Source organism: Ictidomys tridecemlineatus, unplaced genomic scaffold (genome assembly GCF_052094955.1).
Source record: "Ictidomys tridecemlineatus isolate mIctTri1 unplaced genomic scaffold, mIctTri1.hap1 Scaffold_55, whole genome shotgun sequence".
Taxonomy (NCBI): domain Eukaryota; kingdom Metazoa; phylum Chordata; class Mammalia; order Rodentia; family Sciuridae; genus Ictidomys; species Ictidomys tridecemlineatus.
Window position 1 is genome coordinate 3,224 of NW_027523660.1, and position 144,179 is coordinate 147,402.

At 38.2% G+C, this 144,179-nt stretch overlaps 1 protein-coding gene across 9 annotated transcripts; it reads right to left on the bottom strand.

Annotated features, from left to right (window-relative positions):
* Window positions 1-15,519: 15,519 nt before the first annotated feature.
* On the bottom strand, window positions 15,520-70,471 carry LOC144374025 (uncharacterized). Of its 9 annotated transcripts, XM_078036989.1 has the most exons (7): window positions 70,037-70,471; window positions 67,412-67,534; window positions 54,830-54,921; window positions 29,243-29,312; window positions 21,841-22,012; window positions 20,025-20,139; window positions 19,195-19,237 (listed from the first exon to the last, which is right to left on the bottom strand). In XM_078036989.1, the coding sequence occupies exons 1-2, from the start codon at window positions 70,437-70,439 to the stop codon at window positions 67,500-67,502; spliced, it is 438 nt and encodes a 145-aa protein (XP_077893115.1). In that variant the 5' UTR covers window positions 70,440-70,471; the 3' UTR covers window positions 19,195-19,237; window positions 20,025-20,139; window positions 21,841-22,012; window positions 29,243-29,312; window positions 54,830-54,921; window positions 67,412-67,499. The 9 variants fall into 9 exon arrangements, 8 of the variants coding, with proteins under 8 accessions (XP_077893115.1, XP_077893116.1, XP_077893117.1 ...); XR_013433567.1 differs by lacking the exons at window positions 21,841-22,012; window positions 29,243-29,312; window positions 70,037-70,471 and adding exons at window positions 15,520-15,712; window positions 68,846-68,967 and having other exon boundaries at window positions 19,084-19,237; XM_078036990.1 differs by lacking the exon at window positions 29,243-29,312.
* Window positions 70,472-144,179: the final 73,708 nt, after the last annotated feature.

Consider the following 144,179-nt stretch of genomic DNA (forward strand, 5'->3'; position numbering starts at 1 on the left):
AGCAATCCTCCTGGCTTGGCCTTCTGAGTAGTTAGGACTACAAGTCACCATACCAGCCCAGTAATTATTGTTTAGTAGATCTCTTTTTGGACACTAAAATCACTACTAATATGATTGTATATGTTTGAAATTGGTTTTATGAGCAACATACAGATTTGATGCAACTCCCATCAAAATACCCACGAATTGGTGTGAATATACTTTGTATACAAAGAGAAATATGAAAAATTGTGCTCTATATATGTAATATATATTGTAATGCATTCTGTTGTCATATATAAATTTAAAATAATAATAATAATAATAAATGTCATTTTTCCAGACCTAGAAAAAACAGTCCTGAAATCCATTTGGAAGAATAAAATATTCAGAATAGCCAAAACAATTCTAATTCAATAAGCAAGCTGGAGGCATCATCACAATACCTGACTTCAAATTATACTACAAAGCTATTGAAATAACCACTGCATGGCTCTGTCATAAAACCAGATACATAGACCAATGGGAAAGAAGAGAAGACACAGAAAAAGATCCAACACAGTTAACAGTCATCTGATTCTTGACAAAGATGCCAAAAATATATTGGGAGAAAAGACAGGCTTTAAACAAATGGTGCCAGGAAAATTGGTTATCTATATGTAGACAAATAAGACTAGACCCTGTATAAACTTGAAAGAGATCAAAAGCCCAGGAATTAGACCAGAAACTATGCAAATCCTTGGAAGAATATATAGGTTTGAGACTCCAGCATATAAGTACAGGCAATGACTTTCTTATTAGAACTCCTAAAGCTCAGAAAATAATGACAAAAGTTAATAAACAGAATGGCATCAAATTAAAAAGCTTCTGCACAGCAAAGGAAACAATTAGTAACATGAAGAAAGAACCTACGGAATGGGAGAAAATATATTTGCTAACTACTCTTTTTTTTAAAAAAAGAGAGAGAGACAATTTTTTAATATTTATTTTTTAGTTTTCGGCGGACACAACATCTTTGTTTGTATGTGGTGCTGAGGGTTGAACCTGCACTGCATTCATGCCAGGCGAGCGTGCTACCACTTGAGCCACATGCCCAGCCCTGCTAACTACTCTTTGACACAGGATTAATATCCAGACTATATAAGAAACTTTAAAAACTTAATACCAAAACCTCAAATAACCTAGCTTAATTGGGCAAATGAATTAAACAGATTCTTCTCAAAAGAAGAAATAAGAGTGGACAACAAATCTATGAAAATGTTCAACATCATTAGCAATTAGGGAAATGCAAATCAAAACTACAGTGAGCTTTCATCTCACTCTACTCAGAATAGCAGCCACCAAGAATATGAATAATATGGGGCTGGGGTTGTGGCTCAACAGCAGATTGCTGGGGCTGGGGATGTGGCTCAGGTGGTAGTGCGCCCGTCTGGCATGCGCGCGGCGCAGGTTCGATCCTCAGCACCACATACAAACAAAGATGTTGTGTCTGCCAAAAACTAAGAAATAAAAAAAAAATGTTAAAATTCTCTCTCTCTCTCTCTCTCTCTCTCTCTCTCTCTCTCTCTCTCTCTCCCCCCCCGCCCTTTAAAAAAAAAAAAAACCAGCAGATTGCTTGTCTAGCACGTTCGAGGCCCTGGGTTTGATCCTCAGCACCACATTAAAAATAAATACATAAAAATAAAGGTATTGTGTACAACTACTTAAAAAAAAAAGAATATGAACAATAATAAATGCTAGAGAAAATGTGGAGAAGAAGGGACACTTTTTTCTCTGTTGATAGGATTGTAAATGAATATAACCACTATTGAAATCAGTATGGAGGTTCCTCAAAAGACTAGGCAGGAAACCACCATATAACCCAGCTATACAACTAATCAATGTTTATTCTAAAGAATTAAAGTCATAATACTAGAGTAGTACATGCATACCCATGTTTATAGCAGCACAATTCACAGTTGCCAAACTATGGAACCAAACTAGGTGCTTATCAAGGATGAATAAATAAAGAAAATGTGGCATATACACACAATGGAGCTTTATTCAGCCATAAAGATGAATTATGTCATTTGCTGGAAAACGGATGAAACTTGAGAACATTCTGTTACACAAAATAAGCTAAGCTCATAAGATCAAGGGAGCATATGTTTTCTCTCGGATGTGGAAGCAAGAGAGGAAAAAGGAAAAGAAAGTGAAAATCAAAAGGAGATCAGTAGAGCGTAGGAAAGGGACCAGGAGATGGAGGAGTGAAGGGAAAATACTAGGGAATGATATAGGCCAAACTGGAGTGTTATATTGTGCATGTGGAAATATGTAACAACAAATACTGCCATGATTTACAACTATAATGTATCAACAAAAAATGGAGAAAATAAAAGAAAGCAAACAAAAGAACAGAATTGCTTTCATGTATGCATGTATGTATGTATGTATACAGCCTAGCCAAACATCTATTGTGAGCATAAACATTAATACTCTGGAACAGTGATGATCCTGACACTGTTTTTTTTTTAATTGTTCTCTTTATTCATTTTTTTCCTCCCTCCCTCCCTTCCTTCCTTCCTTCTTTCATTCTTTCCCCTCTCTCTCTCTCTCCCTCCCTCTCTCTCCTCTCTCTTCTCTCCCCTCCCTCCCCCCCCTCTCTCTCTTATTTCCCAGGCTGGCCTAAACTCCTAGGCTCAAGTAATCTTCCTGCCTCAGCTTTCTGAGTAGTTGTGACTGTTGGAGCACACCACGATGTGCAACAATAACACTTGCTTTTGTAAACAAAGTTTTATTAGAACACAGAAACTTATTTACCCACAGTCTAGACTGTTTTGTGCTACACTGGCACTTGAGTGGCAATGAAGACTTGCCTACAAAGTCTAATATATTTATTATCAGTCTCTTTTCAGGAAAAGTTTGTTGATCCCTGATTAGATTATAGATTAAAGTCAGCAGAATAAATACATAAACATTTCTTTTCTTATGACTAAAATTGGCTGTATGAAATGAGATAAATGATCTATTAAATGCCAAGATAAAAGTCTCTTCCCTATAGAAAGTGTGTATTCAGGACTAGAAATCTTGGCACTGTGTCATGTCAAATGTAGGAAAAAACCTGGCAGTTCATTTTGATGAGACTTAAGAAATTTCTATTCCAGGGCATTTTGAGGTTTATCTAAACTTTGTAGATAATACAGGGAAGAACATTTTAATCTGCAAATAGATTATGTTCATTATTAGTTTGTAATCATTTCACAACTATCATATAATATTAAAGCATCATAAGAGACTGCCTATCATAATAGAAACTTTTATGACTCTAGCCATTAACATGTATTTTTCTAGTTATTGTAGACTCATACTTTTAAGCTAGTGATATTGGTAAAATATATGATTATTTAAGTCTGATTGCCTTACTAATTTTGACCAGTTTATTTTTCAGATATCCATTTTGGGGTTTACTCTTTCAATTAATTTTTCGTTCCATGGACAATGAAATTGTTGTTGAGTATATAAGATGTTGCAGTTTCTATGTAAGTTGACCTAAGTGTCTACCACTATTGATTGGCAAAGATATAAGTAAGTTAGTATTTTTACTTGAAACTGTTATAGATCTAATGTACTTGATTTGTTTTCCTGACACAAAAGAGTATAAAACTAGAAAAACTAAACATTTTCAGGTATTAATTTCAGACATGACTGTAGGCCTTCTGCACAAAACACAATTAGGGAGATGAAGCTCAAGTAAGATGGTGGTCATACTGAGTTAAGGAGAAAATTATCAAAGTGCAAGATTATCATAGTGGTTGGAATTTTGTGGACAAGAATGTCTGAGCTATTTATGGTGGGTGCAATGTAATTATGTGTGTGTTAGAGAGAGAATACTAAAAGCCTGGAGGAAATTCATTTTTGATATGAATGTACCAGATGAGACTCTTTAAGGCTTAGCAGAGTTTGACTACTATAAAGGAGACTGAAGATGATGCTAAATGGCAATGTTGGAAGAAATGGTTTCCAGCAGAGTCAGGTTGCAGCAGCTTCATTAATATATCAGGTACTTAATTAAGAGTTCAGGAATAAACCTTACCAAAAAGAACAACACACAAAAGAGTAAAGGAAAAATGGTAGACCTAAATTTGAAATCAAAATTGATTCATGCTGAAAATGTATGTGGCAGCCAGAAAGAAAAAAGGAAAAGAAAGGTGTGTGTGTGTGTGAAAGGAATCTGACGACAATCAAAGAGAGATCAGTAGAATAGAGGAAAGGGATCAGGGGAGAGAGGAAAGCAGGCAAAAGAGAAATACTCGAGAATGATATTGGCTAAGTTTTATCACTATATTGTACATATGTATGAAAACATAACAACAAATCCCACCATTATGTACAAGTATAATGCACCATGAAATATGGAAATAAAGAAAAATACCAAACCTAGTGAGGTGAGGTGGAATATGCTTATAATCCCAGTGACTCAGGTAGATGAAGCAAGAGGATCACGAGCTCAAAGCCAGCCTTAGTAAATCGAGTTGCTAAAGCAGCTCAGCAAGACCCTGTCTCTCAATAAAATACAAAACAGGTCTGGGGATGTGGCTCAGTAATTGAGTACCCTGAGTTCAATCTCTGGTACCTAATAATAATAATAATAATAATAATAATAATAATAATAATAATACCGAATCTAATATGATCAAAACAATTCACCAGTAATTAGCCTGCATGACACATAAAACAGAATATCCTTTATAGGAAGACAATATAATCCAGACTTCCTATGATGTATCATCTATAAATGACCAGAATATAATTAAAAAAAATTTTTTTGGTACCAGGGATTGAACCCAGGGGTGCTTAACCATTGAGCCACAACCTCAGCCCTTTTTTTGCATTTTATTTAGATACAGGGTCTCATTGAGTTGCTAAGTGCATCCCTTAATTGCTGAGGCTAGCGTTGAACTTTTTTTTTTTAACAATTTCAATTTTTAATAATGGAAACATTTTGCTATTCCAGAAAAAATTTCAGGGGAGAAAAATCTTCCCTATAAAAATAAATTCATCAAAATTATAAATATTATAACTTTTTTACTTCTGCAATTTAAAATGCTCCCCTGCAATACCACCCCTGCATATAACACCTTTCCTGTACCATCACATTTTGAAGAGAAAACAGTATTACAGCAAAGCTCAGTTTTAATTTAACGTAACATTTGTAAAATGACTTTTTAAAATTTTTGGCCTTCAGAGCCTTTATTCTTATTTTACAACATTAAAAATGCTGCTATAGTAACCAGTGTTTGGGAGAGAACATCACTCTTCTAGAACCATGAACAGACAGAATTTTAATACAGTAACTTCCAAACTGTAACTTGTAGTACACATGACAGGGAGGTTTGGATAAACACAGAGGAGAATATGCCTATTTCAGACAATCTACTTCAAGTAAAAAAAAAAAAAAGAATTAACAGATATCCAACAGCTACTACTTCAGGTTCTAACAGTGTCATGAATCTGAGAAACAAATGCTTCACAAACTATAAGTTTACTGGGATGAGTAATTAAAAGACCAGGTGGTTGATAACAGTATATTCAAACCCAATCCACAGTCTGAATAGGAAAACCAGTATTAAAATCATGAAGGCATTCCCTGAACAACAAAGGCCAAGTGTTGGGTAACAATGTCACTAAAACCTCATTGACGCACTAAAAAGAAGTTACATGCAAAATTAAACAATGTGTGCCATGCATAATTTATTAGCTTTGAACTCTTGATCCTCCTGCCTTAGCCTCCTGAGTCGATGGGATTATAGGCATATAGAATATCATTAAATTTTGCCAGAATGCAAAGAAGATAGAAAAATGAGAACCACAAGAGAAAATGTCACATATAAAAAAAGTTCCGTGAGCTGACCCAGATGTTAGGATTAGCAGAAAAAAAATTTAAAAAGTTTTTATAACTAATTTCAAGGAATTAAAGAAAAGCTTAATCATAATGAATAAGTAGATATGGGTGTCAACATATAAGTGAAAATTTTCTTTTAAAAGAAATAAAAAGTATAGTATTTGAAATGAAAAATTCATGAAACAAATCTATCATCAGATTATATAGTGCAAAAACATCAAAAAGTTAACTTGGAGATAGACCAATAAAAATTATCTGGTCTAAAAATCAGAAAGAAAAAAATAGAGACTTGGTTACTATCATTACAAAGTGACCTAATATACATATAATTAGATTTCTAGAAGAATAGAGGCATAAATTGTACAGAAAAAATATTTAAGACAATGATGGCTAAAATTATCTCAAATTAACAAAAAAGATGTTAACAGATTTAGGAAACTCAGTGAATACTAAAGTTAGTTACAAAGCAAATCACATCTAGATGCATCAGAGTCAACTGTAAATAATCAATTAGGAGGAAAAAGGTCTTGAAGGCAATTAGAAAAAAGTGGTGTGTTACGCATAGGTAAAAATGACTAAAATGATAGCTGACTTCTTATCAGAAATGAGAGATTAAAGTTAATGGAAAGGTTTAAGGTGCTAGAAGACAAAAACTGCTAATCTAGGATAAGTACTCTTCAAAACTGAAAGCAGAATAGACATTTTCAAATAAATAAAAAGTAAGAAAATTTAATACCAATAGATCTCTACTATTAACAATGCTAAAAGAACCTCTTCAGGATAAAAGGAGATGATCCATCAGGTAGAAACAGATGCACTGTGTGTTTTAGTTCACTGTGTAATAAATTTAATGGTTTAAAATAAAAATTCTTTGTTATTTCTCCTTATTCTATGATTTGGCTTTACATAACCTGATGGGTCCTTTGCTCTAGGTATTTATTAGTGCTTATGTGGTTTCCTTTAGCAGGGATTGTTTAACCAAAGGTAGAACTGACAAAATAGCTTTGTTTACATGTCTGCTAGCTCAACTGGTTGGGTCAGGCTTATCTCCTCAAATGCTTTTAGTCATTCAGTCATTCTAAAATTTTTTATTTTTTGATTAGATTTCTAGAGGATAAAAGTAGAAGGTATACACCTTCCCAAGGTGTTAGGTCTAGGATTGGCATGGCATCACTTTCACCAAAAATATATTTTGTTCATTAAAACAAGACAAAAGACCAGCCCAGACTCAGCGGGTGGGAAAATAGATATTACTTCATAATGAGAGAAGCAACATGATACAGGAATGTGGAGAATTTGGGGTAGATATTTTTAAAGACAATGCACCATAAACAGAAATGAAAAGTACTAGAAATACTAAAATGTAGGTAAATATAAAAGGCAATATGTATACATGTTTATTCTTTTAATTTCTTGGAAACATGACTAAGGTAAAAAACATAGGGTATACAGCTGTAATATGTATGACGACAAAGCACAAAGGACTTGGGGAGATGTGAGAAAGTATCACAATTTAAATTATGAAAACTGTGATAAATTAAAGAATGCATTTCATAATTCCTGGAAACATTGCTAAAACAATAATGTAAAGCAATAAAGCTAAACGCTAATGGATAAATTAAATAAAATTTAATTTTTATTTAATGTAATTTTATTTAATTACATTAAATAAAAATATGAATAGAACGAAAACAAGAAATAGATAAAAATACATCATGAATAGTAAGCCAAGAAGAATGCAGAGGCTATACTAACATCAGATGAATTTAATTCAAGATAAAGAGTTTTATAAGAGATAAGAAAGACATTTCATAATACCATAATGTGTTTTTAAGAACACAGAAACATGACACCATACAACCAAACATTTATATGCCCCAAATATATGAAAGCTGACAAAACTGAAGAGACAAATCTATACTTTGAATTTTTAACACCCTTTTAACAACTGATAGTAACACTATAAAAAAAATCACTAATGATACACAAGAGTCTGAACAAAACTATCAACCACCTTAACCTTATTGACATTGACTGACAATGCCCAACAACTCCAGAATATATATTCTTTTCTAGTCCTCATGGAAACTTGCAAGATAGGTTATATTCTTGGCAAAAAATTTTAAATATTGAATTTCAGTTTGTTTGCTGATCACAGTAGAAATAAATGGGGTATTCTTTAATAAAACTGGTCATTAAATAAAAGCCCTACAAATCATCAATAAACAGTGTTTTAGTTATCTATTGTTATATTTTTAAAAATTCCAAAATTTAGTGGCTTTAAAAAATAACCATTTGCCGGGAGTGGTGGTGCACACCTGTAATTCCAGTGGCTCAGGAGGCTGAGGTAGGAGGATTGAGAGTTCAAAGCCAGCCTCAGTAATGGCGAGGCACTAAACAACTCAGTGATACCCTGTCTCTAAATAAAATACAAAATAGGGCTAGGGATGTGGCTCAGTGGTCGAGAGCCTCTGAGTTCAATCCCCACTACCAAACAAACAATCATTTTATTTCTCATAATTTTGTAAGTCAAGACTTTAACCAAGGTTCTGCTCCAGTGTCACCTAGGCTCACCCATACAGCACACGCCTGATTTAGACTACAAGGTCTGAGATGGCTTTGTATGTCCGGAACTAAGGTGCTGACTGTTGGCTTTATATAGTCTCCCTTTCCATGTGGTCTTTCATATGTCAGGGGCTTTCTTCAAATGGACTCTTCCTCCAGTAAGATAGCCTGAGCTTCTTTACAGTGTGGCACAGGGTACCACAGAGAAGAAAAAATGAGTTTGTGCCTTTAAAGGATACAGTCAGTCTTTCCTCAAGTCTCAATCTTGGGTAGGATCTTGGTCCATGCATTTTGGGGGAATTTATAGTTGGATGACATTTTAATCTACATTACTATGTGAAATGTCTTTGTTTTTATGATTTCATTTTTGCTACATTGTTCCTTTTCCATACAATTAACTACAATATAGGATAATCTATTAACGATAATGTCTCTTCAATTGGTTATGTGAAGCTTGCTCTATAATAATTTATATAGAAAGAACTTATGGGAATAATATTCTCTAAATGACAATTTCCTGATTTAAAAACATATAATTTGTAGCCAGTACAATAGTGCATGCCTATAATCCTAGCTACTCAGGAGGTTGACAAGTAGGAGAATGGTAAGTTTGAGGAGAGCCTGGGCAACTTGGTGAGACTCTGTCTCAAGAAAAATAAAAAAAAAACAAACATTAATGACTGCAGATGTAGCTCAGTGGTAGAGCACTCCTCAGTTCAATCCTCAGTGCTGGGGGTTAAAAAAGGTCATTCATCACCATACTAAGACACTCCTTAGAGAAAAGTAATTGCAAGAACATTGTTCTCCTTCCTTGGGATATGTTTTTTTTTTCCTAGATTGGAATCTAGAAAGCCTTTTGTGTGCTTTATGCTCTCATTATGGTTATGTGGCTTTTTAAATCTTGTTCATGCCATTGGATGTAATATCAGATTTTGGGGTTTTTTTGGTGGTGCTGGGGATTGAACCCAGAGCCTTGTGCATGTGAGGCAAGTACTCTTCCAACTAAGCTATATCCCCAGCCCCAGTGGATTTTTTTTTTTGGAGGGGAATCTCTTCTCAACACATTTTGTGCCAGATTGTACTTGAGAAAGGGAAGTGATATGTACAGCATGGAACGATATTAGTTTCTGATTTTCCCACTTTTTAAAATCTTTTTTAAAAAATTATTTATTTTTAATTCTAATTTGTTATATATGACAGCAGAATGCATTATAATTCATATTACACATATGGTACACAATTTTTCATATCTCTGGTTGTATACATAGTCACATCAGTTGTGTCTTTTTTAAGAGAGAGAGAGAGAGAGAGAGAGAGAGAGAGAGAGAGAGAGAGAGAGAGAGAGGGAGGGAGAGGAGAGAGAGATTTTTAAATATTTATTTTTTAGTTCTCGGTGGACACAACATCTTTTTTTGTATGTGGTGTTGAGCATCGAACCCAGGCTGCATGCATGCCAGGCAAGCGCGCTACTGCTTGAGCCACATCCCCAGCCCCTAGTTGTGTCTTTATATGTGTACTTAGGGTAATGTTGGTAATCTCATTCCACTGTCTTTTCTATCTACTATTTAGATGTATTTGAGAACTTTAAGAAAAATCAGAAATACTCTTTCCTATTTTCATGAAATCATGAATTTTTAGCCATATAAAATCTGTCCTGATGGGTTTTGGTTATATTTTTATACCTCATGAAAAGAGAAGAAATGTTTGCCAGGACAAGCCTCTAAACTGGAAGCTAATAGCCATGTTATCTTGTGTGCTTTCTTCCTCCACATCATCACTTAGGTTTGAGTGAGGCCAAGAACTAATGACACAAAGAACAGAAGGAACTTTTCTTGTGATTACTGTATATTGTTTAAAGACAGCAAAGAATCAACTATTTGTAGCATTTTGAAAAATCCACATATAAATTTTTACTAGACTTTAAAATTTCTTCTTTGATACTCTGGTTCTACTCAAATGGTCCACTCTCAGAGGGGAAATTCAGAGAATCCTGGGAGAGTCATTATTTGTGAAGTCATAGTTATGAACAAAATCCTTTCTTGCAAAGACTTTCAAGCTGCCTCCCTTTAGCTTTCACTCATTAGTGCTGGTTGATACCTGATGCTATTTAAAAAAAATCTTATCCTTATCTCACACATCCCTCTCACAAATATTGTAGAAGTACATTGTGATCCCATGAATCTTTGTCCATGGCCATCTTTCCCAGAATTCCCCAACTGTCTCTCATTTCACAGGGTTTAATCAACCTCCTTCCATCCTATTTCATATAAAGTAATCAACATTCCTTATAAAAGCTAACAGCACTTGGGTCCCCAGAACAATCCTTGTTGAGAAGGAAAAAAAGAAATTCATGACCAAATAGTAGAGAAGGCAGCCGAGTCACTTAAAAGCTAAAATTGTAATAAAAGAGAAAAGAATGATCAAGGAACCAATTAAAAGACTATTCATGTATTTTTCTCCTAATAACCATCAGCCATGCTTCTGTTTGCACAGGACATTGGAAAGCGAAGCAAAATCCAAAGGACCACCAGGAAAAGTAACATCTTACTCCCCTAGTCCAGCTGCTGACCCCTCTCCACAATCTCTATTTGCAATGGAAATCTTACACCTTCTGGATGAGACAGAATGATGTAAATCGCTGGCCAAACAAATGAAAAGGCAGCAGCCTATTGTTAGTTCCTGGTTCACTTCCATTAACCAGTACCGGCTCAAGGGGCGGGCAACTCCATTTCCACCTTCAAAGGAGGAGTTGGGCGGGGCTAGGTTTTGCGCATGCTCCCAAGGCAGGTTTCTGGGCATGCTCACCTTACCATATAACTGTGCTTTTTAAAAAACTTGGCATTAAAGATAAAGCAACCTTACTTTATACTTAATTGTGAATGGGCTGCTCTAACTACTCCTCTTTCATATTCATTTGTTATTTTTAACCATGCTTTATGTCTTCACTCTGTTTCGAAGAGGCAGCTGGAGCCCACAGGTCTAGACCCTCATCTGGGTCCTGCCAGAGGAACCATCTACCACAAAGAGAATCAAGACAGTCATCGAAGACAACATTCCAAATTTTTATCCAAGTAGAGAATCCAACAGTTAAACTGTCTGCAAAAATGTAATTTTTTTTGTAGGTAGACTGAGATATATAATTATCTTTCTGAAAACACTGCAATTTTATTTTGTTCTAGTAAATAAAGTCAATCTAGATGAGTACAGAAAAGGGTGGAAACTTGGTACTAAGGTAATCAAATACAACTTAAAAATATGACCACACACATCTATTTTTTCTCTCACCCAAAACAGCTAAAGGACAATACACAGATTTCTAAAAAGATATATGAGGCAATGGTAGATGAAACAGTGCACGAATTCTTTGGAAGATAAAAAGTGGATAAAAAGAGGACAACAGATTCAAAAGAGCTGTGGAACCAAAACACTGGTATCTAGCTGGGGCTGACTGCAGGAACTGAAACCCTTTCAGTTCTCCAAAAACTCAGATGCACAAGCACAGGCACCACAGTATGGAGGAACTGAGAGGATCCACACACCAAACACCAAGAGCATCATGTGCCCTCAGCTCCCTGTCTTTCCAATTTAAACCACCAATTTCACTGTAATGGTATAGGACTCGTCTTAGGATACAATGAGTTGTCCAGTGAAATCTTCAAATCTGACTCCCCCAGTGCAAAAGCTGGCTTGCCAACCAGTGCTGTTGGCATGAGGCCCAAAGGCCACCCACCTGTTCACAACAGAGCTGCCTGTCAGCTTTGGGGAATTTCACCAGCACGATGATCAGAGGACACCAGATGTTTCAGATAAACTGCTAACAAGAACGAGAGACTCCAAAAACAAAACTTTTAAAAAGAGGAGGAAGAAGGAAAAGCAAATAGAGGAAAAAGAGATAATACAGTGGGCAGGGTAACACTTTCTGAAAGATATAATAAATATCCTCCCTGAGATATATTTTAAAAAGCTATAATAAATGTCCTCGGGGAGGATATTATATCCTTGAAATGGGAATAGGATACGATTAAAACAACAAGCTGAGAACAAGAAAAAGTTCTTGAAGAATATAAATTCCTTTTAAGAAGGGAATGTGTAGATCTTTCCATCTTCTAAGATCTTCTTTGATTTCTCTCTTTAGGGTTCTGTAGTTTTCATTGTATAGATCTTTGACTTCTTTCATTGATTCTCAAGTATCATTTTTTTTTTTTGAGGTTATTGTGAATGGAGTAGTTTTCCTCATTTCCTTCTCAGAGGCTTTGTCACTGATATACAGAAATACCTTTGATTTATGGGTATTGATTTATATCCTGCTCCTTTGCTGAATTCATTTACTATTTCTGGAAAGATTGACCTTGTTCTTGGATAGGCAGAATTAATATTATCAAAATGACCATACTACCAAAAGCGCTTTATAGATTTAATGCAATTCCAATCAAAATCTCAATGGCATTCCTCATAGAAATAGAAAAAGCAATCATGAAATTCATCTGGAAAAATAAGAGACCCAGAATAGCTAAAGCAATCCTTAGCAAGAAAAGTGAAGCAGGGGGCATCACTATATCAGACCTTAAACTATACTACAGAGCAACAGTAACAAAAACAGCATGGAATTGACACCAAAACAGACTGGTAGACCAATGGTACACAACAGAGGATACAGAGACTAACCCACAAAACTACAATTATCTTATATTAGACAAAGGTACCAAAAACATGCACTAGAGAAAAGATAGCATCTTCAACAAATGGTGCTGGGAGAACTGGAAATCCATATGCAACAAAATGAAATTAAACCCCTATCTCTCACCATGCACAAAACTCAACTCAAAATGGATCAAGGACCTGGGAATAAAACCAGAGACTCTGCGTTTAATAGAAGAAAAAGTAGACCCTAATCTCCATCATGTGAGATTAGGCTCCAACTTCCTTAATAAGACTCTTTTGGTGCCAGAATTAAAATCAAGAATCAATAAATGGGATGGACTCAAACTAAAAAGTTTCTTTCTTCTCAGCAAAAGAAACAATCTGTGAGGTGAATAGAAAGCCTACATCTTGGGAGCAAATCTTTACCCCTCACACATCAGATATAGCACTAATCTCTAGGGTATATAAAAAACCTCAAAAGCTAAACACCAAAAAAAAAAATAACCCAATCAATAAATGGGCCAAGGACCTGAACAGACACTTCTCAGAAGATAATATACAATCAGTCAACAAATAGATGAAAAAATGTTCATCATTACTAGCTATTAGAGAAATGCAAATCAAAACCACTCTAAGATTTCATCTCACTCGTCAGAATGGCAGCTATTATGGATACAAACCACAATAAGTGTTGGCGAGGATGTGGGAGAAAAAGGCACTCATACACTGCTAATAGGACTGCAAATTGGTGCAGCCAATATGGAAAGCAGTATGGAGATAACTTGGAAAATTGAGAATGGAACCACCATCTGACCCAGCTGTCCATCTCCTCAATCTATATCCAAAGGACTTAAAAACAGTATACTACAGGACACAGATGCATCAATGTTTACAGCAGCACAATTCACAATAGCTAAACTGTGGGACCAACCTAGATGCCCTTCAATAGATGAATGGATTAAAAACTGTGGGGTGTGTGTGTGTATGTGTGTGTGTATGTATACACACATACACACACACACACACACATACAATGGAATATTACTCAGCAATAGAAGAAAATAAAATCATGGCATTTGCAGGTAAATGGATGGAGTTAGAAAAGATAATGCTAAGTTAGCCAATCCCAAAAAACCAAATGCTGAATGTTTTATTTGATATAAGGAGGCTGATTCATAGTGGGATAGAGAGTGGGAGATGGGAGGAACAACAAGCTCTAGATAGGGCAGAGGGGTTGGAGGGGAAGGGAGGAGGCATGAGGTTATTAATGATGGTGGAATGTGATAATTATTATCCAAAGTACAGGTTTGAATACAGGAACTGGGTGTGAATATACTGTGTATACAATCAGAGATATGAAAAATTGTGCTCTATATGTATAAGAATTATAATGCTTTCTGCTGTCATATATGAATAAAAATTTTTAAAAAAGGTCAGTAAAACCCTCTCACACCAGCCCAGATTGACTCCCTCTTGCTGATACAGGAGAACAGTCATTTTAAAAATAATCATGAGGAAAAACAAAAAACCCTTTCAAGTCTGAAATTCAAATATTTCAGAACAGAAAATGGACAAAAAGATAAATATTGGGGCTAGGGTTGTAGTTCAGTGGCAGAGTGCTTACTCAGCATGTGTGAGGCACTGGGCTCGATCCTTAGCCACCACATTAAAAAAATAAAATATGGGCATGCTGTCTATCTACAACTAAATATATATATATATATATATATATATATATATATATATATATATATATATATATATATATATAGAGAGAGAGAGAGAGAGAGAGAGAGAGAGAGAGAGAAGGGGGGGCCACCAAATTTGAGAAAAAAGAAAAAGGAAGAAAAAATGATCTCCTACACCTCATGGGTCTTTTTTTTTAATATGTATTTTTTTAGTTGAAGTTGGACACAATGCCTTTATTTTTACTTTTGTTTTTATGTGGTGCTGAGGATTGAACCCAGGCCCTTGCACGTGCGAGATGAGTGCTCTACCGCTGAGCCACCACCCCAGCCCCCCACCTCATGGGTCTTAAACGACCTAAAGCACATGACATAGTCAGTACTGTTGATGAACACAATAAATGTCCATAAATATCAGTTGCAATTTAAAAAACATTCTACTATTGAGAAGAGAAATCACTGTGCAAAGCACCACCATAAAGATAGGAGGTTTACCAAATAAACTCCAGAGAAGATGTCTGCGTCAAGGGAGAAAAGGTTCAAATTTAATCCTTGAGACTGACAGGACCATAAACATTAATATCATCACTTGGATTCAAAGTCCAGCTTCAAGGGAACAAGGATTACTCTGGTAGTTCTTGGACCAGGAAGCCTTAAGAATGTCATCAGATGACTACAGGGCTGGGTAGGAAAGAAAGGTCCCAGAGCAGGACACAGGACTTCCTGTGGGGACACATCTCACTCACACCCTACCTTGAGGTGATGAAGTCACTGGCTCACCTAACCCCAACTCACTTCCTTCCTCCTGTTCTCTGATCCCTCCTCCAGCTGCAGGCAGGGCATCAGAGGCCCACTGGCTATTCTCTGTCTCTCCCAGGATGGACTCCAGGTCTACCTCCTCCAGGGTGCTCCCCTCAGAGGACAGCAGTTTATCCAAGCCAAATTTCAGTATGTCACTCAACTTGAATGAAGAAAACGAGAGATCCAGTTAGTTCTCATGAAAACACAGATGAGGATGTGTGACTTGCTAAGTGTCTAAATGATACCAGGTAATTCTTTCCCTGATGGACTTTCTTCTCTTCCATCACAAATGACACCTGCCAGGCTGTTTTGAAGTTGGATGAGGAATAAGCAGAGAGGTGATAAATGATGATCAGAGATGTTGACTTTGACAATTATTTACAATACCAAAAAAAATTTGGGCCTCCAATTTTTTTGAGGAGTGGGGGCAGATAAAATGATTCCAGCATCTTCTATAGCACTTCTCACCAGCATTTTTTACAGGCACTTCCAGCAGTCCTGAGAGAACTCAGAGAACCTGTTGGCTACCTTCTTACCTCTCCCACTGCCAAACTCTTATAAAGAGAAGGTGCCACTGAATACCTCATCTCACCATGAGCTGCCACCTGTCCTTGCCAAGCCGCTTTGCTACTACAGTGGTTTATGGGATCCACTTTGGCAAAACCATAACCACCCTGATCACCAGACCCAAAAGCCCTTTCTCAATTTCAATCTCCCTGGATAGTCCTGCAGCACTCCCCATCCTGCCCTCTTGCAGGATATACTCCTAGGGGATATACTCAGCCTACTTTCTATGGCTACAGGAACCAGACTCTTAGATAGTGTTACCTGGCTTTCATTTGCTACTTGCAACTCTCCACCTCCCTAAGTACTATCTCTTAGGAATTCTGAACCAATTGGGATCCACATCATGGGACTTCATTTTCATTTTGCCCTTTTAGATTTGGTTAATTATCTCTAGATTGCCTATTCTGTAACTTGGAAACTTTAGCTTGAAAATACCCGAGATGAAAACTATGACAAAAACTAAGCAAAACCATACCTGTTATATTTATATTTAACTTTGGTGTACATTATATATATATATAACCAAGCCAAATGGCTTTGGCATTTAGTACCCAAAACAGAAGAAAGCCAAGTATTTATGATGAGGCTCAGTCCATACTGGGACCCTTCCCTCTTCCACTCCTTGGACTATGTCTCCTGGCTTCCCTCGCTACTGCTCACTCACAACATGTCTTTAAGGAACTACCCATTTTTTAAATGAAAACCACTTTATTATAGTAACTAAGAGCATGTAGTTGGAAGTTAAAGAGTGCTCGGATTAGAGTCATGAATCTGATGTTTGGAAAATTTCTTAAGATGGAGGTAAAGACAACATCTATCTCATTTTTTTGTTATTCTTCTTCTAAAACAACTGGAAAAAGTGCACGTCACACAATGCTTAGCACACAGTACGCATTCAATAAGTGTTCACCGCATCTTTATCTGTTCTCTGTTTCTGTTGTGTTCTCCTTCTAAAACAAGGAACCTGCTTTCCTTTTTCAGGACTTCACTGCTCTATACTGCTTAGATTTATCAAACCAGAACCACGTCTTTTACTATTAGATTCTTTTAATAACTTAAAAAAATGTCCTGCTGTATTTTGAGACAAGGCAGTGAGTTATCACCCTTGTTCCTGGCAACCATAAATAACTCACAGTCTGGTGGGGAGGAAAGAATCAAGACAGAACCAGAGTGTGATTTCTTGCCATGGCTTGGGCAGGAAGTCCCACCGAGGTCCTCTCCACCAGCCCATAGTTTGTACTGGCCCCAGGATCTGGTCCCATGGCAGAGCTTTTGCCTGTGCATTTCACAATGATGTGCTAGCAGCCAATGCCACAGGGAAACCCCTGACTGAATGCCTGGAGCTCCCTCCACTGGGGAAGCATCTCCTATAACTCCTGATGCCTGTGCCTTCACAACAGCCCATGATGAGCTCCTCTCCCAAGGTCCTGTGAAGAAGTATATTTAGAAACCTACAGTGTACACGCACCTCTCTCTCAAGCTTTCACCTTCCATTTGAAATTGCCTCTTCAATAGTGTGAAAATAAAATGCACAGCCTGCCCGGCCACCATGACAGATGAGCATGCAGAAGACTCAAAACACAAAAGGCCAAAGACTCCAGTTACTCTCTAAGATAAACTAAAGTCAAGCAAACAAACAAAACCTAGGGTTCTTCTTTCGGGTTCTAGTACCCCCAAATCTGTGACCCTTTCCTGCAGGTGAGTGACTCCCTAACAAAAACAGCACGTTCCCTGTCTGCAATGCTGATGTGTAAAGATACAGATGTGAGAAAACTGCCATTTTTAAACTCATGCTTGGGCTAGTTGTAAATTTGATGATTCTGCTTGTAATACTGTGTAATTTTTCCCTTTCATATACCTCTTGAATTTTTTGTTTGATAAGCTGATCCTTTTAAAGCCTGGTTTTTCTTGCAAATTTTTCTAATTCCTTTCTTTTCTGAGTCTCCCTCTAACAATAATGTATATTGATTTTTACTACAAATTCTGTTGACTAAAGCCTACATTATCTTCATCTTTCTAATTTCTATCCCTGTCTTCCTACTTTCTACTCTCATCTTTCAGGCTTAAAGGCTTAAAGCCATCTTGGAACTTGCTCTCTCTCACTGCCTGCCTCAAAACAATAGCCAACTCCTGTCATTTCTCTGCAGTTTCCTACAGCAGACTTTCCCACAGCTACTACCTTTTCTCAGACATTTATTACTCTCTTCATGCTTGAATCATACTAGATACTAGGGGTTGATCTCTCTGCATCTAATCCCTCAGAAGGACTTGGGGTATATTATAATATAGGTTCAATTTTATCTCAAAGGCTGCTGCTAAGGAATAACTCTAAACCTCCTACCAAAAGAGAGCTCTCTAGGATATTCTAAGCCAGCAATTGACTCCCATCTAATTTTTCCTTCTTCAACAAATTAACTCTAGTGCTTTCATCCCTATATCCTATGGCATAATTTTGAATTCCTAATCTTGTTCACTCATCTCTGAGTATGGAATGAGTACTGTAAGTCACTACTCAAAGCATCTGGGATTAAGGAGGAGCTATGGAACTAATCATCACTGATTTAAAAAAAAGGAAGAAAAAAAAAGAACTTAAACAAATTCTCTCTGAGGTAACTCGTGGCACACTCATCTTTAGAAGCCATAAAGAGATTAGATCCTTGATGTTCAGTTACATGCTCAAAGTCATACATCCAGTAAGGGATAAGATGTGAATTTCAATCCAAGTTAGATGGTTCAAAGCTCATTCTTTTTATTCTATTTTCTCTGCCTTTAAATGCCACCCTCATTTTTAGCTTGTATGGCACCTTGCATGTAGTTAGGTACTGAGAGGGTAAGAATTAGGCCAATGAAAATAATGTGTAATTTGCAACAATGGGTGGTTAATGCTGGTCCTTTTTATTTGCATTCTCATCCAAAGATAGTACTGGTTATAAATCATGAGACTCTAAAAGGAACACATTTTACCTGGAGGTCAGGATCAGCCAAAGGTTTCTGGGCTCCCAGAGTAAAATGGTCTCTTTCTATGATCGTGTTGGTGAGCTGCAGTTTGGAGGCTGCTTTCCTATAAACTATTTCTTCCACAGTGTCTCGGCCAATCAGCCGGATCACTTTCACAGCCCTGTACGGGAGTCAAATGAGAGCAGTGTTAGAAGTCTGCAAAGCTGGGGAAAAAAGCATGCCAGGAAAATACACCCAAAAGGAAGCAAAACCAAATGCCACATTCAGGGAACAATGAAAAGGACACTGCTCATTGGGACCTGAGCATTTGTTAGAGAAATCTGGCCTCAACTTCTTCCTGTACTTTTCTCCAAAATAGAAAGAGGAAGGAAGATGAAGTGACCACTATTGGGCCTTCATCTGTAGCCAGGATAACCCCTGGCAGGCATGTTACCTCAAGTCAAAGGGTAGCTGAACACAACTTTGTTTCCTCTTTGTGATACTGGGAACCCAACCCAGGAGAGCTTTACCATGAAGTTATAATCCTAGCCTTAAAAAAAAAGTTTTGAGACAGGGTTTAGGTAAGTTGCAAGGTTGGCTTTAAACTTGATCTTCCTGCTTGAGTCTCCCATGCTGATAATGATTACAGGCATGTGCACCCACTGGCTTTAACTTCATTTTTAAACTGAATTAGGATCTAACGTGAGAAACATGAACTAAATAAATTCTAAGTTTCTTCTAATCATTTTAGAATTTAACTGTTCTTTTCAACAAAGTGAGTCTGAACTGATCATGGGACCACTGATCCCCCAACATTGCTCTACAAGCCAGCAGCACAACGGGGTTCAAACCCAGTGGACTCTAACTCCAACGTGGCACTGTTGTCAGCAATACACGGTCCACCTTCCTCCCCAATCCACAGCTGCAAGCCAACAGAGCAGAAAGGTGCCAATGACTAACTCACTCACTTGTTCTGGCCAATTCAGTGAGCTCTGGCAGCTGCCCGCAAGTCATTTTGAGGATTAAAATCACTGTCAGAAAAAATAACAGTATCTGCTGCTTTTAAGTTCATGCCAACTCCACCTGAAAACCATACAAAAAAGGAGCATGATCAGCAACACACAAATAAGGAACTAGAAAACACACAAGGCAGGACTGGGTCCTACTGAAAATCTGAAATCAGTCCAACTGACTGGTTTCATGCTTCAAACTGAAATTTCTGCCCCAAACTTCAGGTTTTGACCACCCTACAGTGGTCAAAAGTGCTACCTCACCTTTCATTGCATGAACTGGGAAAATTTAATTATCAAATATAACAGAATGAGAGGTAAGCAGAAGAAAAGGATGCTTAAGTTAATTGCACGAAGACATTTAATATTTGTTTGAAAACCTTGATTGGATTTTGCTTCAAACAGTCTGTGAATAAGGACACAAGTTCTTTCAGAAAACAGCTCCAAAAATAAGAGGTCTGGGGGCTGCAGTTGTAGCTCATACAATATGATAGGTCCTAGCTTAAGTAAGTTCTCTCGACTTTGTGATCTTTCATCCAATTTTAAAAAAATTACAGAAATGTCTTAGATGCCAAGGGCAAGGGTGGGAAAAAACAGAAGGTGTTAGACTCTACGGGGGAAAGGGGTAGATTCTCGACTTTCTTCAAAGGAATTCTCAAGAAATTTTATTCTAAGAAGAAACTAGGAAGAAAGGAGAAAAAGGCACAGGTGGAAAACAGTTTGATTTTTTTTCCTGAAAGGGTAGGTGTATCAGGAAGCCTATGGGCACACAGTTTCAGGGAAGGGAAGAACCAGTCTCACATCATACCATGGGAAGACGCTGAGAGCTAAGGTTCTAGAAGGAAACTAGAGAGTTCCCACTGGTCTTTGACTAGGTTCTGAACACACACCCATTTTCTCCTTATTTTTCCATTAAAATGGTGAAATGTTTCATTTGTAAATGGCAAACACAGTAAAATGTTTGCTTTGGCATATGAGGGAAGAAAACTTCATTTGACAAAGAAAAGAAAATACTTTGAAAATGCTTTGAGATTTAATTAGCAAGTGACCTCACTCAGCACAGCACAGTCATTTGTCAGAAGCTTCCCTGGCTGTCCTTCCTCACCCCATCGCCACCCCTCCAATGCACACACTCTGTGTTATAGTGTGTTTTATGTTACCGAAAGGGCTCTTATATATAAATGTTTCCTTTCAAATACAAATAACTCTGACATGGTTACAGATGTTTAGTTTCCAATTAGCAGTAACCCTACACTCAAGAATGCCCCTCCTTTTGCTCCTGACCTTTTGCAAATGATTTCCCAAAGGAATCTGGCATCCATACAGGAGAAAGAATGGAAAGTGGGAAAAGTGCCAGAACTTTCTGCTTTCAGATACCCTATACTAGGGTACTCTCTAAACCCCATAACCAGGTTAAAAAGCAAAACAGAACTGCTCAAAAGGTAATGTAATTGCCAAAGAAGAAAGAAGCCATTTTTAAAGTAATATTTAATTAAATGACATTAATTATAAAGCAATGATTAAATGTAATTTAAAATTTCCTTCTAGTACAAATTGCTTAAATGGAAGGTTAGATGATAGTTGGATTTACATATATATATACACTAAGCAAAAACACATTTCCAGGTTACCATTTTGCAAGCTATTGAGAGGAGGGAGCTGGAGTAGTGAGAAAATTTAGAACCTAGTGACTACCAGGATAAAAAATTGGAACATCTGGGTTTTCACTCTTGCTTTGGACACTGAGTTTTTTGAGTTGGCAAGTCCCAGTAACCTCTGAGTCTCAGTCCAGTTGAGAGGCGTGCAGTAATCTACATCCAGCCCTTTGATGTGCTCTCCAGGAAGCGCTCCAAGAAGGTGCTTTGGAAACACAAAATTGTTTCGATGCACTGTGCCCATGGCTTGCCAAGTGCTCACACTGCTGAACTGCTGGCCTCTAGGTAGCCCTAAAGAGAGATTTAAAATCATGGCGTAATTCTACACTGTTTTAAAAAGATATGATAATAAACTGATGACATGAAGACAAACAGGTTCTTTCTTTGTCCTCTATTAACAATGATGAAGAAGAGTTTCCAGCCTCTGTTTGTGCACTGCTGGGGGTTGAACTCAGGACCTCACACCTGCCAGGCAAGTACCACTGAACTATATCCCCTGCCCATCTACAGCCTTTCTGAAAAAAATACCCTCCATCTCCCAGACTCCACTTCTTCTGTAAAGTAAAGCAAACAAATTGAGGTCTTGAAGGTCTTATAAACTTTTATCATTGTCTGAAAATCATTTCCTCAATAGCCCTGTGTGTACTCTAAGACCGTTCTGGGCATCTACAAAGCCTACAAGACATGCAGATACTAATGCCTTTCAACTTCTAGTCTCTCACTCCAATAAATTCATTCCATGTTCACTTTATGTATTTATTTAAGATGTGGTTTTGCTATGTTGCCCAGTTTGGCCTTGACCTTCTGGGCTCAAGTGATCCTCTTGCCTCTAGCCGGGAACACAGGCCTGTGCAACCACACCTGGCCCAATGTTCATTTTAATCACATATTTGTTATCCTGGCATTGTGTGACAAGAAAAATGATGTATTTTTAATTACAATACTTGTATTCTGCAATTGTATAGTTCTTGGCAGTTTATGAGATGCCTGTATACCTGTAATCTCTTTACTATGCAACATTCCTGTAGGACAAGAGGGAATTAACAGGTGAAAAATAAAATAAAACTCAGGAAGGTTAGGTAGACCCCCTGCCAGGATGTGTAAGCAGCAGTGCCCAGGACAGAATTGTGATCCATGGCTCCAAGGGAGAGTTCCTTGTCTACCCTAAGCTGTTGTTCACAACAGGAAGTTAAGGAAGCATAAAAGTATCTACCAGATATAAAAACACACGCTCATGCCAGGGGCAGTGGCACTCATCTATAATCCCAGCAGCTTGGGAGGCTGAGGCAGGAGGATCCAAGTTCAAAGCCAGCCTCATCAACAGCAAGGGACTAAGCAACTCAGTGAGACCCTGTCTCTAAATAAAATACAAAATAGGGCTGGGGATGTGACTCAGTGGTCGAGTGCCCCTGAGTTCAATCCACCTTCCCAAACACATACACACACATTCATTTACAAGAATATGGAAAATCTCCAAATAAGTTCATTTTTTTATAAACATTTTCAGGATTATGAAAACACACTGGAGCCTAATATAAACTATGGACTTCCTCAAAAGAGAGACTTATGAACATGTATATGTACACACACACACACACACACACACACACACACACACACACACACACACACTTTCCCATATAGTTTATCCAGGTCAAGAATCCCCAGATTCTTTGGCACACACTGGATGGCCACACAGTGTGGCAGTCAGGTGTGTGCTCTATTTCATGTGATATAAAAATGGAATTAGGACACTGCTCATGGGGAACCACTAGCTCAGGGAATACATGCTGGTCACAAATCTGTGGTACCCACAGAGACACACATGCTATGGAGAAGGATAACAAAGGGAAGTGGGAGAGAGAGTTGGAATGGCTTTCTGGAGGAGAGAGTACCAAGGTATATATCATCCTTCCAACCTTTGTACCTAACACTTCAGATACCAGGCAAGTTTAGAATGCAGTATTCTGAGCACAGGAGAACTATTCTGCCGATACCATTCTAATTTCCCCTTTCACAGGGCGCAGCGGAGTACTTATAAGGTGTTTCCCCTTGTACATTCACCCTTTGAATTGTTCCTTTCCTAAAGAATTCAAAGGTTAAGTGGCTGCAGAGCACCAAAAGTGTTTCTGCCCACCCAACCTATAGGGAGATCCGCTAAGTACCCACAGCAACCTCAGTCTTTGAAAGTCTTAGTTGGTTTCAGGCTCTAGCCAATATCCTCTTCGACTCTTCCTCACTAACATAATTATTAATGCTCCCCTGGTTTCTCCTTAATCCAAGACCCTACCTCCAGTGCTGAGCTTTGATTTTTAGGCTATACTCTCTATATAGTAGAGGTCCCCAAAGTTCAGATGATGATGGACAGGAGCCCCGACTTAATCAAAGTTAGCACTTTGGGAGCTGAGCTGAGTTCAAATAAGCTGTGTCTGACTATCCTCACGATACCTACTGAGGGAATTCAAATGCCTGACCATTAATATTTCTCATATGGTATGGCTGCCTGGTTTTGGAAAATGGTCACCCACTGGCAACCCACAATTGGGATTACCCTTTTGCTGAAGGTAGGGTAAGACTAAGCAGCCTCCTGGTCATACTGCTCATTTTGGTTTTTGTTTGTTTTTTAAAAAAAACTTTCTTCCTATATTTATTTTGTCAAGCCAACTACCATTTAATCTGTAATTCCCTGAACACTTGCAATGAATGTCCTTTCACCCTTGCATCCTTGGGAAACATCTCATCTGAACTCTGCTAAGGAATGACCTCAGAGTCAATCACTGTGCAGGTACTGCACTTGAACAGTTGGCTTTCAGAGCAGGGGAGGACTCATCTACCTTTCCCACAGTATCCCTCGGGCCATCATGTCTACTAGAATGAAATGATCTTGAGAGCAGAAACAGGATCTTCATAGAGCACACAGGACAGGAGTCAAGAACATGTTCTGGAATCCAGCATACCTAAGTTTAAATCCAAGTCCTACCACTTACTACTGTGTGACCCTGTACAAGCGAGTAAACTTTCTAAATTCTTCATATACCACATAGGGCCTTGTAAAAATTAAATGAGATAAAGCATGTAAAACACAATGCCTATCAGACAGTGATCAAAAAGTGGTAGCTATTATCAAATCTAGTAAGTGGAATAATGTGAAAACTTAAAACCTCCATTAACATATATACACTCTCTCTATTTTTCTCCAATGTTCTGTCTCAACAACTGTCCAGGAAACAGCCCTGCCTGTACCAAAGAGGCTCTTCATGCTTACTACACCTACCCTTCTCCCTCCTCACCAAATGAGCTGCAACAAGGGGCAGGAAGCTGGGGTTTCTTTGGCACCTACTGACTATTCTCTGGGTTCAGAGAACTCTGTGCTTTTAAAAGCATGTGTATATACATATACATGTATAAAAAAGAGAAATACTAAAAAAAATAAGTTTGTATCTAGTGAATGTGAAAAGGCAGTCATTCTCTGTGTTTTGGTACTATTAACCATGTTGCAATTCCAGGCATCCCTAAAACCATTCTCTGCATTCTTGGAGAATACAGCAATGGTCAAGGTTGCCAGATTCTCTACTTGTCCTTCCTAGACCCATTTTCAAGTCATCAAAAGATCTACCACCACCTGAACTAATTGCTCCTTTCCTGTAACTCAAAAAAGTTGCATTTACTGTAATTGTGCACTCTGCACAGCTCATGAATTTCTTTATTTAAATATATTTCTTAGAAAAGCAGTGGGTTCAGAACTTTTCAAGTTTGATTTTCTAAAGTCCTTCATTTGGGTATTAAGGGGAAAGTAAGAACAGTAGAGAGTACTGAGCTAAAAACTGTACATCTCCAGAAGCCTGGGTGGAAAGCCTTCTAGATCTAACAAACAAAATAAAGCAAAAATTATTATGCTTTTGGGGCTGGGATTGTGTCTCAGTGGTAGAGCGTTTGCCTAGCACAGGCGGGACCTGGGTTCGATCCCCAGCACCACATAAAAATAAAGGCATTGTGTTGTGTCCATCTACACCTAAAAAAATAAATATTAAAAAACAAAACAAAACAAAAAAAAACTATTATGCTTTTGAGGTAGAATGTTTAGTGTAAATCTCTGGACCTACCAAGTAGCTCAAAAGTAATACTGCTCTTTAAAAATTAAGACTCTTCATCATGTTAAAACCTTTCTAAAGTATACTTTTATGGCAGTGACATTTTATGCTGACAATAATAAGCCATGATAGAATATTTTAAAACTTCAGTGCATGACCAATCGGGACAAGCTAAACAGCAGCCTGGGCCTTAGCAGATGCATGATTTTGAGGCCACCTTGACTCTGGCTCTCAGTTACCAAGGCTTTTGTCCAGGCTGATCTGCCACAGAATATAAATTCTAGGCTATGAAAATGGGAGCTGCCAGGAGCTGGGGAGTGGTTTCCATCACCTTGATATATCTCTCTCTTTTTTAAAAATTAATTAATTTATTTTAATTGGATATATATGACAGAAGAATGCATTTGGATTCATTGTACACAATTGCAACACAACTTCACATTTCTATGGTTATACATAATGTAGCAAGAACTGGGCACAGCACTCAGCCACATAATGTGGCAAGGACACAAGGTCACAGAGATAATGGCTGCTAGCATTCATGCCATTCCTTTTAGTGCAAGAAAATAAAGTAAGGGAATTTTTCCACCAAAGAAAGGGAAAGGTTTACAGTGTGGTAGTTATTTTTAAAAGCTTTTGGAAGAATGTGTTTTAATTATTTAGAATTACAGCCAGGGACTGGGGGTGTAGCTCAGGAGGTAGAGCACTTGCCTAGTATGTGCAAGGCCATGGGTTTAATCCCCAGTATGGGGGCTGGATAAAAAGCCACAAAACAGAATTACAACCAGGTATAGTGAAACATACCTGTAATCCTATCTATTCAGGAGAATTATGCAGGAGGTTAGCAAATTCAAGAGCAGCTGAGGGAACATAGAGAAACCTGTCTCAAGCTCAGTGGAAGAGCACTTGCCTAGTATGCCAAGGCTCTGGTTTCAACCCCCAGTACCCACCCCACACACAGAAAATCGGAATTACTAACATTCCTTCTCCTCCTTCTTCTTCCTTTTTCTTTGTGCAGAATTGGGAATTGAACCCAGGGGCACTCTACCACTGAGCTGCATCCCCAACACTTTTTGTTGTGTTGTTATTGTTGTTTTGCAGTAAGGGAGATTGAACCCAGGTATGTCTTACCTCTGAGCTACTCCCCTGCTCCTTTTTACTTTATATTTTGAGACAAAATCTCACCAAATAGCCCAGGTTGGCCTTGTACTTGTGAACTTCCCACCTCAACCTCCAGAGATCCTGAGATTATAGGCATGTGCCTAGCATGATGCCCACTGTGTCAAATATTTCTTAAATAAATGAAAGGATGCATAATTTCTGTATATTAATCCCTTATTACTTATTCTTATCAAAACAGAGATGAAGTATGAAAATTATGTTTCATTTAAATTTTTCATCATTTTTTGCCTAGACAACAACAAATGCAATTTTGAAAATAAATCCATTGGTTATCATGGGGTGATACTTTTAAGTATTTTATCCCACTTTTATACTCAGATAAACCCAATACAACAAGTACACAACATTATATAAATATATGTTGGTTTTTCACTTTAGTGGGAACATGTACAAAATGATGAGTCCAAATAGAACATAACCACAACCAAATAAAAGGCCTTATACTGATTTCTTTCTGTCATGACTGTGGATGTGGAATCCTTTACAAGCAATTTAGCCCACTAATTCCAATGGTTAGAATTCGTATTTGCAGACCCCATTCACAATGAATTGACAGCCTAAATATGTTTTCTACCAATCCAATTAGTCTTTAACAAAACAAAGTCTTACAGCTTTATAAAGTACTACCTTTTAAAAGGCAAATCAGTCACAGGACTTTGAGCCAAAGGCATCCATCAAATTGTAATCTTTCTTCAAAATATAGAACCCATATCATACTGGGCTAGGTTCCACAAAGGATTTGGCAATGTCCCCTGCTGTCCTCTATCATCATTGATCACTTCAGGTCAAATTACCCTTCAATCACTTGAAGTATCATATTTATTTAGAGAGAAGTTCAAAATGCCTGAATAAAAATCTTTAATATTTTTAATGACAAGCAAAGATAAACATAGGTCAGAATCTTCATGGGCTTAGGAAAAAATAATAAGTCATCAGCTTTAAGGGACTATTTTGGTCATGTGAAACCTTCTCATGAAGCAGAAACACATGGTTTCCTTTGTGTCTCTTTTAAGTGAGATTACTTTTGCAACATCTTAAAATTAAAATATTAGTATCTAACAATGTAGCCAGAGGCAAGTTACATAATGTCCTCTCATATTCCCTTCTGTAAAAGGTTATTTTAGGAGAAGTGATCTCTACAGTTTCCTTCAATAACAAGATCCTATAAATCAATGGGCATTTAAACAGTCCAGGCAGATGGCTATCTTTTTTTTTATTATTATTCTCACATATCTTCATGGTCTCTCTTGACTTGTTCCATTGCTTAATCTCATAATAATATTGATGCTGATAATAAAAATTTTATGCCTAACACTAACCATACTCAATCTCCTTATAGTTGGAGCCAACATCCTCCAGTTTGGGCAATCTGTGGAGTTGGAGAACAAATGACCAGTGTTTTCTACATACAGGAAAATCTTTCATTAGCTCTACTGAAATCCTGTCATTAAAGCACCCCTGACTCTTCCCATCCAAGGGCCACAACAACCCAAGTCCTTTAATCACAGAAAACCTCCTCTCTAGAATTTAGTTAATTATTTTACCTCTACAGAGAGTTGAATTAATCTGTCCAATACCATCAGCAAAAACAATGATTGGTGCTACTGCTGGATGAGAGAAATTTGAGCATTTCTTTTAATATGATTGCTCTGTAGAGATTGCAATTGTTTTTGCTGAAGTTAATTAATGCCCCGAATGACCTTCCTCATATTTCGTAGCAACACTTCAAGCTAAAATCAGAAAGAATGACTTTTTAAAAATTATAAAGTACAGGAAAAGCCTTGAAAAATCCCAAGAAATTGCACTTTTTTTTTGCCTGGAAAAAATAGCACAAAAGAGCAAGGGATACTAAGATGTTAGCAAGAGACCCATCCCAGGGAAGATATCTTCTCTCAAATGAAAACTTCAGTTAGGTAAACTGAGTCATACTTCTGCATGCCTACAGTATCCCAAATAGACTACAGCCAGCCCTTTTTAAAATAAGTCCAGGGAAAGTTTTACATCCTCCTTTGGTTGACCCATGCCCATGTTTAGACTGCCACAGTCAAAAAGTACTTCCTTCTGTGTAAGTAGACTCCTTCTTGCTATAATTTAATTTTGTTTTTCTGGTTCTACATGCCAGAGAAATAAATGAATCTATGCCTAAAAGACTTGGTCCCAGAATACACTCGAAATAACAAAACAAACAACCCAGTTAAAAAAAATGGGTCAGGGGCTGGGGATGTGGTTCAAGCAGTAGCATGCTCACCTGGCATGCGTGCGGCCCGGGTTCAATCCTCAGCACCACATACCAACAAAGATGTTGTGTCCACCGAGAACTGAAAAATAAATAGTAAAAATTCTCTCTCTCTCTCTCTCCTCTCTCACTCTCTCTTTAAAAAAAATGGGTCAAAGCTCTGAACAGACACTTCAACAAAGAATATATATGGATGGCACATAAACACATGTAAAAGATGCTCAAGATCCCCAGTTGTTTGGGAAGTTCAAATTAATACCCCAAGTAGACATAACTACATACTCACTAGAAAGGCTAAAATGAAAAACATCGAGCACACGAAGTGTTGGCTAGGACATGGAACAACTGGAACTCTCATACTCTGTTGGTGGGAATGTAAAATAATACAATCACCTTGGAAAACACATTGTTCAATTTCTTAAAGTTAAACATACACCAACCATATAGTTCACCCATTCCACTTCTGTATGTTTACTCTAGAGAAATGAAAGCACGTCTAGAATATGACTTGTACATGAAATCTTCATAGCAACTCATTTATAATGGTCCCAAATTGGATACAAGATAAATGTCTAAAATGGTTGAGTACATAAATAAACAGTTGCGTACATAAATAAATATATGGTAGATCAATATGATGGAATTCTATTTGATGATAAAAAGGAAAAAAAATTCATGGGTACGTGTAACAAATGGCTGAATCTCAAAATAATTAGGCTGAGTGAAAAAGTCAGACAAAATAGAACACGTACTGTATGATTTAATTTACATGAAATACAAAGAAGTGCAAATTAACTTAGAGTGACAGAACCCGGAACAGCCAATGCCAGCAATGGAGTGGCTGTGTAAGGACTACAAAGGGTGAAGGATATGTTCACTATCTTGACGATGGTGATGGTTTTAGATTGTATATAAACTTATCAAACTATACATTTTAAACATGTGCAGTTTATGTCAGACCTCACTGAAACTGTTCTTAAAGAAAATCCTATCATATCCACTAGAAAAGTTGAGGTATAATCCTGTCTTCTTTTCTCTTCTCTTCCTCTAGCCCTATCTCTGGAACATCCTGTCTTCTCTCCCTCAGATTAAACAAGTCCAGTTATTTCTTTTAAACTTTTCCAACCAGAATTAACTTTTCCTTGTGCTCTCTTAAAAAATCAAATCAATAAATACTTAAGTCCTAATAATCACATAAGAACTAAAAACCAAAAATGTTTTTAGGACAATGTTCTGAAGCTTCCACATGCTCTCTTCTAGACAATCTCAGAGAGATTAAGTAACTTGCCCAAGCTCATAAAGGAAGTGAGTGAACAAGCTGGATTCAAAGTCAGGTGCCTCTAACTCAAAAGCCTACACTAGGAGCTGGGGTTGTGGCTTAGCGGTAGAGCGCCCGCCTAGTACATGTGAGGCCCTGGTTTCGATCCTTAGCACCACACAAAAATAAATAAATAAAATAAAGGTATTATGTACAACTAAAGAAAGAAAGAAAGAAAAAAAGCCTACACTAATATTGAAACTGATGCACTCCAATTCTAAGGCATTTTTACCATCAAAGAATTGAGCAATAATATATATTAAAAGAAATTCAGCTGTATTACTTTTAAGTGTACATACAACTCAAATTATTCAACCAAGAGATGCCAAATCTGATGGACCGTCTTCAATAAACTCATCTGCATTTGGTGGTATAATTTTCCATGTGAGCTATTAAGGTAAAACAGATTTTCTCTTCTTCTTGAGTAGATTAAACCAGTTTTATATATTAAATACCCCCCAAAGTTGCCTTTTCCATAGCAAAAAGGTAACTTTGATTCAAACCAGTTTGAATCATCCCAAATTCTGAAAAAACCAAGCCAAATCAGTGACTGTCCTCACTGGATATAGTCCAAATGAATGCACAATGGAAACAGCTGTGCAAAGTCCAAAGATGAAACAAAAATGAGCACACACACGTACCCTGCCACTAATTAAAAATGTACTAGTGTTACAAGTATACAGTTTCAGTGGTGGTGTTATCTTTGTTCAGAAGCATGGTACATTATTGTAAAGCTGAAGCTATCTAGCATTTAATTAGGTTACTAATTATGGGGAGACTCATATTACCTTCAAGTCTTTTCCTGGATTGTGACCATGCCTTAATGTATTAATTTCATGATGACTACATTTTAAGATGGGGCACATTTAAATGCAGAGTACTGGTCACATTCTCCAAAATGTCCACATGATAAGATTTTAGCTATGTATAGTTTGAGACATTTATTAGAAAAAAATCACTGTTAATTCTCACTCCTAATTTTAATAGTCAAGAGATATTTTATATTGCATTTTAAGTATAAGTTAGCATTTCACAGTCTTCACCCAAAGTATAAATACAAATATCAACAGAAACAAAAAAATCATTAAGTGACATTCTGTATTTCCATTTGTGTCCAATCAACTAATAAATTCAGCCTTAATGCACTATCATCTTACTCCCTAGCTCTCCTTTATGCCTATCAGAAATAAAATAAAGTCAGTGTAAAATGTATGAGTCATTATTCTTCAGTCATGCCAAAGCCATAACCTTTAACCTAAGATTACAAATAAAGTGCTATGTGTGAAATTCAATACTGTTTTAACTTTTGTGTGTTGAGGTCTAATAAATATAACATTTCGGAAGAAAATTAACACATTCTGGATCAATTCCATTCATTTTCATGATTTCCTCAGTAGATTTCTACGGCTTTGACTAAGCTTGCTAGTGTGCAGATCTGGGATGAACTGATGAAGTTTGGCATCATTTAGTTTATAATCTGTATCACCAGTTAGTACAAGGCACAGAAATGTTTGTTCCCCTATGCACTTCAAAGTACTTCATTTATTATCTAAACAGTTATTCTGACAAAACCATTAGTCAAGAAGAAAGTAAAGATATATTATTTTTTAAACGATGCAACTTTCACACCAGACTCCTTTAACCACCCATGCTATTTCTGGCAAAGTTTTTATTTCCTAAAGAATATATCCCCTGTCGCCATTCCAATTTTTTCTTGCCTATGAAAAGGCCAGGGCTTGTTTTTAATTAGTTTTCACTCAAAGTGAGCTTTTATATATTTCAAGATTTACCTTAACTTTTCCCTAAGTCCCTCATTTTTCTAGCCTCTTCTAAGGAAATACTAAATTTAAATATGAGCAAGCGCCTGCAAAAATCAAATTGACTTTATCAGCTAACTTCAAGTGATGACAGCGATGAACCAGGAGACATGCACACAAGGTAAAAACAAGACACTTTACATTGGAGCTCTGAGCGAGGGCTTTTGGAGTTAATAAGAACTAAGTTTCATGATTTAGAATGAGGTATATTCTCTTATTCGCTTTTTCTTTCTTTTATTCTTCAAATTCGTACTGCAGGTATATTACCAGATAACATGCTTGTAGGATTTTGTCTTATGAAAAACACAATGTTCTGGTCTTCAGAAGCCCATATCACCAGTGAGCTGAGAGGGTGGGTTGAATTATGTCCATAGTCTTGTTAGCAAAGATGGGTTGGGCTGCAGACCAAACCGAATAAAACAACATGAGGTCAGATATGGACTTGTTTAGTAAAGAAACATAACTTTGTCAACCATTTTAGCCATTTTTAGGAATACAGTTCAGTGGCATCAAGTATATTTACTAAAACTACCAAGTAGTATTACTTTAGATTCAACTGAACTCCAGCCTCAATGTCTGGATGTACAATCACTGCTTGATGCTCATGGCTTCACAGAGATAAATGCCATTCTATTTCCAGGTAACTTCCTCAATATTCAGAGCCAGAGCTCAATCAGCACAGTATAGTTGTCTACTGAGGTGAGGAATAGGCTGCCCAAACCAAGCATTTGTCTATTTCCTTCCAGATGAAGATAGAAACTTTGATCTTCTCTTCCTTGCCATTAAGCAAAGAAGGAACCCACTATTTCCTGACCTTTGGGAGTTTTGCAAACTTCAGACTGCAGTTCAGAACACAGATAAGAAACTGTCCAAGAAAAACATGCCCCAAATGAACAGGATATAAACAAAGCTGTAATGAGGTAATTAATGGTAGGGACTTGACTCCCCTCACTTTGCTTCTCTGATAACAATCTGGCATTTTATCAGCATCCTCTTTATCTGGAAGGATTCACTATGTTCTGCTGCCTGGAACTATTCTGGGAGGGGACAAAGACATGCTTTCATCTTGGAAAGGAAATGGAACTACATCTAGAAGGGGTAAGGAAGAGTCAAAGCCGTAAAAAGACCTCTAAGTCTTTGTTTGACAGAAGGGAGAAGTAAATGGAAAATAGGATGCCCTGTTTCCCTGAAAGTATAGAAGCAAGTTCTAATGGGAAAGAAGTCACAGAGTCCTCAGCCAGGCCACAAGAGTGATGACTGTGCTTCCCACCTTTGTTCCAATTCTGCACCTTCTCCCCATTGTCATCTAATTATCTTTCTTTCAAAACCAAAGAAACTTAAACTAATTTATATCATGGCATAAGTGACTATAATAACATAAAAGTCATTTACCTCCCACTGTGATGTCCATTTTCTTAGAAGGGATGAAATCCAAATACTAAAAGAATAAAAGTCTACCTGAGTCTTTAAGACCTGGCTTAAGATGAAGGCTGCATTTGAGATATCTGGGTGGGGAGAGGGCACTGCCTAAGATTTCTCAAGTCATTTCACACAGGTTGTTACTACATTGGGCAGGGTGTATGATAAAGCTGGCCCTGGTCAATGACTAGAGTGGGTTTGATCTGGCCCCTCTAATGGTTTCACTTCTAAGAGAAAAGGGAACTGCTATGGGAGAATTAATTTATAGTAAAGAATGACGCCTTGTTTCCCCTCCAAAACATGGTCTCTCCACTTAAATCTCACAACAAGCAGCCATGGATTGGTTATGGAAGAACTTGGGAAAAATAGGGCTTTGAATTCCCTATCCTATTTAGGCCTCAGGAATATTTATTCAAGGTTGAGCCAGGGTATCTGGCCAATTCCAAACCCACAGCCTGGGGTTTCTAAATCAGAGTGTGGATTGCCCAGTGACACTAGTTCCCTTCTGTCAGGCTGAGTAGCAATCCTGTGGAGTCACCTATGTTCATACTCAGGGCCCTGGTGACAATTCACAGTGCTTCAGGTAAGGAGTAGGGCATAAAGAAGTGGCTCTGCTGGCTGGCTTTCAATAGGGAGTTCTATCAGGACATGGTATTCTAAGGCAGCCACTTTAGAGATGTGTTCAACCAGGTAGCAGAATGCTGATCCTTCTCTAGTCTTTCTCCTATGTCCAGTTTCAATCTCTTATGAATTAAATTCTTAAATATCTTAAATCATGTAGTTTTTAAAAAAAGGTTAAAGAAAATAATTGTATTATATTAATTATATAATACTGAAGCTTAGCAAGAAAACCTGTTTCTCTTCACTAGATTTATACAAGTTATAGTAAGTATAAAAGAATTCTACTTTTTGTTTAATCTACACTGAAATGGAGCTGCACCTTCAACTCTCATTTCACAGGAAAGAAGGAATCTTTGTGGGAAAATAAATAAACAAGTAGCCCGGCAAGAACCAAACCAATACTACTCACCCATCACCCACACAGACAGCTCAAGGGACTCCCTAGATTCATGTTTGAAAATAGTTTCCAGCCACTGCTTTGAAAATTATTTCTTTTCTGTGTGACACATCCTTCAGTAACAATTCAGTTTTTCCTTGGCTACCTAGATATATTTCCATAGTTTATACCAAAACAGATGACTTCTTCCTGTACAGTTCTAATAATCAAAAAAGAGCAGATTTATTTGTAGAGCAGCACCTTTCATACAAATATATACTTTATTAATGCTCTCACTTTATATACTGAGCAGGAAAATCTCACTACTGGGGTCATGCCTAATTTTCATTCTAAGACTGAACTAAAGTTTCCCTATGGGGGCTGGGGTAGTGGCTCAGTAGTAGAGTGCTTGCCTAGTGTGAGGCCCTGGGTTTGATCCTCAGCACCACATAAAAACAAAAGCATTGTTTCCATCTACAACTATACACACACACACACACACACACACACACACACACACATGATATTTATATAGAAATATAAAGTTTTCCTATGTGTCTAAGAGTTTTCATCTACAGCTGAGAGAAATCTTTGATTTCTTGTAGCTGGTAGTCGGGGCACAAATGGCCTAGCCAAGTGTTCTCCCTGCTGCCAAAAGCCTCAGAGGAGCCTACCTCGCCCTCAGTGTGCCCTCACCTCAAGTTGGTGAAGGAGGGAAGTGGGACTAAGCACAAGGAAAACTCAAAACTAAGGAACCAAAGGAGGTTTTAACCACTTCATAGACCTTACGGTCAGCCAAATGCTCCTGTTATGTATCTGTCAGAGAAGTTCCCCAAAGTTACTACCTGCAATTTGGAGTAACATTAGTAATTTAAACACATCACTGATTCAGATTTGAGTTTTTCCAAATCAGTTCAGAATTACCATATAAGAAAACATAGGTAATTTTATAAATTTTCATTGAAAGCCTTGTGATTCTATTTTCTAAGAGAATAAAAACAGGGATGATCAGAAAGGTTACTGTATGTGAAAGTACTTTGTAAATTTCAAATTCTACATAAATTTTTGTTACTATTGCTTTTTTCTTTCCTTTTAGCAACTCTGGAGATTCTCAAAAATTATGTAAGATTTCAACAGTGGAAACTTAACATGACACACTGAAGACAGATAGGAAACATTTTTTAATGGTTTAAAAGGTATGCATAAATAGCAACCCACAAATAATCTCATTAAGATTTTATGCTTCTTAGCCTCAAGCCACATTTTCTATTTACTAAGACACTTATAACTGCAATGACCCATGATTTCCTATACTAAGGAAATTTTCTTTTGTAAGAAATTCTCAGAACTTCAGTTAAGCCAGTTTTATTTAGCAACCTGTCAAAACCACTTGGACCTAACTGCAACTTTTTCTTTTTTTTCTGTGGAATTCAGATTAGAAAAAGAGACCACTGCCAATGCAATGCCCAAGGGGGCAAGCGTTTCAAGAAAGAAAAGTCTAAATATTTGTTATTCAAAACCACAGGTTAACTCTGGCACGTGGAGAACTAGCTTGTCTTACATCACAGAGCATCATGGATAGCTAGTGGAAGGACTTGCTATGGGGTGAGGAGTTAGGATAGCCAAGACAATGGCAGATGGGTTCTGGAGTCAGATCACCTGGATTCAAATCCATGCCTTATCACTTACCAGCAGACTGAGGTAGGGCATATTTCTAAATTTTCTTCTGCCCAGCCTTTGCCCTCCCTCAGTAATAATAACAATGATAATAAGCTCACAGTGACTTTTGTGATGATTAAATGAGTTAGTATGTGTAAGGTTCTAAAACAGTGCCTGGCCCATGGTAAACATTTGCTAATTGTTATCATTAATCACTAATTAGGATGAAAAAAATCAGAGTACAAAAGATAGGGACAAGAAGTGTCACAGCACATCATGACAGAACCCTGGGTCTGACTCAACACTGCATTTTTCTAGTGCCTGACACTTTGATGTTCCCAATAAATATCTGCTGAGTGAGTGACTCATAGTCCCTGACTCCTTCCACAGTCATTTTTTCACTGTGGACACATTAGATTTATTCCTTCTGGACTCTGGAGTGTCATCTTTTTTTTTTTTATCTCCAAAGAAAGTTACCAATGCCTGCCACTTGCTACCTCAAACTGATGATAATCAATATAAGAAACAAAAAATCATTTCACACTCCCTAAAGGGCTTTGGGAAGAAAGTGATATATATATTTTTAAAGACAAATGTTCCTTTGTTATTGAGTAGGCAGGAGGGCTGGGCGTGTAGCTCAGTGGTGGAGTTCCCCTGAGAGGTACAGTGCCTAGCAGGCATCAGGTCTGGGTTCCATTCCCAGCACTAGAGGGACAAAAAATGAAGAAGAGAAAGAAGAAGGAGGAGAAAGAGAAGGAAGAGAATAAAAAAAAAAGAAAACCAAGCAAGCATGAGCAGTCAGTTACGGTGGAGAAGCCTCTGTGAGTCCAGATTCCATCATTTTCTTTGGAGAAGGGAACTTCTGCCAGGTGGATGGAGTGTGATGTCAGGCATTACATGTGACGAGGAGAGGACTGGATGTTCAGCCCTCAGTGTGCCAAGGTAACTGAAACTGCTAACTTATGGGTGCCTGTGGCACAGGCAGAAGAAGCTGTCCAATAGGTGGTACATCACTATAACCCCAGTGATTTGGGAGACTGAGGTAATAGGATTTCAAGTTTGAGGCCAGCCTCAGCAACTTTGTAAGATCCTAAGCAACTCAGTGAGATCCTGTCTCAAAAAAATAAATAAATAAAATAAAAGGGCTGGGGATGTGGTTCAGTGGTAGAGTACCCAGGGGGGGTGGGCAAGCTTCATTTGATTCTATGAGTTCCAGATCTAGAATTGACTTATCAGTGTAGGTGTGTGGCAACTCCAGAGTGCATAAGATCGAAAAAGAAGTGGGCTGAGGGCAGGACAAAGAGGTGCATCAATGTCTGAAAGGCAACAGGAGGAAGCAGAAAGAAGTGGCCAGAGAAGGTCACTGAGGAAAGAGTATCATATGAAAGGAAGTTTGCAATAGTGTCAACTCCAGATACAAACCAAAAAAGATGACTGCAAAGCATCCAATGGATTTTTTAACTAGGAGGTCACTACAATTTCACCTTTCTAGATACAGTTTCAGCGCAGTGGTAGAAGGAGTTGGCTGCAGTAGTCTGAGGAATGATTAGGAGGGGAGGAAGTAGGAGCCTATGAACACAGAACTTTTTCTAACATCTGACCACAGAAGATGGACTGCAGACCTCTCTTCTCTTTCAAACAAGAGATGAGACCCAGGATGTTAGACAAGGGCACAGAACAGGCCCTCAGTAAATATATTTAATGGTGATGAAGAATGGTCACAAATTCAAGTGATATGAGAACACATGGTAGAACAAATGCTTATTAATGCTGACCTATGACCATTTACTCTTTTCTCTCTTTCATGAGAGGGGCCCATCCAATTTCATATATATTTTACATATTTTCAATTCATGTAGTCATGCAATAGTGCAAACATTCTCCAATGCCAACAAATAAACTTCTTGATCATAAACATAAAAAAGAGAACATATATTATAAAAAAGAGGATGTCTGTAACTGGCTTGGAGGGAGACAAGCAGCGGAATGTCTCAATGTTCCAGGTGAGTGAGAAAAATAAGCTAAGGAGGAACAAGCAAAACATGCAGGTCACAATGCATCTAGTCCAGCCAATGTGACTAATGAAACTTGTTTTAACTAGATTATAAATGAAGGAGTCCCTGCTTAGCTGAGGTTTTGCTTTCTGCAATTTCAGTTACCCATGGCCCAAAAATACCACATGGAAAATTCCAGGAATAAACAATTGATACGTTTTAGTTTGTGTACCATTTTGAATAGCATGAACAAATCTCATGCGACCCTGCTCTGTTCCACCAGAGACGTGAGTCAGCCCTTTGTGCAGCATATCCACAATATAGATGCTACCCACCTGTGAACAGCCAGCCACCTCACTTATCAGACTGACCATGGCAGTAATGAGTGCTTGTGTTCAAGTCATAACAGTGATGCTTGAAATTCAGATATGCCCAATATAGGATGATTCCTAAAAAGTAGAAGTTCTCAACTTAATAAGGAAAGAGAATAATCAGGTTGGTGGTAAGATTTATGATAAGAACAAATGAAGTAGTCCCTGTGAAACTGTAAAGAGAGAAAAAAGAAATTCATGCTAGTTTTTCTGCCACAATTCAAGTTACAGCTATAGTGTGTGGTATTATAGTAACAAACATAGTACACGTAGGATCTGGTACTTTATAGTTTCAGGCACCAGTGGAGGTTTTGAACTTGTCCCCTGAGAATGAGGTTGGGCAGGAGGGTGTACTATAGTCTAGCAAGGGTCAAGACTCAGAAGCAGAGTAGAAAAAAGCTATGCCAGTCAGGGAAAGATAACCAAAACATACTATAATGTTATTTTTCCATGTCTTCATTTGAAGCCTACTATAATTAATCTTTGCCTGCCTACTTATTCCCTAATTCATATCTGTTTGAAAAGAAAAATATACATATATACTTCTGGACTTAAAATGATCCCTACTACATAGGATAAAAAAACTGCATATTGTCAGCATTTGGAACTTGGTACTGTGAAATCCTTAAGTTAGAATTTAAAATGCCTGCTGAGCACCTTGTCTACTATTTTTGAGAAAATATTTATGGCCAAGAAAATGACAGTTCCTTTTGGAAAAATATTGCTAAAGCATTTAAAAATTTTAATATTACTAAATTTAAACTTTCCCCCATTACTATTCAGTATTCCCACAAGAGTAAAATGCCGTCTTTGGGGCAAATACTGTTCTTATTCCATATCAATGGTTTCTCCTGTTAAACAATAAGTCATTTATTTTTGTGAATTTCTTGGGTCACCCATGGTTCAAGTGGAAGCAAAGCTCTTTATGATGACTTCCAAGTTATGAATCATAAAGCTCTATCACAATCTCCCCCTTGTTGGGCCCCACTGTCTGCAGAGTGCATGGCCTGACTTTGTTCTCACATGAAATCACCATGAGTGACTTCTAAAAGTCCTCGAGATGGCAAGCTGAATTTCCTTTTTTCCCCTGCTCTGCTACTTGAGGAAGCTTTCTGGAATTTCTGGAACCCACTAAGCCTTATCCTTAGGATAGATATCCTATAAGGAAGTGGTTAATATACATGGTCAGGCTTATAGGCTGTTGTTCTATCTCACCAGCTAGACTGGATATTCTTTTTGAGGATGAAGACCTTTTTCTTTACTTAGCATTTTGCCCAAGACCTAACACCACTAAGTACACAAGGAATGTTTAGCCAACAATCAACTGATTGGATTCTAAGTTTTAGAGTGAATGGCAGCAATAGGCCACAGATTATCATCATTGTCAGAAATTTCACCTAAGAATGAGATTGTTTGCAGATCAAATAAGTTGTTCTAACATGACCTGAATTGGCCTGTTAAAGTAACAGATAACATTTAAGAAAAGCTCTTCCCTACAAGTTTTGTTTTTCTAGCTTGCTTTGTCAATGCATTCCATAAGAGGTGAACTCCTCATTCCTCTTGCTCAAAGACATACTTAGAAAAAAGGTCTTAAAGAGATCTGTCATCAGAGATGAAATTGGCTGGGCCCTCTTTAGGAACCGAGAGGGGAAAAAAAATTGGTGTCAGACAACAGAGTATATTTTTATGCAAACAGCCATAGAATACAAAAAACATGATTTCATTTCACATGCTGAACCTCAGCTACTGCTACATAGAATTCGGAAGGCCACAAGCACAGCTCTCCAAATAAAAACTAGGCAGAGCCACAGTAAGGAGGCAGAGTAGGCAGTTGCCCAGTGTGATTCCACCAGCACTGGGAAAGAACCTTCCAAACGCTGCTTCTATGTCTTCTTTATTTAAATCCTAAAATGCCATCACCAAAGTCTCATGGCTTTATTTCAAATATATGTCCCTGTGATACAATCAGCCTCAAAGAAACTAACACTGGGGTCATTGACATGTCTGTGAAAAAAAAAAAAAAAGAGTGGGCACAATTTAGTCTATAGGCAAAGAGGAAAAGTGAGCAACTGAAAACCCCTTGAGCAGAAATGAACATCTCACCTTGACATCTGGCCCAAAGCCTGGCCTGGTGTCACACAGTCACACTACTTAAACCAAGAGGTCAGGGTTTCCAGACTGATGAGGTAGCAGGTTCCTTCTTTCACCAACAACTCTTAGCAAATGAGGATGGTGTAGGGAGACTCATTTCCTGTACCCTGTTTCCCTAAGCCTCCTGGAAATCAGTGGTAACCACAGGAAGGGTGGAGTCTGGGAATTCTATGCTGGGGGAAGAGGATATTCTACATTAACAGTACTGGGAAAGCCCTATTCTTGGGTGTTTCTACTTTTGTAATGGGCAAGGCTTGAGGACTCTGCTACTCTCTCTGCAGGGATCTCCGTTCAAAAAGTTCCTCTGGTAAGTTTGGACCACAAAGAGTTATCTATTTCAATCAATTCAGAAAAGCATCTCTAACTTCTCAAAGACTCAGATGTTTCTGATGCTTCTCAGAAAACAAATGTGGCTTAAGCCAACATCTGGAATAGAGAAAAATATAGCAACCACACACAAAAAAAGATAATTAAATTAATAAGGAATGCTTTTCAGACATAACATCACATAGGCCAAAAAATGTTTTCAGAACAAAGTTATAGAAGTTATTTAGAAGCTAAATTTAGGTGAATTAATTCCTGGAGGGCACCATTTAGGAGCAGATCACCATAACCTTGCAGGCCACGTTAAAAACTGCACCCCTTTCTTTGGGAAACTGAAGATCCATTTAAAAATCTGCAAATATGCATCAAATATACTTCCATTAAAGGAAGATTCTATCATGTAATTCACTGCCCATTTAGAATCTACTAAATTCCGAGTGGTTCCACTGTTTTGAAATAAGACATCCCAAATAGATGCCTTGGATAGTCATCTAACCCAAATACAGACACACTGCAGAAACCCTTCACAAAATATTCTCAACGTATGATCAGTTTTCCTCAAACACTATGGACAGCTCAGCATTAGAAAAATTTTTATGTTCTTGATGGAGAAGGCTGACTTTCACAGAACTCTTTTTTATATTAAAAGCTGAAATCTCCAACTATTTTATCGAGAAGGAAAAAGAGAAAGAAAGAAAGAAATTGTGTGCCTTCTGCCCTCAAGTATGTAAAGACAATCAAGTATGTAAAGACAATCACCACGTTGCCTCTAAGTCTTCTCCATTCTAATGATTTCCAGATGTTTAGCTTCCTCCTTATGTTGGTCACCTCCCCTGCATAAATATTAGTTTATCAATGACCCTTCTAAAATGGGGATCCCAGAGCAGAATAATAAACAGAATAATGTGGGGTTTAGTTTAAGCAACAGAGTTCAGGGGGATTATTGCCTCTGCTATCAAAAAGTGGCAATTGTCACACTACAATCGTCACAGGTCACAAGGAAATCCCATTCCACAAGACTTTTTTGTTGTTTACTTTTCATAAAAACTTCCATGAAGCCAGATATCCCTCATTTTGCATGTGTATGATTTTTAATTGAAAAAATCAGAATATGATACATATCTCTATTAAATGTTATCTTGATAGTCTCAGCCCATCAATCTAAAGCTATTTTGAATATTACTTTTCAATTATGGACTATATCAGACAAACAATCAAACAAAAACAACACATCACAAATTAAATGGAAACTAGAGTATATGGCTTTCAACTGAACCCTTCCCCTCCAGCCACACAGAAGTAATAGCCACACAGAGGTAACGGCCACAAGGCTGAAATTGTGTTTGTCATGCCTATGCTTGAAAACTATTTTGATTTTTCTATTCCCTTGCCTGTAATGTTTACTTCACACACAAATTTGATAAACATGCAATCTAGTCTGATTTCATTTAAGTAAATCAAATATTAAATAAAGCTGCACTGTCTATATCCACCATCCTAGTAATCCCATTAACAATGAGGTGACTCAGGCATGACTTACTCTTTGGGAATCCTTACTAGTTCTCAGCAAGTGATACATTTAATGATCCAGTCTGATATCAACACAACTGGTTTGGTCATTAATAAAATATTTTCCTTTCTAGCGAAAAATCCTTCTGTAGGCCCCAGGCATAACATTCCCATCCTACACTTTCCTCAAATTACTGACATGATTCTGGGCTCACTTGCACATCATTTATCTGGGTACAGGTATGTGGTCTCACTCATAGGCCACGATGTCTCTTTTCTAGCCTCAGGAGTTTCTAGTTTATTAGCAGAGACATGCCAAAGCAGGATGAAAAAGTCTGTTCTCAGATTTTGAATGTTACCAACACAAAGAAACATAAGGTAGTGGATACACCACTTACCCTGATCTGATTATTAACTCTGTATACATGTATACATGTATTGAAAGGATACATTGTTGCCCTACGTAAATTACATATACACATTTATCAACTGAATATTGAAGAAATATATTTAAGGAAGTGCCCTCTCTCTCCATTATACTACCAACTCCTTCCCCTCTCTAAAATTTTTCTTAATAAGCAAACTTAGGAGCACTATTTCATAAGCAGAATTATTTATTCCCATCACACTGAAGCACACAGGGCTCTCCCGCATGAGTCTTCCATTCAAGCTGCATTAATCTGAGAGGATTTTCCCACCTGTTTTGGCTTACTTATAATTCTATGATTTTAAACAGAAAAAATACCCCCTCTCCTACTCTTATCAATCCAGGCTTCTCTCATATGGCTCTAAAACATGCAGCAGGGGACAGAAAGATGGGCTTCCACAGGAGTCCCTAAAAAGCAATCAGGGGAGAGAAGTTTACAGTTCAGAAAGGTCTCAGGTCACAGGCTCATGAGGCCAGAGCAGACCTAGGTAACAACAAGGCCAATATCTTAATTTGACAGAAAAGGAAACAGGGTCAAAGAGGGGAAGTCACAATATAAACAAAATGTCAGAGCTTATATTAGAACATAATACTCCTCAAAAGCTAGGTAAAATATGAAACTTATCAGGGCCTCTTTTCTACATAACTAGTAACCAGTGGGATACAAAACGTGGCTCTAATATAGTAGGACTAGGAATCCCTTGTGTACTTCAGAGATACACAACTGCTCAGACAAAAAGTCACAATTTCAAAATTTGATTCATTTTTACGTGACTCTGTCTAGCTCTGCATCCAAACAAATTATAGAAAAGTACCACAACCCACAAAAAAACACAGAAACCCCACAACTATTTCTGTGTGCAAAGAGATTAAGATTTACTTGGGGAGAATGAGCATGATAGCACATTACAGTTGTGATGAATGGCAAGAAAAGAGGTTTAATGACAAAGGCTATAGAGGAGGGGAGGTGATCCGGAGCTGAGATGGACAGAAAATGAGGACTTTTCTGACTTCCAGCTCAGCAGTGCTGTAGCCACTCTGCTTCTTTATTTCTCTGTTAAAAAAAAAAAAAAAAAAAAAAACCCTTGTCCTTTATTTATCTACAAGGATGCTGGGAATATGGCCGATAGAAATGTGATGTGCAATCTTGAAGGAGAGTTTCCAGTGTTACAATCACAAATAGAAGACATTAGCAAGAGCTCTGCTACAGCCACGTCTGCACAGTGCAGCGGGAGTGAGGCTCTTCCCATGAGGGAGAGCAAAGTCCACAGTTACCTTCAGCTTCCCACCTTGCTTTATAGGTAACTTTACAGTTGAGTCCAAGTCTTGCCTCTCCTCTTCCATTGTTCTTCAGAGATTTGCATCCTATTTTATAAATGTGTGTCATCCCCTCATCCCCTCAGTGCTTGAACCTACCTCATATACTTGCTGAATGAATGATGAAGAAAAAAAATGTCAGAATGCCTAACCTGGACACCAGTTACACAGAAATGGAACCACAGGCATAGGAAAGCTTTGATTAAAGGGGTGACAGAGGGGATCAAGTGAACTACGGGACAGGGGTATGTAGTTGACCATTAGATGGATCTAAGACAATTATTCAGATATGAGAGGTTGTAGAAATAGATACAACTAAGATGAAGATGTCTTAAGAGCAAAAGAAAGGCAAGATGTCATGGAATTGTGCTTATAGAATGGAAAATTCTAGTCTTCCAAGATTTAGCAACTGGATCAGACGTACTGATCCTTGTCAAATGAAGCTAATCTAACCCTAACTTCTGTCAAGCCCAGCTGGTTTGCCCTGACCCAGACAGCCTCATGTTCCAATTCTATAGAGGCAGTTTGTAGAGAACAAAGCAGTTAGAGTTCAGAGGACAGAAAAGAAAGAAACTTGGCAGAAAAAGAAAGAGAGATTATTCAGAACAATTGGCCTAATTTGAGTTCAGAGGCCAAAAAAGTCACATCAAAATACCACATTCAATTGAAATAGAAAAGGGATTTTTGACACAGAAACAAAAATAATTAAATGCCAATTCCCATAAATTTAGAAAGATCATTTGACTTCACACTATTTGGCCTTATGATAAGAAAACCAATATATGGGTCAAATTCCAAAAGTAAACCAGAGTTTGTGATAACAAACATGTTAACACTGTTAGCTTATTAGAGATTAGCTGTGAACCAGGAAGATAATTCATAATGTCAAAGAGCATTTTCAAGCTTGGATTCAGAATCTCTATTTTAATGTTTTACAAAACTTGGTTCATGTGTGAAGACATACATATACTTTGTTCCTGGGTGCTATGGTTTTGGATATGGTTTATCCCTCAAAAGGACATATGCTGGAAGATTGGTATCCAATAAAATGATGTTGGAGTAGTCAAACTTTTAAGGGGTAGGGCCTCATGAAAGGTAACTAGGTTACAGTGTTACTTATACCCTCATGAATGGATTCATGATGTCTTGGAATAGGTCAAACCTCATGGGACTGAATTAGTTCTTGATAAACTGGGCTATTGGAAAGCAAAGCCACACCATGCAATTGGCCCTTCTACGCAGTCCATTGGTTTCCTTTCTACTTCCTGACCATGTTGTGATAGCCATGGGTGTGGGGGAGGGAACTTTTCCAGAATACTAGCACCATGCTGTTTGGACCACCTTCCACCACCAGAATCATGAGCCAAATAAATCTCTTTTCTTTATGCACTACCTAGCATCACGTGTTCTGTTATAGCAACATGAAATGGACTAAGGAATTACATGAAAATTTTTTAAATGCAAGCTATTTACAAGAATGAATTATAGCCACATCAGTGTTTATATCCGCTCAATTCAAAACAGCTAAGCTATGGAACCAACCTAGGTACCTTTCCACAGATGAATGGATACAGAAAATGTGGTATATATACAAAATGGAATGTTAGTAAGCCATAAAGAAGAGTGAAATTATGGCATTGGCTGGTAAATGGTTGGAACTGAAGAATGTCGTGCTAAGGGAAATAAGCCAGTCCCCCAAAAAACCAATGGTTGAATGTTATCTCTAATACGTGGATGCTAACACACAGTGAAGGAAAGTGGAGAGGAGAAGAATAGAAGTTCAATTGGATTAGATAAAGGACAATGAAGAGAAGGGAGTGGAGAGGAGAATAAGAAAGACAGTACAATGAACTGAACATAACTTTCCTATGTTCATATGCGAATACATGACCAGTATAATTCCACATCATGTACAACCACAAGAATGGGATCCTAATTAGAATAAGCTATACACCAAGTATGTATAGTGTTAAAATACACTCTACTGTCATATAAAAAGAATTAAAAAAATTAAAAAGAATGAATTATACAGAACCGTATATCTAGACCCTTGTACTATTTCATATTTCTTTACAACTACATGTAGGAAATATGTAAAGAAAATAAATTTTCATATTAGGCTAAAATATATTTATTATCTTCCTATATTTAAATCACTGTTCCTAATGAAAACATTTTCAATGCTTTTGAGATGACCTTGAACATCAGACATCAATGTAGTAACACACATTGCTTAATTCACACTCTTTCCCCAACCTTGTCCTTCCTTTTAATGGAACTTGACTTTTAGAATTTACCATTCTCAGACTAGTCATGTGCTTCAGGAAGAGCTAACATATATTCCAGGCCCAACTGAAGAACCCTGATTTGTCTAAGCTAATTATGGCAGATCTATTTCCCCCACCCGGGTTAAGTTGGGACATGTTAAAAATTAACATTGGTCAATAATATGTGAATAAAAACCTGTAGGATGTGGAGGTGGGGACATAAAAACACACACAGGAGGAAGTGTCATTGTTTTCAAAAAGAAATAAGAAACACAAGGCTTCTAAATATTGTGTTTCAACTCTAACATCTGGAGGATGGCTCCAACATCTACATAATAGCAGCCATCTTGTAACCATCCAGAAAGCCCCCTGGGTCCATGCCTCCACGTCTAGGATGGCACAGTAGAAACACAGAGAAAACACATGCTTCAACCTGAAAGAAATAAATCCCCCTTAAAACATCCTGGTTACATATGTAATAACTTTTCCCTGTTTAAATTCTGATTTGGGTTTTTTATTAGTTGTATCCAAAAGCATTCTAACTACTATTAAGTCTGAACTATTTCAAACTTACATTTATATATTAAAAAATGGAGCTATTATTTGAGGGATGAAAAATGACAATGACAAGAGTATGCTACTTAATTTTTTTAACCACACAAATATAAAATAAAGATATTGTGTCCACCTATAGCTACTTAATTTTTTACTAGGACATCTAGCCCAAGGTACAGAACTCAGTACTTCTAGTGAATCCTAAAGTCTATTATATTTCAAAGGTGTTTACTACTCTATTCCCCCTTCACTACTTGCCTCCCCTCTTTCCCCACTTACAAGCAAACACATAAGTACACATACCACAGTCTGACAGATTAGGTCCTCAGCCTGCTGACCAGTTCATCATCCAGACTGGCGGTGCTACTTTCCCCATGTCATGACTTTAGGAAAATGGAAAGTATCTTCTTCTAATAACGGTAAAGACAAACACCAAAAAAGTAATATACTGCTCATGACAGGCTCTGTGTACTGGTGAATAAATGCTTTGTACATGAAAATAATTTGTGTTCCAGTCCTGCCACTTTCCAGCTATATGACAGCAGGCAAATAACTAAAATTCACTCCCTGTCGTTTTACTCCATTGTGAGGTGATGATGATATTACTCACCTTGCAAGGATCTCGTGAAGGTTAAATTAGACACACATAAAAAATTTTATTGATCATATTTTTATCAAAAATAGTTTTTTGTGTAACAACAATAGTTGGAAATTTTTGGAATTTCAAAACTATATGTTACTAAAATCAATAGTTACTAGGACTGAATTCTGAACAAATTATAAATGTTATCTTAAGTTCTAAGGAAACCATTCCCTCTGGCCTTAAGTTCTTTGACTCCATTTTCTCATTTGGAAAACAGCTCTGTGGTGTTTCTCTACAGGTAGTGAATGAGCAACAAATACAGCTTGTAAACTTCCTGATAAATGAATACTTTATCGCATAGCCCTGGAAGCAACCCTGACGTCTTAAATTATGTAATCCTGGTATTACATTATATTAGTCTGGCTCATATAAAATGTAAGCTACAAAAATATCAAAGCTAAGAAAAAATATTTACTCATGCTTTTACATGCAGAAAGAGGATGCATGCATTGCCAAGATTCCATAGAACAAGCTCAAACGAGAGCAACAATGCCTCAGTTATTAGAGAGGGCAATGGCCTGAAGCAGTCCTAAGGAACAAAGATTACTTGGTCCATGCAAAAGTCAATATTTAAGTATACAATGAGTAATTCCCACTTTAAGTTCATGAACATATTTCTTTTCAAGAACTTCTTTTTGGTTACAAATTTCATTTGTGGTCTTCCTACCTATAATCCATGAACCTATGAATGAACAAAACGTTGAAACATGAAACTCTCCAGTAAACAAAAATGTCAGTACAGACTTAATTCTGACTAGACCATCTCAACAAGGTTACACAAGACTTGTACTGTACTTCTCAGTCTCCAAAATACTCATTTATCTACCCTGGCTAAAGCAACAGATTGAATGTTCTACAAAGATTTGTGGTAAATGCATGAATGACACCTCCAGACTATATCAAATCATGGGGCTCTTAACTTTAAATCATTATTATTTAAAATCCTCTGACAAGTAAAGTGCCTCTTTGGGAGAATGAACCTCATATTCCACATTAGAATCATTTAAATTCAAATGAATATTATTGTTGCTAATAGAAACTTCATTTCTAAATATTTTTTCAAATGTTCTAGTCATGCTATAAGCTAAAAATAACCATTAAATTATATTAATGCTAGCTTTGTGATCTTGAGCAAATCACTTAATTTTCTGCACCTTAATTTTCTTATCTGTTAAATGAAAATGGGATTGGGTGACTTTTTAGGTCCTTTAGAAAATAAAGACAAATAATAATTGTTATCATTTATGTCATTTTAATTAAAGATGTGAAAAATGTAACCAAAGATTCTGTAAAACATTAAGTCTAAAAGAAATTGAACCACAGCCAAGAATTTTTGTAAACCCCAAATCCCCTCTCGATAGCACCAAACAATTGAGTTTTACAGAGTTAACTATGAAAAAGGTAAATTTCTTATTAGTAAAACTGATAACCTCCTGGGCTAATTTAATTCATTCCCTACTTGCCAACCAGAAAAGTATGATTTTTACCTTTCTGGTTTAACAGCATAATGTTAGAAACTTTAAGGCCTACTCTTGCCTCATCTCTTATATACATGAAAACAGTGAGGCTCTCTCAAAAAAAGAATACTTATGGGCATTCTCATCCATAGCCTACCTGCCTGCCCCTCTATCGGGTATACTGTATTTTCTCTTGCCTTTGTCTTACTTGCAATAAACTGCTCTAATAACTTCCCCACCAAAAACATAAAATCCACGAATGAAAAAAACTACATAATTCATATTGTCTTCCAACACCCACAGAAAGGGTCTTAGAGTCAACTCAAGCAAACTTCTCCCCTGCGCCCCACCCCCACTGAAATCAACATACCATATTAAAAATGTGTGATTATTGGTCCACATTCAGACTTTGAATGAACGAATGAAGTGGCTTGTCTCCCACAGTTAGGGCAATGTAAAATCTAAAGACATACACCAAAAAAGTAATATACTACTCATGACAGGCTCTATGTACTGATAAATAAGTGCCCTGTACATGAAAATAATTTGTGTTCCAGTCCTGCCACTTTCTGGCTATACGACAGCAGGCAAATAACTAAAATTCACTCCCTGTGGTTTTACGCCACTGTAAGGTGATGATGATATTGTTCACCTTGCAGGGATCTCGTGAAAGTTAAATTAGACACATAAAAATGGCCTGGCACAAGCCAACCATGGAATAGGCAAAAGACACTAAAAGACATGCCATCTGCCTTACAAAACTTCTCCCTTCCCTCAAGGTAAGTTGAACAGAATCCAATGCAACAGATAGCTGCCATATTTTTCACTGGGCTGTCAGTTCCCCTTAGGCACAGAATATTTCTGATTCATCTCTGCATGCTAGTACCCAGCAGATTGAAAACATAATGAACGTTATTCAGTGGGGAAAATGAGAATTCTTTGGGTCTGAGGATGTTAATATTATCCCAGACCCAGTGAAAGAAAATTCCAATTTTCAGTTTGGCCAAATAGGTAAGTGTTTACTACAAGCTTCTATGTGGTTCAAAGCAAATAAGCTATTCTGAATTCTAATAATTACATTCTCTAAAATATAAAAAACTCAATTGCCCTAAAGCTCTCAATTTTAGTTTTGAAAAACCAATTCTTTCCTAAACAATGGAGTGGATAACCACAGAAACTTGTGGAATCTCTTTTCCTAGAAAACACGAAGAACAGGAAAGAAGCCAGTCAGTCTGGAAATGGCTTCAAAATCTGCCGATAAGCAAGAAGTTGGGCTGAGTTAGAGATGCTCCTTGAAGGGTTCCGCCACTAAGAAAAATAATTCTAATAATTCTGTCATTTATGTCCAAGAAAATAAAATAAATCTAACATCTCCCAATACAGTCATTGGAAATTATTTTATTTGGATCTAGTGATGCTTTTACAAACCCATTTTCTTCTTAAATTATAGTAAACTGTACTAAGCTCTTAATTTGAATATGAGCTCTTCTTAATAATACAGAATAGAAATTGCACTTAACACAGTAAACAAAATTATTTATTCATTTCTCTTTTTCAGTCTATTTCATGACCTTAAATCTACTCATCCCCAAAGCCTTATAAGAAATACTATTTCCCCAAAAATACAGCACTCTATTTTTTCCATTTACAGATGTCCAAGGCATTCATTACCCAAATCACATTGCACAGGTGATTAGTATATGATATCTTCTATTTTCATCTGATTCACAAGTAACAGTTTATTTCTCCCCAGCTGAACTGTAAGCTCAAAAGCCCAAGTTTTGGAGCCCTCATGTTTAAACTGAATTCAAGGTAAGTACTTATTCATCATTAAGTTCTTATTGGCTCACAGGTTGAGTTTAAGCAAAAGGAAAATGTAAAAGCAATACTATTTAACTCTGCACACTGAGCACCTGTATGAAGTTTTGGCAAAGCAGACACTCCACAAAGTCAAAAATAAAGCTTCTCAGACTACTATATATTGGCACTTGCCACTTAGCTGCAACTAACATAGTTGAAGGTTAAGACACACAAGGGCCCCAGAGTTAAAGATGCAATTGGTTTAGCTGCTACCCTATAAAGAATGAGCAGCTATCAAGGACGGTCCATTCACATACAGATGGCAGCTACTATAGAAAAGCAGAAAGCACAGCACCTTCCCCAGAAAACAGGGCTATGCATGTTCCGATTTTACATGGAATCCATTATTCATTCTGTCAGACTAAGTCAGTTAAATGACAACAAACAGAAAGGAAAGGAGTGTTAGAAAATTACAGTGTAATAACATGACTGTAAAACTTGTATTTTCTCACTGTTCATAATCCAAAGAACACATCTAGATCAGACCAATGGGCTCAAAAGCTCAATCTTAAGTGCATTCCACACACTCATACAGAGAGGCAGACCCCTGGTCCTTTCTCCACATATTAAATGAAAACTTCTGGTCCCTACTATGTGTCAGGTACTGTCTAAGGCATTGGCACTTTATCAAACATGCAATTCTAGTAACATTATATAAAGTCTCAGCTTCATATTTTAGAGGGAAGACACCTCAGGCTTGGCCCAACCTCTTATTTGAGCAAGAAGAAACTCAAGGCACAGAGAGGATAACCTCATTTGTTATTGTGGCTTTATTAGAACAAAGGCAGGAGTAGAAAACAAACTTTTTATCCCCCCCTCCCCAGTAATAAAATTTACTTTTTCTACTAAGCAAGTATTTCTATATGCTTCCTACACACCAGACAGTATACAAGGTACCAGATACACAGGATTCTGACCCTGGTGCTGTCCTCAAAAGGCACAGTCTAACAGCAAGGCAACAGACAGAAACAGCAAACCATATCTCTAATTGTTTAGGACTTCAATTTTAAAAAAAATAATAAAATTGTAATAGTTTGTTGTAGACTCTTAATAACCCCATGAAGATAAAATCTAGATCTTACTACTCCTGTCATATAGATTGAGAAACTGAAGTATGGAGTGAATAAGGGACTCTACTAAGGTCATCTCCAGTGGCAGCAAAATGCCTAGAAACCAAGTTTATTTACTCCAAGGTAGACATTCTTTTCACACTAGATGGAAAAAAAGCAGATGTTCTTTTTATGTTCAGTTCCTTTCTGACCAAGAGCACACATTTGCAAGACTGCATGCAGAACAACCTGTGGTTGTGAAAGCAAATTTAACTGGCTGTGAGGTGTCATCAGCTGAGGTTAGTTATTTGATGACTGAGTAATCACCCAACAAGACATTGTAAGTACCATTCTTAAAGTGCCCTTTATATATACAAAGAATAGATGGAAACGGTCCTATCCTTCGGGGAATTAATATGTAGAAAATGGGTATATAAATATTTCAACAAAAAGTGACAAAATTAAATAAACTACAAAAGTAGAATAATCACAAACAATTGCAAATTTAATAAACTAAATGTTTTGCAGAACTTCTAAGAAGACCTGCCAAGAAACTGATAATTCAAGAGTTAAATAGAAAAGAGAAGCCTGTATAGGAGATGACACATGCCAGTCTTCTGATTATTGAAATACAGGCTCTTACTAAAAAATGTTCACCACACTTAAGTAAAATATCAACTTCCTAATTCCTTCATTTCACTTTCCACCATTAGTCAAAATAATTATACAAATATTCCATTTCCCTTCTTCTAGGAAAGTTATTAATTTTGTAATCTTCTCTATTCAAAAGAAATGAATTTCCATCAGTGTGACTTTAGCTAAAAGGGTAAAACTGTGTGATCTCATCGCCCTTTTATTCTTCTATCCTCTTTCAGTTGCAACCTAAATGAAATTAATGATCATTTTTCTCTGGTGCACAGTAAAATTTATATACACATTCAAGAAGAGCAATTTTAACATTAACTTTAATTGTTACTTAATATCATATTTTATTCATACTACTAAACATCATCATGGTCTCATAAAAAGATACAACTATTTTAAACTTAAGCACACTGTAGAATTATTAACAAATTAGACAAAGTTAAAAAGAAACAAATACTAGTAATTTTCAGTTAATGACAGGAAAAATTACTTTAAGAATGAGCTAAAGGGGCTGGTGTCATGGCTTGGTGGTAGAGCAGTTGCCTACCATGCGTAAGACACTGAGTTCAATCCTCAGCACCACCTAAAAATAAATAAATAAAGGTATTGTGTCCATCTACAACTAAAAATATTTAAAAAAAATAACAGGCTATAAAGTAAAAATTATAATCATGCTACTAAAGTAGTAATATTTATTTTAAAAATACAACTCAGGGGAGAAAAAAAAAATCTCTTAGTATTCCTGCATTTACTCAGGGGATTCAAACTTAGAGCCAGTTACCTTTCTTTGAAATATTTGGTGAATTTTACAGGCTGATAAGCAGCAATTTTCAGAACCACCACAGCAGGTTTCACTAGAATTACCACAAGCATATCAAAAAATTATTTCATCATATCTTTTAGTTCTTAAAACTTAATTTCATCACAAGAAGACATATTTTAATAAATACCAGTTTAAAATCTAAATTTGAAGCAAAAGCATAGTAACTTGTTTAGGGAAGAGAGAAGCTGGGCTTGAATTCATGTTTAGGTCCTTAAGACAATGACTTGTATGTCAAATTGGATTCTAAAAGTTTAAGGGAGTAATTAAACATGCAGCGACAGTGACATCTAGTGTTAACAGCTGCAAGCCAACTACACTACTATTAAATCCTCAAATGCTGAAGAACTATCCAAAGCTTCTCTTTAAGAACAAACAGAACTTGTGCATTATATTAAATAATAATAATAATAATAACAATAACCAAAATGGTTCCATAGATTTCCTTCCAGACATTAAAAAGCCTTACTGAAAAAAACAGAGTAAATTAAAGACCAAAAAGTAAATGCATTATTTATTTCACACAGTCAACATCTCCAACTTTCTCCCTTCGTTTAGGAGAGTAATGAATGCACAGGTAGTCTGGAAGGTGTTCTGATAAGAGTTTCACAATCTTTTAAACTTTTGCCTATATGATCAAAGATACTGCACAGATAGTAAATACTCGATAACACATCAGGAAAAAAGAATGTAGGACATTTCAGGAATACTTGAAGAAGACACAAAGAAAAAAGAATAGTTACTGCAGTGAGAAACAAGTCTATATTTCAGCCCTGGCTTCCTTGCTTTATATTTGTTGATTTGAAAGGTCAACTTTGTAATCAGTTGATATTTTTGCCCAAGGATTTAGAATTTGGCAGCACAGGTTAATTCATTATACCATTTTTATAGTTTTATGCTACAGATGAATCTGTAAAAGTAAGCAAAATTTCGACAATTATTTTTGGCCAGGACAATTTTGTGTAAAAAGAAAAGTTAGCATTAGATGAAGCTTACTTACCTATTTGTTTTGGAAAGTTCATCCTTTCCCCTTTTAACTCCAAAAATTCTTGTGATCAAGGAACTAAAGAGAAGAGTGGATGAATTTCTCACCTATTATAAAAATAAACACACAATATGGGTCAAGGAATATTTATGGCATGAAATCAACATGTATAATGGTCAACTAGGTATTCCAATCATTATACCATTGGCTAGTGTAGGACTAAAGAAAACATGGTTTGTTTTCACAAAATGAGACAACTTTAAAAAAAAACTTAATAGTAATTGACTCAATGAACTCTTAAATTAAGCCCTAACTCCAAACACAATATAGTTTTTTCCTATTCTAATATTATCAATTGATTTCATTTTGTCCTTGAATTGAATCATCAGACAGTACTTTAAGAAAAAAAAACTATTTTTCATATCCTTCCTGACAATGATTATTCTAGACCTCAACTCTTTTCACTTATTTTTCTGTACTTACCTACCTGTGAGAAAATACTTGTAAGACTTAATTTCAAAGAATCCATGTAATAAATAGTCAAGAAAATACTTAATATTCCAAATGCCATTAACTTCACAATGCCAATAATATAGCCAAGGGATATTAACCCTAAAATTATATGATAGAACTGATTAATAAAAACAAGAGGCAAGAATAATGTTAATAAACTTGGATCATTTCTCCAAGACACTACAGAGTATGTTTTCCAAGCCAATGCATCAAGATACTTTGGAATTTCACGACAATGTCTTGAATATTCTAGCATTATTGGTCTTCCTCAATCACCTTGCCAAATCAGAGTAGAGAGGTTTAAGTATGTAGTGCCTTCCTTATGGTGTGCAAGGCAATATACCAGCACCAGAGAGAATATCTAGAAATAGAAGACACAAAATTGCTGCCATCATAGAGCTTATTTTCTAATTAGGTAAGTGATCATATGGTATGTTAAGTAGCAATATAATCAGAAAAGTCATTAAAAGTAATAATGCAGGCTGGAGCCATAGCTCAGTGGTAGAGCCCTTGCCTCGCACATGTGAGGCACTGGGTTTGATCCTCAGCACCACACAAAAATAAATTAATAAACAAAGATTTTTTTAAAAAAGTAATAACTTGAGATTTAGAAAACCACTTCCTGAAACCATTGCATAAGGGTCACAAACTCAAACGCCCAGTAGAAGCAGGGAGCAACAGAGGCAGCAGTGGACTGTGTCTAATGTAGTCCCTGCTCAGCTTCAGCTGACTAGCTGCCATGAAGGAATGCAAGCCTAATGTTGCCAGATCTTCTGCTTTTTTAACAGAAGCTAGAAACATGATTTTTATGTGAAATCTCACTATTTTGAAATGTTGGCAACAAATTAAAGAAAAGGGGTGGTGGAAAAATGACCATAGAGTCCAAATAAAATTCATATCAAAATTGCAATGAAACCCTAATCTTGGACAGATCTACTTAGGTCCATTCAATAGTCAGCAAACATTAATGGAGTCCCTACTACATGCCCTGCCTAATATGCCCAAACTGTAACAAATAGATCCATCCTGTCAATATCAGTATCACCTCTGCCTAGCACAGGTCTTGATTACCTTACCCAGTCTCAGAAGGCTTGGTAAGGACATTTAGGACACCATTACTTCCCTCAAATCATAACAATGATAAAACACAAAAAGAAAGGTTAAAAGTAGGGCTCAGTGATAGAGTGCTTGCCCAGCACCACAAGTAGTAACAAAAAAATAAACAAAACACAACAGAAACACAAATTCCATTTTGCCCTAAACCAAACTCTCTGACAAAGGCTGCCAGATGCACTAAAGTTAAACATCTGGAGATGTTGAGAATACACACTTTAAACAAAACCATAGGGTTTTTTTTCACTTTGTGAAACAGGCACAACCCAGAAATAAAATTCTTTTTTTTTTAATCAATAGACTGAGGGCAGGAGACAGATAATGCATTTTAGTAATATTAATATGGACAAATGGAGCCGGGTGCAGTGACACACGCCTGTAATCCCAGAAAGGCAGGGGGACCACAAGTTCAAAGGCTGAGGCAGGGGGACCACAAGTTCAAAGCCAGCCTCAGCAACTTACTGAGGCCTGAACAGCTTAGTAAGACCCTGTCTCTAAATTAAAAAAAAAAAGATGAACCAATGGGTATCAATACTATCAGCTTGATCCATCCTGCATAGGCTGATTGTTTGTGCCTCCTTCCCCAAATACATAAATACATATGTAGAAATCCTAACCTTCAAAGTGATGGCTTTGGGAGGTGGGGTACTTAGGATATGATTAGGTTATGAAATCTTTACCCTTATAAATGGGATATTAAATGCTCATATTAAAGAGACCAGAGAGAGAGAGAGAGAGAGAGAGAGAGAGAGAGAGAGAGAGAGAGATCCATTGCCCCTTTTAACCTTTTACAAGATAAGGCACCTTCTATGAACCAAAAAGCAGGCCCTCATGAGACACTGAATCTGCTGGCACATCGATCTTGGATTTCCCAGCCTCCAGAACTATGAGAAATAAATTTTTGCTGCTTATAAGTCACCCATTCTGTGGCATTTTGTTATAGCAGCTCAAACAGACCAAGAAATCCATTATAAAATTCCTCCATTTAGTAGCCAATTATGATCAATACCTATTCTGATACATATAGCAAAACGGTGATACTCTATCAGAACTTCTGCATTAATTACTTAACATTCCCAGAAAAAATTTTAAAAACTTTCCCTAATCATCTATTTGGTTACCCTGTTCACTCAGTACAGAATTATTTGCATGTATTAACCAATTTTCCATTCAGGGCAGAGCAAACCTCCAAAAGTAATCAATTGATGATACTTGTTTTTATTTATTTTTTTTAAGAGAGAATGAGAGGGGGGAGGAACAGAGAGAGAGAGAGAGAATTTTAACATTTATTTATTTTTTCTTAGTTCTCTGCGGACACAACATCTTTGTTGGTATGTGGTGCTGCTGAGGATCGAACCCGGGTCGCACGCACGCTAGGTGAGCGCACTACCGCTTGAGCCACATCCCCAGCCCCCAATACTTGGTTTTAATATTTTAAAAATGACTTTCCCTTCTTTGAGATACAATAAACATACTGTAAAATTCACCATTTTGAAGTATACAAGTCAGTGGTTTTTACTATATTTCTAAAGTGGGAGACTATCACCACTAAATCAACAATATTTTCACAGCCCCAAAATGAAACCCTGCACACATTAGTCATCATTTTCCCTCCACCCATAGTAGGAAAGCACTGATCTATTTCTGTCTCTAAATATTTGCCTATTCCAGACATTTCATATACATAGGATCATGAAACAGATGGCTTTTTATGTAAGCCTTCTTTCACTCAGCACAATATCCTCAAGATTCACCCATATTCTAACATTTTTTGATATGTTCTTCCTTTTTATGGTAATATCCCATAATAGAGATATATCACATTTTTTAAATCTGTTCAGCATTTGATGGGACATTTGGCTTGTTTCCCATTTTTTGGCTATTATGGATAATGCTACTGAAAACATCTGTGCACAAATTTTTGTATCAACATGTTTTCATTTCTCTTAGGTATACATCCAGAAGTAGTATGGTAAATTATTACAGTAACTCTGCTTGTAGGAACTGCCAAAATGGTGGTACCATTTTATATTCTGATTAGCAATATATTAGGGCTTCAATTTCACCAATTCTGTGATTCTCACATCTTCCTCAATACTTTTATTGTCCATCTTTTTAATCTTAGTGAGTACAAAATGGTATCTCATTGTGGCTATGATTTCCATTTCCCTAATGATGCTAAACATCTTTTTATGTACTTATTGACCATCTGAATATCTTTTTGGGGGAAATATATTCAAATGAATTGTCCATTTTTTTTAATTGGGTTGTCTTTTTATTATTATTGAGTTCTAAGAGTTTTCTGTATATTCTTAATTTTGATCAAGTCTAATTTACCTATGTTATTTTCTGTTGCTTGTACCTTAGGTGTTGTATCTAAGACACCGTTAACCCACTCCAAGGTACAAAAACTTACACAAGTTTTCTTCTAAAATTTAGCTCTTACATTTAGATTTTTGATCCATTTTTAGTTCCTCAAACATGAAATTCATTCCATTGCATTACAGCTATCTAATGGTACTAGTACTATTGGTTGAAAGAACTATTCTTTCTCCATTGATCTTTGAGCACTATTTTTTAAATTTTTTGTGGAGATTTATTTCTGGACAATCAATCCTATTCCATGATTTATATGTCTATCCTGATGTCAAATCCATAATCAAATTTACTACTGCTTAGTAGTAATTTTTGAAATTGGGGCCTATGAGCCCTTTGACTTTTTTTCAAGATTGTTTTGTCTAGTATGGGACCCTTGTATTTTTTTTAACATATATTAGGACCAAAATATTAATTTATGCCAAAAAAATATTCAGATGGAATTTTAACAGAAATTATGTTGAATCTGTAGATCAATTTGGGGAATATTATCATCTTAATGATAGAACATCTTCCAATAATGAACATGGGATATCTGGTCCTCTTGCATTTCTCTGAATAATGTTTTCAGATTTTCAGTGTGAAAGGTTGCACTTTTTCTGTTAAATTAATTTCCTTTTAAAAAATATTTTTATTAGTTATTGATGGGCCTTTATTTATTTGTTTATATGTGGTGCTGAGAATAGAACCAGTTTCTCACACATGCTGGGCAAGCACTCTACCACTGAGCCACAACCCCAGCCTCATCTTCTGTTAAATTTATTTCTAAAGTATTTTATTCTTCTTTATATTTTTATTAGTGCATTATAGTTATACATAATAGTGGTATTCTTTGTGACATGTACATACATGCATATATTGTAATTTACTCCATTTCATTCTCTAGACTTCCCCTTTCCCTCCCTTCCTCCTTTCCTGAATCCCCTTTCTCTACTGATCTTTCTTCTATTTATTTTATTACCTTTATTTATTTAATTTTTAATAGGTGCATTATAATTATACATAAAACTGTGACTCATTGTGATATATGCATACAGCACATAGCATAATTTAGTCCATTTAGTCTTCCTCCACTCCACCCTGCCCCTCAATGACTTTCTTCTATTATACTATTCTCCCTTCTGTTTTCATCAGATTCCCTTTTATTATTCCTTATTTCTCTTCACTTCCACACAGGAGAGAAAAGATTTGACCCTCGTCTCCCTGAGTCTGGCTTATTCACTTAGCATGTTGTTCTCTAGTTCTATCCATTTATCAGCAAATGATATAATTTCATTCTTCTTGATGGCTGAGTAGAACTCCATTGTGTACTGCCAGTGTCTCGGCTGGCACTGAATCATGAGCCACTACACAGCTTTGTAGATTCAAATAGCAATTCTTTATTCCAGAACTCACACCAGCCTCCAGCTAACACGTTCTGCTCCAATCTCCAATCTCCAATATCCGGCCGCCCCCAATCACCTACTCCACAGAGGCTTTTTCCAAATCCAATTTGAATCTCAATGGGAACACGCAGCAGGAACACCCTAATCCCAGCAGCAATAATCTTCAACCTCCAACTTCCCTAAAACCCCTATTGTCTTAAAGTGGGAATGCCTTAAACCCAAATTATCTTAAGCCCGGATACTTCCTCAAACCTGCAGGATACTTCCTCAAACCTGGATCCACCCTCATTCACCTTGAGCAGGGTCACCTTTCTCAAACACACATGCAAGGTCACAGCGGATTTCAAAGGAAGTCCATGTAACATGGGGTACGCTGGCAAGGATTTTGAATCATCATTCCTACTTGGCAATGGCCCTCAGCAGTGTACATATGCCATACATTTTCTTCTCTTCTTTTATTCTTTTTTAAAAATTCTTTTTGAATTAATGTTTGAACTATTCATTGCTCAAGTAAAAATGATTTTGATACTTTTATCTTGTATTCAGCCACCTCATTGAACTTGTTTATTAGCTCTAATTTATGTGAGTGTGTTCCTTAGGATTTTCTACATAAAAGATCATGGCATCAGAAAATAAAAACAGTTACACCTTCCTTTATTACATCTTATTTTGGCCTGATTGCCCTAGTTAGAGTTCTAATGTAATGCTGAACATAAGTGGCAAGAGTGTATACCCTTGACCTTTTACTGATCTTAAGGGAGAGCTTTCAGTTTTTCACCAGTAAGTATATACTATGTTTTCCACTGCTGTTCTTGATCAGGTTGAGAAAATTCCATTCCTAGTTCATTGAGTGTTTTTAATCATGAAATGGAATTAGATTATTGTCAAATGCTTTTTCTACATCTGCTTAAACATCATTTAATTTTTGCCCTTTATTCATTACATGTTACATTAGCTGATTTCCTATGCTGAGATGTATACTGTTTTAAAACTGTAGAAGTTAAAAAACAGACCACTAAATAGTTATTATAAAGGGTCAGTTGGTCCCATTATTTTTGAGACTGTGGCAAGGCAAAACATCATGGCAGGGAGCATGTAGTAGAGCACAACTGTTTACCTTATGGGAGTCAGAAAGCAAAAGAAAAGAGAGGAGGGGTGTAGGTCCCAAAAGGATTTTCGAGAGCACGCCTCCATGACCTAACTTCCTCCCACTAGGCCCCACCTCCCAAAGGTTCTATTACTTCCCAATAGTACCACAGGATGGTGATCAAGCCTTTCACACATGGGCCCCTGGGGAAATTCTTAGATCCAAACTATAGCAACAATAATACAATAAAAGCAAATTCCTTTGGGGAAAAATGAATGAAGGAGTATGCAAGTTAAAAAAAGATTAAAGACAGAATTAGTGGTAAAGTTGAAAATGCAGAGATTAGAACAACTGTCAAGTAATTCTACCTATAAACAATTCTTTTTATCAGGGAAAACCAGAATACTTCCTGCTCTCTACCTCTTTCTTCACTGAGTCTCCAACATATGGTTGGCAGGGACTTGGTAGTCAGCTGCAAAGTGACAACTGTTACCAAAGTATTTCTCTTCTATTCATTGAATAGATAATTTTTTTCTTTCTTTCTTGGCATAAGAAAGCTTCTATATATAGACTTGTATAAGAGATAGAAGAATTTATTAGCTCTAATTTATTAGAAAATTAGGTTACACCAGGTTGTATGCGTGTGTACAAGCACATATGTACACTCATTTTTTAATTACATAACATATAAACTCCCTTAACAAATATTCAAAAAATATGAAAGGGGAGCCCACCCTGTGCAATTGCTATGTAGCATGATCACTGACACACCATACACCCCTAGTAGGCAGTCAAGGATAGGGTCAAGATACATTTTAATATTCTGTCCAGGGTATGTGATACAGGTTTAGAGCAGAAAGAGACATTTTTTAAAAAAAATTAAATGAGATTTGAGTTCTAAGCCATGTGACTTTGAAGAAATCCTACACCTATAATCCAGAAAAACCATGCCATATTTTCTGGGCTTCTAAGGAGAAGACCAGCAATACTTGAGTTCTTGGTAACTGTCTTCCAAAGCTGTAAGATACTTCTCCCATGAGAGGTCAAAAGTAAAGAAAGGGTTTCCACTAATCCATACAGCATCTATAAGTGAATTAGAAAAAATGTACCTCTTCCTCTAAGTAAATGAAGCTCCATTCCAAGGCACATAGCATGATGAGTGGAGCACAGCTGGATTTCAAGACTACACAGCCCTAAGCCTGGAACCTTCATGGCAACTTCACAACTGCCAGAGGGCAGAGTCATTGGTGCCAACAAGACACAAAGTAACCGTGGCAGTGCTGCCAGGAAGATCTGAAAGTGTCTTTTTTGTATATTCCTCTGATATCCCCTGCATGCTGTGAATCAGAACTGACTTGAGAGAAGCAAGATAAAACTGTTCTAGATGAAAATATAACCTCAGGATGGGTCATAGGAGGACCCTAGTTGGGTTGCTTGGCAAGCTCTATTGGAAAGGCTGAGAGCTGCCTAGGGAAAGGCAATCAGGTGTCCAACAGTCACTAAACATAATAAAGAGAATCAGATGCTATTTTAAAAGAACAACTGCCCAGAAAACTCTAAGGATCTATGCATATGTATCTATAAGTCATTTTATGTAACTTAAATTTTGACTAAACTAACTTCATCTACAAAATGTACGTCAAACATAATCATTTCTTACCATCTTTACTAACATTTCTCTATTCTAGGCCATCATCACCTTTTGGCAGAACTATTATAATAGCTTCCTGATTGGTCTTCCTCCTTCCTTCTTGCCACCTTAGAATCAAGTCCCCATTTATCTAGATTAATAAAAAACCCATCATTCCCTGCTATAAAACCCCCTTGTGAAGGATTTTTCAATAGGCTTTTCAATAGCAGAAGGAATCACAGTTGCATTTCAAGTGTTTATGCCAACACTTGTTCAAGTTGGGTTAATGCCCCAAGGGGTAAACTCTGACCAACAAGAAACAAGCAATGGGACTCTTCTAAGAGGTGGTAGTTTCACGTAGTAGAAGATGTACCATGTGACAAGACAACCAGCTCAGTTTACTTGCAAGGTTAGGGCCTACTTGGTAGCATCTTTCCTCCTTTCTTGCCTTATTTATTGTTTTCTTTCATTCTTGCTGCTCTGGGTTTGTACCACTCAATAAAACCTTACCTCCAGTTGCTTTCTGAGGACACAGGGCCCAAGCCCTACAAATCAGCTAAAATGACCTTTTCTGCAATCCTATCACACACAAAACTGCTTTACCACACTTCAGATTCTGAAGTCAGACAGATAATAGTTGCACATTCTTAGACAAAGGTATTTCACGTCTCTTAGCCTTATTTTATTTATATATAAAATATGAAGTATAATAAAGTTTACTGAAATTAATCAATGTAATATAAATGATGCCAGGTACATTATTTATATTAGTATTTCCAGTGCTTAATATGTCATCTACTACACTGTAGGTATGCCTAATGCCTACAATGTTTACAATAGTACATTTTCTCTGTATTTAAAAAATTCCAACCAAGTAGCAAAGATTGAAAGACCTGTAAGGTCTCAATACAAATAGCCAGTAATCTGTAAAAACACAATAAATCTATACATGAATGCTCTCTGAAAAATGGCCCTTTACTGCAAATAATTCACTTTACCTGGGTTTTTGCCTCTCCAACTTATCACGAAAAACAATTAAGTCAAAAGTACAGATGTCGCCAGCTTTAGGCACAGTATATTCCTGAGAGGATGCACACAAATCAAATATCTGTAAATCAAACCATATTTCACAAGCACTAGGGGAAAAACACCCTTTAAAATGACTTCAACAAATAATGCTATAGTAAACTGTTACTGTAAAATGAAGGTTTCTTCATAGCCGGTGATTATGTTGACTTATAATTTCATTAGGTTTTCATAAGAAAGGAAATACAGCAATCAGCATATGGCAACATGAGCTCCCTCCCACCCCACATGAAGTCCCATGCTTGCTCAGGACTCTACAAGCAAGAAGATCATCACCAGAACTGAACACAGCCAATGCTATGCCTGGAGTCTGTGAAACTGTTGTTATAAAGTTAAAAAAATTTATGGCAACAGTATAGATTGTCACAGGTATGATGTTACTTTGTCTGACAAAGCAAGAACAGCAAATAGAAACAAAATATTCCTATAAAACCAGTGTTCAAAAGGAAGATTCCAGGGCTGGGGATGTGGCTCAAGCAGTAGCGCGCTCGCCTGGCATGCGTGCGGCCCGGGTTCGATCCTCAGCACCACATACCAACAAAGATGTTGTGTCCGCCGAGAACTAAAAAAAAAATAAATATTAAAAAATTCTCTCTCTCTATCTCTCCTCTCTCACTCTCTCTTTAAAAAAAAAAGGAAGATTCCAGTTAATAAAATTATCATAAGCATTTATATTATTACAAGCTTTTGTGGATATATATATGGATATTGATAGTATTCATGCATAAAACTCACAGGATAAAAAATATGCATCAGAATCATGATAACTCTGTGGTGGCTTAACAGGTAACTCATTTTAAAGGTTTCTCTTATGTTTTCCTTTATTTTAAAAAATTTTTCAGGGGGGGGGGCTGGGGATGTGGCTCAAGCGGTAGCGCGCTCCCTAGCATGCGTGCGGCCCGGGTTCGATCCTCAGCAGCACCACATACCAACAAAGATGTTGTGTCCGCCAAGAACTAAGAAAAAATAAATAAATGTTAAAATTCTCTCTCTCTCTCTCTGTCCCCCTCTCTCTCTCACTCTCTCTTAAAAAAAATAAAAAAAAATAAAAATAAATAAAAAATTTTTCAGGCATACGCATTACTGTTTTGGGTCTCACAAATGGACTTCCACAAAGGAATCATTTGTTTCTGACACTTTTGGCTTTGGCAAAAAGTTGGGAAAATCACCACATTTCACACGGCTAAAGCCCTTTCACAGAAAATATTTCTTGTATTATCTGGATTAGACTTGAAGAAAACAATATTAATATTGTTGGCAATCAGTTTTACCATCTCTAATTTTCCTGATGATCAAGCCACATTCCTTCATCTCTGATTACACTGATGGTATACGGGTATTGTTCTACTTCCTATAAATGTAAAAGGTAAACGCTGTGCCTTCAAGGACAGTTATGCAATGCTCCTAGACAGAATTCCAAAAGTCTGCATCTCTTACAAGAAGATGCCCAATTGTCTAGGCAAATGTTGGCAACCTTGAGGAGTGTTCCTCACACTGGGAGTCTGTGCCTTTGGCAGCCACTGCAACAGACTGAATCTCAATTAGAGGCTTATCATATTGGTACGGAATGGTTTGTGCAGCCTACTAATTGGAAAGCCTGCCTGTCTAGTAAATACTCCACTCTGTGGATTTTGTTTTGTTTGTGGGAGTTGTGGGTGGGGATTTACAAAGGATTGAACTCAGGGGGACTTAACCACTTGAGCCACATCCCCAGCCCTACTTTGCATTTTATTTAGAGACAGGGTCTCACTGAGATGCTTATGCCTCACTGTTGCTGAGGCTGGCTTTGAACTCATAATCCTCCTGCCTCAGATCTCTGAAGCTGCTGGGATCACAGGCATGCGCCACCACACCCCACCACTCTGTGGGTTTAAGACCTAGGTTCTTTGCTCCTCCCCTCCCCTTTGCCAAGCATTTTTGTAAAGCCACATGTCAAGCGCCTATGAATCATAGGTTATTGTCCTTTACTCTAGAAGACACAATGACATAGGAGGAAAAAAATAAGGGTTTCTCCAAGGAATCATGAAAAAAGACACATGAAAGTTTCCTTTCTTAATAAGAAGTACACTAGGTACTGCTCACAGTCTTTACAGAGTTCTAAGTCAAATGGTTTCTGGACAGTGTTATATTGAAAAAAAAGTGATTCAATATTTAGACTTCTATTTAATGTTTTGTGCTTGATTTTTCAACTTTTGATAGAATATATTGGTACCACTCACTCAACATATGATATACAGAATCTACAACATCCAAAAAGAGATACATTAAGATACTAAGAAAGAGTTGGTCTGCTTCTAGATCAATATTACTAATCAGTAGGGAAATGCAAAGCAAAATCATAAAGGGATACCACTTCACACCCATCAGGAAGAACTATCATTTTAAAAAATGAAAATCCTAAGTGAAGACTTAAACAAATTGGAACTCTTGTGCATTGCTGATATGAACGTAAAATGATACTGTCTCTATGGAAGAGTTTGATGGTTCCTCAAAAAGTTAAACATAGAATTACCCTATAATACACCCAAATTAACTGAAAGCAGGGACTCAGATAACTTGTATGCTAATGCTCACTGCTGAATTACCATAATAAGTAAAATGTGGAAACAATCTATCAACAGATGAGTAGATAAAGAAAATAAAGTACACACATACAATGAAATGTTATGCAGACTTAAAAAGGAATAAAATTCTGACACGTTACAACTTGGTTGAAACTTAAAGACATTATATTAAACGAAATAAGCCAAATATAAATTAATAAATATTGTTATGATTCCACTTATAAGAGATATTAGGTCAGGTAAATTCATAGAATCCAAAGGTATTACAGAGGTTACCGGGGATAAGAAAATACAGGAAGTCAAAACTTAATGAGTATAGATCTTTTGTTGGGGATGACAAAAAGGTTCTGAAAATGTGTAATGTGATGAATATTGTATACACTTATGCCAAGTTAAATGGTTAAAATGGCAAATTTAAAAAAAAAAAGATAACTGACTTTAAACAAAAGTAATAACAACCTAGGGTAGGCTTACAACACACAAAAAAGTAAAATGTATAACAATAGCAGCATCAAGATAGGAAGAAGAAAAGGGAAGCAAAATATTAAGTTCTTATACTTTAAGTGGCACAGCAAAATATCACTCAAGGGTAGACTGTGATAAGTTAAAGTTATAGCTTACTGCACTAAAATAAAAGACTTAAGTCTAATAAACCAACAAAAGAGATAAAATGAAGCCATAAAACATCAAGAATCAAAATATAGTCTGATCCAAGAATTTATTCCCTAGAGAAATTCCTTGATAAAATGCAATATATATTTTTTTATCATCCAGTGAAAGGTTTATTAAAACTTAATCAGAGGTATAATTAAATCAATGAAAGTAAATGGCAAAAGCACTCACTGCCCAGACTGGTGAGGTAAAACCCAGAATTGCAGCCTTAGCTCCATCGGCAACATACGGAATGATATTTTCTCCTAGAGGTGTATCTCTAAACAAGGCTCTGAGGATATTCAAAGCATGAACCTAGGACAAGAAGTTCAAAATTAGCTGTGGGTTAATAACTATGGTGATTCTAAATCTGTATATAAAATTACAAGAAGAAAGTAATAATATGCAAATGAAACAGTAGATTTAATAAAATAATAATTGATAAAAATAATTTTTAGACATTAGTAAGAACAATGTAATAAAAAAATTTGATCCAACGAACCTATAAGGAATCCTGAATCTAACAAACACATTCTTTTCAAGGAACATTTATTCTTTAAAATGGCCTCAAACAAGGAACATTTATTTTTTAAAATGGCCTCAAATATAGGATTTCATTTTTATAACATTAAAGTAAAAGGTAAAACTAAAGTGTTAGAAATTAGGATTTTGGTTACTGTCAGGGAAACAGTGCTGATTAGAAGAGAACATGAAGGGGCCTTGGTGTCCTAGAAAAGTTCTGCTTCTTTCTTGTTACACAAATGTGATCACTTTGTGAAGCTGTAATGACTTGCACACTGTATATTATAATTAAATCTAAAAATGCATTTAAAATATGACAGGGACAGCATGAGAAAGGAAGAACATAAGCCAATCTCAATTATGAACCCAGTGAGAAGCATAAATGTATATCCTTTCTAAAGAAAATTTAATAATGTATAAAAACATGTCAAAGTTGAGTTCATTCTCAGTATGCAAATATATTATATTTAAAAATCAGCATAAGTGCTGGGAATGTAGTTCACTGGTACAGCAATTGCCTAGCGTGTACAAGGCCCTTCAATCCCCAGCATTGAAAACTACAACAAAAAGAGTAACATGTAATTCATGATATTTGAAAATTCTAGGGAAAAACCAAACGTATTTATCTCAAATGATGCAGGAAAGCACTCAACAATTGTTTTTTTTTAATCAGATAAAGGACAGATTAAAAATTTCAACAAATAACAACAACATAAAGATGCCTGCTCTCTCTATTTCTAGCAAAATTGTGCTACAGGTTCCAGCAGCAAAATAAGATAAATAAAAATTTTTAAAAGACTAAGCATTAGAAAGCTAACAAACTTAGGATTACCTACTAGGGATACAATTATCTATAAAGAAAATCCTAAGAATTTATAGATAATTCATTAGTTGTATTATAGCAGTTCAGGTAAGTTGCTAAACATAAGTACAACAATCACCAAAAAATCAATTTCATTCTCACAGAGAACACATAATATAAGATTTTGAAATATCATTTATAAGAAAAATATATAGAAATAAATCTCATAAAAGATTCATAAGACTTTTATGAGGAAAATATATGCATTCCTACCCACAGGTATGAGAATTTCTGTTGCTTACCAGCACCTTGGTATTATGAGACCTTTACAGTTTTTACTTTTCTGTATGAAATGGTTCGGACTCGGGGGGCCAGAGGCTGCACGATGCTGCGGGGCAGTGGGCAGCGCGGGCGGGCCAGGGGTCAGCGGGACCCGGGGACCGGGGACTGGAGACCCGGCGCTCCCGCTGACCCCTGGGCGGGCAGGGGGCTCCGGCGCAGGGGGAGGATGCGCGGGCGGAGGGGCTCTGCCACCCTGGTGCGCGGAATGCTGGGAGCCGCGCCGGGGCGGGGGGAAGGGGTCCACGGGGCGGCGGCGGCGGGGGGGGGGGGGGGGGGGGGGGGGGGTCCACGGGGCGGCGGCGGCGGTCCGCGGGGCGGCGGGGGGGGGGAAGGGGTCCGCGGGGCGGGGGGGGGGGAAGGGGTCCGCGGGGCGGGGGGGGGGGGAAGGGGTCCGCGGGGCGGGGGGGGGGGGGGAAGGGGTCCGCGGGGCGGGGGGGGGGAAGGGGTCCGCGGGGCGGGGGGGGGGGGAAGGGGTCCGCGGGGCGGGGGGGGGAAGGGGTCCGCGGGGCGGGGGGGGGGAAGGGGTCCGCGGGGCGGGGGGGGGGGGGAAGGGGTCCGCGGGGCGGGGGGGGGAAGGGGTCCGCGGGGCGGGGGGGGGGAAGGGGTCCGCGGGGCGGGGGGGGGGGAAGGGGTCCGCGGGGCGGGGGGGGGGGAAGGGGTCCGCGGGGCGGGGCGGGGGGGGAAGGGGAAGGGGTCCGCGGGGCGGGGCGGGGGGGGAAGGGGTCCGCGGGGCGGGGCGGGGGGGGAAGGGGTCCGCGGGGCGGGGGGGGGGGGGGGGAAGGGGTCCGCGGGGCGGGGGGGGGGAAGGGGTCCGCGGGGCGGGGCGGGGGGGGGGAAGGGGTCCGCGGGGCGGGGCGGGGGGGGAAGGGGTCCGCGGGGCGGGGCGGGGGGGAAGGGGTCCGCGGGGCGGGGCGGGGGGGGAAGGGGTCCGCGGGGCGGGGCGGGGGGGGAGGGGTCCGCGGGGCGGGGCGGGGGGAGGGGTCCGCGGGGCGGCGGGCGGGGGGGAGGGGTCCGCGGGGCGGCGGGCGGGGGGGAGGGGTCCGCGGGGCGGCGGGCGGGGCCCCGGGGCCGGGCGCGCCGGGCGGGAAGGTGCAGCGGCCTCAGGCGCGCCGGCCCGGGTCAGGGTTGGGTCCCGGGAGGCCCCCTCCTACCTATGCCAGGCGCCACGTAGACGGAGTAGAGCAGCAAGGACGAGAGCAAGAAGAAGAAGAGCGCAGCGAACAGCGAGCGGCGCGGCAGCCACAGCAGCCCCCGGCGGGCGCACATGCTGCAGCCGGGCGGCCGCTCGAGGGCCGGGCCTGCTCCTGCCGCTCCCGTGCGCCGCTGCCCGGCCCTCAGCCGCCGTCTCCGGAGCCTCGCAGGCCGCCGCCGCCGCCGCCGCCGCCGCCTCGCGGATCCCAGCCAACGGCCGCCTCGCGGATCCCAGCCAACGGCCGCCTCGCGGATCCCAGCCAACGGCCGCCTCGCGGATCCCAGCCAACGGCCGCCTCGCGGATCCCAGCCAACGGCCGCCTCGCGGATCCCAGCCAACGGCCGCCGCGGGACGGGCCACATGAAGCGGGCGGGGCCGCGCGGCCTGGAGCAAGCGCAGCGACGGGGGCGGAACGGGAGGTCGCACAGGGGCGGAGGGGCGGGGCCAGCGCCGCCTGGCACCGTCGCAAAAGACCCGCGCGCTCGCCACCCGACCCCAGTTGCCCCCGAGGCCGGGCAGCGGCTTTAGGGAGCGTCACTAAATGACGACAGCCCCTCTCCCCGCAGGGTCACCGCCCAGGCTTGCAGGGAGTGTCTCTCAAGAGCCAGCCGGCTTTGCGCTTGGGCTCCTCAAGAAGGGGGCCAAGGGGCCATCTGCAAAGTCTGACCGTCTGATAGCCCACTGCAGCAGAAGAACTGGGATTGTAATGCTTGGGGGGACTCGGCTTTCATTCATTCGTTTATTTATTCATTCAATCAATTCATTATTTATTTATTGGATGCCAGATGCAGTTGTTGGTGCTGAGAACAAAACAGATTAAATCTCTTGTCTTATTTGAACTTATATTCATGTGGAGGAGAATAAACGCAAGTCAATCAATAATTATCTGGTACTAATAACAGATATGAGCAAAATAAAACAGGAGGATGTGTTGGCAGCAGGCTACAGTAGACAAGGAAGGTCTCCCTAAGCAGGTGACATCAGCTGAGACCAAGGGTGAGAAAGAGCCAGCCACAAGTGAGGACAGAACAGTGCCACCAGGGGGAACAGCAGGGCAAAGGCCCTGAGGTGGAGAAAGCCCACTCTGGCCCCAGGTTGAACCCAAAGCCAGCAAGTGAAGTAGGAGACCTGTAGACAGGTGCACATCCCATGGAACAGGGAACCAAAGAGGAAACTGACATTGCTATAAGGAGAAGCAAGTCACGCCCTTCCACGCAAAACTGGCCTGACTCTGATGGCAGGCCCTTGACTACTGAGCCGTAAACTGCCTCAGTGGTCTCTCTGGACCCTGCAGCTCATTCTGTAGGCAAATTGGTGCCCTATCCCATCACTTTAGCACGGGACCATAACTAAAGACCAGCCTTGATCCAGAGCACCTCAGAAGGCAGTGAGCAATAGCTAGAGACCCATGGGGAGTGACAGTAGCACCCCACCATCTTCAAGAAGCTCCCAGATGAATCCAAGAGGCAAGTGTCCCCCATGTGGGCACATCTGAAACTAGAGCCCTGTCTTGGAATATGTCAGAAGCCAGGAGTGGGGAACTTTTCAGGGATTCTGTAAGAACCAAAATTAATCCTACTCTATAATTCTAAAGCAATTTGAACTTTTTCCACTGTTAACTTGACCCTTTTAAGGGGAGGCTATAGAGCCAGACTGCCGGGGTTCTTTAACTCCCAGCTCTTCCATTCTTAGCTTGTGACCTTAAGCAAGTTAGTTAAACTCTCTGTACCTTAATACAATGGGAATGTCATTAGTAATGACCATATGAGATTGTTGTGAGGATTTGACTGATACATGCAATGCCTGACACATGGTAAATGCACATGGGTCTCGCCTTATCCAACAGCCCTGGGAAATGGGATGGGAGAGAAGAGGCTTTAAAAAGAGAAGCAGAGAATTTTGATTTGGATAGATGTGGGTTCAACTCTCAGCTTGGCCTAAACTTTACTGTGTGACCTTGAGCAAACCTCTTATCTCTCTGAGTTTCTGTTCATTTGTGAAATGCGCCCCACCCCGTGCCACCTACCCCACAGGGATGTGATGTAGATTAGGTGAGGTTAGGGTGGAAAGGCCCTGAACCAAACTTTCTAAACTAATCTGATTTTGAATACTTTTTCTTAAGCCAATATAATAACCCTTTTTAACACCCATGTCTAAGAAATATTTTTAGATGCACAGAAAAGTTTTAACTTTTAAGAACAATACAAGGGCTGGGGATGTGGCTCAAGCGGTAGCGCGCTCGCCTGGCATGCGTTCGACCCGGGTTCGATCCTCAGCACCACATACAAACAAAGATGTGTCCGCCGAAAACTAAAAAATAAATATTAAAATTCTCTGTGTGTGTGTGTGTGTGTCTCTCTTTAAAAAAAAGAAAAAAAAAGAACAATACAACACATTTGGACACTCTCCACCTGAATTCAACAATTGTTATCCTTGCTGGCTGCGATGGCACATGCCTATAATCCCAGCAAGTCTGGAGGCTGAGACAGGAGGATCACAAATTTGAGGCCAACCTAGGTAATTTAGCAAGACCCTGTCTCAAAACTTAAAAATAAATAAATAAAAAGGATAAAGCTTGGTGGTACAGTGCCTGCCTCTGGGTTCAATTTCCAGTGGGGGAAGGGGGGCAGGAAGAACAAGTAAATTAGCAATCGTATCATATCCTTATAATTTCTGGTCTATTCTGGAGGCCTTGACAAGGAGGCCTTGCTACATCCAGACTAAATACTGATGACCAACCTCTGTTACATCTCTCCCTCTTTTTCTTCCTGTTTGGCAGTACTGGGGACTGATCCAGGAGCTGAACTGTATCCCTAGCTCTTTTTATCTTATTTTATTTTATTTTGAGCCAGGGTCTGACTGGCCTCAAACTTGCAATCCTCCTGCCTCTATCTCCTGAGTAGCTAGAATTACAGGTTACTTTTTTTTTAATGGAAGAAGGGAGAAAAAAGATATCGGGGGTCCCTGTCTCAATTCCCCCCATCATGCTCCTTTTTCATCTCCAAGTTAAGTTTCCAGCTCACCTGGGTATTCGTTTTTCATTCATTCCTTCCCTGGACTGCTCAATCCCTCCGTCAAACAGACTTGAATTCTGCTTCCTGCTCGAGTGTTACCTCTCCCAAGACTTTCCTCCAAGGGAGCTTCCCTGTCCCCAGCCTCTCTGTCCATCCCTGGCCCGTCTGTGGCATTTTTCATCCCCTGGCATCGTATGGTCCATGCATGTATTCACTTGTTCGTTTTTCTGTCTCCCAGATCAGAAACTACATTCCCCAAGGACAGGGATTTTGTTTCATTTTCTGCCATATTCTTGCATGTTACACAGTGTCCAAAGCCAGTAGGTGCTCAATAATTGTTGAACAAATGCTGGAAAGACACCAGATGTGCTTTGAGCGCATGCTGGGCCTGACAGGGGCAGAGATGACTAAGTGAAGGTTCCTGTAGTCCTGCTGTGGGATGACAGGGAGGTGAGCAAGCTGGGACAAGGAGGTGAAGGCAGGACTCATTGTAGCTGGCCTTAGGGAAGGCAACCTGAGAAATTCTAGACTGACTTTGAAGGGACATGAGACAGATTTGCTCAAGGGGCAGTGACGGAGGCACCTGGCTGGCTGCAGCAGCTGGTTCCTGCAAGAAACAGGAAAAGGTGAGGACTGAGACTGGAAGACCTTGACCCTGGAGCTCAGCAGGCCCCTGGAGCCAGCCATATCTGGTGATCAACCGGTCCTACCTCCTCCTGGCCTTCCTCTTTCATTCACACCAGCTTCATCTCCTGGACCTTCATTTGCACAACTATAAAATGGAGATCCTATAGTTCCTTGCCTTAGAGTTGCCAAGAGGATTCGGGAAAGAGTCCCTCCAGTTCCTGGCATGTAACAGTGCTCAATCCACGGGAGCCTTGCTGTTCTTACACTGTTTCCTGTGAGCTGTACAGAGCCCTTGGAGGTTCTGGAGCAGGGGAATGGCCTAAAGAAAGGGAGGCCCCTGAGTAGATCTCAGGAGAGCATAGTTGAGCCTCCTGTGCTTCTAACCTCCCAGCTGCAGGTTAGCCCAAGCCAAACACAAAAAGAAGGATCCAGCCTAAAGGTAAAAATCATAAGTATCACCTTGCCCTGCTCACCCCTTCCGACTCTCCTACAGCAGGTCCCAGGCCCACGCCCTGAGGAAGCCATTGCATAATCCATAAACATGCAGGAGTAAGATAACATCACAGAGCAGAGACTATCAGTTCAAACTCCAGGAGCAGCAGCAGATAAAGAGCACAAGCATGCATATAACTGCAGCCATCAAAGGCTCCCAGTGCCAAGAACTCCTGAAGGCTGAGCAGTGGTTGACCCTGAGATTCACCCTGGTAGCCTAAAGCTGAGCTATGGCTAATCAGTCACTCTCAGGAGAAATGAGACTCAGAGCAGAAGGGACACTTATCACTTCCTGTCAGCAGCTATAAAAGTCAGTGTGTCCTATGCCATTCTTTTCTCTCTACCAAATAACCATCATGTTCTACAGAGCAGCTGAGTTCTAGAATGAAAAGGAATCCTCCAACTGCCTTGAACTAGTGATGAACTCATAGCGTGAACAAGAAAGAAAACATTGTTTTAAGCTTTAGATATCAGGGCTGTTTGTTACTGCAGCATAACCTGGCCTATCCTAACTGAATATAAATTTACTCTTCTGCAACTTGCTTTCTCTTGACATCATTTCTGTAACATGTATCCATAATGATACATGAAAATTGAGTTTATTTATTTCTACTGCTATATAATATTTTATCATATAACTAGGTCACACTTTTTTAAAAATCATTTTTCTGATGAGGTCTATTTAAGTCATTTACAATTTTTTGCTTAGTTTTCTTTTTTTTTTAAAAGAGAGAGAATTTTTTTAATATTGGCTGTTCTGATAAAATTTTATTTACAAAGACAAGTGGTGGGCCAGATTTGCCCAGAGGTGATTGTTTGCTGAGCCTCGCTTTAGAGGATGAGCCTTTATTTCATGAAAGTATTTACAATAGGTTATTGTACTTAGTAAATATCGATTTTCTGTTTTGTCTTTAAAATTATTTTTATAAACTACCACCCTTCAGTTTATTTGATCTATTTCTCTTACCAGATTAAGCTTCTTCAAATATAATTTGTTTGTTTTGTTTTTGGTGCTGGGGATCGAACCCAAGGCCTTGTGCATGCAAGGCTAGCACTCTACCAACGGAGCTAGCCAGCCCCAAGCTTCTTCAAATATAATTTGCATCACATCATTCTTCTACCTCAAAACATTGGTGGCTCTTTATAGTCTGTAGAACTATTCCTAACCTTCATTTGGTCTTTAAGACCCTCCATGATCTGGCCACGCACTTTGTATCCTCTGCTTCTCTCCAACATGTAATAGAGCACAGCCATGGCCCATGTCTGCTCTCTTCCTCCAGCCCTCCTGAGGACTTCAAGATTTTATACTGAAGAATGTCCTTAAGTAACAGCCTGTGATTCTACACCACCAGGAGACCAGTCAGCATTTCGGGAGTCTCTCCATGGTTGGGGGCTCAGTCAGCATTTCAGGAGTTCCTACAAGGTTGGGGGCTCAGTCAGGGTTCCCAGAGCACATATGTGGGAGAGAGCTCAATCAGCCTCCCAAAATTCCACACAGAAGGGGTTTCTGCTAACATTCCAAGTCCACACAGATGAGGAAGCTCTGAAGATGTTCCATCATGATAAGGAAAGCGGTTCTGTGGATGTTCCATGATTTCCTACCCAGGCAGGCGGTCTGCAAACAGAACAAAACTCAAGGCACAAGAAGGGGCTCTGCAAACATCCCATGATTAACTGTTCTTCAAAATTCTATATACAAGAAGAAGAAGTTGTTTTACGACCCCCAAATTCTATCCTCAGGAAGTACTCAGGAATGTTTCGTGATTTCATAATGAGGAGGCTTTATTGTATTTCATAGTTCTACAGACAGAGACCGGCTGTGGAGACCTTTTGTCAAAGCAGATTCCACACTGCGATCCTAAGACAGGAGAGAACTACTCACAATGAACAACTCTGCCAAGAGGAAGGTGTTCATTTGCTCAACTCTTTTAGATCTGGGATCCCATGGTATGAACCTGGTGGACTCTGTGTGCGTTCAGGATGCGAGAGATAGGAGGCCATTCTCTAAATATGCCCCTCACCAGAGGAGGAGGCTAACCAACAGGCCACGGCTGTACTCAAAATCTGAAAGTCTGCAAATATCCTGTGGTTTTATCTGTACATAGAAGGGGGTTCAGACCCCATTCCAAGATCTTACACAGATGAAGGGGTCCAGCAAGATTCCTTGATTCTGCCAAGGGGAGAAAGAATCTCTGCAATATCCACTTACTCTGTATAAAGGGTTTTGGAAGCAGCCCATGATTTTAAACCCAGGAAGGTGCTTGGGGAATCCTTGGCGTTTCTGTGGCTATCAGGATCTTGGTCAGTCTGGTCTGATGAAAGTTGGTGGCTGGACCGTTTCACCATCAGACTCCATAAGTCAGAGCCTGACTGTGTGAACATTTCAAGGACACATAAAGATATGGGAGACCTGGAGACCAAGACTGACTCAAAAAAAAAAAAAAAAAAAAACCAAAACACTGTAAAATTGAAACTAACCAATGTTTAATTAAAATGTCTACAAAATGTAGTATCAATCAACTGCCTCTGGATTCAGATGATTGTATCTAATTGCACCTATTGACAACGTGAAGAGGCAATTTTCTTAGGCTTAATAGGATGTGGTAGGGACTTCAAAGTAATGCGAGGGGCCCAGGAAGATCCTGAAATGGCCCTAGAGGAGGAAGCTGCAGGCAAGTTTCCATGGGAAGTTCCCATTTTGAAGCCACCCATGGCCCCTTCTCCAACCCAGTCCCTGAGAGCTGACAACCCAAAGCCAAGCCCAGTTCATTCACCACCGAGTGACTCTCGGGAGATGGACCGAGCTCCAGATAGCACCCAGCTTCGAGGAAAGGCCATCCCTGTGGCCACAGTGGAAGCCAATTGGCCAAGGACAGTATGCTGTGGCAGGTGTCTGAAGGAATCAGATATTGTCACGGTCTCAGGAAGGAGCAACAGCTGTTTCAGCTTCTCTTTCCCTTTCCCCACAAGTGTCCCACGAGTCCCGGGGGAGGGCTCTGAGCCAGCCAGAGCATTGAAATGGGGCCAGAGCGGGGAGTTATAGCCCAACTAAGCCCCAGGGTCACAAGCGGGAATGAAGGCTGTTGATCAAAGGCAGGGAAAGAGAATCGAGTCCAGGGTCTTAACATCCCAGAGCCCAGCCACCATCCATCAAACCCACATGACAGCGAATACAATTCTGGCCTTAGCTCGAGGTCTGTAGAGAAGAAAGCTTTTCCTCTACCCATCTGAGGCTCCTCACTGGACGCTTTAAACTAGACCAGTCAAGATGAACTAACAAGAAGCAGGAACACAAGCTCATTAACGTGTACGCAGGAGCTCCCAGTGCTGTTGACCTCAGGGGTGAGTGGAACTTGGGCTTCAGTGACAACATGTGCTAAACATAGAACAAAGGGCTTGGGGGCTACTGGGGGGGTGAGGGGAGGCAATTTACAGGAAAGTGACTAAATTTCCTCTATCCATGTAAATTTCCTCTACAAAAGGAAAATGTGGTTCCTATTTTTAAGCTTTTCTGATGGTTCTCAGTGACCTTTAACTCAGAATATCCATATGCCAAAGAAGCACATTTCAAGTGGCATATTCTGGTACCCCCCAGGCCCGAGGATGGGAAGAGGCGATTGCTGTTGCTTCTCAAGTTTTTAAACCATGCGCCCTTTTATGGAATATAAGAGCATCTTACAGATTCCTCTGGCATCATTAATGCAATTTTATTGTCTAGCTAGGGTTATGCTAAATTGCCCAGGAGGGTCTTGAACTTACCTCCTGCCTGGGCCTCCCAAGTAGCTGGGATTATAGGCACACACACCACCAAGCCCACCACATTATACTTTTAAAAATTTTGTCTTCAAAAGCTCTGAGATGATTTAAGGAAGGCAAATCCAGAATATCTTTAAATTAACTGAGACAGAAAGAAATTTGTTTGTTTTTGTTTGTTCGTGGTGCTGGAGCTAAGCAAGTGCTATACCCCTGAGCTGTACCCCACTCCAAGAAAGGAATTTCTTAAACCAGGCACAAAGAACATAAACTATGAGGGGAAGAATAGTACACTTGTCTACATCAGAGTTCAATATTCCAGCCAGGTGAGGTGGCACAAGTCTGCAACAGCTACTCAGGAGGCTGAGGCAGGAGAATCGCAAGTTCAAGGCCAGCCTGGGTAATTTAGGGAGACTCCGTCTCAAAATAAAAAATATAAAAAGAGCTGGGATGTAGTTCGGTGGTAAAGCACTCATAGATTCAATCTCCAGTACCTACCCCTTCCAAGAGAGAGAGAGAGAGAGAGAGAGAGAGAGAGAGAGAGAGAGAGAGAGAGAGAGAGATGAAGAGAAAGCATCAGTCCAATCATAAATAATAAAGGATTTCAAAAGGAATTTTGTTGAGACTAGGAAACCCAAAGGGCTCATCATCGTATAAAAAGTTGCTACCACTCAGAAGTATTCAGAGAAATGTGCTTAAAAACATAATAAGATACCAGCTCACATCTAGAGATTGACAGAAACTCTGCTTCTAGAAATGTGCTCCAAAGAAACTCTGGCCAAGTGAGCAGAGAAGAGCCATAGAGGGGGGCTGGGGGTGTGGCTCAAGCGGTAGCGCGCTCACCTGGCATGCGTGCGGCCTGGCCCGGGTTCAATCCTCAGCACTACATACCAACAAAGATGTTGTGTCCGCCGAGAACTAAAAAATAAATATTAAAAATTCTCTCTCACTCTCTTTTTTTTTTTAGAGAGAGAGAGAGAATTTTTTTTTAATATTTATTTTTTAGTTCTCGGCAGACACAACATCTTTGTTGGTATGTGGTGCTGAGGATCGAACCCGGGCCACACGCATGCCAGGTGAGTGTGCTACCGCTTGAGCCACATCCCCAGCCCTCTCTCTCACTCTCTCTTTAAAAAAAAAAAAAGAGCCATAGAGGGCTGCCCCCCCTCACCCCAGCCCCCTCCTCACCCCACCCCCCCCTTCCCCCGCACAGGGTTGAGCTCGGCAGTAAAAACTGCAGGCAGCTGAAATCCCATCCCTGGGGAATGGTGAATGAAATATGGGTTGGTCACTTGGTGGCACACCACGCAGCAGTTACAATGAATGAATTAGAACTTCCTGTGTGTCAGTAATTGATATTTATAATGTTATGAGAAAAGAGGGGGCTCAAAACGAGACATGAGATGCACAGCGGGGTGACATTGGCTGGCCTGGCACACACCAACAATGGAACCATCAATATTAGAGGAAAAAATGAAAGAAGGCCCAGCCCTAGCTTTGCCTGGCTCGCCTGCCTGCACCTCTTCCCCACCTTGTTCACACAGCGATGCTGTGCACAAAGGAAAGCAGGGCCCGGGTTGGGAGGCAGTTCAGGGGTAGAGCTCATGCTTACCATGCCAGGGCTGCCGCAACCCCAGCAGGACACCAGAAACTAAAGTAAAAAGTATCAAAAAATTAGAACCTTCCTGCCCTGCTGGGGGGAAATGTAACAACATCATGGAGCTACTTTGGAAAATAAACTAGTGCTTGTCAAACAGTTAAAATCAGGTATGTGGTGCTGAGGATCGAACCACATGACTGCCATTCTGCTCCTAGGTGTAGACCCAAGAGAAATGGAAACTCACGTCCACAGAAAAACCATACACGAGAGTTGAGAGTAGCATTGGATATCACAGCCAAAAAGTGGAAGGAAGTCAAATATCTATTGACTTCAGGCACCGTGGCCGAGGCCTGTGATCCCAGCGACTCAGGAGGCTGAGGCAGGAGGATTGAAAGTTCAAAGCTAGCCTCAGCAAAAAGCAAGGTGCTAAGCAACTCAGTGAGACCCTGTCTCTAAATAAAATACAAAATAGGGCTGGGGGTGTGGCTCAGTGGTCGGGGTGCCCCTGAGTTCAATCCCTAGTACCAAAAAACAAAACAAAAACATAAAACCAAATATCCATTGACTGATGAACAGATAAATGTGTTATTTCAGTGTAAAGGAATAATATTCAGCCAAAAAGAAAAAGAAAGAAAAAAAGAAGAAGAAAAAGAAAGAAAGAAAAGAAAGAAAGAAAGAAAGAAAGAAAGAAAGAAAGAAAGAAAGAAAGAAAGAAGAAAGAAAGAAAGAACTGACACATGCTACTATGGGAATGATCTTGGAAGCTTTATGCTGGGTGAAAGAAGACACAGATTGTGTGAGTCCATTTAAGGCAATGTACAGAATCTGCAAATCTATAGATAGTAGTCGTCTAGGGATGGGGGATGCAGGGAGGTGGGGGGGCTGCTAACAGGTGTGGGGTTTCTTGGGGGGGGTGATGCAAATGTTCTAAACTTGATTGTTCTAAACTTGATGGTGGTTGCGCAACTCTGTGAATTCACTAAAAAGCATTGAATCCTATGTTTATTTATTTTTTAATTGTATATTTTAAGTGGATTCATTGTATGCTATGGGTAATGTTTCTCAATAACATTTATATATATATATGTGTGTGTGTGTGTGTGTGTGTGTGTGTGTGTGTGTGTGTGTGTATAGATAGAGAGAGAAAGAGAGAGAGATTGTGTGTGTTAAATCCAGTTTAAATAAATCAATTTCCACACTTATTTTTTAGTTGTTGATGGATCTTTATTTTATTTGCTTATTTATGTGTGGTGCTATGAACCGAACCCAGTGCCTCACACGTATAAGGCAAGTGCTCTATTGCTGAGCTTCAACTCCTGCCCCATCCCACACTTATTTTTTATTGAACTGATTCCCATCTCTACAAGTCTCTCATGACACACACACACACACACACACACACACACACACACACACACAGCTAACCACTATTGTTCATTTCTCTTGTTTTAATTTCTTTTTAGTTGTTGGTGGACACAATATCTTTATTTCATTTTTTTAATGTGGTGCTAAGTTTCGAACCCAATGCCTCACATGTGCTAAGTGAGCACTCTACCACTGAGCCACAGCCCCACCCCACTATTGTTCATTTCTTGTCGATTTTTCCAGAGTTTTCATGCATATAAAAGTAAATATAAGAGCTGGGGCTGGGGCTCAGCAGTAGAGCTCTCACCTAGCACGTGTGAGGCCCTGGGCTCCATCCTCAGCACCACATAAAAATAAATAAATAAAATAAAGGTATTGTGTCCAACTACAACTAAAAAATGAATATTTTTTTAAAAAGTAAATATAAATATAGATTCTCCTCTCTCACCCTTGTACACAAGAAGCATCATCTTGCTTTGCCCTTCCTATAATGTGCCAGTGCATTAACACTTTCCTGATTCCTCTTATAGCCATGTAGCATTCAATTTTATGGATAAACCGTAATTCGTTTAACTAGTCTTGGGATAGACATTTGGGTTGTTCCTAACTCTGTTCTGGTGCTGGGGATAGAACTGGTGGCCTAGTGCTCTACAGCAGAGCTATACCCCCAGCCTCTACTCCACCCCCAGCCTCTAACCCACCCCCAGCCTCTAACCCACCCCCAGCCTCTACCCCACCTCTTTTTACCTTAACAATGTTACAAAGCATAGCTGTTCTATGCTTTGTAGCATATCCTGCAGGATAAATGACCAGAAATGGATTTTCTGAATCAACAGGTGCATCTCCGTAGTGGTGATTGACACTGCCAGATGGTGCCACACTGGCCCTACCATGCACGTCCCCAGCAGCAAAGTGCGTGGTGCCTGATTTCACCAGCCTCGCTGAGGGAGGCAGCGTCTCTGTAGTTTAGTTTGCATTTCGTTTTCTGTGAGCATTCTTTCGACATGTTCAGGAGCCATGTGTATTTTTCTGCTCATTCTCTCTGTCACTTCCCCACTGGATGCACACTTTTCTTTCTATTTCTGACAAGAAGATGCTCTCTACTAGGAGAACTCAGCCTTTTGTAGTGAGCGGATGGTGCTTCTCCATCCCTGTACTTGGGTTTCTTGGCCTGCTTAGCTCCTCTTTTCTGTTCCCTAGACCTCCACCCGCCCGCCCGCCCACCCGCTGTCTTCATCCAGGCGGTGCTATAACCAATTACCATAAACTGGATGGCTTATAAACCACAGAGGTGTATTTTTCACAGTTCTGGAGACTGAGAAGTTCAAGATCAAGACACTGGCAGATTCAGTGTGTAGCCAGGCCTTGCCTTCTGGTTAGCTGGGGTCTTCTCACAGTGCTCTCAAGGTTGGAAGAGCGGGGAGGCAGCTGCCTGTCCTTATAAGGACACTGATCACAAATTCCATCCAGGTGGGCTCCATCCTCATGACCTACCACTTTGCAAGGTCCGGTCTCCTAATACCTGATATGATTGCCCTGCTTATGAAGAATTCGGTCCTATATGATTACCTGAAGGGCTGCTGTATCGGCGTCTGATTCCTGGGAGTGATGTCATTCCTCCTCCTTCTAGGCCATGAAAAGTTGGACTAAGTGAAGCCAGATTTAAAGTTAGGTAGTCAGTGTAGTTAGGTAAATTGGGTCTAATACCGAGTGAAATCTAAAATGGAGGCCATGCTGGGAATGACTCAGGGAAAACACAGGACAACTCATGGAATGTTAATGAAGTTCCGAAAAGGGCCTAGGCCAAAGTCCACCTGGAAGTATTAATGAACAGCCCCCAACAGATTTGAAGACAGCCCATCCCAAAGAAATGTTAATGAGCCCATCACAAAGAAGTGATAATGAAGTCCTTCCTGCTCAGACTACTTCTTTGGCCCACCTGTGTCCCACCCCTGGGCCTTCCAACCTACATTCCATGACCGAAAGAACTATAAAAAGGGGAAACAACCACACTTCCACGGATTCCACCTTTTGGGTCCCCTTCTTCCTCTGGGAGAAGTCTTTTCTTCTGTCCTTTAATAAATTTCTAATCTCTACTCTGGCCTTGCCTCGGCATGCTTCTTTGGTGTTATGCTTCAACATCGGGGAGCAAGAACTCGTCACCGGTCTACAGCGGTAACATAAGTTGTTGGCTGTAACTTAAATCACTATAGTAATAAAAAACCTGAGGAAACACTTTTAAAAGTTCTGTGTGTAGATGCCGTACAGAGATCACGACACACCGGATCCAAAGTGCCCTGACTTGGAACCCAGGAGAGCAGGTCGCCCTGGGAAGTCCCTCACATGTCCCTGACCCGCCACTGTCTTGTCTCTGGGTTTTCTCTGTTTCCCAAAGTGCTGGGAGGGGCTTCCTCTGAGGTCCCTTTCCCAGAAGGACTGCAACAATTATGAAATTTCATTAATCAGGTAAGATTAACCAGAGAGAAAAGACTAAAGATCTCCACACCAGGACACCTGCCTATCTGGACAGACGTCTCATCTATTCTTCTGAGAGACTTTACCTATAATGAAACAAACTTTGTTACCAGGTATCTCTCCCCTCTCCTCTGCCATCCCTGGTCACCAGCACCTCCAGATCCCCCAAAAACCTCCCTATTCAAAACTATTCATTAAGGTAGCTCAGAAAGTTACTTAAGCTGGCTGCTGGAGAGTCTCATGTTTTGTGTGAGTCCTGTCTCTGATTTTTTCCACATTCATGTTAATAAATGTGTGTATCTTTTCTCCTATTTAATCTGCCTAATGTCAATTCACTCCAGTAAAATTTCAGAGGGTGGACGGGAAATCTCCCTCCAGCCTCCAGTGTCTACCTATGGACTCTGGAGAATTGGGCTTTCAGGCAAGATCACCCCCTCCCAGAGGCCGCTCCCAGCCCTCTGATTCCTATTTGTCTCTCATGCAAAATACATTTGTTCTGTCCCAACAGCCTCAACGTCTGAACTCACTCCTTGAACTTTAAAGTCTAAGTCCAAAGTCTCATCTAAAGATTATCTAAATTAGATTTGGGAAGGACTGGATGACTCACAGGAGGCAGATTGCTCAGCGGAGACATTCCTGAGGAACTAGGAGGAAGAAGGGGTAACAGGTCTGAGAGCAGCTCCAACCCCCGAGGCCTGAGAATGGTCTTGGACTCAAGTCTCTGCCCCCAGGCTCTCTGGGTTGGCTGTGGCCTTCCAGACCCCCTAGGGTGGAGGTCCTGCCCCCACGGTCCTGCCCCCACAGCCCGACTCCCAGGACAGACTCCCAGAACAGCCCGACTCCAAGGCTTTGCTGCTGCAGCTTCTGCACACTCTGGTGGTTAGAGTCGGAGCCTGGGGCTCTCCCGGGCTGGACTTGTGCTTTGGGGGCTCCAAAGCAGCCCTGCCCCAGAGCCCTGCTGGACGTTTCCCTCGGGGGATTCTCTGCTGTCCCTGCAGCTACTCTCTGCCTGAGCCCCAGAGATTGTGGCCATTCTTGGAAACCTAGGTGTGAAGCCAGATTTAAAGTTAGGCAGTCAGTGTGGTCAGGTAAACCGGGTCTAATATCCAGTGAGATCCAAAAGGGAGGCCAGGTTGAGAACGAATTCCCGGAACAGCGGAACAACTGGAATATTAATGTCCCCAAGGCCCAGAGCCCATCCCAAAGAAATGTTAATGAAGTTTCTTCTTTGGCCCACCTGTGCCCCACCTCTCGGGCCTTGCACCTACATTCCATCACTGAAAGAACTATAAAAAGGGGAGACAACCGCAGGTCCACGGATTCCACCTCTTGGGTCTCCTTCTTGAGAAGTCTTTCCTGCTGTCCTTTAATAAACTTTTAATTTCTACTCTGACCTCGCCTCGGCATGCTTCTCTGTGATATTCTTCAACATTGGGGTCAACAGCGGTAACAGGTGGATGCAGCCTTACCCCCCTCCCCAGATTTGGGGGCACAGCGTGTGCCATACCGGGACTCCCTGGGGCTGTAACTGGGTGGCTGAGGAGACAGAATGTAGGTGGGGAGCCTTGGGGCGACACTGGCAGCCAAGGCCCCACAGCACCCACACCTCCTTTGAAATTGCCGGGGTCTGGCAATCCGGGCTTGTGATGGGAGGGGCAGGCCAGTGACCCCCTGCAATGCCTTCAGTCATTCTCCAGTTCTCTAGGACAACAGACCCACACTAACCTTATCAGAATGTCCTCTGGTGACACCTTTATTCTCTTCTGAGCAGCATTTCATTTTCCCCCAGTATTCCAGGGCTCAGACCTTTTGATTAACACTTCTGTCTTCTCCCATTTACTGTAAGCACTTAGGAAAGAACTATCTACACCTACAACACTGCTTAAAAACATACTTCTTTCTTTCTTTCTTTCTTTTTTTTTTTTGTGTGTGTGTGAGAGATACCAGAGATTGGACCCAGGGGTGCTCTACCACTGAGCTATATCCCTAGCCCTTTCTTTTTTTTAAAGACAGAGTGAGAGAGAGAGAGAGAGAGAGAGAGAGAGAGAGAGAATTTTTTAATATTTATTTTTTAGTTCTCGGCAGACACAACATCATTGTTTGTATGTGGTGCTGAGGACAGAACCTGGGCCGCACGCATGCCAGGTGAGCGCGCTACCGCTTGAGCCACATCCCCAGCCCAAGCCCTTTCTACTTTTTATTTCAAGACAACTTATCTCAATAAGTTGCTGAGACTAGCCTCTGACTTGCAATCCTACTGCCTCAGCCTCCCAAATCACTGGGGTTACAGGTGTGCACCACCATGCCCTGCAATATTCAATTTAACTGCTCACAAGGTTCCATCTTCATGAAGCACCATGACATACAACTGAGTCAAATTTGGTGCCACTGTATAACAAGGGTTGCCTCTCCCCCAGTTCCCAATAACATTCCTCATCAGAATGGCTTACTCTTCATAATCCCTCAGCATTCTGTTCCTGGCCTCAAAAGTGTTCTCTTTGATGGTCAGAAGGGCAAGCTCCCTCTTTCCTTTCTGGGCTTTTATAAGAATCACCCTTAATATATATTTTTTTCACCCTTAATATTAATAGTCTGTTCATGGCAACGTAGGTTTCTCTTGGCGTGCACCTCAAAACTCCTCTAGTTCCAAAGTTTCTTCCACACTATGAATATTTGCAACAGCAGCTCCTCCCCCACTTGTGGGTGCCAACTTTCAGGCTTTGTCTTTTGAGGTGGCTCAGGTGGCTTATAAGCAACAGAAACTTATCTAGGTTTGTGCCAGGGACCAGGATCTCTGTAGAACTCCCAAGCTTGTAATTTAACATCTCCGTTATGCTTAAAAGGGTGGAAAAGTTTTTTTTTGCTAGTGAAGATTGGGCTCCCTGGACTTATTTAAGAAACAAGGCTGGAGTACAGCTCAGTGGTAGAGCATGAGCTTAGTATGCACAAGGCCCTGGTTTTGATTCCCAGCACTGCAAAATCAGAAGGAAAAGAAAGAGAGAAGGATCAAAGAGCTAGGCATGGTGGCTCACACCTGCAATCCCAGCATCTCAGGAGGCTGAGGCAGGAGGATCACAAGTTCCAGGCAGACTCAGCAAGTCAGTGAGGCCCTAAGCAAATTAGCGAGACCCTGTCTCCAGGACCAGCTGGAAGAAAGAAAAAAAACAGCAGCAGCAATTATCAAAACAGCTGGTATTTATTAAGTTCTTATTCTGTGTCAGACACAACACCAAGTATGTCACTCATATTAATTTAGCTAATCCACTCAACAACCCTATTAATTAGTAACCTTTCCATCCCCATTTGCAGAAATAGGGACTGAAGCCAGGTATGGTGGTACACACCAATAATCCTGGCAATTCTGGAGGCTGAGACAGAAGGATTGCAGGTTTGAGGCCAGCACCAGCAACTTAGTGAGGCCCTGTTTCAAAAAATAAGAACTGGGAATGTAGCTCAGCTATAAAGTGTCCTTGGTTTCAATCCCCAGTACAAGAAGATGAAGAGGAGGAGGAGGAAGAGGAAGAGGAGGGAAAGGGAAGGAGGGGAAGAGGAGGAGGAGGAAAAGGAATAGATTAAGGCACAGATTTACCCAATTCCCGTAGCTGGTAAATGGCAAAATGGGTACTGCAACCCAGTAGCTGTAGCTACAAGAGGAAGGCTGAGTTGCAGCTCGGGTGAGAATGGCTGAGTCAGGTGGAGACCCCAGTGAAATGTACAGGGGAGTCCAGAGAGCAGGCTGAGGACGAGCTTAAAGACATTCTCCCAGGACTCTGCACTGGGGAGTCAAGTGGGGCCCAGGAGGGGGACCCCAGTCTCCCCACCAAGCCTCCCTTGGGAAGAACCAGGACTGCCCTGCCAATCCTGCTCTCCAAGTCCTTCCCACCTTTATTCAGAATAAAAGCTGAAGGCCTCCCGTGGCCCACAAGCCCTTGCTCCTGTAGCTGGCACTGGCTTTGGGTCCCTTGGGTATCCAGAGAATATCTTGGCAAAGGAGAAGCAGGGAGACTCCAGTAACCTCCCTCAGAGCTCCTCCCCACTTGGTCTGTGCCCCCCAAACACAAGCAGACACTGCTTTCAACAAGCAAAGCCTCGATTTCTTCTGTTTTCTGTCCTAGTTGGCTGTATGCAGCAGGTGCTGAGGCACGGTGGTTAAGACCCAGGGCTTTGGAGGCTGCCCTCTGAGTTGAAGTCCAGCCTCCCCACTTAATAATCTGGTGTTAGGTTGGTGCAGTGGCACACGCCTGTAATCCCAGCAGCTCAGGATGCTGAGACAGGAGGATGGGGAGTCCAGAGGCAGCCTGAATAACTCAGGGAGACCCTGTCTCTAAATAAAATACAAAAAGTGGCTGAGACTGTAGCTCAGTGGTTAAGTGCCCTTGGGTTCAATCCCTGGTACCCCCCCAAAATAATAATCAGGTGTTAGGTAGTAGTTGAGATCTCAGTTTCCCCATCTGTAAATTGGAGGTGATATATTGTGCTGACCTGGCAGAGTTTTCCTCAAGATTAAATAAATTAGTCTGTGTAAAGGTGCCCAGGGGAAGGTACACGCTGCTAAATGTCATTAGGAAGGGTCTGCAGGGCCATCTTCGCTGCTGGAGCTGCTGTCTCAGGAGCTTGGATCACTTTAACCCAGGTGCCCAGAGGCAGTTTGCAGGATTTTCAAGCCTCTGGGGCTTCAGAGGCCTCCTCTGCTGCCTTCTCCGTGTGTGTGTGTGTGTGTGTGTGTGTGTGTGTGTGTGTGTGTGTGTGTTTGTAATTCTCACAATAGGTTCCCATAGAAGCTTGCCATGTTAACACCTCCCAAGGCTCCACGGGTCTCCTGGGCAGGTAGAGAGGATCACAGATGCAGCCAACCCCAGGAGGGCAGGCGGGTGGCCCAGAGCTCCTGCCCAATGCACAAGGGAGGTAAAGAAAAGTCCCAGAAGGGTCAGGCCACAAGGTGCACATTAGGGTGAGAATCAGATGGGAATCCAGTCTTCCTCTCTCAGCAACTGAGGGCTTTCATTTCTTTTTTCTTTCTTTCTTTCTTTTTTTAAAAAAATATTTTTTAGTTGTCAATGGACCTTTTTATCTTATTTACTTATTTATATGCAGTGCTGAGAATCAAACCCACTGTCTCACATACACTAGGCAAGCGCTCTACCCCTGAACCACAACCCCAGCCCCTTGTTTCCTTTACAAAGTGTAAATTATACAAGTAAGGAGTCTCCTCATCTGAAAAGCATGCAGGTAAGTGAAAACAATGTGTCATGGCCACCCTGTGTCACTGGCCCACACTCTGTACCCAGGCCCTGGCCCTGCTTTTCCTCTTGACAAACCACCCTCCAGCATGGCGGCTCCCCGGGCAGCCATGGGTCTGTTTATGCATCCGGGTAGCCCCAGTGCTGAGGACAGCGGCCACAGTGAAGGCAATAAATATGCATTCAATCCCTGTCCCCACCATGCCAAGGTAACTGCCATTATCAGTTGTCCTTTCTTTCCTTCCAGATCAGCATCATCCAATAGAAAGTTCTGCGACAACAGAAATGTCATCATTAGCCACTGCTGCACTTCAGGTATGGCTGATGGCTTTGAGAACATTCAAAATCCTTTCTTATCACTGTTTAGAAATATATTATAAAATTATTGTCAGCTATAGCTATTTTATTGCACTATAGAATGCTAGAACTCATGTTCCTGTCTGGATGTATTTTGTGTCCCATCATCAACCTCTTTCTATCCTCCACCCCTTCCCAGCCTCTGGTAACCATCATTCTAATCTACTTCAATGAGATCAGCTTTTTTTTTTTTTGATTACACATATAAGTGAGTGAGAATGTGTAGTATTTGTCTCTCTGTGTCTGGCTTATTTCACTCAATATAATGTACTCCAGACTCATCCATGTTGCTAAAAATGATAAAATTTTATTTTTAAAAAAATTTATTTTTTTATAGTTGTACACAATAACTTTATTTTATTTATTTATTTTTTAAATGTGGTGCTGAGGATCAAACTTAGGGCCTTGCTTGTGCGAGGCGAGCACTCTACCGCTGAGCCACAACCCCAGCCCCCCAAATTTAATTTTTGTGGATTAATAATAATCTATCATATGCATGCTACATTTTCTTTATCCATTTATTCATCAAAGGACATCTCAGTTTATTCCACATCTGTGCTTCCACCAGAGGGAGAGGAAAACATGCATTTTGAAGCATGACCAGAATATTCTGTTCTTAACAAGGCCTCTCCTCAATGGAAACTATTTTATCAGAGTCTAACTGACTTATGGGGAAGGAAGTACCCAAGTCTATCTCTCCCATACTTCCTGTCTCACACTGGGGGCAAACAGGTCACCAGGAAGCACTTAGGAAGGTCACAGCCCAAGGGTATGGTCCCACTAAAAGACTGAGACCTAATTATGGAACTATGGAGTATGTCTCTCTCCTCACACCATGACAACCCACTAGTTGGGCTCCTGTGTGACAACAGGAGATCACAATTCATAGAATGGCATGTCTCAGACCTTATTTAAGGAAAATCTCTAGGAGACCTAAGGAAAACAGGAAAGACAAAAACAACAAAATGGAAAGAAATTATAGCTTCTGACACCTACAGCAAATGGTAAATACTGCTAACTCCTAGCGTGGTAAGTGTGAAACCCCACAGTGAAAGCTACTAACCTCAGTTTCTTTTATCTAGTACATCATGTCAGGCTTTTGACAACAACAACAAAAACTTCAAGGGTAATAAAAGAAGAAAAACATTATTTGAAGTGACAGAGCAAGCATCAGAACCAGACTTAGATAAAGCAGAGATTTTGGAATTCTCAGACTGATAATTTGAAACAACTATAATTAGTATAAAGCTCTGTGGCAAAAGTGGTCAGAATGCAAGAACAGACTGGTGATGTAGGCAGAGGGATGAAAAGTCTAAGAAATAATTAAAAGAAAATGGAAGAAAAGATATCCAAAGGAAATGGAATCAATGTCAAAGAGATACTATCTTCACTGCTGCATTATCCACAATAGCCTAGATAGGAAAACAACCTCAGAGTCCATCAGTGGATGAGAAGAAAAAGAAAATGTAGAATACTACACAGTAGAATACCATTCAACCCTAAAAAGGAAGAAAACCCCATCAACTGTGACAACATAGATGATTCTGAAGGGCATAGTGATAACTGAAATGAGCAAGACACTGAAAGACAAATGGCACGGGATCTCACGCAGATGTGCGATCAAAAAGAGTGGGACTCGTAGAGTCAGACAGCAGAAGTTAGAGGTATAGAATTCTAATCTCCACTAGAATTCTATACCTAGAGTAATTATCTTTCAAAAACTAGAGAAATAAACAACTTTCCCAAACATAAACGAGGGAGTTTGTCTTGTGTCATAAGATCTTTGAAGTGGTGTACTGTATTTGAAAATGAAATTGAATTAGTGTTAAAGTTTATATTGAAAAATCTGGGCCAACAATAGATTGTCTATCACTAATTGATTTTAACTGTAAATATACAAATAGGTTAAAAGTAAAGTACAGAGAAAATATGCCATGTTAATACTAATCAAAAGAAAGCTGGAATGGCTATATTAATTTCAAACAAAGAAGACTTCAGAGCAAGGAACGTTATTGGGGATTAAAAAGAGACATTTCATTATGATTAAGTTGATTAATTCAACCAATTCTTAGTATACATGAGCCTAACAAAACCATCAAAATACACGAGGGAAAATCAGACTGACCTTCAGGGAGAAATAGAGGAGTGTACTGTTCTAGTTGGAGACTTGAATACTCCTCTATCTGCAATTGACAGTCCAGCAGGGAGAAAATCAGTAAGAAAATAGCTGAAAAAAACAACACCATCAATCAACTGGATCTAATTGCCACTTACAGAACACTTTATTCAACAACGGCAGAATATACCATCTCCTCTACTTTGCATGCTAAGCTTCACCAGGATAGATCATATTCTGGGGTCATAAAACATGCTTTAACATATTTAAAAGAATAAATGAAAGCAAAATGATAAAGTAAGTATTTTGCAGTTTTACAATGATCAACCAGGTAATGGATCCATTGAGTATCATTTGGTGACATGAGAAAAATGAAAACCAGCCACAATCCTGTTGAAAGACTACACCATCAACTATAGCCTCATCAACAGGATTGAACCTGATTCTGATTGATTAGCTGGATTGAGCTCCTTGTTTGCAGAAAATGGATAGGTCAGAAAAACATGTTGAGTTGCCCAGTGAATTTGAAATTCAGGAAGTAAGAAACTTCATAGGTACAACAGCTCTGATTCTTCAACAGATAAATTATGAAAAACAGAAGATGGAGGAGAAAGGGTAGAGGAGTAATCTTTAGATTGAAAGATATTTAGCAAGTTGCTACAGTACACATAACTATAGTATAGTGTCTAGTACACACACTTGAAATGATAAAACCATGAAGAAATGAAAGCAAAGTCTTCTTATAAAAGTTGGTATAGTTACATTTAGAGGAAGGGACTGGCTGAGATGGGGCATGGAGGAGGGCTTTTGGGGGTGGCTGCAAACTTCTATTTCTTGACCTGGGAGGTGGGGACAAAGGCATTGTCTTATAATCATAATTAACTAATCTTTACATTTGTTTTGGTCTGGTTTTCTGTTTCATTTGAAAATACTAAGATAAATAGCAAATCAATTAATGTATACATAAATCTAAAAAAAAAGTTAATGGGAAGTATATTCTGGAATTTGAAAGAAATAAAGTGCATTTAGGGGAAGAACTGAGATCTCCTTCTGTCTGATTCCCTTCTGTACAAATCACAGCCCCTTGACCATCAGCTCAGACGGCCCCACACAAAGCTTTCTGATTTATTTGACTTTCCAGCTCCAAGGTCAGCCACAGCCACCAGATGACAAAAGAGTGAATGTGACTGGATTAGCAAGCCACTGAGGTGTTCATCTTTAGATTAGGCATACAACATCTGAGGAAAGAAAGAAGTCCAGGGGCAGCTGGGATTCTCTCCTTTCTGTGTGTTCATAGAAGAAGAGGAAAGGAGTTACTGTCATTTTCATTATGGTCTGTATCTCTTGTTGAGTGTGTTTTTGGTCACCTTCCCTTTTGATAGCCTAACTTTTCTATCCATATTGTTGAATTAATTTGTTTAATTTTTTGTGTCTATTTGTGCATAAGAATTGTCAAGTCATGCAAACTTAAAATTATCAGGTCATTAAATTTGAAGATTCCTGCATCAATCTGAGAAATGTCATTATCTTATCCTTATTCTGTGCTCACCATCCAAATGCTTGGCTTTACTAATTATTACTTAAGCAGTATCCATTCTCTTTTAAAAGGACAAATACAAATTAAATCTCAATTTGAAATTTCAACTGACTTGGTAGCTGCAGTTTCTTTAATGAACCAGCATTTCAGAGCCAAATTCTCAGAAGGAGCTTCCTGTGAGTGATTCTCAGGGTCTCAGCCCTGATCTCTCATGGCCAAATAAGTCAAGACTGGCTTGGGGTAGGGATTTGAAGGTAAACATCCTCTGCATAGGGGCTGTAGACTCAGATTTATCTTTTCTGCATATCAGTCACCAACATAGAAAATCAGTGCCGTAATATCAGAGAATCATTGAGTTATAAGTTTTGAATATCTATCATCTATGGAATCTGAAATCTGCTAAGTCATGATACAAGAAAAGTATGATTTAAAACATAATTTGCATTAGTAGAATATTAAAACCACCACTGTGGAATCCCATAGTCATTCTCTCTGGAAACTTCAGCTTTGATTCAAATATTCTGACTACACATGCATAAATCTGAGAAACTATGAGTTATACAGTCATAATGTCTTAAAGATGCAGCTGGGGATGCTCGAGCAGTATTTTCATGCAAACTGAGAATGTGAAGATTGAGGACATGCTTGGCTATGGCAGGAATATCTCATTGTTCACAGAGTCTTTTGGGGGACTCAGATATTCAAAGTGGTGAGAAGGAGGAAGAGACTAGCAGTATATACTGCATTAGTCACATACCAGTTGCATAATATGGTTCAAGTACAAGATGTGGTATTATCCTAATTTTAGGAATAAAGAAACCAAAGTTGAGAATGAGTTGATGTCAAAAGTCAACTGGTAGGTATCAGAGCCAGGACTTTAATACCACATCTGTCAGAAGCTTCTGTGTGTGTATGTGTGTTCATGAAAGCTGTGAGATATTTAAAATGTCTTTATTACATTCTTTAAATTACACATAATAATTGTACCTATTTACCATGTGTGACATTTCAATACATGTATGTAACATGTATTTATCAGATCAAAATAATTAGCATATATATCACTTTTGACATGTATGATTTTGTTGTGCTGGGAACATTCAAAATCCTACTAGCTATTTTGAAATATTCAATTAATTCTTGTCAATCAATCCTACTGTCAAGTTATCCTACTGTGCTTATAGAAATTTAGAAGTTATTCTTTTTATCCAACTGCACCCCTATCTTTACTCATTATTCATCCTTTCTCCATTCCCCCTCTACCACACCCTTTTCAGAATCTGGTAACCATGATTCTATTCTCTAATTATTTGAGATCAATTTCAGAGAAGCTTAGATAGATGGTAATGACAGTGGTGGGGGAAAGATAATGGAGGAGTCTGCATCTCTCTAGCCAGGGTCCACCTCAGTTACCTGCAAAATCTCCTAATCATGTGCACCTACTCCTCATCTGGGCAGAATAGCAAGAATGGGCTTTTAGCTAACTCACGGGGCTTGCAAATGGTCTTCTGGTGATAATCTGAGTACTTAAGTATCCACACAACTTTACTCTTCCTCTTCTCAAATCCCAGGGCTATTCTGGGAGAGGACATAGGAGTGGATCCCAAATTAATGGATCTGCACATAAGAATAACTTCCTGATCTTTAAAGACTCCCCAAGCTCTGGCGATCCCCAGGCCAGTTAAACAACAATCCCCAGAGGGACGTGGGGGATTACCACCATGAATATATTTTGAGCTCTCCTGATAATTGATTGTAGTAGGAAAAAAAAATGGAAGCCATAGAATTATTTTGTTATTTGGTAAGCAATGATTTCATTTAAAAACCAGTTCTTCATTAAGTTCAAACCCAGATGAATGGGATCTGAAAGGATGCTTGGCCTGGATGCTCTTCAAAATCATGTTTAGACAGAGATAAAGTCCCTAGATACTCAAGGTAGGAGCTCCCTGAACTTCATATTCCTCTCCTGAGACATTGTGAATTATGTTTTAGGGCTTTTCTTCTTTGGAGTCAACAAATTGCCTATCTTTGCTTAACTATTGAGGTTTGGGCTTCTGTTATTTGCAAGAATTGACCTAGTTTCCCAGATTGCCCAGGACTCTCCTGAATATAGTTCTGGAAAATCTCATATCTCAGGAAACACTGGAGTTGCAGTAAAATGGAGATGGTCAGTTATTCCACTTGCTACCAACATGTTCTGGCTATTTTGCTTCTGGATTTCTTGGGATGTTCTCTCTTCATTCTCCCAAATGGGTTCCTAAATGAACCACCATGATTATTTAACTTAACCACATGGGATTCTGAGTACATTCCCCACATATATTTTGAGATGCCATCCTAACCTTCACTGGCTTCCATTCTCACACATGACTCCTGCTTCACTTTTATTCTTTAACGAACACAACCCCTATTCCCTAATTCACAAGCACCTCTAAGTCAGAATGACACTATTAACTCTGTCTGTGCAGATCAGATTACTTGTGTGGCTCATAGTCAGATCAGGCAACTTGTGTGGCTCATAGTCATTGATAACAGAAGCATGAAGCATTTTCTAGCTATCTATTATTACTCCTGACTTAGTATTCTTGTTCAAAGTTGAAGGTCACCTTCTAGGAAGTTAAGAAAGCAAAACAGTTATTACCATAGGCTTTTTTCCCCCTTTCTATACAGATTTTTCCACAATACCTTATGTAACTAGGAGTATATCTTAAGGATTCATTAAAGAAAATGAACAACAGGAATCTTAATCTGAGGTGGATCTTTGTAGAGAGCAGGCTGTGCTTTACTTTGAGTTACTTCATGCTGTATAGACCACTAGTTTTCAGGTTGTGCCTAAACCTAAGTTACGCCACTTTGGAAAGCAATAGTTTGCCATATGCTACTTGCTACCCCATTTTGAGTTCATGTGCTGAGATGGAATGACTCTACCCTTTGTTTGTACAAGTGAACAACCATCATCTGCCTGGAACAACCATAAGTCACAATCTAAGTCACAATAAATAATTTAATCATGTTAATAAAAATGAACACCTGTGGACTTATCATATTAATCAGAAGCACATGGAAGCACATGGATGCATGGGCATATCAAATTTGTACTGGAGAAACCAGGCCCGGGATCTGATCAAACACATCAGACCACTGAATGATACAACCCCTCACTCATCATGAGTCTTTTTTTTTTTAATTTATTTTTTTTATTGGTTGTTCACAACATTACAAAGCTCTTGACATATCATATTTCATACATTAGATTGAAGTGGGTTATGAACTCCCAATTTTACCCCAAATGCAGATTGCAGAATCACGTCGGTTATACATCCACAATTTTACATAATGCCCTATTAGTAATTGTTGTATTCTGCTGCCTTTCCTATCCCGTACTATCCCCCCTCCCCTTCCCTCCCCTCCCTTCTTCTCTCTCTACCCCATCTACTGTAATTCATTACTCTCCTTGTTTATTTTCCCATTCCCCTCACAACCTCTTATATGTAATTTTGTATAGCAATGAGGGTCTCCCTTCATTTCCATGCAATTTCCCTTTTCTCTCCCTTTCCCTCTCATCTCATGACTCTGTTAAATGTTAGTCTTTTCTTCCTGCTCTTCCTCCTTGCTCTGTTCATTCATCATGAGTCTTGCCCTGGAAAACAACAAACTTCAGAATCTCTGTCCTCAGGCTTTAGGGGAGTACAGTTTCTTCTACCTATGTTGACCACCCACAGCCAACCCCAACCTAACATCTTGGGCTAACAGTCGAACCTGAAAGAGAACCAGCCATACATCTGGAGCTTGGCCTGGAATAAATTCCTGTGGTTTGACAGTTCTGTGCCCTGAACAAGTTCTTTTATTGGTTCCTCATTTATCTGACCACATTCAGTGACTCTTTGCACTGTCTCTCTCTCTCTGCCTTTGCTCTCAGTTCAGCCTCCTGACTCCCTATGGCTTCCTTAAGCCTTTCTGTAACCAATATATGTAATTATGTAAAGTGTGATGTGTGTTTGTCCATTGTTCTCTGTGTGGCTCCATTTTCCCCATTACCTATCAAGCGGTTCATTGTTACCAAACCTCTCACTTTAAATTCTAAAGAGATAGGTCCTACTTTATTTAATTCACATCCATAATAACTATCAGGGAAAATCTTGTCTTTATAGACCATCCCTTAGGTTCCTGGCTGTTGTAGTAGTTAAATTCAAGCCATTACTGGTCCCTAATTCAGCAGCTGTGAACTAATTAGGAGTGGAGATCTTGACATGACTACCTACTGTACCGTCTCAGAAGCGTAGGCACAGCATTTTATCTTAGAAACAATAAGAAACCCTGTGACTGGCATACCGAAGAAGATGATAAAATCAGCATTGGATGAATCCACATAGATAATGAGATGCAACTCTAGCCATTTAGATTATATATTACAAACAGCCAGAAATATTTGGGTTTGAACTTTAGCTTGTTTTTACCAGTTGACCTTATGCAATTTACATTATCTCTCTTGTTCTCATCTCTAAAGGGTAAGATGAGCATACTTGACTGTTGGGCTTGTCATGAAGATTGATTAATGCAGCCTACATGTGCACCTGGCACACAATAGGGCCTTCATAACTACTGGCTTCTAATGTGGACTCAAGTATTTCATTCTCCTATCTCTTTGTCCTCAGCCATCATAACGCACCATGACACAGCACAAGATGGGCTCTTCAATCAGCAATCAGCTCTCTTTTGGATGGAGCACAAACTGGTTGGATTTGGGCATCCAGCAGCCCTCCATCAGTCCTGAGTCTCTTATGTAATCCAAGCACATGATCAGAGATCTTATACCTTAAACCTGAATCATCAATCTCAGTGCTAATGGAATATAGAAAAACGCTTTCCCCTGGAAGATCACTAAAAGGTCACAGTCTTGTTTTCCCCTGATAGATTTTCTGTCATATTATATAGTAATGTTCTGTTGGGTGGTGAGATTACTGTCCTCTTGAGAATAATAGCCATCTCTGTAGCTGTTACCCAAGTCTCCAGCTGGGCTGTGAGTTTCTCCAGAGACGACGTTTGAATCACTGGCCTTTAATTTTTAACGAGTTTTTATCTTAAAGGAACACAGATGAACAAAATCAACTCAACCCTATCCCTCGGTTTATGGCACATTAGCCATTAATATTTCCAAAATTCCTTTTGTGTTGTCTTACTCCCTTCCTCAATCAGTTATTAATTCTTTATCTATATTACTTATTAATTGTATCCTTCATCCACAATCCCCTTTCCCATTCTGCTCCCCACCTTCGTCCTTGCAATGGGCACACGTAGACATAAAGTTCTTTCAAAGCACTTTAACACATTCACGTAAACAAAAGTGTGATAAGAGTTGTTGTATGTATATGTGATTTTTGCAAATAATGCTTATTTCACTAACTACACGTACGTTGATATATGTAAATTCTAATTCTTTAACTTTGGTGCTGAGATATGTACTATGTGCACATATAACTATCACTATCCATTTCTGTAGGGAAGGCTATCCACATTAACCTCAGAGCCTGGCTCTCACAACTAAAGTCCCTTTTCTTTTTTCATGGGAAATACCCTAAAGGAAGACTCCTGAGTCAGAAGGTATACAATTATATAATTTTTCATGAGTGCATTACAGAAAGGCTCCATTAGTTGTTAATTCCCAAAGTTCACATACTCGCTAGCATTTAAAATGGTCAAGTTTTCAGATTTTTGGTTCTATCATGTCAATATGGTAACATGATGCTTAGTTTTTTATACCAAGATCATTAGCAAGGTTAAGCACACATTCATTCAGTTAAGAGATATTCTGCCTAGTTTTTCATCCAAAGGCTTTCTCATGTTTCTTGACCATTTTTTTTGTATTGAATTATTGGTCTTTTCCTTGCTGATTTACAGAAGTTCTTTGTATTTTCTATATGCAGAGTAAAGCAAAGCTCAATGCCATTAATATGTTAAGTTTACATTTGCTAAATAGAAATCACCAGTTCTGAATGAGGCTTGTCCATTTTCTTCTTGTCCGACTTCTTCTATTAGCTTAAATTTACTTTCTTATGGAAACGAACCTATTTGATAGTATTTTTATGTGCATCTGTAAGGTAGACACATACATGAACACATACTTGGCTCTGCTGGAAGGTCTAGGCTACTTCCATGGCTCCTGTCCTACTAGCACACTTTTTATTCAAATGGTTTTGTACTACGTATTATTACTACCACATATTGAGCTTTATTTTTGGAATTTGTTTAGTAAGTTATGAACTTCTATAATCCATTTCTTAATTTTCCACAAATAAGATGATTGCAAAAATAAAACCTAGCTATTAGAAATAATCTGTTTATATAGATTAATACCTGGAAAGATTATTAAAAACTTTGAAAATACAATTAAAGAAGACATAAAATGTAGGAGAATTAACATGAATATATTGGATATTTTAGTAAGGATATTTTAAATATGCAATATTAAATTTATATGAAAAATTCCTCTAAAATCAGAGTACAGAAGGAAAATAAAGCATCTGTGTAAAAAAAATGAAGTAGGATAACATCCATTAAGAGATATTAAAAACTTATAAAAGTGGGAAAGTAGAAGGACTCTTAGAATATGAGTTCCAGTCCACAGAATGCTAAGTGCCTAAGTGCAGTGAAGCCAAGGAATAAAACAGAGTATTTACTCCAGGGAGTAAGAGCATGAAGCTTTTATACCATTGAGAAAACAAACATTTTCAGAAATTAAAAATATGATGGGAAAACAAAATATTTTACAGAAAACAGGACAGATAATAAAGAGTAGTTTCTCTCTCCCAAAGTCGTAAAACAACAAACAGATAAATGTTAAGAGAGAAAAGAAAAAAAATGACCAATTTGCAATTTGGGAGAACAAATATCCATATAGCTGGGGTTCCAAAATGTGAGAACAGATAAAACAGAAGAAAGATAAATAACAAGAAAATAATACTAGAAAGAGTTTAGGCATTTGAGGGCAGGAGTTTCCAGATCCGAAGTTCCCACTGAATACCTGATACTAGGTATAAAAGGGAATTTCATGAAATAAACCACTGTGATATTTCAGAACACTGTGGAAAAGAGCCGAAAATATGTTCAAAACATCAGGAATATAAACGGAGTCATTAAAATGTCCTCACACAGCAAATAGTGCCTTTACCTTGCTACTGAAAAAAAAAATTTCCTCATAGACTTCTATATAACTTAAACAATCAATCTTGCCTAAGGATAGAGTGAAAATAATTTTAGATAGTAGGGTCTTAAAACATATAGTTGCCATTGCAGTATATACTTTCTGAGAATTATTTGGTTACTGAAATGTGACATAATTTTTTTTAAAAAAAAGAGGTTAGTATGATATCTTTAAAAAATTGGTAGAAGCAGCAAAAAGAATTTCTAGGATGATGATAAGAAAAATCTTGAGGATGGCAATAGGTATTAAGCTTTCACTAAATTCAAGATTCCATAGGAAGATTATCTGGGAAAAATGGGAAGTTATTAGTGGTTTGGAAATGTTAGGAAAAAGTGCCTTTCTTTGCTAGAAATTTTTTATGTGGAAGGCTTGATCACCAGCTTGTGGTGCTACTGGGAGGTGGTGAGATCTTTAGGAGATAAGGCCTAACCAGGCTGGAGGCAGATCCTTCAAGGCGATGCCCCCAATGACCTAAATTCCTCAGGCCTTTCTCTTCCTCTCTTTTTGCTTCCTAGTCAACAGGAGGTGAACATGCTTCTCCACCATAATGTACTGTGTTACCTTAGGCCTAAAGCAACCATAGCCCGGAACCTTTAGAAGCATGAGACAAAATAAATCTTTGTTCCTTTTAGTTTGATTATCTCAGGTGTTTGCTGCAGTAATGGAAAGCAAATAACACAAGAGAAAAGTATTTATTTGATAAATTTGAACAACAATTTAATTTAAAATTCATTGACAAGAATATTATGGGAACCAGAGACAATTAAACATAAAAACCTAGATGAAGTGGGAAGTTTTGTGATAAAAAGTTAAAATGACAAATTTGATACCAGAAAAAAGAAAACCATTTCTTTAAAAAAATTGTAAAGACTAATAACAAGTGAAAATACTAAAATTGATCAGATTCTTCCCTGCCCCAGAAGGTGCTGAAACAGACAATATCATATCGGAAAATTCTACCAAAGTTCTGTTTATGTAGCTACTATTTTACACAATCTGTTTCAGAAAATAAGCTTCCAAACTCATTTTCTGAAGTCAGTTAATAACCTTCATACCAAAACAGAGCAAGTAAATTACCATCAAAGAAAATGACAGACTGATTTCATGGGTGAACATACATTCACAAATCAGAGATAGAATATTAGATAATGAAACCAATATTATTTTTTAAATTAATGAAGCAAAGTGATTGTGTAGTGTTGATCCCAGAAAAGTAGGAGTGCCATCAGAGAAGATTCAACATCAAGATTATTTATCAGAAAATCTACCAGTGCAATTTACTATCTGAGTGCATGTAAAGAAGAAAATCACATGGTTTTCTCAATACACTTATAAAAATCATATTAAAATTTTCAGTGTTTCTCACATTGAAAACCCACAGTAAATGAGACTTGGCTAATAATCTGTAAGAACAAATAAGAGCAACTAGCAAAATTGCCATATCAATAGGGCACCAGTGTATAAAAAAATGAATTTCATTCCTCTAAACTAGTAATAACTATTAAGAATATGTAATAGAACTGGGGATGTGGCTCAAATGGTAACGTGCTCGCCTGGCATGCGCGGGGCGCTGGGTTCGATCTTCAGCACCACATAAAATAAAGATGTTGTGTCCACCGAAAACTAAAAAATAAATATTAAAAAATTCTCTCTCTCTCTCTCCAAAAAAGACAAATAATTTTTAAAAAGAATGTATAATAGAAATATTTAATTTGTAATAGAAATCATATTTATAAAATATTTAGGAAAACCTAATAAAAATAATTTATGAGATCTGCACAGAGGAAAACAATCTAAAGAACTGAATTTTTTAATTAAAGGTTTTTGAAATAATTATAGATTCACCTGCATTTGTGAGCAATATTATATAGAGGGCTTCGTATTCTTTGCCCTCAATTGTATTTGGTAAAACTGTTACAATACAGCCAGGAAACAGACATTGGCACAATCGACTTACCAAATTCAGATTTCCGAAATTCATCTCATTTGTGTGTGTGTATGTGTGTGTGTGTGTGTGTGTGTGTGTGTGTGTCTGTGTGTGTGTGTTTAGTTCTATGCAATTTATCATACATGTAAGTTTATGTCTTTATGACTGTACTTAAGATACCCAATGGTTAAATTATCACAAAGGACCCTAATGTTGCCTTATATATCCAGGCTCCTGCCTCCCCTTCCCCATTTCCACTGCATCTCTAACCATTGTCACCCACTTACATAATTTTGCCACTTAAAAGATGAGATATAAGTGGAATTGCACAGTAGATAGTCTACTGTTACTGGTTTCCTGGATTTATCCAAGTTGTTGTGTGTTTATCAATAGGACATTCCTTTTTATTGCTGAGAAGTAGTCTGTGGTATGGATAGAACAGTTTATATAACTATTTGCCCAGTGAAGGAGAGTTGGTTTGTTTGGGGCTATTAAAAATAAAATTACTGTGAACATGTATGAACATGTTGTGTAAAGATGAGTTTTCATTTATTTGGGATAAATGCCCATGAGTGCAATCACTGGGCCATGTGGTAATCACATATTTGTTTGGTGTGTGTGTGTGTGTGTGTGTGTGTGTGTGTGTGTGTGTGTGTGTTTTGCAGGGAATGGAACCTGGACCTTGCGCATATTAGGCAATCACTATACCACTGAGCTACATGCCCACCACCATATGTTTACTTTCATTAAAAATTCCAAACCACTTTCCAGAGTACCTGAACCATTTTACATTCTCACCAATGATGAAGGGTAGCTTTTTAAATATTAGCACAAAAAAGTTATGTTAAAACTGCAAACTATGTGAAAGGGTAAAAATATAAAAGCACTTCTTACCTCATTTCTAATTACTGCAGTTAATGACTGCCAACAGTCCCTTGATTAGTTTCCAGAGTTATTTTACCCAAATGGAATCATATTATATGTGCTATTAGCTTCTTTATGAGTGGCTTCTCATATCTTTTCTATATGTACATATCTATCCCATTCTTTGCAAGGTTTCATAGCATCTAGTTTGTGGATATGTCATCTTTTATTCAACTTGGAGTTTAACAGGCTTTTATGGAATTTCTTATTCTTTTTTGTTAATAAGCATAGTACTATAATAAATATTTTAATCTACATTCTAAATGCATGCATTACTATATACTGCAAGATATATTATGAATTAGTAGATTAAATAGAATTCAAATTAAATCTTCTTTTAAAATTTTTTTAGTTGTTGATAGACCTCTATTTAATTTATTTATATGTTGTGCTGAGAACTGAACCCAGTGCCTCACACATGCCAGGCAAGTGTGCTACTGCTGAGCCATAGCCTCAGCCCTGAAAATTAAATCTTTTCCTGATATTCTTAAACTGTTCTCCTAAAGAGTTGCCCCATTTACACTCTCCACAATAGTGTATAGGAATAAATCTTTTCTTAAGCCCCTTAGACTCTGGACTTTATCAGAATTTTTAATCCTTACTAATTTGAAATACTGAATATAAAATCTGCTATGGTTTGGAAAGGCCCACTGTTATAGGCTTGGTCCCCCGCTGGGTGCTATTAAGAGGTGGCCTAGGGAGCATCTTTTGGTCATTGGGGAAATGCCTGCAAAGAAGATAGTGGGACCTTGCCTCTTCCTCTCTGGCTATGTGGTTTTGTTCCCTTCCTGTTCCCACCATGTTGGCCTGCCACAGGCCCAAAGCAAGGGGTCAGTAGACCATGGAGTGAAACCTCTAGAATTACAAGTTTAAACAATCCTTTTCTCTTTATAAGTTAATTACTTCAGGCATTGTTATAGAGACCAAAAGTCAACTAACACAAATCTTAAATTAAGTCAAGGTAGTGTTGAAAGATCATATTCCGAAGTCTCCTTTTCCTCCAATCACATAGATAACATATACAGGGAAACAAAATTTTAAAAATGTGCAGCCAGGCTGCAAAGCAGGAAAATCACATCTGAGAAACCTAGAAAAACAGAAACTAGAGAGCTGATAGAAGCCTCTGGCTCCTGGGAGAAATGGGACATGAGCCATGTCAGTGCTGTGGAATAATATCTTCATAGAGCTGAATGTAAATAACTATCAAAATAGAATTCTATATACAGTTACACTATTTTTTTCAAGGAATATGGGAAGAGTACAAGCCACAGCATCATTTTTTAATCTCTCCTGATTCCCCATAGGTACACAGAAATGGGGATAGCAACACCTCAATTCCACAGACAGCCTCAACAATAGAGCTAGATAACCCAGCATCCCTAAGAGTCCAGAATACAAGAAGGAAACACTGACCTCCCAAAGGCATGTGTAGCTTGGGTGTCCGAGAGTTCTGAGACCTTCAATATAACTATAAAGAGGGTTGTTAACACATGCTTGCCATGCATGAGGCCCTTGGTTCAATCCCCTGCATGCATGTGCATACACACACACACACACACACACACACACACACACACACACACAATTAAGGCAGGGCCAATTTTTATGAGCAAGGAAATAGTACTTAGAAAGGGATCCTGCTTGGAAGTTAATGTTCTGCAGTTGCTGTCTAGATTCTTTTTCTTTACAAATAAAAAAAATGTTTTTTGAAGTGCAGGGGATAGAACCCAGGGCCTTGTGCATGCTAGCCAAGCATTGTACTACTGAGCTACACCTCCAGCTAAAGATTTATTCTTAATGATTTTATCTTTGAATTTGCCCAGTGGGACAACAGAGCATACACTGGCACTTGGAGGCTCAGCTTCTGTGTGATTCTATGTCTTGCTGCCTTTCTAGATGATTTCTCATCTTCCACTACTCAGCCTCTGCCTAACAACCATAATTACCCCATGGGACCTGAGGGAGAGTTCTAAATATGTGCACTCCAGGTGCTGAACTGTGAATTGAGGTTCCAGTGCCTATGAAAGTCTGTTTGCACTCAGCCCACAAGTATCTCTGTGTGCAACCAAGTAATAAATATCTCTAACCCAGGGAAAAAATATTCTAAATCCCAAAGTGGTTTCTACATCACTTCCACACTATAGTCAAACTCAGAATTGTGGGTCAAATCATCGTAAGTGAAACTGTCCATATTACTATTATAAAAAATGCAGTCATCATGTAGTAAATCATCACATGACTTGCTTACTTGATTGTGCGAAAATAAATGTGTTAGAGTATGGGAACTTTCAGTTTTGCCAAGATAGGACTTTGTTGTTCTTTACGCAGGTTGCAACAAATCGTATTGCTACCAGCCAAACCTTCTCCAACTGCTTATCAAATTTGACCAATAAAAATATGTCATTGGTTTTAATCTTCTTTAAATGATGAAAGAGGCTCAACAGTTGCTCTTGTGTTGTTTCCCTATGCTTTGCAATGTGTTTTCTTATCATTTGTTCAATTTTATTGGGTATTTGGTCATATATATATGGAATATAGTATGTATATATACACATATATATGATATAAAATGTTTAGTGCATATAATGTAATCCATATATTATATTACATGTATATGTGTATATGTATAATATTTTACAGCTATGTGAGAAATAAATGTTTGGTTTTAATTGTACTCTATTTGCAGACAGAATGCATCATTTTCATGGAGAGGATTTAATCAATAATTTTATGGCTTTAGGTTTTGTAGTTTAAAATGTTTTTGCCATCCCACTTCTTAATGAAAAATGCTGTGCTTTCCTAATATTTTTGTGTTTTCATTTTTAAGAATTGAGATTAAGTATTTATAATTTATATAGTTGGAGCTGGAACTCCAACATATTTATTGTTTAGATGGATATAAGTTGTCAACACCAAATATTGAATAATCTATATTTTTCCTCATTCATATGAAAGGTTGCCATCATAATTGACTAAGTATGACTAAATAGAATATATTGTGTTTATTTATGGATTTTTTCATTCTGTTTTGTTGTTTTCTTGATTTATGTACTAGAACCACAATCTTTTAATCAGTGAGTACCTATAATAATATATTTTAATATCTGAATATGCTTTCTGCCCACATAATTCATACATGCAGCACTTTCCTCTTTCTTTCATGCTTTATTTTCTTGAAATCTATAATCAACTTCCGTGGTTTCTAAAGAGAACAAAAAGGAAAAACTCTATTTGTGTTCTAACCAATCTGAATTGTAGGTTAATGTGAGGCTAATTGACATGTAATTATTGTTTCTTTTAATCTAAGAACACTGTATATGGCTTTCCTTTTGTTTAAAGCTTCTTTGAAGTCCCTCAGTAGCATTTAAAATTTTCCTCATAGAGGCTTTTTAAATTTTTTATTTAAAATCCAGGGAGATTTTTTTTCAATTGTTAGGTGCAGTATGATGACTTTTGTACACTAATTTTTGTACAGAGACCCTTCATGAGTTCTCTTGTCTTATATCAGTTGGTTCTATTGGGTTTTCCAGGTATGTAATCTAACTGTGTTCAACTCTTCCTTTCCCATTTCAATGTCTTATATTTTAAAATTTTTCAGCTAGTAGTACTCTAGAAGTATTTATCAGTGGTACTTGATATCCTAGTTTGTTCTTGCCTTCAGTAAGAATATTTCTTAATGGTAATACTTTATAGTGAGAATGATTCTGGGTTTTTTCTATCAAGCAAAATCATGGATTAGGAATATACATGTATATGTATATATACCATGTATATACAATTTGTAATATTTAATATATATACACATATATGTATATACACATAATACCTCTATCAAGCATAATAATGGATTTGGAATATATATATTCCATATATACTCATATTTACATATGTATATGTAGATATACATATCCCTAATACATTATTATGCTTCTATCATTCCCATTTTGAAGTATTACCATTTAGAAATATTCTTCATTTTATTCATGTATATATATATATACATACACACACACACACACACACACACACACACACACACACACCTCCAGAGACACACATATATATAATTCATCATGGTTTTAAAACTGTTTATTTTTAAAAATTAAGAATAGATATTAAAGGCTGTAATTTTTTTTTAGTATTTGTAGAGATGGTTTTATCTGTTTTTTCCATTTTTTTTGTACTACAATTCATAACAGGGACATATAATGACTTATATATTAATGAGTTTTTCAATTTTAAGCCATCCTGGTTTTACTGGAACAATGCTACATTGACATTTTATATTTATAATATTTATTTATAACACATATAAATATTCATAATAAGGATGATTCTATGTTTTTTGCACTTAGTTGGGATTGCTATTTTTTTTAATAAAACAAAAAGAATTTGAAACATTATATTTGTAAATTATTCTCTGAATAGTTTAAATATCACTGAGTTTAAGCACTTTTTATAGATTTGGTAAACTTTTCTGTGTTAAAGTGCACAGGATTGATGTTTGAGTAACCTGTTTGGGCTGATCATTTTTTCTGATTCATCTGGGAAATTTCTATTTGAAATTTCACTTTTTCTCAAGATAATTTTTTGGTATAACTCCCTGAGGATTTCCTAAGAAATCATCCAATTTAGTCATGTTTTATTTCACAAAATACAGCAAATCAAAGTCTTTTTATTAAAAAATGTTCTTATCATTTTAGCAATTAAAAATACTTCCCCTTTTTCTTTGTTCCTTGATTATAATAGCTAATGGTTTATGAATCTTATCTTTTAATGACCTGATACTGGGATTATTAACTGAATATCACTCTATTCTTTGCTTTAGATGTTTCACATAGGATCTGATATTTAATCAACATTATTTTATTTAATTTATGCAATTTTGTTTCTAATTTCCTTTACAACCCACGATGTTTTGTTTTTTATATATGCTTTTTTTGTTGTTTGATTTATAGGTGTGGGATCAGACAATTTTCTATTTTTCCTTTACTTTTTGAAATTCATTGAGAGTGTATGTATATTTATGTGTGTGTATAAATTATCTGACATATATGTATACTTTATGTGGTAATCACACCCATACATAAATATGTATTCTAAATTTCACACATTTTTGTGTCTATATATATATGTGTGTTTATGTATACTTTTGTATATAAGTGCATGCATATATATGTAGTCCAAATTCCACACCAATCAATAATTAAAATGTATCTGATGAATAACTTGTCTGATTAATTATGTGATTTAAGTATTTTCCATTTGGGGGATAATATCACCTCTCAAGGACCAAATGAAAAGCATTCAAAGCTTCTGCTTACTTTTTTCCCATAGGCTCTGTAGTTTTTTTTATTTTTAAATGTGCATATTGTCTGTAAGTGCAGGTTTTCATAACCAGTAGGTCTTCCACTGTGGATTACACACTTTTTCATAGAGGGAGCCCTCCTCTGAGCTTAATGAAATTGAACATTTTTTCCTCTCTCTACAACAGAGCCATAGAGCACAAAACCATCCAAGTAGAGAATGAAGGGCTCTCCAGGTGCCCAGAGGGCAGGGAGGTCAAGCAAGGAGGTCAAGGTAACTGCCAACCACCTCTGGACCATAGGATTCAGAGCTGGAAGGGAATTATTAGGTGATATTGTCATGACTGCACCAGAGGAAAAGAGTCACAATTCATGTGCATAGGAACAGTTCACAGAGAAAAATGCTCAAAAAAATATTTGAAAAAGCAAAGGACATTATCTGGCATAGAGCAGGGAGGCCACTTCTATGAAATGTCTTCATCCAAGGAAAGCACAAAGGAGCAAGCTGTGACAGTATCTTCTCTTGTTTCCCTGGGCTGGAAGTGTGAACAGTTCAGCTGGGGTTCATAATGCCTGGTAAGAGCTGTGGTGCCTTTGTGTGTCTTTCCCTTCCCTCTACCATAATTTTTAAAGCAATTTTTAAATTATCTGGTTCTTCTTAATACTTATGAGATGTCTTCTAGATCTTTCTGTCAAAACCTGATTATATCATCTGCCTTTATTTTTGTTGTTGTTGTTTCATACAAATTTTTATTTCTGCAGTATTCTAGCCTCTTTTCATTTTTTTTAAAGAGAGAGTGAGAGAGGGGAGAGAGAGAGAGAGAGAATTTTTAATATTTATTTTTTTTTAGTTCTCGGTGGACACAACATCTTTGTTGGTATGTGGTGCTGAGGATCGAACCCGGGCCGCACGCATGCCAGGCAAGCGCGCTACCGCATGAGCCACATTGCCAGCCCCCTCTTTTCATTTCTAATGGACTCTGAGAGCTCTGTTCACATACTGTCCCATCCTCTTGGGACCTTTCATGAGAACATCCAACTCTTTAATGAGCTCTTATTTCAAGTGGGGGACCCACTCTCTGCTCTCACTGGGCAGCAATGAAGAACCACTTTTCAGAATTCTTTTCCTTGAATACTTCCTCTTGAAATAAACATCCTGATATGTCTCTGTCTGTTTCTTTTCCTTCCATCTAATATTGAATGAATGCAGCCAGTTGATTGCTAATGTTAGTTTTTTCTCTGTGTGAATCACCTTTGAAGAAGGGGAGTCAGTAGCTGCTTTAGCTGATACTGGGGATGATGGGGTATTACAGGAAATGGGTTAAGGAAGGCTGTCTACTACCTTAACTTGGATTTGTCCTTGAATGTCCTCCAACAAAATATATTTATTGACTCTGAGGACTCCAACCACCTGAGGCTTATCTTCTCAAGCTCTTCCTCACCATCTTGCAGCTTATACACCCTTGATCCTTTTCCATTGTGAAAGTTGTTGTGGAGATAATATATGAATGAACCATGAACCTTGACTTTCAGGAGCATCTCTAGATTGGCCTGAGATCTCAGCTGACAGAGGTTTTAGTTCTATCTTTAGTTCTTTACAATTATTGCTGAGCACAGTGTTGTACTCCTGTCCTCCTACCTACTTAGGAAGCTGAACCAAGAGGATTGCTTGAGCCCAGAAATTTGACACCACCCTCTGCAACATAGTATAGCCCTGTCTCTTAAGAAATGCTTTGAGATTGTGGACATTTTCTTATTTTATCCTAAATAGACATTATTTCCTCTGTTTTTTTTTGTAAGTGTATGTTTTCAGATTCTTCTTGCAATGATGTTCTGAATTATGTCCTGACAAAGTCATCTTAACTATAAAGTGCATTTAATACTCCTAACCCATTAAATATCATGGCTTAGCCTAGTCTACTTTAAACATGCTTAGAATACTTAGCAAAATTATCTAACATGAAATAAAGTGTTGAATAAATCATGTAATTTATTGATTAAGATTCTGGAAGTAGAAATCAGAATGGTTGTATGAGTATACTTTTGCACCATTATAAAGTTGAAAAAATAATTAAGTAAAACCATCATAAACCAGAGAAATCTCGTGTGTGTGTGTGTGTGTGTGTGTGTGTGTGTGTGTATGTGTGTGTGTGTATTTTGGTGGGAGGTGGGATGTTTCTGAAGGAGAGTTAAAATAAGGAAAGTCATTGTAAAACACAAGGCAATTTATACTTTTTATTAATATCATGCACTTAAGAGGGCTTTAAACTTACTAAAAATCGTCTGCTTTTGGGAGAACATAGGATGTTTGGCAAAGAGCCTTAGTTCAACATTCCCTATCTATTAGGAGTCTGAGTAAACCCACTGGGAGCCCTTTCTGAAAAGTTCTTCTATGTTCCTCTCAGCCTACCTAATTGGGCAGGGAGATAATAATTAGGAAAGGAAGAATTTGACAGATTGAGAAAGAAACGTGAATTAGAGACTAAGAAAGGAGCTTTCATTTAGCAGAGATAAAGAACAATCAAATATGGTGTTTTCCCATTACAAATTTAAGAATTGTATTTTGTTGCTTTGCTTTTTCTAGTTAAACACAGCAATGGGGACATAATCTGATTATTATTATTAATAATATCATTATTCTTACTATTGACACTTTCAGGAGGTTGGTTTCCACCAAGCCCTAGATCTGTAGTTTGATTGCAAAATAAGAAAGTGACATTAGGGGAATGTCCAGTTCCACCAGTGTCAATACCACACGGATGATGGATTCAGCAGATGATTTGTTGTTGTTCATTTGTTTTCTATAATGAGCACAAACTCCCTGCCACATTTAAATAAAAGCCCAATTACATCTCCATAGCTACAAATGCTATTACCTGTTTGTCTGGCTATAAAAGTTAACGAGTTTCCTATTGCTTTGCAAAGTTTGAAAATAAAAAGGTTCAGAGAAATGCTATATAATATGAGGTCCACTTTGCGCTCTCTCTCTCTCTCTCTCTCTCTCTCTCTCTCTCTCTCTCTCTCTCTCTCTCTCTCCCCGCCCCCCAGGACCAAGAATTTCAATTATTTTACCCTTTAATGCTTTTTATTTTAGAATACAGCTTGCTCTGCATTATTTTCTCTGCTTGTTGGACATAAGTATAACAAGGGCATTAAATATATCTAAGCAGCATTGAAGGAAATTGCATCAAATCAGCTGAAGAGAACTGAAGAATGTTTTTATAGGCTACATGTTTTTAGAGAAGATACACAAGGCTGACAGCCTAATAAAAAATTTAATAGCATGAACTCACCCATTTGCCACGGGCTTTCAAGGTCTTTTCCAACAAGAATGAGCAAGGGATTTTCCCAGATAGATTCTCAATTGGTAATCACTAACCGACCTCTGTATTGTGGGTCCATCATATACATGTGAACCTGAATTTGGTTTTATTTTTCCCTGCAATGCTTGATTTTTAAGAATTCAGTCATTCTAGAGAAAGAGAAATCTAGCTCATGACTATCTCCAGGAATTTGAATTTTTTAACGTATTTTGAGAATTATTCTAAAAGCAAAGATAAAGTTAATATTTGTTCTCACTGCATTTAGTGCATTCACTCATCTTACCAAAGAGAAATCTGAAGCCCAGAGCCCATTTCACCCAGCCACTTGCAGGTCTGGGTACTACACCACAATTGAATCTCTCAAGAACACCTGAAAGCATGAATTTGAGCTTGTATAAAAGAATCAACAGAGTTTCATGAGGGATAAGTGAGAGGCAAAAATATTTGGCATAAAGCATTTCATATGCAATGTTTACTGGATCCCATGGAAAATGTAGCACCATGCCAGGTGTTAGAAGTTCGAAAACATATTAATAAATCTTCATGGGACCTCCTTCCACAGTTTGAGATTGGGAATTCTAGTGAAATTTAGAAGTCAACTTCCAGAACTAAACTAAGTAGAGAAATATTCTCACTAAGAGTGAGAAAATAGATGGAACCCTTCCAGGAGGAAAATGGCTAAAAGAAAATTTGCAATTGAGCTGGAAGTGGAGGGGTGGGTGTGTTTGGAGAAGCAGAGGTTGCAGGTTGATAGAGCACCGTTTGTCAAGGCTGGAGCCACCCTCCAGTGCAAACTATGAACCTTGTGCAAAATTGTGTCAGGGAGAGAAATGGACAAATGTGCAGGGAGCAGATATGGGCATGCATTCTTAGGATTCAATCATGCACCCCAGGAAATAGGGAGAGTGGAGGAATTTTAGGTGTAGGGATAGTGTTTTAGATTGACTTTTAATCATAATCACTCTGACTGCAATCTGTAGAAGAGTTGAGAATTTTCAAAACTAAAAATAGGAGATATGTGTGGAGTAAACCAGATAATTTACAAACTTTAGCAGTTATATTGGAGAGGTGGGGAGAAAAATAGATAGTTAATGGGAAGAAAACAGGAGGTGAACAGTGGAGTGCCTAGGTCATATGTCTGCCCCCATGTTTGATCAAGGTCAGTGAGACTATCAAGGACTGACCACATCCTTTATTCAAGCATTCCTTCATTCTGCAATCAGGGCTGAGCCAGAGGATGCTCCCCTGGTCATTTCCATATTTACCTTTCCTGTCACCACATGCCCTGCTTCGGTTCCCCTATGAAGAACTGGTAACAAGACATCTTGCCCTTAATGAGGAGTCCCAAATACCACCTTACAGGTGCTGTTCTGGCATGTGAACAATGAGGGCAAGCCCATGTTATCCATGGGTCTTTGAGATCGTCCTTTAAGTGAAGCAATGATTTATTACGTAAGTGTTCACTGATGATAAACAGAGACAGGTTGTAAAACAGGCTTCTATCTCAAGACTATTCTTTTGCAAAAAAATTTCAGGGATTCCTCTGGACCTCTTTTTTGAGTAATTGGGTCAAAAGACTTTTTAATGTCTTTGCAAAGAAATCTTATTTCAAACTGTTAAGTGTGTGAATTGAAGTTATTGTCCTTATTTTTAAGTTGTGGTAAACATGAATAATAAAAATTTATCATATTAACTATTTCTAAGAATACAGTTGGATGCCATTAAATAAGTTCACATTGTTATGCTATTATCATCACCATCCATCTACAAAACTAAACTAAATTGAAACTCTGTTCAATTAAAAACTAATGTTCTATTCCTCCCTATCTCCTCCTATGCTTGTCTCTGACAACTAGAATTCTACTCATCTGTCTCTAAGAACTTGACTACTCTAGGTACCTCATAAAAATAGAATAATAGATTATTTGTCTTTTTATGACTGCCTTCTTTCTCTCTTTCTTTCTTTTTGTGGTGCTGGGGATTGAACCCAGGGCCTGTGCATGCAAGGCAAATGACTGGCTTATTTCATTCAACATAATGTCTTTAGGACTGATCCATGTTGTAGCAGGTGTCTTTTTAAAAAAAATTTATTTTATTTCAAGTCTGAATAATATTCTCTTTTATGTACACACCGCATTGTTTATTCCTTTATCCACTGATGGACATTTGGGTTGTTTCACCTTTTGGGTTTTGTGAATAGTGTGTCTTTTTTTAAAATTTATTTTATTTCAAGACTGAATAATATTCTCTTGTATGTACATACCACATTGTTTATTCATTTATACATTGATAGACATTTGGGTTGTTTCACCTTTTGGATTTTGTGAATAGTGCTATTATGAACATAGAGGATCATCTCTTTAATCATAGGTTTGGTCTTTAGCTTAAAGAATAATGGCATTCTTTTTTTTTTTTTTACTTCTCTGTTCTTTCCAAAAGTGGCATTCTGTTTCTGAAAAATGAAAAAGTGTGATGGATAAGGTATCTCATTAAATGAAAGGATGAAGGCAAATCTTCTTAACAATTTGGTCTCTTCATCTTTAAAACAGAAATTCCATTACCTACTTCCTAGGTTTATGAGTAAGATAAAATAAGACAACAACTGTGAAGAGCCTAACATGCAGCCTCTCAAGTAGTACCTGCCCAGCAAGTAGAGGTTGATATTATACTGCTTGTAGTTAGGGGCAGAGAGGAAGGCAGAAAACATTTATCTGAGACATGGGGAATGTTCAGAAACATGAGCTTAGAGTCAGTGATATTGTGAGGGCAGCTGCACACTTAAGATCTTCATGCAAAAGATTTCTGGCCTTAGTCACTGAGTACTGGGGGGGGGGGTCTCTGACAAATTCAACAGGCAGGCAGTGGGGCATACAGGGAGATTGTATTGCAAGGCAGAAACCTCAAGCCTGGAAAATAAGAGGCCATGATTTCTCAAGTTCCTTGACCCTGGTACTCTTCCTTGGCTAATATGAGTAGCACAGCCCCAGAAGTGGAATCCATTCTGTGATGAGCTAAATTGTGTCTATTCCATTCATAGGTTAAACATTAATTTCCAGTACCTCAGAATGTGACCTTATTTGGAGATATGAGTTAGAAGGAGGTCATTAGATTGGGGCCTGATGTAAAAATCACTGATATCTTTATCGAAAGGGGAAATTGGAATAAACTGACATACGACACAGAGGGAAGATGTCTGATGACATGCAGGGAGAAGATGGCAATCTACAGGCTAAACAAAAACCTGGAACAGATCATTCCTTCATCACCTCATAAGGAACCAGCCCTGCTGACATCTTGATTTTGAACTTCTGAACTCCAGAATTTTAAAACAGTAAATTTCTGTTGTCTAAGCCACTGAAACTATGGTATTTTGTTATGACATCCTGCTATTGTTTGGATCTTAAATGTCCCCAAAGGCTCATGTACTTAAAAGCTTCGTACCCAATGCAGCAATGTGCAGAAGTAGAGCTTTAGGGGGAAGTGATTGAATCATGAGGGCTATAACCTCACCATTGGATTAATCCAATTAATGGATTAATACGTTTAATGGACTGCTGGAAGGAGGTAGAAGTGGTAGGCAGGTGGGGAATGTTGGTGGAAATAGGTCACTGGGGGTGTGGTTGCCAAGAGTTGAGAAGCTTTTCTCCACCAAGCCTTTCTGCCATGATGTCTTGCCTTACCCCAGGCCCAAAGCAATGGAGTTGACTGACCTTGGACTCAAACTTCTGAAACTGTGAACCAAAATAAAACTTCCATCTTTCAAGTTGGTTGTGTCAGGTATTTTGGTCAGTTATGAAAATATGACCAACACGCCGTCTTAGCATGTCTCTACAACCTTTTCACTGCAATAATGGAAGACCCAGGGGAAAGAAATGTCCACATTAGCAGACTCCAAGGAAGCAGAGTGACTCACCATGCAAACTTCTGGGCTTCAAGGACAATTCTAAAGCGTGGCTACACCTACAGTTATGCATCTCCTAACAAAGATTCAATCAAAGACAGAAAACATATATGGATAGTTATATGCTATATAGCCTGTGTGTATAGTAGACTATACCAATCTAAATTGTTGTAAGTAGTCTCTATGATGTTCATACAATGACAGAATCACCTAAAAACATACCTTTCAAATGTTTCCCCATTGTTAAGCAACACGGTATATCATCTCTCCATTTGGAGAGTTCCATCTGGCATAGAATTAAATATCCATTATTTTTTTTTTTTTGCTAAAGGGTTTTATTAAATGAAGTATGTAACTTTCAAGTAATTTCATAAGAAATTCCAAAAGCAAAATTATAAAAAAGTTTTCAATAGAAAAGTTCAGAGTGACAGCAAAATTACTTATACTTTATAGTACAAATAAAAACATTTTGTTTCTAATAAACTGACTAGAAAATTTTATAATATATTCTTCCTTGAACAGCAGCAATATTGCATTCTAATGAGTAGTCCTCATTGTTAATCCAATCATTTATTAAAACAGATTCAGCATTTGGACCATGAGAATCAATTGCTCAATTTAAAGGAGAATGATACATACAACATAAAGTCACATACAACATGAAGTCAGATGCAGATGTAGTCTAGCTTCATTTCTCTATTAAACTCTTCACCCTTCTAAGTCAAGAGTGTTTCCTTACTTTAGCATGATTTTCTAGCATCCTGATTTAGTTTTGAAGAGCCTAAAACTGCAGCTATGGAACAGGTAATGGTAACTATTTTGATGCCAGTGACTGTTTCCTGTAATCACATTAAGAGGCATTTTGCTTAAATTCTTCAGTGTTTTGCTCTGATATTGTCATCAGATATTCTCTCTTTATCTTCTATGGAAGTATGGAACATTTTGTTGCAAAAAAGAGTTGTCATTGGTTTCATGTCTCATGAAGAGGATTCATGCCATTCTCTTCTTTTGGTGCAGGAATGCTCTGCAAAACAGCCATCTATTTTAATCAGCTTTGCATCACTGTCACCAAAAGACCTGACAAGAAAAATGTAGAGGAGGAAAGCTTATTTTAGTTCACAGTCTGAGAGGTTCAATCTCTGTGCCTGAGATGAGGCAGAACATCATGGCAGAGGGCATGGAGGAAGAAAGCAGCTCAGTTCATGGAAACCAGAAAGCCAGGAAGCTGGAGGGGGTTGGATGGGGGGAGGGGCAGGAATAATGTAATTCCCAAAGGTATGCCCACCCAGTAACCTACTTCATCTAGCCAAGCCCTTCATGCCTATAGTTTCCACCCATTAATCCATTCAGATGACTAATCCAGCTGATTAATTAATCCATTGATTAGGTTATAACTCCCAGAATGTAATCATATCACCTCTAAACATTTCTGCTTTGTCTCACACAGGAGCTTTCTGAGGACACCTCATATCCAAATCTCAACACTGTTCTTCTCAGTGAAAATTTTCTGCTTGGATGATCTTAAATCTCTTTTCCTTATCTCTTTAGGCTTCCATGCAGTAGAAGTGACACCTCCATTTTTGTGAAAAACTCTAGTGCTATATTTGCACATTCTTATAAGAAATACAGGAGTCCCTCTTTATCTGCAATTTTGCTTTCCATATTTACAGTTACTCACAGTCAAGTCAACCACAGTCCAAAAATATTAAATCTAAAATTCCAGGAATAAATAATTCATAAGTTTTAAATGACTTTTATTACAGTATATTGTTATAATGATTCCATTTTATTATTATTGTTGTTCATTTCTCACTGAGGATTACTTATGAATTAAACTTTTTATAGCTATGTATGCATAGGAGAAATATAGTTTATTTAGAGTTGGGTGCTATCTACAATTTCAAGCATCCATTTGGGGATCTTAGAACATAACCCTTTGGATAAGGAGACCACTATAGTTGTGATCCTTGAAAATGTCCCCACAGGAAGAGAGAAAGAGCATGGGAAGAAGATTACCTCTACATAGGGAAGAGGGGTGGGAGTGAAAGGGAGGGAGAAAGGGAATTGCAAGGATGGTGGAAGGAGACCCTCATTGTTATACAAAATACATGTATGAAGATGTGAGAAAGAAAAAAAAAAGAATAGCATTACCCTAGATTAAGTAGAGAGAAGTGGAGGGAGGGGAAGGGAGGGGTTGGGGAGATAGGAATGATAGTAGAATGAAACAGACATTATTATTACTGTGTGTATATATGTGACTGCATGACCAATGTGATTCTGCAACCTGTATACTCAGAAAAATGAGAAATTATATCCCATCTAATTCAAATGTATGATATGTCAAGATCACTGTACTGTCATGTGTAACTAAGTAAAATAAATAAAAAATAAATTATTTTATACCTTTGAAATCTTTCTACATACAAATCTTGGATATATCTTTTCAAATATATAAATATATAAGTGTTTTTTTGGTTATTGCCAATAACATTTTTTATTATGTTTCTAATTTTATTTCTGTTTAATGTTAGTATATAACAATTCCATTTATTTGTTCCTGTGGGAAAACACATAAAATTTATTATCTAAAAACCAAAAAAAAAAAGAAAAAAAGAAAATGTCCCCATAGAAAATTTTGGTTAATATCTGGGCATATCTTGGAGAGTAGCTTCTCCTCTAGTTTAGTGACATACTCTTTCACAAGTATAAGTGACTTCTTTTTTGAATTGTGTTTTTCCTGTAAAATATTTTCTTCTGATATTATTTCTCTAAACGATACCTTTAAAAATTTGAGTATTTCAATAGTCCATTAAGATTAGCATTTCAGGGGCTGCGGTTGTGGCTCAGTGGTAGAGTGCCCACCTTGCATGTGTGAGGCACTGCGTTTGATCCTCAGCACCATATAAAACTAAATAAATAAAATAAAGGTATTGTGTCCAACTACTACAACTAAAAAAAATATTTTAAAAAGATTAGCATTTCAGGTACTGCTAGAGTATTCAATGGTTTCTTATTCTCTATTTTAATGTGATTTTTGTTTAAGATTACTGAAACCAATGTGCCTAACTAGGAGAGCACTCATATAAGCTGTCTATAGAATAATTCTTGTTTGGGGCATTCCTATAAACAAGGGTGGGTGGCAAAGGATAGGTTTACTTCAAATACATATTTACATTTTTTCTATAACTCATTTCCCCTTGTATTATTGTGGAGGAATCATTGTTAGCAAATCAAAGTAAAGCTGGATAAATGAAGTTATAAAATATTGTTATATCAATGTTATGTCTCTACTTATAGAGTTTTTCTGCTGCCTTAAAACCAAACCAAGCAACTATAACAAAACCCAGTTTTGAAGCTTAATGAAATTTGTCAATCTAGTATTTAAAAACCTCCAGGAAAACAAAATCAACAGCCTATCTGGTAAAAGTCCAGTCTCTCTCAAAATCAAAATTAATAGAATTATTTCATACAATGTATAGATTTTATTGCAAGAAAATTCAAAAGACCAAATGGACACGAATGGATTTCTTTATAAAAAAGAGTCTGTTAACTCTCCTTTTAATTTCCAGATTCAGATCAACAGGAACCAGACTGTTCTTAATACCAGTAGGATCAAATAAGTCATTGAGCTGAAATGCCAGTTCATCAGGTAATGACCACTTCATACAGTCTGAGGTAAGAGATTTGGCCATCAGTGGCATGAGATTCAACATTGCCATTTTATCCTTCTCAGTCTGCAGCTCACAAAGTGCTCCAGGCCATTAAACTTTTCTCCATTTCCGATTCATCTTCATTCATAAATTCTTCCATGTTTATTTGACATTTCAGATAATTCTTTGAAAGATTTCTGTTTTATTAATTCCAGAAGGGTCAGTAAAATTAATTTTCTCATTTAATTCAAATTTTAAAGTGCTAAATAGAGAGTTTAAGATACTGAATTGAAAAAATATGTACTAGCTTCAAAGTCTGTAGCCACTAGATTTTTTTTTTAATTTCATACACATCACTAGAGGTTATAGCCCTTAGATATATAGGAAAGACTGCTTGATGCTATTAATCCTGAAAGTTCTGCCTAATGATTATGAAGTAGTTCATGAATATTTTTTAGATCTATGAGAGCATCAGGAAATATACTTGTAATTAATTCAAATTTTAAAATAATTAATTGTACAATTTTGTAGGATACAGTGACAAAATTCGACACATTATAGAGTTTGTAATGATCAAATCAGGGGAGATAACACTAAAACCTCCTTAAACTTTAAAAAATTGATTAATATATAATAATTATATACATTTATATCATACAGTGTAAATTTCAATACATAAATATAACATGTATTGATCAAATCAGGGCAATTAACACTTTCCTCTCATTATAACTCTGTGCTATCTCCCTACAACCCCTCTCTTCTGGTTATTCATAAAATATATGATAGGTTACTATAAAAATTAGATTTTCCAGAGTTACATCTTTTGTCTCTGCCTGCTGAGTTTTCCTTTTCTCCATCATAGGTGGGTTGTGCATCCATAAGTGCTGCTGCCTCACAACTGACTATGGAGTTAAGGAGTTTAATATAACAGAGGCAGAATCTTCTAAATTTTTATTACTTAAATTGATATTTGGTATAGGAAGAATGAGAGTTATAATATTCATAAGATATCACTGATGCCACTTAAACTATTAACATTGTGTTAAGGCAAAAATGAATGTATTTTGTCCTTAGCAGTTCAATTTCTTAAAAGCATTCTGTAATAAGGACTCCAATTCTTCAATTAGCTGCATGTACAGTCTTCTGCATTTCCTACTCATGGAGGTGTTGAAGAGATTAAACAAAATAACCCATGCAAAAAGTGCTGTGCACAAGGTCTGCACTTCATATTCTCCTGATTGTGTTCCCTTGGAATTCCTTCAAGAAAACATCATGCACCTGAGGATCTGCAAACCTCGTTAGAAAACACTGCTGAGAAACTGCTGAAGTACCCTACCTAGTCAGTGTCTGTCTCTTACAAACCTTTGCTCAGAAGGAAGACCAGTGCAGATATCATGGTCTTTTTCCCACTAAAAGTCCATCTTGTGTCTCCTCAAAATAAGAACAATCTGCTATCAAATCACAATCTCAAAATCTAAGAAAATTAAAGGTAATTCCATAATATCTTTGAGTAATGTCTATTTATGTTTCTCCGCCCCCACCACCACCATGACTTTTTATTGAAACTAGAAAACAATTTGCATCCATGCATTACATTTGGTTAGCATACTCTTCAGACAGATCAGGCACATTCAAGGTGGTGTGGCCATAGGGTTCTTTTTTTTTTTTTTGTATACTCTTCAGCACAGATAATCCTCTCCTTTAATTTTTTGTGAGAATATTGATTTATCAAAGAAACTGGGCTTATGGAATAGTACATATACTGAAATTGTATGGTTCCTTCTTCTATTTTCCATGGTTTGTACAAAACTGAGATATTAGATTCAAAAGCATGCTTAAATTTGCACTAAATATTTTTGGCAAGAATACAGCATCTGTGATTCACATCACCAGGAGGCACATAATGTTAGTAAGTCTCTGTTAGTGATGCTAATTTGACTACTTTGCTATGTGTAACCACCAGCCTGCTCTACCATGAAGGAACGTTTCCCCCTTTCCAGTCAGCAAGGGCTCTACTGGGTGACATTATGAAACTATAGGAATATGTCATTCCTCATCATCTTGCTTAAGTGCTTTTTGGCATCCCTTGATGATCTTAAAGTCACTTATTTCACTGTAGTTTACAAACTGGTGAATTTTCTAATTTTTCTTTCTGTCTGAATTTATTTATTTTTCCTCTCCAAGCCCCCCCTACCCCTGCTTCATTATGACTACTGAAATGCTTATACTAAAATATCAATTATTAAAATCCTTCAACCCCACATTTTCTTCCCAGGCTTGCTCTACTGCACCCCAAGCATGAGTTTGAGTATATTGATCTCATGAGCAAAGATCTATTCACTCTGAAATGCTGGCTATGCTTCTAAGCCCTGGCTCCAGGGAAAAGTTCAGAGTTATCTCCAGATTTTAGTGGTAGGTTTGCAGCCAGAATATGATGTATTTATATATGTTTGAGCTTTTGATTTTGAGATAATTATAGATTTATATGTAGATCTAAGAAACATCCAGAAGCTCTTCACCAAGGCCCCCCAGTGGTAACATCTTGCAAGACAATAGTACAATATCAGCAAGGGATTAGCTGTGATGTAATCTATAGACCTCATTCAGATTTTACCTATTTTATATGTTCTCATTTGTCTGTATGGGGATATTTATTTCTATTCAAGTGTACCTTACTTATTTATAGATCTGTGTGACCACCACGATATCTCTGATATGTGGATGGTAATTCACAATAAGTGGGTGTAGAGACTAGGGAAAAATAGAGGTACTTTGGATTAAGAAGAGGGAAATAAAAGGAAGGGAGGAGGTATCAAGCAGAATGAACTGGACATTATTACCTTATGTACATAGATGATTATATAACTGGTGTGATTTTACAACGTGTACAATCAGAAGAATGAGACATTATACTCCATTTATGTATGATATGTCAAAATACATTCTACTATCATATATAAATAATTAGTACAAATAAAAAAAGACACAAAACAGATCCATCATAAAGCTCTTTTAATAACTTTTAAAGTAACTGAACTCTCCTATCACTAACTCAGGGCAACTGCTAATTTGTTCTCTATCTCTATAATTTTGTCATTTTAACAGTGTTACATTAATGGAATACTTTGGTGTGTATGTTTTTAGAATGAATATTATTAAAAACTAAGCAGTATTTCCTTGAGCTCTATCCAATTGCTCTTTTTTATTGCTGAGAATATTTCATGGTATGACTATACCACAGTTTTGCCATTTACCCAGTGAGGGATGTTGGGTAATTTCCAGTTTTCAGTTATTGTGAATAAAGCTGCTATGGACACTTATACATAGGTTTTTATGTGAACCTAGGTTTTTTTTCCTCTGGGATAAATGCCCAGGTGTGCTATTGCTAGTCTGTATAATAAGTTTATTGTGTTTTGTAAGAAAGTATCAGTTTTTTCCAGAGTGACTTTACCATTGTACCATTTTACATTTCCACCTACAGTTTATGGTGATCTATTTACCTGTCATTCTTGCCAGGATATGGTGTCCCCACGGTTTTTTATTTTGTCCTCATTATTTATTTGATTCACCTATTCTGATAGGTGTGTAATGATATTTCCTTGTAACTTTAATTTGCATTTTCCTAACAGCTAATGATGTTGAACAAGTCTTTGATGTGCTTATTTGTCATCTGTGAATTCTCTTCAGTAAAACACATCTTGCCTATTTTCACAATTTTTTAACTGTTGAATTTAAGTTTTCTTTATATATGCTCTAGATACCAGTAATTTGTTGATACGTTGTTCACAAATATTTTCCCTCATTTTTCATTCTCTTCATATGGGTTCTGACAAAGCAAATTTTTGGTGAGGTCCAATTTACTCATTTTTTTTTTTATAGATCATGCTTTTCGTACCATGTCTTAAAAAGTTTTGTCTAGTAATATATCCTGAAGACTTTTCTCCTTTATTTTTAAAAAATATTTTCTAATTTTACATTTATATCCATGATTCATTTCAAAATTTCAGTTAGTTTTGTATAAGCTGTGAAGTTTAAATCAATGCTTTTCTGCCTGCCTCTCTTTCTCCCTCCCTTCCTTCTTGTCCCTCTCTGCCTATCTCCCTCCCTTCTTTCCTTCCTTCCTTCCTTCCTTCCTTCTCTCTATTGCTTGCCCAGTTGTTCCACCACTGTTTGCCAAAAATTATCATTCCTCTGTTGGAAACCTTTGTATCTTTGTCAAAAACTCTAATAGACTTATTATATTTATTCTCTATTTTTTATGCATAACTGTCCTGTTAATACTACATTGTCTTAATTAGTATAACTACATAATACCATCAATCCATTTTATCTAAGCTCTTCATCTTTAGATTGAACCAAATAGTAGAATAAAAATATTTGGGAAAAATATATATCTACTAAATATATACAAAATTTTCCTTGCATTATTATGTAAACAACATAATAGGGGACATAGCATTTACATTTTATTAGATGTATATATATGTTCATCTATAAATGTTCTAAAATATATGGGAATCTACAAGTAAGTAGATTATATGCACATACTATGCCATTTTAGATAAAAAGCTTGAGCTTCTTCCTATATTCCTAAATATAGGATCCACTTTTGTAGATCAAGGGTTGGCAGTGACCTGATTATTTAAGTTGATTTTATTGGGATATGTCATGCTTATTTATTATGCAGTTTCTATGGCTCTTCCCTCTGCAGCTGTAACAGAGACCTGATGGCCTAAAACCTAAACATTGAGTATTTGACGCTTTTCCGAAAAAAAATGAGCTAAGCCATGTCTTAGATCATTGTACAGTCTGAAAAAAATTCTGAAACTTCATATGGCTTCATTTTGTATATGCCTCTTAGATGCATCAATTTGGGAATCCTAGATCCTTCTCTCTGCATCCAAGTGTGCTCTCCTCGTGTTTGCAGTGGTGGCCATTAATGTCATCCTAGTACTGTGAATTTTGTTTCTTTGTTTTCAGTTAATGGCTAAAGAATAAAAAACTGAAGCACAGTAAAATATAAAGAGTTTATGTAAAAAAAATGATTCATGAAGCAAGCAGCTCCAAATCAGAAGTGGATCAGGAGTTCCAAGGGAACACAGTGGAAGTCTTTTATAAGATGAATTTAGAAGTAAAGCAAAGAAAATATTTGATTGGTTATGATTGCGTAGTTACCTTATTTGGTCTATTCCATCAGAAAGTCTCTAGTTACCTAAGTTCATTGGCTGTTTTTGATTGATTGATCTTACATTCTCTTTTTGATTAATTTAGACATTTACAAGAAATAGCTCAAGTTAATTTTCACTTATGTTTGCAAATTCAGCAAGGTTGAGGGTCCCGATGAAGCCTAATCAACTTTGTCTGCTCAGGGATCCTTCAGTTCCTGTTTCTAGTTTACTTTTATAAGAGCAAACATGGAAGTTTCAGAATTAAGGAACAGGAGTATAAATGCTGAAACATGGTAAATATTAAGTATTGTCCAGATTGTAGATGGATGGGAAGTGCAGGGACAAGTATTTTCTTCACTCATATAAAAAAAAAAAGAAAAGAGACTATTCAATCAATGTCATCCAAAAAATAGGCACACATAACTCTTAAAAAGTTGTAAAGGCAGAAGAAGTGAACATCAAAGTACATCTATTAAAAATTGAGAGGGAGAAGTGGAAGAGAAGAAGTGAGGAGTAATAGTGTCTAAATCAAGAAGCGAGGAATAAAAGATCCTCTATAGGTACAATATGAGAAAAAGTTGGTAGCCAGACATGGTGGTGTACACCTGTAATCCCAGTGGTTCAGGAAGCAGAGGCAGAAGGACCTCAAGTTCAAAGCCAGCCTCCCCAACTTAGTAAGACCCTAAGCAACTCAGTGAAACCCTTTCTCTAAATAAAATACAAAAAAGGGCTGGGGATGTGGCTGTGGTTAAGTGCCCCTGGGTTTAATCCCCTGGTACCAAAAAAGAAAACAAAAGGTTGGGTCCCAGAGGTCCCATAGACATGGAGCAGACCTTGGTTTCCATTTCATTCCGTTGCCTTGTGCTTTGTTCTGTGTGTAAATGTACATTTTACTTCAGTAATAATATATAATTTTAAAAGTTCAAGAAAAACATTTGGAAGACCCTGGTCTATGGAATTACAGAAAACTCAATGCTCACTCTGTGGCCCATCTGCCTTCCTTCCTCCCCAGCCCCCCGGGGTGCTCCCCACACCACATCTGTACAGTACTCTGGGTTCCTGCAATGCCCTGCCCCTGGGCACTTCTAAATCCCATGGACCCCAGGCCCAGAACAATCTGTGCACTTTCTCTAAGCTGTTCTGCTACTCAGCTCCCACTCAGCCCATATTTGCACTCTTCATTTTCCCCAAAGTTTACTTTGTATCTTTCTCATCACGGTTATTCTTAATTTCACTGGGAAAAACATAAGAAAAAATCCAAACATCTGTGGCCACTTCAAAGCCTTGTCCATGGCCTGCAGACCTACTGGTCATTCCTTATCACCTTTGTTCCTGCTACCATGGCCTTCATTTTCTGGGGGCAATCCAGGTTTTCCCCCACTGCAGGGCCCTATGTTCAGGGACTGGCTTAAGGTCACCATCACCAGGTGACAGCATCACTTCCTGAGACACCCTTTCTTGACTCCTACCCACACCACAGTTCAAACAACAACAAAAGCAACCAATTCTGTTGTATGTTTTATGACAATTATCTTTCCCCCCTTGGTGCTCATCACAAAGATAATTATTAATTATTTGTTCAATTATTTACTGAATGTTCCCCCACACCCAACTGACCTGAAAACAGGATACTTATATCTGGCTTTTAGATTCCTATACCTCTAATGCCTCATCTGATGCTTGCCATAAAGTGAGTGTTCATTCATTGTTGTGTTATATAAAAATTTAAAGACCAAGAGATCTTTGAAATAAGGGTTTTGTTGAATTGTTGCTAATACTAGTTAAAAATACAAGAGGTCCTTCCTGGGATGAATTCCCTAAGCCACGAGCAGCATGATTAGATAGGAGTTAGAAAAAAAAAAGTCTACTAGATCTCCAAAGCCACAGTATTTTATAATAAAACTCAGAGGATAAGGAAACATAAGTCACTGACTTTGAGCCTATACCTCCTATTGATTAAAGGGGCAGGACAACACAAAGTGGGTAAAGCCTTGGGATAGGAAGACGACCTATAAGAAAATGACCTATAGGAAGAGCTTGATGCTTTTTGATTGGTCAATTTTGAAAGCAGATGTGATGCTGCTTTGATGGCTAACCTTCACTATACAGTTCAGGAATGTGGAGCTTTTCGTTTCTTTTCTCTTCTTTGGTTCAGCCTGAAGCTGTCAGTTAAATCAATTTTCCTTATTTCTTCCCTTTCTCCACCCTCTTGGCCTGCGACTAAATGTAGGGCATCTCAGAATTCCTTATCAATTCATTATGTTACAGGAAGGAGTGTATCATGTTGGCAGGTTTTAGCAAAGGGCATGGCATTTCTCTGCTACAAGGCTTAGCATCTACATGGAGAGAGGAGAGAGGTCTTTAGAGTGTTGGGGGTAAGGTGATCTTTGAACCCCGAGGAGCTCATTAGAATTGCTAATGAATAGTCTTTGTTTGTTTTGTTTTTTGGTGCTGGGGATCAAACCCAGGGCCTTGTGCATACAAGGCAAGCACTCTACCAACTGAGCTATGTCAAGAGCTTTGAAATGTTGTGAACAACCAATAAAAAAAAAATTGCTAATGAATAGGAAGGGGAGATGCAGATTGGCCCACAAGACTAGATTTGTCTGTCTTCCTAGTGATGTCTACTGATGTCTCTTGTCATACCCTCCATGTGGACAACAGGAGTTATAGTTTTCAGGACATGCCAGAAGATCTGTTTCTAATACGGAGGAAAATAACTTGAGATGCAATTCTGAGCTGGGAGATCATTGACAAACACACTGGTGACCAATGTGCCAGCACCTCAGTGTCTAGTTGGATGGATCCCTGGGGTCAAAATAGAAAAAAAAAGTAGCTAGGAATGGCTATCATCCCCTGTTGTGCTATATAGGTGCTGAGTTGCCAAGGTAAACACCATCCCTTCATTACAGAAGACTACTGGAATAAAATGAATAAGGGAATGGCTGGGAGGCTGAATAGACCTTCACTGTGGATATGCAAGCAGTTTTGCCAATTATATGCGGAATTGGTTACTGCTGTCATGCAGAAAATGCTGCAATCAGGAAATCCAAATAAGACCATTGAAACAGCTTAGGAGAGATTAGCATGAAGAGGAAAAAATTGATTTGAGGGTCATATACGGGCAGAGGTGAGGTTTCAGCTATGAAAGGATAAGCTCTCAGAGAGAGAGGAAAAGTAGAACTTTGAAAAGTAAACTGGTGACCTTGTATGATGGCAGCATAGCAAACTTTCCTGATTGCTGAACATGAAACCATGAGTGAGGAAAGAAACGCTTTTTCAAGAACTACACTGAATGTGAGGTTAAAGGTTTGCATTTTGTTATACAGAAGAGCATGCTCCACCTTTCCCCTTTGTAAAATGTGGTGATTGATGATCTCATGTAGGAACCTCATTGACCCTCTGGTCTTGCAATTTGGATGATTCAGGTTGTGAAGTCAGTGGCAATTTTCTTCAGCCTTCACTACCTCCCAATCTTTCACTCAAGCCAGAAAGGATAAATAGGAACAAAAGGGTGAGGATTTGTGGGCAAGCCTTTACATTTGCTCAGTCAGCCTCACAGCAAGATTACCAAGTTCAACATGGAGGAAGAAGAAAGATTTCATGCACTATTCATAGTTACAGGTTTTACATTTTTCTTTTTAAAGTATGTATAACATTTCCCATGTTCCCTCTCATTTCTGTCAACTACAGGGCTTTCAACACTGACTCACCAAGGACCAACTGATTTTTTATAATTATGACCTCACATTTCAGAAAATCTTGTGCCTTTTGCAGCTTATCGATAAATTTAGTACCCCTATAGTGACAATAAAAAAGACCAAGAGTCATAGGGGGACTTTGAAAGAAAGGCTTTTTTTTTTGGGGGGGGGCGCGATATTTTGATTATTAAATAGATTAAAAAGTAGAATTTATTGATTGGAAAAAGCAAGCCTGACTCACAGCGACTAGAACTCCTTATTGGCCGAAGGAAGGAGAGTGGAGATGCAGGCATTTGTCTCTAAGTTAGTCCATAAGCATATATAATTCTTTAAAAGAAAAAAAAAAAGAAATTGAAGTATAACATAATGAAATACTTGAGGTTGTTTCTTCAACAGAAGGCAAGGTTCAGAGAAATAAATCAACAGAGTGAATCCACAGGAACCTAGACCTCCCCCACAATGAAATTCACTTTCTTTATGATATTTTCCAGTTATGAGACTCTTTTTCAATCCTACTTTGTTAATGAAAGCAGGGGGTCTTAGGAACAATGTGCTTGGCCAGGGGTAGGCTTTGCTTTCAAAGCTGTAGTGGGAGGGTGCCCTCTGGTGGCAGCCAGAGTTGGTCCTGAGGTTGAGAGGATGGAGATATTGACCAAGGCACCTAGAAACTCCTTCCTGCAATATCTTTGAATGATGAAAATAGAGAAGTATAATGATAGCACTGAGAAGCATCTCTGATGTTCAGTAGCCACTACAGTAGTTATGCCAATTTTTTTAAAAAGACCGAGATTTCCCAAGGCCTTCTGGTCACTCTACTTTCCTCCAGATATCCCTGCCCTAGAATAGGTAGGGACTCTGTGGGAATTAATTGGAGCCAATTCTACATGATTCATGTTGAGCTTGATGCTTGTTCTCCATGGTTAAGGGTTTTGAACATGAATCCTTGGAGCATCTGGTATTTGGGATGAATGGGGAAGAAGAAATGAAGAAAGAAAATTTTACACCCCAGAAGTGGTGAAGTAGAGAAGTAAAAAGAGCTGATTACTCTCAGGTTAAATTCTCTGATACTTGGCCTGAGTCTTTGGTGCCAGCCTATGCTCACAGATGCAGAGCATAGAGAGGAATGTGGCTTTGATGCTCTCTAAATACTTGTCTCGGACATATCTTGCTTATCTCTTGCACCCCATATGGTAGGGGTAACCTAAAGACCGTTGCCTCATGTAGCACTCAGGATGTTCTCATTACACTATTGTGGAATGGATTTTGAGCATCCTTTCTCCTTCCTGGAGGCAGAAGGGTCCTTCCTGAAAAGCAGGGGCAATGCAGATGTGAAGAAGAGGCAGTGGCAGAAGGGGGAAGCAGATAGTAGACCAGAGGATCCAGATGTGCTCTTCCAGATAAAATTAAGGGATACAAAAATAGAATAAAAAGAGGGAGGAAAAAAGGAAATTGGGTGAAGTAAAAAGGACAGATGAGGAGGAGACACCCAAGGAGGAGAGATGTTATAGGAAAAAAGTTAAATCGAGAATAATGTATTCACCAGGTGTTAAATTGTCTGTCTGGTGGACATCATCTATGCATCTGTGTCTGGGAGACTGGAAGGGCAGCCTACACTTCAACAAAACGAATTAAGTTAGGGGGCTGACTTGAGCACTGGAGAAGAGTTGGGGCATAGACTTTCATTTCTGCCTCTTTTACTGCCTGGATGCAGGAGCCCTGCTTACTACTATCATATGACTGTGAGCAGGTCACAGGACAGAGTGAAAGACAACAGTTCTTGAAAACAAAATGCTTAATTGGCATAACTTTGCTTTATTTCCAATGTAGAATTTTCCCCCAAGCAAGTCATATTTCCAAATTCAAAGCAACTTGATCCCTAGAATGCTATTTCCGTGATTCTGCCACTCTTTCTCCAAACATTACTCTTGTCTCTTTGTCAGGATGAGGACCAAACCAGCATGTGTCAGCTGTTAGGGGAGCTAGATACCTTCAGGTTATCCCCTCCATTTCTCAGTGCACTAAGACAAAGGACTCCCCAGGGTCCTTTGCTAACTGATTCTCCTCCTGCACCAGCTACTTCTCCCAGGGTACTTCCAGGATACAGCATGAGATCTGTCTCAGAAAATACGATTCCTTTCTTCTGGCACTTCCTTCTCCAGAGGTATAATTTCTACATGTGGAAATTACAAAGAGAAAAAGTTTGGCTGCATGTAAGTGAATCTTTGGGGATTTGTCAAATCTAGACAAGGGGGTCTCTGGAGCTGGTGAGTCCCATCTCTGGAGAGGGCATCTCTTAGAGTCCACATGACTTGACAGCCTGACCATGGTGTTCACAGCATCAACAGAGGAAATAAATGAATGCATGAATCACAAGGTGGTGAATGTCTGAGGGTTGAAGAAAATATTTTGCATTTCATCAATAATTAAATAGTACTATTTTTCTCCCTATAGAAGAAAAGTAATGTAAGTACTTCAGGCCTGGGTGGTAGAACCTCTGGATGAATAAGCTGAGACAGTGTAAGTATGCTTGACTTGGACAAAAAGATACATTTAACTCCCTGCCTATCATTTACGACCTGTGGGGCATTTGGAGGGTATTTTGTCATACTCACTACTGGTTTCTTGTAAAATATGATACAAATAGATTAATTTACAATGTTATTGTATAGTTAAATTAAGATTCTGCTAGTTAAATTCCTGAGTATACTATGTAAAAACTGTGTGTCATTTACCATACAGCATTATTGAGATGTGAAATATGTACACTGGATGCTTAAACAGATTTCTTGATTAATTATTGTTGTTTCAAGAAAAGTGGGAATAAGTCACTACCTTTCCCTCCCTTTGTAAATATAAATCCACAAGCCTTCCCTGAAGCATGTCAGATATATGATAGATGGTATATAGATAGATGATAGCCAGATAAATGGAAAGATATTCTGGTTTTGAAAATTGAAAGTATTATTGAGACAACTGTTAATTTATGAGCAGATATAAGCAATAATACAGGGAAATTCTAAATACATTTAACCCATTTTCCCCAAATGATAGCTGTTTACAAAATAGCTGCTTACAAAATTATCGCATAATATCACAATCAGGACACTGACATTGATGTAACTCACCAATCTTATTCAGATTTCCCTAGGGCTCCTTATAGTTATTGTGTCTGTGAATCTGCATTTGTGGGACTATATTTCTGTACAAGTTTACCACCTGTGTAAGTTCATGTCTCTACCACCAAAGTTAAAGATGCTTTAAAGTTCTGTTCAATAAATATGCTAAAAAAAGAAAAAAAAATCCTAAATAAGAAATTTAACATTATACCTCAATGAGATAGAAAAGAACAATCTAATCCCAAAGCTTACAGGAGGAAAGAAATAAGAAATACCAGAATAGAAATTAATAAAATAGAAACTAGGGGAAAAACCCGAATCAATAAAACTTAAAATTGATTTTTTGAAAAATTTGACAAATGCTTAGCTAGAGTGAGGAAAAATAGAGAGGAAACAAATAAATAAATTCAGAAACAAAAGTAGAGACATTTCTACAGATGTTTAAGAAGAAGAAAGGAAGAAAAAGAATACTATGAACAACTATACACTAACAAATGGGATAACCTAGAGGAAACAGATAAACTCCCACAAGTATGTTATCTACAAACATCGAATCAGGAAGAAATAGAGAGCCAAAACAAATTAAGAACAAATTAAAGAGGTCGAAACCGTAATTAGAAACCTCCCAACAAATAAAAGCCTAGGCCTAGAGGGCTTCATGGCTCAACTCTACCAACATTCAAAGAATTAATGCCAATGTTTTAAAACTCCTCCAAAAATGAGAGCTGAATGGAACACTTGTTAGCTCATCTTACAAGTCCAGCATTTCCTTGATACTAAAACCAGACAAAGATATCACAAAAAAACTCTAAGCCAATATGTTTGGCAAACACTGATGCAAAAATCCTCAATTCAACATTAGCAAACAGAATTCAACAACATGTCAAAAATATTATAGTGCACTATGATCAAGTGAGATTTATTCACATCATACAAGGCTGATTTGACATATGCAAATCAATCATTGTGACATGTCACACTGACAGGCCGAAAGATAAAAACATGATCATCTCAACTGATGAATGAAAAGGAATCAATAAAATCCAACCTTTTTTTTTCTTTTTAAATAACACTGCCAATGGTTTAGGTAGGGTTAAAAGCTCCTCAACATAGTAAAGGCCATTTATGAAAAGTCACAGTCTTTCATGATGTTAGCACATCAAAATCAATGTGTGGAAAACTGAAAGCTTTTCCTCTAAAATCCAGTACAAAACAAGAATAACCACTCTCTTGCCACTACTGTTATCAACACTATACTAGAAGCATTAGCCACAGAAATCAGTGAAGAAAAAGAAATAAGAGGTATCCAAATTAGAAAGAAAAATGTAAAATTATCTCTTTCTGCAAATAACATGATTTTATATTTATAAACCTCCAAAAACTACACCAAAAATTTGTTAGAACTAATAAAATAGAGATTAGTACAGGTGCAGGATACAAAATCAACATCCAAAAATCAGTTTCATTTCTATAAAAAAAGATAGTGCAGCAAAAAACGATCAAGTTAACAATCTGATTTATAATAGCATCCAAAACCAAGACCCAAAACAAAGAAACAAAAAACACAAATTAAAAATCCTTAGAAATAAATTTAACAAAGGAAATGAAAGATATTTACACTGAAAACTATAAAACATTAATAAAAGAAGCTAAAGAAAACACAAATAAGTGGAAAATATCTCATGTTCATGAATTTGAAGACTTAAAATTGTTAAAAATGTCCATACTATCCAAAGCAATATGTTAATCCAGTGCAATCCCTATTAAAATGCCAAAGGCTTTTTTCATAGAAATACAAAAACAATTCTAAAGTTTATACGAAATCACAAAAGTCCTTTAATAACCAAAGAAATACTGAAATAAATAAATAAAGTTGGAAGCATCACAATTTCTGACTTTAAATTATATTACAAAGCTATAGTAATCAAAACAGCACATGGATGGCAAAAGAAAAAAAAAAGACATAGATCAGGGGAAAAGAATAGAAAGACCAGAAATAATTCCAAACATGTATGATCAAATATATATATATTTTTAAAAAGTACCAAGAGAACACATTTAGACTGGATGTGGTAGCACATGCCTGTAAACCCAGCAGCTTGGGAGGCTTAGGCAGGAGGATCACAAGCTTAAAACCAGCCTCAGTAATTTAGTGAGGCCCTAAGCAACTTAGCGAGACCTTGTCTCAAAATAAAAAAATAAAAAGGGTTGGGAATGTGGCTCAGTGGTTAAGTGCCACATCAATTCAATCCTCAGTACAAGATAACAATAATAATAATGATAATAATAATAACAAAATACAAGAACATATTTAGAAAAGAATAGCCTCTTCAATAAACAGTACTGGGTCCAGCAGTTCTGGAGGCTGAGGCAGGATGATCTGGACAAAACTAGCCTAACCAACTCAGTGAGACCCTGTCTCTAAATAAAATACAAGATAGGGCTGGGGATGTGCTCAGTGGTCAAGTGCCCCTCAGTTCAATCCCTGGTACCCAAATAAATAAATAAATAGTACACTGGAGAAACTGGATTTTCACATGCAAAAGAATAAAATTGAACCCTTATCTTACACCAGACACAAAAAGTCAATTTTAAATGGTTAAAATGCCTAAATGTAATGCCTGAAACTATAAAATTCCTAGAAGAAAACACAGGGGGAAAACTCCTTGATGTTAAAGTTGGCACTGATTTTTTTTTTTTTTTTGTATCATAACACAAGCTCAGATAACCAAAGAAAAAATAAATAAATGAGGAATTAACCAAACTAACCAGCTTATCACAGTGAAGCAATCAATCAACAAATTGAAAAGGCAACCTGTAGACTGGGAAAAAATGTTTGCTAACCATATTTCTGATAATGGTTGACATCTAAAGTTTATAAAGAACTCATACAAATCAGTAGCTGGAAAACATGTAACCCAATTTAAAAATGAGTAGGATATCTAAATAGACATTTATACAAATGATAAATAAAAATGATCAACATGTTAATGAAAAGAGATGTTCAACATTACTAATCATCAGGGAAATGTAATCAAACCACCATGAAATATGACATCATACCAGTTGGGATGGCTGTTAACCAGAAAGAGATAAAAAGTCTTGGTGGGGAAAGGGAACCCTTATACACCTTTACTGGGAATATAATCCATGCAGCTACTAAAGAAAGCATCACAAAGGTTCTTGAAGAAATGATAAACAAAATGATCACATGATCCAGGAATCCTTCTTCTAGGTATGTATCCAAAGGAAGTGAAATCACCACCTCATAAAGGTCTTCTTTCTTTCCGCAGCAAACTGTCTGGAAAGAACAGAATGATCCATTTCTGGATGATCAGGTGACATTGCAGAGAAGCTCTGAAATGAGAACTACAAAATGAGATTTGCATCACATCCTATGACAAACACAAAGTCCCATTTAAGGAAGCAGGTAGGAATTGTGTGTGTGTGTGTGTGTGTGTGTGTTTAAGAACTGTTTGTGAAGATTCAAATCCAAACCAATGGCATTTTGGGAAACAACATATGAAATTTTATGCAAGGAATTGAAGAGATCTCTAGTATTGTAGAGAAAAAGGTCAAGTGAGTTTGTATATAATGTCCCATGAACATCAAGTCAAGATCGGTTTTAGAATGGCTTGCGTTCTCATGCTCACCTAAAAGTGATGCATATCAATATGCCACCAAAGTTCACATTCTAGCCCTGTGGCATGTTACCTCTGTGCCTCATCCCCTCCAGAGAAGGATATCTGAAATGTTCTGCTTTCCTTCATAATCAAAATTCCCATTTCAGGCCAAACACCATCCACAGAGTGTTTGGCACATGTTGAACATTAGTCAATACCACTATTCCTCTCCTCAGGCCACAGGAGAATATTCAGGTTGACACTCTTTGTTAAGTGATATGGCTATCTTAGAGCCATCTGGCTCTGTGGAAACATCTTTGTTTTTTTCTGTTGGGCAGACTGTCTCCTCTTAAATCCCAAAAATAAATCACAAGCAACACAATTTGTTGTTGTTTGAATGCATGTGATTAAAGGAAAGATTTATCTTCAGAGAAATATTCATAGTTTTTCCTTCTTCTCTTCTCCTTCTCCTTCTCCTTCTCCTTCTTCTCCAGAAGGACTACGCCAGAAGGACTTCTTCTTCTTCTTCTTAGCCAGGACTACTGCCATCTATGAGTGAAGCCTGGGACAGGTGCTATGTGATTGTGGACAAGCCACAATCTCACCCAGAATGAGACTGAATCAACTGAACAGCTTTTGCTGGGGGACTCCCATGAGGCAGCCATGGCCCCACATGCTGGAGGGAAGGAGAACAGAAGCCCAGTGATGAAGAAATCCAAGGCCTCGTTGTCAGGAAGCTCACAGCCAGGAAATGGAGTGCCCTGTTTTCGGTCATAATCAAAATCCCCATTTCAGGCCAATAGTCAAGAGCCACTCTTTAGGGATAATGCTAGAGTAAGTTGTGAACCCCACCCTGAGAACTCACTGGAGCAAAAATTGCCACAATGAGTGAAGGGCAAAATGACACTGAATGTTATTATCTTAACATTATGACAAAGCTGTAAGCAAAGTTAATCCAAAATAGGAAAGCAATGGACACTGGCTTTGCACATTATTTTAAAAAACACAGCTTTTTAATTATACAAATAATCATATTAAGTGTGGAATAATTTTGAAATGTGGGGGACAGGAAAATGAAAATCACTACATTACTGCTATCTGAGAATATGTGCTTCTGACCATGGCTCTATCTCTCCACCTTCATTTTCTCAAAAGTGGAATAATGACATCCAATCTGCTCTGCAACCTGCTCTGAACTGAAATTAATTTTCCACATTCATATGAGTAACTAAATCCCTAAGCTATCATTTTTCTGAATGTAAAAGGATTCAGTTTGGATGAACCATGGTCTGATTATTCTAAATAACCCACAAAAATACCCTATCTGTATCTGTTTCTGAAACTTTAACCACATTTGTTGGCTAAACGTTTGTGTATATCCTTATTTACTTAGAAATAATTCCTAAAAATTGCATTGCTGAGCAGACACATTTTATGCTTATTGCCAAACTAATAAGCTTTTTTGATAATCTGCTTTGTTGACGATAAAAACCAGCATGATACACGGGAGCTTATTTCTTCACAGCATGTCACAGATCTGCTCCCACAAGTTACCATTCTGACTTCAGATGACTCACTTTAACAAATTCACATGTATCGTAAAGATTTTATCATGTATTCTTGCTAATAGGCACGAAAAATCTTGTCATTTTACCACATCAAGTTTTCAATAAATGACTTGGGATATAAGATACCTATGACAATCAGCATGAACCTTAGTAATACTTAGAGAGAAATTGGAATGCAGGAGGGGAAGAAAAAAGAATATTGATTAAGATACGTAGTATCACATTCTCTGAATTATTGAAATCCTTAACAAGAAGCACTACAGGCATTGAAACCTTTAACACAAATTAAGATCTCTTTCCCTTGAAAGGCATATGGTTCAGTGGTGAGGACTCCGCAGGGTGTGGAAACATGGGGCTTTGGGTCTTATTCCATACCTTAAAGCTGTGTGAAGAAATTTGAGCAGATCCATTAAATTTCCCATCTGGAACCAGATGAAAAAGCTTGCCAGTTCTGCCTCACGTGATATTATAATTTCCAGAGAAGAGTGTTATTAAATTAAGGGGTTATGATTAAGACCAACTGGCATAAGGACTTGGATTTGGTTATCCTCCAGAAGTGATTAATGCTCAACTTGTTTAATTAGTTTTTCTTTCAGTGATTTGAAAAGCTACTTTCAGGAGGATTCTGGAACATGATTATACTTGGTGTTGGCTGTGAGCAGTGGTGCCGGAGTCATGACCCATTTGCCTTTACATGCCCAGAGCTTTACCCTTCACAACTACCTAGAAAAGTCAAGATAATGGAGAAATGATCACTAGGTAGGGCCAAGTATGAAAATAAAGGCCACCACCATTCGGTTTCACTAGAAGCTTGATGCATTGGGTTATTTTAATACCACAAATGATTCTCATTTTTGCATTTATTTCATAGCTACCTTTGTGGGCTACAAACAACGGAGGTAAGTAAACTCCACAGGTATTTTGGTCACACTCTCCTGATGAGCATGATTTTTCCTTTAACTGCCAGCACCAAAAGGATCTCTCCATCTTGTCATGGAGAAACCAGCAGCTAGGAAAAAGAAAGGTCTCAAAACTGACGAGTAATGTAGGATGGGAAGGCAGAGGGAGCTGGGATCAGTGCTAGAAAAGAAGAAAGCTCAGGCAGTAGGAGAGAGAAACAGAAATTGTCAGCTCCTGGTCCTGTTCCAGTCCACACATTTGTCTACAAATTTTCACTCATTGTGTGTCATCTTCATTTTAAAGGCAAGAAAATCAGGGTTCAGAGATGAGTCACTTTTAGATGCCTACATACTTATTCAACAGGTGTTTGAAGTAGGGTTTTCTGCTTTTCTTATGCCAAATATGAAACTCTATTCTCTCCCAGAGTCAGAATCTAGAGTCCTTAAAATCATGAACTTCATTGATAGTCAAGGCAGAGCTGGGGTTGTGTCAAATGTAAATACAAATATCAATGATGACAATAATAAACATTTACTCAGCACTATATGCTAGGCACTGGTTCAAGCACTAAGCTGCTTTTAATAAGATTGGGTAGGAAGTGAACAGAACGGGGGATAAGAATGTGAAAGACAGTGAAAAGAATTTGACACAAATTTCCTATGTATGTATATGAATACAAGATTGGGGTCCTAAATAGAAAAAGATATATTCCATGCATGTATAATTTTATCAAAATGGACTCTTCTGCCATGAATAACTAAAAAAATAAGAAAAAATATAGGGTATGACATGGTACCTTAATAGAACTTTATTAGAATTTTCAATGATTAAAGCTTTTTTCTGATTCACATTATATGTCCATTTTTGATTGGCTTTGTTATTTTTTACTGCCTGACAGATGTAGAGAAGTATTAAATCACACATTGTCTCTTAAAGCACTCACCTGGAGGTGACACAAAACCAGATGCCATGGGCCCACTGGACTCACAAGTCCCTACTTGATTGCGAGGGGAGGGGCTGTGCCTGGGAAGCAGAGTCCGATACTAGGTGACATGCAATGACTATCGTGCATGTGTAATGTCCTTTGCTTCTCCCAAAACTATTTTACAGAATAGGAAATGAGGTGGGGAAAGATTTGGGGACCTGTTGTAAATCACACACAACTCATATAGATAGAGCTTAGCCTTGATTCCAGGCAATTTGACTCCAAAGTCTGCATGCTTTTTATTATTTATTTTTTAAATTAATGAATAACAATTATAATATTTATCAAGTAGGTCATGATTTTTTTTTTGTATCAGGGATTGAACTCAGGAATACACAACCACTGAGCCATCCCCCGCTCTATCCCTAATTTGTATTTTATTTAGAGACACGGTCTCACTGAGTTGCTTAGTGCCTCACTGTTGCTGAGGTTGGCTTTGAATCCACGATCCTCCTGTCTCAGCCTCCTGAGCTGCTGGGATTACAGGTGTGTACCACCATGCCCAGCTGGCATGATTTTTTGAAATATGTATACATGATGGAATGGCTAAATCAATATAATTAATGTATGAATCACTTGTTTGTTATGAGAAACTTAAAATCCAGCAATTTTCAAGTAAATAATACATAGTTATTAGCTACAGTGTCTGTTAGCCAATGCATCTCTTGAACTTACTTCTCCTATTTAACTGAATATTTGTATACTTTTATCAACATGTCCCCAATCTCAACCTCACCCCATCAGCCCCTGGTAAGCACCATTCTTCTTTCTGCTTATATGATTCTATTTATAAATGAAATTACATTATTTGTCTTTCTGTGGCTGGCTATTTCACTTAGCATAATGTCCTCTATTTCTATATGCTTGTATCACAAATTATAGATATATCCTTTGTTTTAATAACTGCATAGTATTCTGTTGTGTTTATATACTATGTTTTCTTTTTAAATTTATTATTATTATATTATGGTGAATGGTCACTGTATAACAATTAATTAAAATTACAAATTAATGTTTCATTGTGACATTTCCATATATTCATATATGCTTTGATAGTATTCACTCTCCCTATTGTCCTCTATTGTCCACCATCCTTTCCGCCCTTGTCTCTTTCCTTTTCGTTGACAGGCTCCCTTCTACTTTCTTTTTTAAAATTAATTTTATTATTTTTAAAAAATACATGACAACAGTATAATGCATTACAATCCTTATTACACATATAGAGCACAATTTTTTGTATCTCTGTTTGTATATAATGTATGTGGACACCCAATTTAAATCTTCATACATGTACTTTATATAATGATGACCATCACATTCCACCATCTTTACTAATTCCCTTCTCCCTCCCTTTCCCTCTCACCCCTCTTCCCTATCTAGAATTAATCTAATCCTCCCATGCTCTCTCTCCCTACCCCACTATGAGTCACCCCCCCTTATATCAGAGAAAACAAAAAACAAAAACAAAAAAACATTTGTTTTTTTGGATTGGCTAACTTCACTTAGCATTATCTTCTTCAATGCCATCCATTTACTTGCAAATGCCATGATTTTGTTCTTTTTAAATACTGAGTAATATTCCATTGTGTATAAATGCCACATTTTTTTATCCATTCATCCACTGAAGAGCATCTAGGTTGGCTCCATAGTTTAGCTATTGTGAATTGTGCTGCTATAAACATTGATGTGGCCTTCTTTTAAAATTTTAATTAATTGTTATTTTTTATATTTTCTTATAGGAGATTAAACTTGCCATACTTTCTGAAACTGCCATATTTTGGTAAACATTATGATCTCCAGTTTTATTCATTTTCCTATAAATTACATTAGTTCATTCTTCTTTGTGGCTGAATAACAAACCGTCTATTGTGTTTATATACCATGTTTTCTTTATCTTATCTATTGATGAACATCATTACTTGGCTCTTATAAATAGTGCTGTGATAAACATGGGCGTGCAGGTATCTCTTTTGCATGCTGATTCCGATGCCTTTAGGTCAGTGTACTCAGGAGTATTATAACTGGATCATACATAGTTCTATTTTCAGTATTTAGTACTCTTCAATAGTGACTGTGCCTTCCCACTGACAGTGTGTAAATGTTTGTTTTCTCCCACATCCTTGACAACATCCTTTTTCTGTTGTTTTTGTTTTTGTGTTTTTGATAATAGTCATTCTCACTGCAGTGAGATGGAATCCCAATGTAGTTTTGATGTGCATTTCTCTGATGGCTAATGGGGTGAGCATTTTTTCCATATAACCATTAGCCATTAGTTATTTTTTTGAGAAGTGTCTGTTCAGCTCATTTACTCGTTTATTGACTGGATTACTTGTTCTTTTTGTGTTATTTTTTTGAGTTGTTTATATATTCTGTATATTAATTGTCTCTCAAATGAATAGCTGGAAAAGATTTTCTCTTAGTCTGTAAGCTGTCTCTTCACTCCGTTGATTGTTTCTTTGGCTGTGCAAAAGCTTTTTAATTTGCTGTAATCCTGTATGCCAGTTCTTGACAGTATTTACTGAGCTATTGGAGGAATTTAGGAAGTCATTGTGCAATATCTCAAAAGGCTTCCCCTATATTTTCCTCCAGTAGTTTCAAAGTTTCAGCTCTTACATTAAGGTCTTTGGTCAATTTTTACTTTATTTTAGTACAAAGTGAGAGACAGTGATCTAGTTTCAGTTTAGTACAGGTAGATTTCCAGTTTTCCCAGCACTACATGTTGAAGAGCCTATTTTTTCTCCAATTTATGTTTCGGATCCTTTAACTCAGATGGCTGGCTGGGCACAGTGACACATGCCTGTAATCCCAGAGGCTTGGGAGGCTGAGGCAGGAGGATTCAAGTTCAAAGCCAGCCTCGGCAACTTAGTGAGGCCCTCAGCGACTCATCAAGACACTGTGTCCAAATAAAATATAAAAAGGCTGAGGATGTGGCTCAGTGGTTATGTGCCCCTGGGTTCAATCCCTAGTACCCTAAAATGAACAAACAAACAAGTTAGATGGATAGTTGTAGATGTTTGAATTTTCTCCTGAGTTCTTTATTCTATTCCTTTAGTCTATAGGATTATTTTTATGCCAATACCAAACTGATTTTTTTCTGATGGCTCTATATGGTATATTTTGAAATCAAGTACTGTAATGACTTCGACGTTATTCTTTCTGCTAAAGATCGCTTTGCCTATTCAGGATTTGGGGGATTTCCATTTGATTTTTAATTTTTTAAAAATTTATTCTTATTAGTTATACATATAGTAGAATGTATTTTGACATATTATACATACATGGAGTATCACTTCTCATTCTTCTGGTTGTATATGATGTAGACTTACATTGGTTGTGTGATCATATATGCACATAGGATAGTAATGTCCTATTGATTCTACTATCTTTCCTATTCCCATTTCCCCTCCCTTTACTTCATTCTCTTTATCTAATCCAAAGTACTTCTATTCTTCACTAACCCTCCAAACCCTTATTGTGATTTTAAGGGTTTTATTTTTTCCTAGTTCTCTGAAGAGTGTCATTGACATTTTAGTGGAGAATTTCATTTAATCTTTAGGTTGTATGGCCATTTTAATCCAGTCTATGGATATTTTTATTTTCTTCTTCAATTTTTTTCTTCAATGTTTTTTTAATTTTCATTTTTGAGGTCTTTACTTCCTTGGTCAGGTTTATTCCTAGGTATTTTTTTTAGGTTATTGTGAATGGAATTGTTTCCCTCATTTCTTTCTCTGTGGCTATATACTATTTTTTTATACCCATGTATGTGTTGATGGACACTTAGGTTGATTCCATGTCTTGGATATTGTAAATAATATTGCAATGAACATGAAGGCCTATATTACAATTTACACTGTACTATCACACATTACTGTCTCTCTAGCTACTCTGGACTGAAAACTAACCATGTACTAACCATGAACTCACCATTTACAGAACCTTTACTCCTCTCTATCCTACAAATTTTCTTCATCACATTTTACCAAGAACCATGACACTATTAGGACAGTGGATAATTTATTCCATCCTCCCTAGGCAATAGTCAAAAATTGAATCTTAGCTTGTCTGACTCCAAAGCCTGTATCTATTGTCTTTACCTTATAAAATTCCTGGGAGACCTAGCACATCTCTAGTCTTAATAAATGTTACATGAGTACCTACTTTTCACAAGATACAGGAAACTGAAGGTTTTCTCATCTTAGCTTGCGATGGGCAGTTATTTAAATATATATCTTCATAGCACAAAGAAAGAAGAGGCCAGACATAAGGCAATCGCCAGCCCATATGATACCTCCATGAGGTTTAGAAAAACACCTGTAATCCCAGCATCTCAGGAGGCTGAGGCAGGAGACTCAAGAGTTCAAAGCCAGCCTCAGCAATTTAGCAAGACCCCAAGCCACTTAGCAAGACCCTGTCTATAAACAAAATATAAAGATGCTCTAGGAATGTGGCTCAGTGGTTCAATGCCCTTGAGTTCAATCCCTGGTACAAAAAAAAAAAAACAACCTTCAAATCAACAAAAAACAAACAACAATAATTACAAAGTAGCAACAAAAAAATAAATAAAAAGAGAAAAACACTTCTTTCTCAGCTCACCTAACTTCTATTTCTTACACAGTGCATTGATAGAATAAGATCCTCTACTGCCATCTGCTAGAGAATTGTTGTAAAACACATACAAGTCTATGATAACTAACATTGTACATGGTGTCCCTGAAGGATATGCACAAACATTTGCATGGGTGGTTTGACCATGCTCACCAAAGGGCTCCTGGTTCTTCCTTTCTATTTTCCCATGCTGGATTTCATTTGCATTTTACTATTCTAAGAAGCACAGAAGCAGCTTTGCTGTCCTGATAAAATAGAACTGGACAGAAATAATTTGTCAATCTCTCCCATGAGAAAAGCTATGAAAATCTAAGAACATGCAGTCTTCCTATCCCTTTTCCATAGTAAGAGAGAAGCAATTTGCAATCTACACATGACTAATAGTCTTCACCTTTGTCATTTCTGCCTGGAGGACTTCACAAGTGACACCATCAACTCTGAGCATTTGGATAATTTTCTGTGTAGCAATTGCCTCCACATCCTGTGTGCCTCATTCTGAGGGCACAATTCTTCTCTAAGAGCAAGAGCTGAAAGCAATTGGAGAATTGGGATGCATAACACACATGCTGTTTGCCACATCAGTGAGCTCTCTTCTGATTGCTACTTATCCATTCATTAATCTTAGCTGAGTTCCTGTTACCAAACTAGTCTCTATACCAGATGTTGATATACAGCAATGAAGAAAACTTTACCTGCATAGTTAACTTGTGTTTATTTGCTAGATCAATAGTTTTTGCAAGTAGAAACACTATATTAAGTTTTTCTCTGCAACCCCACACTTGTGCCTAGAATAGCTCCAATATAGTCAGATATGCAAAATGAGATTATATTTTTAGCATAGCATGATTCTAAAAATAAATCTTTCAAGTGACCCAGTGTCTTGTAGGTGCTACCTTAAATGTGTTACTGAATGGCCAAACTGAAGTCAATCTTCACCAGTGTGTTAGTCAACTTCCATAACTGTGACAAATTCCTCAACTTATGAGGAGTCAAGATTTATTTTGGCTCACAGTTTCAAAGCTTGCAGTTCACAGTCACTTAGTTACATTGTTTTTGGGCCTGTGGAAAGGCAACACATCATGTTGGGGGGTGTGTAGTGGAGCAAAACTGTTCATTTCATGGTGACGGAGAAGCAAAGAGAAGAGAGAAGGAGCTAAGGTTCTCATAACCCCTTTGAAAACACACCTCCAATGACCTAACTTCCTCCAAAATTCTGTTACCTACCAATATTGTCATTGGCTGGCTGCCAAGCCTTTAGCAAATGGGCCTTTGGGGGATCTTTAAACCATAACATCTAGTCTCCTGGTTTCAAAATACAAAGATATTATTATTTTAACCCAAACATTTATCAAATATTCAAACTTTGTGGGAGAATTTAAATGACAGTATGTTGCTATAAACTGACAACATTAATACTAGTACTTAGAATTTATTGAGAAACTCCTATATATAACAGCTTCATTGATCCAGACTTACTAGAAGTAAGTTAGAACCAAAAAAAATATTGTTATTGCCCTTTAGACCAGAATGTGTTGTACATCTTGATATTAACTAAGTATTTGACAATAGTATCCATATCTTGATGGATAACCTAATTTCTTAGGTAGGATAGTAGACCCTTAACT

Coding starts and splice junctions, on each gene's coding strand:
- LOC144374025 (XM_078036988.1), bottom strand. CDS start 70,439: ATGTGGCCCGTCCCGCGGCGGCCGTTGGCTGGGATCCGCGAGGCGGCC. Junction 67,535..70,036: donor CTACGTGGCGCCTGGCATAG/GTAGGAGGGGGC, acceptor TTCTTGTCCTAG/GTTCATGCTTTGAATATCCT.